The sequence below is a fragment of the Thunnus albacares genome, chromosome 20, assembly GCF_914725855.1.
Source record: "Thunnus albacares chromosome 20, fThuAlb1.1, whole genome shotgun sequence".
NCBI lineage: Eukaryota > Metazoa > Chordata > Actinopteri > Scombriformes > Scombridae > Thunnus > Thunnus albacares.
Genome location: NC_058125.1, coordinates 18513324 through 18635219, shown reverse-complemented (window position 1 = coordinate 18635219; position 121896 = coordinate 18513324). Strand labels below are relative to the sequence as shown.

The following is a 121896-nucleotide window of genomic DNA, read 5'->3' as shown; positions in this document are numbered from 1 at the left end:
CAGTTCAGTTTTTGTTGGATCCTTTCTTCTGTTCAGATTGCTCAGTTTATTCTGCTCTGCATTTTGCTTTTTACCTGCCAGCTTTATTTTACCTGCACAAGCCTAAATAAATACATTAATCTTCAGCTTTGCTGTGCCTGTAGTCGCCTGCATTTGGGTCCACCTGCTCCATTACACCTTATAGAGATATCACGTTCATGAGAATGGGATGGACAACCTGAAAACACAATGCTTCTGGCCACAGCTGTAGCCAAAGGCATAAAAATGTTAATTAGTAAAATGTACAGTTGCTTCAAAGATTTTCTTAAGAAAACACAATAAAACCGAATGCCTTCATGTTTTACTTTAATATTTAATTAATTTACCCATTAGGTAAGGTTTTTAAGGGGATAATTAATGAATTAATAAATGGATTAAAATAAAGTTATTGGCACAGTTAAAGGGTTTTTAATTGGTCAAAAACCTAACCTAACCCAAAAGTGGACCAAAACCTTTTTTTTTTAAAAAAAACTTAATTTATGCCTTAATTTTCTAATTAAAGGGAAAGTTCATGGGAGGTTTTCATGGGTTTTGATCCATTTAAAAAGTTTTTTTCAGGGGTAAATTAAGGAGTAAATAAGAGATTCTTGTTTCATAGTGTCGCTAGCTGTTCCCCCAACTCCCAGTCAGACTGAGAGTGCTATCGTCTTATCCACTGTAACTCTGGGCAAGAAAACTATGGTAATAAGTGTGTTTCCCCAAAACCACATCTACTGGAATATGTTTGGAGTAAAGGTATTCGATATCGAATCTCTAACTGAGTGCATCATCAATATAGACCTTTAGCCCTTGGTATTGATGAGTGCTGTCTCGAGTGATAGATTTGCAATCGATGTTAATTTACTGGGATCAAACGCCACACTATCTTGTGTCTTTTTCACATTTAAATTAAGGGGTTTAGTATCACATTTAGTACACAAACTTGTCAGTTTTAAGGTGAGTTTGTGACTCATACTGTAACTGATTCACAAAAATATCAGGACGTGATTTAAAAAAACGCAACAAGTCTGTCACTACCAATTAAACAATGTCTGAATCTGCTGTTTGTGTTCGTTTAACCTTAACAGCTGTGGTTGGCTGCTAATTGAATTGCTCCATATTGTACACATGTGCACAAACACTCACATATAATACTGGCAGCTCAATCAGCCTGGTTGAGTGTTTCTAGGGAATCAGGACTGGGTAATTTGTTGTTTCCTTCACGAGCACAATGAAAGACTGCGAGACAGAAAAGCAAATGACATCACTGACCAGAGGCTGATTACAGATAATAGGGTGCTAGCAGTATGCACTGATAGCATTAAGAGAGAGATAGAGGGGGGGAGAGAGAGAGAGAGAATGTGTTGCAGTAAGAGGGGTCTATATTGGCGATGTGAATCGGCAGTGAAGCATTCTGGGGCTTCGTGTTACAGGCCTTATAAGGGCCAGGGCCCCTGTGTCTCTACTCGTCTCTGCTATTCTTAGGCTGCCTGTCCATCACCCTCAGCAACCCTGCAGGCAAGCAACTCTTCTCAATCTTAATAGTAAGTTTAATGTTGATTTTAGAGACTTTTCACATTCTCAAATTTAAGGTTTATTGAGAGGATTGGGGGGGGGGGGGGTTGATTTCACGGTGAGAGCTTGAGGATGTTTTTTGGTGGCTCTTGTCAGGAGAGACAGTGTGCAGAGACTCTACACATATCTGTGTGTATTTGTGTTCATGAATGCATACCTATGTGTGTGTGTGTGTGTGTGTGTGTGTCACAGAGGTTCCACAGCATCTGACCCACCCACCAGCACCACCACCAGCACCACCACCCCTGGGTGTTTGTCCTGAGAACTGGGAGCAGACGGGGAGAGACGGTAGTGAAGCCAGGGCCATTGAGGTACCGGCTGGGACAAAAGGATAGCAGAGGAGGACGGAGAACAAGGGCACGCCGAGCAAGAGGCGAAACCACACAGCCAGCCAGCAGGAGTTGTTAACAGGAGGAGTGTTGACGTTTAACCGAAGATGAGTACGTACACAGTGACACTGAATGGCCCTGCTCCATGGGGCTTCAGACTACAGGGAGGAAAGGACTTCAACATGCCACTCACCATCTCCAGGGTAAGGACAAAGTCGCCCTCACAAGCTGAGATTTGTTGTGACAAAGCAACTTACAAATAAAGAGAAAGTAACAAGCAGTGTGACAAGGTATCTCACAGACAATGACAAACCGATAATCCACTGTGACAGAACAATGCACTGGCACATTATGAGGAAATGCACTGCAACTGAAGGTCTTCAACACAGTCTAATATCCAGTGAGACTAAATGATACACAGACCAACTGACTTTGACAAACTGATACACTCAAAGATAAACCAACATACACAATGTGCAATAATGTAAACACATGCCATGCTTAACCTTCTAACTCCAAAAAGCTTCACTTTTATCACGTTTTCCTGCTTGAATATAAGAATATGTATCATTTCGGTGACTCATTGTGTCTTGGTAAAAACCAAATTAGTTTGAAAAGTGTGCTTTCTCAGATTGCTAATGTTCCCACTTCAGGTACATTTAAATGACTATAAATGCAGCAGGTTTATTATAGGACCTCCTACACTATAAAAATACAGTCCTCGAAATAACTAAATGTAACCTGGAGAAGTGAAACCTTTCATTTTTAAAGCCTAATTAAGCCCAGCTTTAACCCTTTCACCTGAAAATCACCTTTTCACCTGGTTTGACAACTTGTTGCATGTTCAAACTTCATTATGGTGTCTGTGCGTGTGCATATGTGTCTGATATGTGTGTGTGCAGGTGGGATTTTGTGTGTGTGTGCGCGGTGGCTGAGCAGCAGTTATGTAATATCGTTGTACGTGATGATGACAGGGAGGCTCAGATGTAATCTCCGGGGAGATTTCTAGAATAGAGCAGCAGTGGAAAGACTGGAATAGTTCGACTGGAGCATTTGTTACCTTTAACTGCTGTTAGTTTACTTGAAAATTAATAAATGCTTTGATTCCTTTACGTGCAAACTCAAATGTCTCATCAGCACCCAGATCTTAGCATGAGAGGTCATTGATTAATCATGATTGAAGTGGAACTGCTCAGCACAGCACTTCAAATAATCAATTTAGGGAAAGCAATACTGAGATACTGAGATTGACTAATTTTAACTACCAAATACCTTAAAATTTGATCAAAGCCTTTAAAAAATGACATTTGCTGACAAAGATATAATCATCTACTACTATACAACACAGAAAAGTTCAACATTGGAAAATGACAGCAAGCAAACGAGATGAAAACATAATTACTTTATTTTCTTATATGTATAATAAACTTCATTCTGTGGAGGTAACTCTAAAAGCTTTCAGGTGGCAAATTATAACTTCTTAATTTCTGCAGCAGAGAGGCTGGGGGTTGCTCTCTCTCTCTCTCTGGCAGGACTGCTGGTGTATTTACAGCATTTCCTTTAAATAGCAATAGAGGAGAGGTGGATGAAGTGGGGTGGGTACGGGACAGAAAAGAAGAGAGGAGAGCGAGGAAGCCTACGGCAGCTTGTGTTACCTTTAGTAAGCTTTATTCCTCACGTAGGGTCAGTTTCAGTTTCAACCTGTGGAGCTGCTCCTGAGAGGACAGCGTCATTGTAGAGGAATGGATGTGTCGGATGGTTGATAGATGCAGGAGATGAGAGAGAGGGAGGGAAGGAAAGTGTAGAGGTGATGCTTATCTGACACTTTCAGCTCCTGATTGATGCTCAGCTGGTGATCAGGCTGGGTTTCATTGATTCACAGCTCCAGACTTCTGTTAGTTTATTGTTCTCTGATCCTAGTCTTACAGGCAACCAGGGGAGCTTTGATCCACGTCTGGTATGACATTGTGTCACTGAATTTGTGTTCACCCTGTGGTTGTGATGGGCTCTGACAGGTTAACATAAAACACTGGTGCTTGACGTGACAAGTCAGGGTGCGATTACAGTTTGACATAACACCCCCACGGTTTGGATTTCGACATACTTTTACCAAGAACTAAGAAAGGAAAGAGGAATGAAGACATTGGATTCCTCACATCTTGTTAGCCAAGCTGAATATGTGACACATGTCATTTTGTGTGATCATTAGTGAGGTTCAAACTTAGAAAAACTGCTGAAATAATTATCTTAATATGTGTCATCAATGTCACTTTACTCTATTTACATGCTCTCATGAGGCTGAGATATTTTTAAATGAATGAAAACAGCACTCTGGTCTCTGATTGGCTTCTGTCATAAGCTGGTGCACATGGGAGAAGTATGCCTTAGGGGGAAAATATCCACAATATTTTTATAGACTGATCTAATAGATTTAAAACATGCAAGAAACATTTTTTAAAAGAAAACTCTCTGGCTACTCTTTTATTAATATCCAATTTTCGAGGAATCTGTCTTCATCTCCAGTGAATGGTATCTTTGTCATCTCTTATATATGAAGTCTTTGATGTGTATGAAAACATGTATGATGGATTGGATGTGTCTGCATGTGTGTTTGATTGCACTGAAGCAGCCATGCAGAAATAATTTTTCTCCGCCTGATAACACCTTGTTCTTCCATCCGCGGCTGAGTACTGAGCCCAGTTCTTCAGTGTGGACACACACACGCACACATATTGTTACACACCCGCATACAGACATAATTACTGGAATTCAACTATTCAAGGATGAGAGAGACATGCAAAAAGCAGACAAAAAAGGAAACAGGAGGTACAAGGACACAAATGACAATCTAAAGGCTGACAGTCGACACTTTTGTTAAGTGTCGCTCAACCGAAATTAAAGAGTCATGTGACTTCGGCGAAAGGTTTCAGTCGTGTCCATCATAACCAGATGCTATCCTCCAACTGGCTTGTTTAGTTACATTACATCATCCCAACTGGGACTAATTAAACAAGGATGTTACAAATTATCTAAAGTTGCAGACCAAAATATCAATAAGGAAGTTCAGTGAAAACCGCAATCTCCATGGTGACAATAGCAACACTACCCAATCACATTGCGCAACAAAATACGATGTTGTCCACGACATAACAAAATTCTCCAGGTGCGCGACATGAAAGGAACATGTTCAGCGAGACTTTTGTCTTTCGAAAATACGTCATTTTTATCAAGTGACATTTATCAAAAATATTGCGCACCTAGAAAATTTTGTTATGTCGTGGACACCGTTGTATTTTGTCACGCAATGTGATTGAGTGGTGTTGCTATTGTCGCCATGCAGATTGTCGTTTTCGCTGAACTTCCTTATTGATATTTTGATCTGTAACTTTAGATAACTTGTAACGTCCTTGTTTAATTAGTTTAGCTAGCTCACCGAAGCATAAATTGAAATGTTGCGCGTCTCTTTAATTTCTGGCAAGAGCGACTGACCATAAATCAGCCTTAAGAAGAAGCAGAAGGAAATATTATGTAAAAATGATGTAAAAAAAAAAGTGACATAATGCATGTAAGCTACGTTATGGTTGTAGGAATGTAGCGAGGACTGCTAACCTTTATGTAAATAGAGAGGCTAGAATCAAGGAAGTCTTGTGTGAATGTCAGTAGCAGGTGTGTGGGAGGGGTATGTGTGTGTGTGTTTGGGGGATGGAGGGGGGCTCAGGAGGGTCAATCACAGTGAAGCCGCAGGCATCACTAGCATTGCTTATTTTTAACTCTTTAACGGGTTGACTGTAAGCCTAGACCCAGTGCTGTATGGCCCAGGTCTCTCTGAGCTCACTTAAACCTTGTCACTGTGTAGTTTAACCACTAAAGTCTGGCTTTGTAGCAGAGCCAGGAGAGTGAGTATTCAGCTGAAGGTCAAAGAATGCCTGACAATTTGAAAAGTTTAAAAATAAAGACCTACAGGGTAACCTTTCACTATATCTCCACAATAAAAACTTCTTTTTGTAGCTTTTTTTGATTTAACCATTCAGCCACTATACAGACTGTATACTGTATTATAGTTTGAGCCACATTCACTTCACCTTTAGCCAATCTTAATCTCTACTGCTGCATTCATTTCATATTCACTTGCTCAGTGCATTCCAGTAGCAAACGCAGAGATGCAAAACATTATTCTTAACATCAGAAATAAGATTATTCTGTCCTGAACACTGTATGGCTTCATTTACCAGACGTCCTGCTGCTTTTTCACTCATTTATTTGGGTGTCAGACAGCCTTATTTGCTGCTGTGAAGACTGATTAGAGTCTTAGGTAAAATGCGGTTCCACTCTGTCGATCAGCCTAACACAGAAATTTTGATCCAGCCCTTCATCTGCAGAACGGATGGATTAGTTTATTTTGCCTCATCAGCTTTTCTCTACCTTTAAGGCTCGATACAGCAGGCTTATTTACTGAGCTTCTACTCATACAGCATACATAACTGTGTGGAGTGAAGCGCATAGGAAGTCACATGTTGGCTGAGCTGTAGCGCTGCTTTGTGCCTTTGAGGTTTAAGGCAAAAACAGTCGGATGAACAAAGTTTTTAATTTCAGTTTACATTTTATTTATTTATTCACAGCCAGTCTGGGGCAATAAACCCCAGTCCCCAGTCTATTCCCCCAGTCTGTAATATTTGTTTGTGTGACTGCACATGTTTTTCAGTTGCTTCTGCATTTCCTGAGGAATTCGTGTCAGTGTGACCTGCTCTCTTAACCTCTCCATAGATAACTCCAGGCAGCAAGGCTGCAGGCGGCAGCCTGGCCCAGGGAGACATTATCTCAGCCATCGATGGGGTCAGCACCGATGGGATGACGCACCTGGAGGCCCAGAACAAGATCAAGTGTGCCACCTCCCAGCTGGCACTCACCATGCATAAGTAAACAACCAGCACACTTACACGTCACACCTGTCCCAGCAAACTTAAGTAGATGATGAAGAAGGTACTGGAGCTGGATAATATTACCATCAGAAAGAACAGAACATAAGAGAAAATAAGTTTGGACATTTAGGGGAGGAAATCAAAATGGGTACTCATGGTGCTTCGAATGATATTCAGAAATTAAATGTACTTTTACATTTAAAAGGTATATTTTGTTGTTTAATCTTTAGATCTAGACGCCCTGCACCAGTTCCCACAGCAACTCCCAGAATGGACTCACCCATGCCAGTCATCCCCCACCAGAAGGTAAAAAAACACCCACACAGTGTCAATAAGTTCACAAATCAACACACACAAAAATGAAATCTATCCTTGCAAACATAAGCTGTATGTCTGCATACTTGTACATGCTTGTATATGTGTCTGTCATGAGTATTTTGTCTTGTTGTCCCCTTCTTTAATGGAGCCATAGAGCCACAGACAGTGTTCTGCTGCCCTCTAGTGTAAAATATTCACAGTGCAGCTGCAGCAAGCTCTATACAGAGGTCAGAGGTCAGCAAACCACAAACACCAGCCAACTGACGAGAAAATGGAGCCAAAACAAGCTGACAACTTTAGTCTCATTTCACTTTAAGCTTTCTTTTCTGTCTATCTTGACCTTCATCCATTTTTAAGGAGTTAAAAGAGGAGGTTCACATGGGGGAGACAGGGGATAAAATACCCTCCAAAAGGAATCTCTTCCAAGTCCCTAAAAAAGATCCAGAGATACCGCCGGCCTCTCCGACCCAACTTTCAACCCCGGTCAAACGTCCTGCCTCCTTGACACCAGCTCCCGGCTCTCCAGGAGGCCAGTTGGGGCAGTACAATTCCCCAATTGGCCTTTACTCTCAGGAAACGCTCAGAGAGATGATGCTGATGCAGGGCAAGTTAAGAGAGGGGTCGGCAGCTACACAGGGACTTTCAGTGATGGGGTAGGTTACCACAGCGATTAATACCCTCCAGTTATGTAATACTGAGTGAAGAAGGTTTAACTACCCACAAACAACAACCCAAGTTCATCTTTAATAAGTCACAACATTCCCCCGAACTTTCTGTTTTTCACCCTGGGGGCATGAAGCGTTTGAAATGCACATCACACCTACCTCGTTTAACCTCACATTAACAGCACCGTGATGAGAAAAAAAAATACTCAGAACTTTCCATAGCTATCCCAGCATTGATCATTCCTCTCACGCATGGTGCTATTTCTGGAGCATACACACAAACATACCTGGCTGACCTCCAGGTAACAGAATAGCAGGAGATCAGACTACAGGGGTCATTTGGGGATCTTTATTACAGGCAGACCTGAGACACTTGACTAAAGGTCGAGTGGCCTCAGCGCCCCATTCGGATGTGCCAGACGTCCAAAACATGATTCAGAATAAAGTGAGATTCACGTGCATTGTGGGAGAAGGAAGATATCAATGAGCTTTTGGTTTATTCAGTCCTCGTGAACGGTAAAGACTCATTTACTGTTAAATAAAAATGAAACCAGGGAGATGATGTTGCAAAAAGGAAATAATTTTAAAGAACTCTCTTTGCTGTTTCAGCTCCCTGATTTCCTTCTTTGAGGCTTCTTATCTTCTGGCAAGAGTAATAAAAGAATAAGCAGATCTTATTCCGGTTTTGCCTGGAAAACCAGAAACTTGCTTGTAAAGCATTTTTTGGTGGTTGTTACAGGAGGGTGACGATTTGTTACCATAGCAGAGTCGGGCTGGTGCAAGGGCAAACTGACAATTTGACATTTAATACCATGATAAGACCAATAGTTCCTACTGAAGACATAAATATTTAAAATCAGGTCACAAATTTCTACTTAATCTTTAAAAAAAGGCTGAGTAATGTCCTGAAACTGCTGGGCACCGTAGTTTTTAGCAAATATTACTCAAATACAAATAAAATGGTGCATTTGTTGGGGACTAGTTTCAGCCACGGATTTGATGTGCTAGTCGGTATTTATAGTTTATGTGGGATTGATTCAAAATTGATTGTAATGAAGGAACATGTGCAAAACAATACTGGTTTTGGTCTTTTCTATGTTTTCCAGTTTGCACATTTTATACTTCCCATTAGAATGACATTGTAAGAAACGTGTGTTATTTAAGTTTCACCAGGTAGCATTTTTCTGTATAGAACTGCACATTTGGAGCTCTCAAAAAGGCTTGCGTCAGCCTTGTCTTATTGCATCCTTGTCTCACAATATCTTTATTCTGACTGAACTATATGTTGCAATATAGCAGGAGTTCAGAGAGTTGTTGTGGCCAGCATTGAGGGAACTCTCCTCAGTGGGATAACATAAGAAAAAACAGTACGCGGCTTCACACACGAGTGAGTTGAAGAGTCTGTTGCGTTAGCGCCACAAACCCTCTTTGGCGGACCAACCACTGCTGGGTGATGAAAAACTAACTGTGCGCTGCTTGTGATTTTTCCCGGGAATGTCGCCACCGACACTCAGTTCCTGATACTGCAAATGCAAGGGCTTTCAGCAGTGGGCCATAGGCTCAATCACCATTGTGTTACCTCATTTGGTGCGAGATAGTGACTTAACAGACATTTATTGAAATTAAAATCTTCGAGACTTTTACTCTAATTATGGACGTAATGTGCTTGGCCTCTGACATATCACTTCCAGGCATCAGTCTTCACTAATGTGTTCCCCCGCTGGAGCTGAGCTGGTTTACAGTAACTGCCAGTGGTAAGTCAGGTGTCAGGAAACGTGCTGCAGGCAGACTGCAGGACGATGACGCCTGTATCATGCCAGCGGCCCCACCTCATCGAGTACATGGAGACTCTGATTCCACCGGATCGCACACACACACACACACACACAGGAGAGAGCAGCTGTTGCACATGGTCATGGAATGTTCTGCTCCTGTTACACACCATCCTCCTGAATCCCCTCGATGCCTCCTTGCCAAACCTGAGATAGGATGCCCCGTCTGTAGGGAGACGTCCCACGTGTGCCGAGCATGCTCCTTTTCACCTACTGTACCCTGAACACATCCATGTACCGTGTATGTATGTGTGTGTGTCACGGCTGCAATTCTGACATAAGTGGATCAGGTGGTATGTGTTGTGTTTTTGTGGGTGTATGTATTTGTGGCTGTTCTGTGCTAAATGCGTCGCTCCTGTGTCATGTGATAGAGACACTTCTGCTCTTGTCAGTCACCCCTGATGATGCAGGGGAAGCTGGGAAATATCCCAGTGATGACAAACGGCTGCTATTCTGACCTGTAGATGGGATTACTGCATGGCACTGTAGTTGGATAGTTTCCTACAAACACACAGTGCCATTGTTATAACCAAAATACCCCTGGTGATTCATTACATTCTCTCTTTCTCTTTCTGTCTGTCCGTCCCTCTCTGGTGTGTTTCAGGTTATCGCAAACACAGCTGCAAAGTCAGTACCAGAACATTTTTTAGGATTTCATGTGCATGAAGTGTACCTCACTAGAGACTATTTAGTGATGGTGTGGAGTGAAGGTGTGGCCAACATGGATTCATGTGCGTGTAGCTAAAGCTAAAGCTTTATGCCTCATTGTGACTGTAACAGCATATTGAGTGTAATGATCATTTGTCTCTTCAGGTACCTGCAACAATAATTCACAGGCTGAGAATTTAAGATGTGTTATTAACATCTGGTCCCCAGAAGTGGAAAGTAAAAAACTACACCCACTCAACTCAAGCACTCTAGTTAACTACAGTTTCGTGGTTTTGCTCCTTTACTTGAGTAAATTTTGTGAGATTTTCTACTTTTCCTCCACAACATTTCATCGCTTTATATTAATTTGACAGCTATAGTACAAGTTAATTTACAGAAAGAGATTAAATATCCTGCAAAACCTATTTTAGGAAGAGTTCATAATATGATGTAATGCTAAACTACACAAGATTTAGTAGATAGAGTAAACACAAACACAGTATGAAAGGACCAAAATGAGTACTTTTGACACTTGAGTATATTTTAGAGCTGATACTTATTTACTTTTACTTAACTAAACTTTTTAATGCAGAACTTATACCTCTAATGGAGAATTTTCTGATATTTACCTATGTTTTCCACCTCTGCTGGTCCTCTTAAATCGCCCATATTCATCATGTGAAAATGATGAATGGACTATTTATAAGTGCATGAACAAGTCATATGTGTGTGCTATACATTCATGTTTGGCAGTCGTGTATCAGTAAAAGAAATATCTGTGGTGGTGCGTGTGTGTTTTACTGTGTCATGCAGATAATATTCTGGCAGTTTCGCCTGGCAATTGTTTTAAACATTAGCATGTTTGGTTTTCTTTGGACTGGTATGTCAACTTAACTGTTGGTAAAAGCTTGTATTTTGTTCAGCTGCAAGTCATGATGAAGCCTCTGTCCCAGTTCCACACTACATAGTAATGCTATAAAGTATACACTGTTTCCAGAGTTAGTGCACAAGCAGTGTATGTCATTTACACTTTTACATGAAAATGATAAGTAAATCAAACTGAAACACTGGAATGACTCTCCTAATTAAACTTAAAGCCACTATGCGTGAATTGTAATGTTATTTTATCATTGTTTCACTTATTCTGATTCCATAAAGTTTTATTTGTAGAAATATGAGACAATAAAGGGGGAAATTACTGCAGTTTATGTGCTGGTTTCAGTTTCAGCACATCCATTAGGGGGCTCCAATGTCAAAAATTGTCCACTTTTACACACAGCAGCTTTAATGAGGCGAGAGAAAAATGCTTTTGCCTCCAATGTCCCCAGTTCATTATTACATTTCCCTCCCTTGTGTGTAACTCATTGATTCTCTTTGAGCATTGCATTGTGGGACACATGTGTCCATAAACAGCTCAAAAATCAAGCAAATCGATTTGGTTTTGTAATTATTGCTTATTAATATAAATATTCACTACAATCATTAGCCAACGTTATTGAAGTTTCTTTTTTTAATCTTCTTTTTTCAATTTTGTTTGCTTTTATTATTATTCTCATTGCTGTCTGGGGAATTAATCTGCATCCTCAAGAAAAAAAACACTGAATTAGTTAGTATGTAGTGGTATGTAGTATGGAAGTGGGACACAGATATTGTAAAGTGTGATGTGTAAATGCGCTGCGTAGAACATGAGGTCTTTCCAAAAGCTAATATTCAGTGGTATAACAGCTCCACCTATCTGTCAGGTGCATTATTACATGTTGACCTGGATTCCTCCCTTCACTTTGGTGCTCTCTGTGTTATTTCTCTCCTTCGCTCCTCCTCTTTTCCCTCTTTAACCTCTCACCTTCAAACCCCTCACCCCTGCACCTGAAACCCCTCTTCGACCCACTGACCTCTGACCCCTTCCCTACGTCACTGACAGTGTGGAGTACACTCCCAGCTTCAACCCCATAGCTCTGAAAGACTCGGCCCTGTCCACCCACAAGCCCATTGAGGTTAGGGGTCCAGGGGGAAAGGCCACCATCGTTCACGCCCAGTACAACACACCCATTAGCATGTACTCACAGGACGCCATCATGGACGCCATCGCAGGGCAGTCGCAGGCCAAGGGACATGACAGGTGAGGTCACACAACTAAACTAATCCCTTCCCCACACTTTGTGCTTTCTCCAACCACATACTGTTCACACACCAATCAAACCTTTCCCAAAGCCCACAGGGTCGGTTCACCCAAATCATAAAAACATCCATACTTTCTCACTTACTGCCAGTAGCATCGATGTCGATTGTTTTGGTTTTATTTGTCCAAAATTTAAAAGCATGTCCAGGTATATGAATAATCCACAGAAAAATGCCAAAGAAATAGTTCCTATAAGAATGTTGACTCCTCCATAGAGCTTCAAAGTAGTAAAGTTTTTTTTTTCAGGTGTCCGGGTTTTTGGAAGTAAAAGTCCTGTTGGAGCAAGATGGCCATGAAACTCTCCTGATTGATTCATAAGAGATCCACTACTGCATTAGAAAATAATAATAAAAAGTGAAAGGATACAAGTTTTTGTACATAAAAACTTAAGAAGAGAAGTTAACCCACGACTCCTAAGGAACATTTCAACAAGAAACATTGAATCACCAAGCTCAACTAATGGCAAAATGAAGCCAACGATTATTTATATAGTTTTTATAGCCCCTCACCACACAAAAAACTGATGACTAATTATATAAATCCTGTATCCTGTAGACTTTTGTATATCTTTGCCGAATAAAAAATGAGTAAAACAGTGGCGGCAGAAATCTCAAAGAATAGGAATCTCAAAACCTGAGCATGAAACACAATCAGCATGGCTATATAGCACCAGCAGTAAGTGAGAAAATATGTATTTTTGGTCATTTGAGTGAACGAACCCTTTAAAAATACTTTGCCTAAAAAGCCCAAGCACATAAAGAGGCTTTTGAACGTACCTGCTACAAATCGGATGCCCGGGCTTTTCCTTGTTGTCCGTGTCCGTGCCATGTACTCCTCTGTGCCTTTCACCCACTTTCCTTTGCTCATTCCATCCACAACCAACCACACCTGTGCTGTCCTCCACCCATACCTCCCCATCCTTCCCTCCTGGTTGTGACCTCAGTGAGGAGGCGGGCTCCCCCCTGGCGTAAGTACAGCAGCTTTCCTATTCTATCCCGCCTCTCCTCATACAGTCTCCTATCATGTGTCTCCTTTGTCTCATGATTTCATAACAGCTTGTGCGTCGCTCCATATGTCTCATAAACTAACACTCATCTGTGTTTCTGACGTGTTTATATGTCAAACCAAAGTATTTGATGGACAAACTCACTAACCACAAGCCCTTGATGGACTTGGTTATGTGTCTGGAAGTACTTACATGTATAGGTACTTTGGTGAAAGTATGAGAGTGTGAGTTGTGTTAGTGGGTTTTTGGGGTTTTTGTCCTCTCCTGAAAAAGCAGCCGTCGCAAGCTCGGGAACCTGATGGGATTTCGTGGCATGGGAATGTTCTGAGTATCCGATCACAGGTTTTCAAACAACTACCCATTCAGTATTGACTCACTTTTCTAACACTTATTAAAGAATGCTAAATGAAAACGATCAAGTCATGTTGCTGTGTAAACTCACTCCGATATGTTCTGTACACAGAAGAACCTTCAAACTATGGGTCAGCGTAAAGACATTGAACAATGAACACACATACTGTATGTAAAGGAACAATAATGTAACAATTGGCCATAATGTAAAAACTGCCCATCACTGCCCTTTTTTCTCTGTAAATTAATAGTTAGTCATGTGTTCTCCTTTGTTCCATTTTATATTTTAAATTCTTTGATTTCATGATTGTGCCCCCTAGTTTTACATTATTTTGACGAAATACCTTTCCACCATCTGGTTATGTAAGCTGGATACCTTACTTTGATATAGCAAATCAAATCTTGCATAAAGCAGGAACATAGTGTTTGATCATAGCAGACGTCACACTGAGTCTGATAGCATCCGGCTACACAACACAAGAGCCACAGACTCGACCCACATTAGCTTTCCTGTTAAAGTCTCTTTCTTATCTAACCGACAAACATGAACACCGGTCTTGTCCTGCACCTTAGCTTGTTGAACGAGCCACCAAACAAAAAAGTGCACCGGGGTAAAATGCACTGGCACTGTTAGTAAGCAGGCTAGATAGCTAATTAGCGGCTCAGCTGTCAACATAACTGGAAATGTTGACAGGCTGTTTTAAGTGCTGCTATAGATGATAGTAAATCATGGGCATTAATTGCATAATTATCAGTTTTTACATTTTGGGCCTTTACATACAGTACATACTACAAACTCAGAGCTCTAACAGTCTTCTCTGACCTGCAGCGGAGCTCTGCCTATCAAGGACCCTGTGGTAGACTGTGCGTCTCCAGTGTACCAGGCAGTGATCAGGCCAGGCGAGTCCTCCCAGGAAATGTCTGAATGGGCTCGCCGTGCTGCCAACCTGCAGTCCAAGAGCTTCAGGATCCTGGCCCACATCACTGGCACCGAATACCGTCAGTACCCTGGTTCATTTATTTTGTCCTTCACTCCTTCCTGTGGCCTTTCACTGTTAATCTTCCTGATTCTCATCTCTACTAATCCTCACTTCTTGTTCAGACTCTGTTATCATCTCATTAGTGACCAAAATCTCTTGTCCATTTGTCTCTATGCAGTGCAAGACCCAGATGAGGAAGCCCTGCAGAGGTCGAGGTAAGAGTGGACTTTTAAGGAGGAGTTATCAGTCTCCTCACTTTTACAGACAGCAGCATTTCAGCTCAGTGTGCATTTTGTTATTGAATACATACAAAAAACTATATTGATCTTATTATCTAAATCTTGGCAATAAAAATCTACATATCACTTGATGTAAGAATCTTTTCCCTTCCTCACCATCAGAGAGAAGTTTGAGTCGGAGGTGAAAGGGCCCCGCTTTGCCAAGCTGAAGAACTGGCACCAAGGACTGTCTTCACAGATCCTCAACATCCAGGAATAAAGAGGAGCAGGAGAGAGAAAAAAGAGAGAGAGAGACAGAGAGGAGGAGGACATATAAAAGAGGACATGGACAAAAGCACAGGAGATAAACAGGAAGAGGGGAAAAATTATGGAGAAAAAAGAGAAGAGAAGGAGGAGGAGTAAACTCCTCAAGAATGTGAGGTAGTGTTGTAGCCTAGATAAGTAGAATGTGAGACTAATTGTTAGTGTGAGAATGCTATGTGTTCATAAGCCCGATATTACCTGTCAAAACGTATCTGTCCGCTGCTAAGACCTGATCTCGCATTTGGGTTTTTCTTTATTTGTTTCCTGTTTGTTTGGGTTCTGTCTCTCTCAAATGAAAGGGAAATTGTACAAAACATAATAAGTATTCAAGTTTAATGCAGAATAATGTTTCTTTTATGCCCCAGTACATAAACGGCATTCACAAATGTAGGAATTTTAACACTATGAGCATGCTTGTGAGAAGGCACACAAGGACAAATACACACATAGAGATTTATCTACATGCACAAATACAGTATGTATAAAATGCACTCAAAAATGTACTGATATCAATGTGAATAAATGTTTTCTTAAAACTATATGGCTGAGTGAACTGTTGCAAAATCAAAAATGAAATGTATGGAAAGTGTGTCACTGTCTTTTTAGGGAATCAAAACTGGAGGCATGGTGTTGTGTCATGGTTGACAGGGATATTCTTCAATCAATGAGTCACATTTCCTGTCATTTTTAGTGCCGTCGGAAAGGCGTAGGGGGTGTTTTGACTTTGCAGAGACGAACATCATTCAGATGGAGCATCTAATAGCTTTTGACAGATTAATATGACTGTTTATTAGCTGGTGGCAACATGAACAATGACACAACTATGGTGGAAGGGTTAAAAGTCTCAAATACCCTGCACGAGGAGCTGAATATTAGTCATGTTTCTTTTTGTTGATCAAATATATGACATAAATAAAAGACAGTTGATGATGAAGTGGAAGATTTCTCCTATTGGACCTTCTACCTTCAAGTGAGAGTTGTTGCTAATCATAAATAACTGATTAATATTTTCAATGTCTTATATTAAAATACATTTTTGTGAGTAAAATTAAGAGTAAAACACAGCATTAGCGGATTGTAACTGAATAAAGTTGGTATGGTGAACAATGTAGTAAGCAGTTGTCTGTTTAAACATCCAGCAAACATAGCATTAGGACTGGGTTATGCTAGAAAGTAACTAGTTTGTACATCTTGAAATTGTTGAACGCAGCCCTCCCCCCAATTCCAGCATTCAAAAAGGTGTGTGTGTTGGGGGGGGGGGGGCACTTCAACCTATCTTCTGATGAGGTATACTGGCACCTTAAGCATTCATTTGGAGTTGTCAATCAAACTAAATCCACTTTTCACTCTGCTTTGAGCTCTATTTTGAGAAAAATGAGAAAAGCTAGATGCTTCATTGTGTTCAACATAGTCATTAACATTTGTCTGCTGTTTTGTGCTTAAAGGGGATGTATCATACACATTCTCAGGTCTATATTTAAATTCTGGGGCTCTACTGGAATATCTTTGCATGATTTACAGTTTTAAAAAAACTCCTTATTTAACTTAAACTGGTCCTTTATGCAGCCCCTCAGTTCAGCCTCTGTCTGAAACAGGCCATTTTGGCTCCTGTCTCTTTAAGGCCGTCCTCCTAATGAGCCCACTTTGTTCTGATTGGTTAGAGCCAAGAAGCTTCTGTTGGCTCCAGAGGCTAGAGGTGAGGGGAACTGCAGAGTCAGGTGATAAGTATTTGTGGTTTCATCAGTATGAGTGATCCCTTTCACATTGCACCTCATCATTGGACCCACTTTAATTTAGAAATATTGATTAGTGCAGCTTTAAATCAAATTAGGATTTAAGATTTGACTAGAAGTTGACCGTTTACTTTACATACTTGATACTTGACTTGAGACTTGAAAGAAAATACATATAAGCACTGAAAGGACTTGTTCTCAGGTATTTTAACACTAACACAGGTGTTCAAATTTGGTGTCAGTTTAATGGTCACCATTTAGAAACCTGACAGACTTTCATCTTTATTTTCCTTCACAAGCCCAGAAAAACTGAAAAAAAGTCCATGTGAGTGATGATTTTACAGCTTACAAGTTGTCCATTTAATGCTTGAATAGTCCTTTTACATAGAGACAGCCTTCATTTCAACCACCATGCTGACATCATGCTGCGTCATGATGTCATATTTCTTGTGGCCACAGGGGGCAGTGTGATCCTGAAATGTCAAAGACCCATAAAACGAGACAAGCTCCTCTCTGCAACAATAAACCAGCCTTTCATATATCAGTGTGTCCAAAATATATCCTCCCTCACCTTTGCTCAGGTGCATGGACCAAGGGCAAAAAAATATAATGATGCACCAGCTGTTGTATATATGTCCCCATTTTGTGGAGTTAACACAATAGGAAAGAAAAATGGAGCTGTTGCCATATCAAAATCATCCACCGAATTGCTGTGCTGCTGAGTCGGCATGTCTGGGAGGAATGGGATGAAGGAAGAGGAGGAGGAGGAGGAGGAGGAGGTGGTGGTGGGGGGTGGTGGTGGGGGGGTGCAGTTGTGACTCATTCAGGTTGAGATGACAAAGCAGTTTCTCTCCTCACACAGTAATGAAAATGGCTGCAGGGACTGTCGTTGTCTCTCCCAAATAATTCAGTTGAATGAGGCATGATATTACAATGAATAAATAAAAATGTGATATTAAGTAGCCTACAGTGAGAAATACTCAGAATCAGAAAAGGGAATTATATCTTTGCAAGCTGTGTGGTGTGATTACAGACGACGTGACAAAAATCTCTCAAGGCATATGATGTAAAAAAAAAAACTGCTTCCTTTCCACCATAGTGTTGAAGCCCTGCTGGTTATGTAACAGCGCTCACAAGCTCAGCTTCCAAAAAGGTGTGTCCAGAGCAGCGTGCCAATCACAATATGCAAACGGAGCAGAGGCTGCACCGAGCATGAGTGAGAGCCATCAGGAGAAAGATGGATGATGGGATGGAGTGGTGTTTGAGGGGCGGGGCTGCAGCACGACTTAAAAATGCTGCAGCATCCGGCTGTCTCTCCTCCTCCTCCTCCTCTCTCCATCTCGTGCATACCGGCTGCTTCCTCCCCCCTCTTTCTCTCAGTCTGCCTGCTGTAGCCCTGCTGTGCGGTCCTCTCAGCTCTCTGTTGTAGCACCGAAGGGAGGAGGAGCCACCAGCACACTCACACAGCCGCACACTTGGGCATCTCACATCATCTCCTTTGCACGCTCACTGTAAGCACCAGCCAGCCAGCCAGCCAGCCAGCCAGGCCCGTTTGGAGCAGGGGAGCCCAGCCGTCTCGTCGCCCAAGATGGATGTACTGATGAAGGGGTTCTCTATGGCCAAGGAGGGAGTGGTGGCCGCCGCAGAAAAGACCAAAGCTGGAATGGAGGAGGCAGCAGCCAAGACCAAGGAAGGGGTGATGTATGTAGGTATGTAACCTCCTGTCTGTGGAGCTGCACTGACTTATGGGGAAAAAAGGAAGAAAGTTGGTTAGTTTAGGTGAGATGCATTCTTTTTCTTTCTTTTTTTTTTTTTTTTTGGTGTGTGTGTGTGTGTGAGTGTGTGGTTACATCATGTCTTTTTTCCAGGGCTGTGAGGTGGGGTCCCATGGGTGTCCATGTCTGGGACACTTGTGAGAAGTGAGGAACAGAGGGAGGAGGAGGAGGAGGAAGAGGAGGAAGAAAGGAAGGAGGGGATGGAGTGAGCGTTGGCAGGATACTGCTGCAGGACTGGTGCAGGGCAGAGGGTGGGGGTCTATCAGAGTGAGAGATAGACAGACTGGGGGGTGATAGATGGAGAGGGAGATAAAAAAAGAAGTTGTAATTGGCTGTAACTGGTGGAGGACTGGTCTGTCTCATGGTGGAAAAAAAAGATAATTAAAGAGAAAGAAAAAAGGAAAGGAGTGAAGAGGGGCACTGCAGGATGGTGCTTTTTTTCATCTTTCCTATTTTATTCACGTTCAGTTTTTTGTGGAGCAGTTTGCAAAGGGATGTCTGGTTATAGACTCAATGCAGCAGTGTAGTAGAGGGGGAAAAAAACTCATTTTACCTGCCATTTTTAAATTTACAGAACAGAGATGACCTACATTTAACAGGCTGCCATAAATATTTTGTGAGATGAATTCATAAATTAATAAATATATATAGACTGGGAATTTTAAATAAAAAATACACATGTATATCTTTTTAAGTGTAATTGGTTGGTGGTTGTTCAGATTTGTTCCTTCAGATACTTACTATACTCATGCTATATTACATTAGCTTAAACAGTGACTGCGTCACATCTCAAGGTTACCCCAAGTACCAGGCTTTTGGGCCTTCTGCAAGAGGAGGGGAGGGGGTGCAAAATTTTGGAGGGTGGGAGAGGAGTGGAAATCTTCGTCATCATCTGCGGTCCATCCATTCAGCAGCTCTGACTGACAGCTCTGAAACTGCTCCTGGCAGTTTCAAATCTTAATCATGATGATGAAAATGAAAATGAAAAGATGTAACTGTCTGCGTGCCAGACTCAATGTCACAACGTGAAGGAGGGGGGAGGGAGGTGAGGTGTACGGGGCAAGGATCACTTGAGCACTGCAGCAATTTGCTCTCCATCAACCCTCCCTCCACCCTCCACACCATCCTTGTGTAGATGCAAGAGTGTGAGTGCGTTTTTGGCGTTGCAGCAGCAGGATTTGCCTGCCAGTGCGTGCTGCTTTGATGACTAACCACCTTCATCCCCCCACAGCTCTTAAACCCCCCTCCTCCTGCCCACCCGCACCCCCCACCTTCCCCACCCCAGGGAAGGATGGAAGGATAGAGGGATGCAAGTGGAAAGACAGAGAGGAAAAAGAGGGAGGGAGAAGGGAGGGGTGTTATGTCAGAAAAAGCCTCTAGTCTCGTGGCTCCTGTATGAACAGATGGACGGTTGAAAAGAGAGAGAGAGATAGGTGACATGTAGTGATGGAGGGATGATGGAGGTGGAGAGAAGAGGGAGAGGATGGAAAATGAAACCTTGATGTTCCACAGAGTACAGCCTAGTGACAGGTTAAGGGTAGGGGGATGAGGTGGGTGGAGGACGTAAAAGTGAACTGAGAGACAGAGAGAAAGGGAAGAGGGAAAGAAAATGCAAATGCAGATCAGTAAGGGAGGAAAGGAAGATGTAGAGAGAGAACCAGAGAGGAGAGAGGAGATGTGATCACTGAAGTGAAGAGGGTCGATGGCTCAGATAAACCATTGTATCTGCCTGCAGCAGAGTGCAAACGGCAGCATGTGAATGTGGGTACACAGTATCAAGGTCTGCATGGCCGCTTTCATGCAGGCCAAACCTGTGCAGACAGACAGACAGACAGACAGACAGTCAGACAGACAGATAGACAGATAGATAGATAGACAGATAGACAGATAGACAGATAGACAGATAGACAGATAGACAGATAGATAGCGGGACACTGAACACAAGCAGCCACAAAGAACTCCTAAAAGTCTGATATTTCTTTGAGGAACTCATCAATAATATGCAAGAAAAAGATTCTAGATGCTGATTTTCAACAATATGAAAATATGGCTTTAATCATTTTGCCAGAGAAAGATTTGTATGAAAAGCTTAGTTGTCTCTCTTCTTTAATAATGATCAAAATCTAGCAGCTATACATTTTTTTTTGTCCTGTAATCATCTTTCCACCCCTTATTAATTATATCGAATAATTCGCTTATCTTGCCTCGCGCAGAGGTTTTCATACAAGGCCTGAACTTGTTGAACTTGCTCTCCTGCACAGGTTTCTTTTGCATAGGTAGTAAGTGTGTCTGTGTATATGGAATGTGAATGTCTCGATGTATATCTTATATATATTTTTATTGCTACAAACGAATGAAAAATATCGCTATTGATAGAAGTTTTCGTTAAATATATGGGTGATATCCGAGCCTCCATCTCATCAGGACTGCTACAGCACAAATCCTTGTCTGGAAAAATTGACTTAAGCCACTTCTTTGTGCATCTAATACATTATTTCATAATAGGAAAAAGCCTTCACACACTCTAATCTGTGCAATATTCATTTATTGCAGCAAGCTTTTGAACAGGATTATTTATTATCAGGATTATTTCAAAAATTCCTCTTTTGTTCTTGTTCTTATGCTCAGCTGCTTCTGTCCAAAAAAATCATTTGATCATTAAAAAGGAAGTTCTATCAGAAGTTAATCACTCTTTCTTAAATACAGCGTGTTCTATGTGATGATGACAGACAGATATAGATATTCACACAGTGCATTGACACTCGGGGGAGGGGGGGGGGGGCTCCCTCTGTTGACTGAGAGAAAGAAGCTGTGTCATTGCAGCGTGAGTGTGTGTTGGGCTGTACTGCAGCACTGCTCAGTAGTCAGGCACGTGGCTCATGTAGCACAGGGAGCGTGCAGAGAGATGGAGGTAAGCAGGAGATGGAGAGAGGACGGATGTATGCAGGATACTGTAAAAGGCATCATCTGCGTTTGTGTGAAAGTACAAAGAGAGGACAGTCTCTGTGCTCTAATTCTATTCTATTAATCTGCACATTTATTCTCATCTTTCTCCTTCCTTTCATTTCTACCTTCTTTTAGTTTTACCTTTCGTCTTTTACAGCAGATATTTCTCTCGTTCTATCCCTGGCAGATTATATAACTACAATTTAATCTGCTTAGGATCATACTGTAATGAGCACAGGGCTGGTAGAGCAGAGAGGGATACACAGAGAGGAGCTGCTGATCATTAGATGTTTTCCGATAAAAATATCTATAAAACACAGACTCTAAGCCAGCCGAGCTTCATAGAACGCTTAAACACCAAAGACTGAGTTCTCAAGGTTAAAAGGGAAAGATAATAGAACATTTAACCACTCACACAGGCAAAAAAAAGGACCAGGAAGCAGCCAGGGAAGGACATCAGTCACACTGAAAGGACATTAGTAAAAGTAGCTCTTTAAATGTATTTTTAGAAAGAGGAATGGATACTGCTGACCTAACGCTCTCAGGAAGGTTGTCTCACAGTCTAGTGGGAGCAACAACAAACACAAAATACTGAACGTTATCACTCAATTTTAACATTAGAGATGTTTCTCTGACTGGAAATTTAACATAATATAAAAATATGGGAATGTAAACATGTGTTTATACAAAACGTGTTAAAGCCATGACCAACATTACATTGATATTACATTGATGCAATCATTGTCAAAAAGGAAACCGTGAAACCGTTTAATTATAAGGATATAACTGTGATGTGATTACACGTTTACTACTTTGTCTTCTCATTATTATAACATGAATAAATAGATGCATAATCTCATCAGGATCATGGTTCGATTCATGGATCAATAAAATCATGGACATTTCAGGCTCGCATCCTTATTCGCCCTCACTGATACTGATTAAAAGACAAAAATAAATACTGTCAGAATAAAAAATAAATGCACAAAAAATATAACATAAAAGTAATAAAAATATGCATGATACAATTATCATCTGCTATAAAGTAGTAAAGCAGTAAAAACATTGACAGCTTCATTTTAACCGTGTACTGTACTTGAATGTGATTGTGATATCCTTCTTTGATTCTCAGGCAGTAAGACAAAGGAGGGAGTTGTGTCATCAGTAAACACAGGTAAGAAAAGCTGTGTGTGTGTGTGTGTGTGTGTGTGTGTGTGCGCATGTGTATTCCTCAGATTATGGGGACGTAAATCTGTTTATGTAGTTGTAGGGACTCGCCTCCCTTATGGGGACAAAAAGCATGTCCCCTTAACATAAATCATTCATTTTAGGGTGAAGACTTGGTTTAACGTTAAGGTAAGTTTAGCTTATGTTAAGGTTAGGGTAAAGGTTGTAGAAAAATATTGTTGGACTGGAAGTCAACAACAAGCCCCAAAGCATCTCTATAGCTCAAAGACCTCATGATGTTCTTAAACCTGGAGAAAATTAAGTACATCTGGAAAATTTGAGTCTGTTTGGGGCTCTATGATTAATTACATAGTTAAATTAAAGACTCTACAGGACCAATGAAGCACTCACCATAGATACACACTCTGTCAATACATGACTTAACCACTATGTTAAGAAGGAGGAGGACAAACATGTAAGAAATGAGTCCTTAATGTATTTCATTGTTCAGTTAAATGAATAAATAGATAATACAAAGGTTAGGGTAAGGGTTAAGGATAGGCATATGGTGGTTATGGTTTAGGTTTGGATAAGACTCCAAGAAATTAATGTAAGTCAATGTAATGTCCTCTGAAGTGATGGAAACACGATTGTGTGTGAGTGTGCGTGTGTGTGTGTGTGTGTCAATTTCACTATTAACCCTCCTCCACTCTGTGCCCCAGTGGCCAACAGGACTGTGGATCAGGCCAACATCGTTGGAGACGCAGCAGCTGCTGGGGCTACTGAAGCATCACAGGCAGCCGTGGAGGGTGTTGAGAACGTCGCCGCGTCATCCGGGCTCATCAACCAGGTCGGTTACTGTGCAAATTCTGGGTCACATCAACAGTTTCCAGAAGGTTTGAGCTTTTTCAAACCTGCTTTAGCACCTTTGGACTATAGACAACACCTCAGAACAAGGAAAGAAACACTCCTGCAGGTGTAGGAGTGCTTATATACCAAAGCTGCACTCCAAACGCCAAAAAAACCACACAATTTTTAGGGAGGAGAAGAGTTTTGTGAGAGAGAGCGAACCAAATATTTGAACTATATCTGATGTCATACTGCTACAAGCTCAGACAATCCTGAGGACACTCACAGGTCCAGAAGTAAGATTCAGCCTGAAACTGATACTGACTAATCTTTTGTAGACAGCTGGTTTGAGGCCAGCCACTAGATAGAGCTCTTTCTCCATATCCAACACATCAGAGCGCTGCAGTGATACTAAACATGCAATGTTGTATGAAATTACTATCCTTTTTACTCTTATTTTATTTAAATGTTTTTCATACATTTATCTATTATAGATAAATGGATTAGGGTTGCATGTATATTGTATGAATTTTGTTCCAGGGTTCAAACTATCTATTAGAGTTCTTGAAATTTTTACCTAAAGATATTTGTTTAATTTAATATGTGACTTAAAGTTTACAAAACTTAACACTGACCTGATAATCAGACTGAATTACCATTATTACCATAGTTATTACCATTCTCCTTGAATCACTGTGTGATTCAGGGGTCTGGAACCAGGCTAGTTTTGTGTCTTTCATGCATGTCTCTCTAATAGTTTTTCTGTGTCTGTGTTGCTTCTTTTGTTGTAATATCGTGGCAATGCTTCTGTCCTGTGTATTGTTGCTGTGTTGTGTTGCTGTTGTTCTTACCTTTTCTTGTTTATGTTGTTTGTGTCTCATCTGTGTTCCCCTGATAGGAGGAGCCTGTATACGAGGTGCCTGTTGGACATGGCTGTGGGGGAGGGGGGGGGGGGTCATAGGTCATCCTAGGGTGGGATGGGGTGAAGTAGGAGACAGTGAGGGGATGTTCTGCATGCTATATGCACCAAGTTACCCATGTATTAAGTAGTAGAGACACCTCTAAATCCAATCTGATAAAACCTGCAATAAATCTGACTTTTTGAGCAGAATCTTTATGTTCAAAGGATATCCTCACTATTTTTTCATGTCGGTCTTAAAACAATATCAGGTGCCCAAATGAACACTGGAATAAGTTCTTGTTTGTCCTCCTGTTCATGCTGACCATTATAATATCCCTTTTAAATGTGCTCACTATGTAAGTGATGGGGGACAAAATCAACAGTCCTCCTTCAGCTCCACTGCTGAAGCCTCATATAAGCTTTAAATTAACTTTTAAATACATTTTTTAACAAAAAGAAACTTGTGGATTTTGTCCCCCATCACTTACATTATAAGCATATTTGAAAGGGATGTTTTAATGGTCAGTATGAACAGGAGGAATGATTACAGCAGGCAAAACTAGTTTCAGTGTTCGTACGAGTGCTTGACTATTGTTTTAAGACAGACTAAAAAAAATTGTGAACCTACCCTTTAAAGGTGGGATTTATTGCAGGACTGCTGTATTGATTGTACAGGTGTAACTAATAACTCAGTGTATAGTATCTAATGGCCTGCAACAGACTGAGTGAGCATCAACAGGAGAACAGAGAAACAGAAGCCAATGTGATGCTTCCCAAATTCAAATGCAGTATTTCTAGTTTTGGATAGAAGCTTCTATCAAATAAGTATCTTTGTAAATATTTATTATTTACAAAGGTACTTTGTATTTATTCAAATAAAATAAGTTCTGACTATTGCCAACACTTCCTCCTGACATCTCAGATGCTTACTCATTCATGTGATTGAGGCTACAATGATACTAAACTTCTCCATTTCTAACCATGTAGCTCCCCTGTATAGCATTAAGTGACATACAAGCTCTCAGCCACATCTCTAGCACGTCAGATAAGTCAGTGAATATATTCATGGCATGTACCAAAATAGCTTAATGCACATCTCAGGCTGAGCGAGGCCTGTGCACCTACATGAGAGCCTTTACTTCACTCTTACACACTGTGAAGCTCTAATCAACTAACTGACCCCTTCCCCTGGAGAGTTTTATGCATGATACTTCGAGTAGAGTTTATACAGCATGGTCTTTATAGTCTTAACTGCTTTACCGAATCAGAGCTGGAGGAAAACGAAAGCTAGATAGCCATTGGTGCTTGTGGCCCTCCACCCTGCCATCACCTCATCCTGTCATCCTCTCAGAAAAGTCTACTTCACCTCTTTTTTTGTGTAATTTATTCTCACTTTTCCTCTCTCCTCATACAGGGAGAATATGGAGGAGCGGAGCAAGGTGGAGAAGGAGGAGAGGTAAGGAAACACCTTGAGGGCGGTATTGGTGCAAAGAAGATCAGTCAGATCAAATTATGTGTTACACTTTTGGCTAAGAGCAGCATGAGTAGGAATTATAGCTGCAACTAACAATTATTTTCATTATCGCTTCAGGTATTCACTTTTGTGAGACCTATACTTTCCTCCACTACATTTCTGAGGGAAATATTATATTCTTCAGTTTATCTAATGGCTGCAGTATGTGGCTGCTTGATAAATGCAATAAATTGCTTTAGATGAAAATGATTAAACAGTAGATGCAGTAGTTTAGTAGCACCACTTGGGTCAGATACAACATTGAAATAGCATTGAATCATCAATAATTTATCAATTTAAAGTATGAATCTGTGATCCAAGATCAAACCAAATCATAGCCCGCCAAACTTTAAAACACAGGAGTGGATACTACAACACCCAAAATTTAATTGACAGGTTTTTTAATACAGGAAAGCGTAAGAGACTACAACTAAATGTAAGCAGGGACATAGGCCTATATATATATATATATGTATATATATATATATATATATATATATGGTTATTATAAGCTGACAAAAACACAAAATGATTTTTTTCTATCAATTTCAAGTCAAAAGTCTCAGTTATATAAGTGAATAAGTGAAATGAAACCTATGAACATAAAGTACAGACTGTGCTTCTGAAAGGAGTGGTTTCACTTTTGATATTGAATGCAGGACTTTAAAGTGGTACTTACGATAAAACACTGGTCAAAATTGATGTAGCAAAGGACAAAATGTTTACCATATATATGTTTTTTAATATTTAGCATTCCCCAAGTTTGTACAGGAGGCTTTTTGTATTAAATTTGTGTCTCTAAGTGAAGTTGAAATAATCCTGATGCAGTGGTGGATATATATACCTTATATATAGGGTAATATTGTTCTTTTTACTCCACTACATTTATTTCTTTACTTCTGAGGCTTTAGTTACTTTACTATTTGACATATATGTTCACCTTTTATATTGTGATGCATTTGTTCCCAACAAACAATCTCATTCTCATCAAATCATTTTAATCAATAAGTGAGTTCTCAGAACAAGTGAAATAATCAACAAGTGCAGTATCCTGCTTGTTTTCAAAGCAAATCAATTGGTTTCAGGTATTTTCTAAAATCAAGACAAACAACAGGTGATTTAACAGGGATAAATGTGACATGACTGAATATACAACAACAATATACAACATTCCAGAAACTCGGACAGACAGTGGGAAGGGCCTCAGTGTGCATTACAGTTGATTTGGTGCCAACATTGTGCAGAGGTGTGATGCGTGTCTGTTAGTAGAGGTGATAAGCATCAACAATATCATGAGTAACACTCATGACTGGTGCAGCATTTCTTCAGGGTTCATCAAGTTCAATTTAAGACGTTTGAAGACCTTTTAAATGTAATTTAAACCTTGTTTCATGACCATACTGATCACAGTATGAAAGTATGATTGAAAGCCAGTAGAGAACAATATGATTTTTTCAGTACTTCCCAGCAGTGTATAACAATAATTTCTAATTATGTAATTAATTCAATTAATGCAATCTGGACCTGAATAAGCAGCAGAAAATGAATGGATGGATTAACCAATTAAAAATGGATTAATTCATTTAACATTTTGCTCATATTGATATTTGCCCATTATGAGGCGATGACTCTTCTAGCTACTGAAGTTAGCAGTAGTGGCAGAGCCTCCTATATGTGTTTGTCTTCAGCAGCACATTGCTGCCACCCTGATGAAAATGTATTTGCTCAGGTTTGAGAAGGTTGGTAACAAGACACTTTTCTCATTTTGACACGATCCTTTCTGTGTTACAAGATCCTTTTTACTTTACAAGATAGATTTGTGTTATAATGACATACTTCTCTCGTTATTACTAGATACTGAATTATTCAGTTTCTTGTAATAACAACACAACACTTTATCTTGTTATATCGCAAAACTTTCTCACTATTTCACATAATGAACATATCTCAAAACTAAATTTTCTCATTCTAACATGATAAGTTGGTAAGTTGTTATAACAAGAAACTCCCATTTGTTATTAAAACAGGAACATCCAATCAGAACCTAAAGAGAGGATATTGTAAAAAGTGAAAATGACTATTTAAGACAATTTAATACCTTTTAAGGCCTTTTTTGAGGAAACTGAATTCAATGACTTTTTAAAACCTGCAGTAAAACTTTAGTAAACTGATTTTGATGTGTAAAATCAGTGGAGTGCTCCTTTAACCTGTAATGCTGGTATTGCTACTTCTACTCAAGTAAAGGATCTAAATACTTTTTTTCATGACTGATGTATCTTTCTATCTTTATTTCCTTCCTCCTCCAGGGGTATTAGTTGTCTTAAGGACCTCCCCTCCCGTCCTCTCCAGTGGCCCCTCGCTCCCCTCGCCTCGCTGTACCAGACTCCAGATGTTCAACATATTTTTTTGTGACTTTACGGAAACCAAATCAACTAAAACAGACTCTTCCGGATGCCGCACCTCAGCCCCTATCCCCATCTCTCTGCCTCGTCACTCCCTGATGCCTCCCCTCTGTTACACCCTCTGTCACCCGTCCTCACCTCTTTTCCTCCCCTCTGATTTTTCCGCAGCCTGTAGCTTTTTCTTCCACTGCCCGTCTTTCCCTCGCCTCACCTGTGTGTTAGTGTCGTCCTGATATGAATCCTGGTGTTGTTACCGCCCCCCCACGCCTACCAACCTATAGGGAAACCTCACGCGCAAACACACACACACACACAAAAAGAGACACACCTTCATTAGGCACATGCATGCAACACACACACACAGTACATACCGCGAATGCCAGCACAGATGCACACACTGGGCAAAACATTGACAAGTACAGTTAAGCCTCTGCAGTCCACTAACAGTTACTCATTGTGTGACTGAGGCATGGTACGAGAGGGTGTGTGAGCTACTGTTTGTGTGCGTGTGTGTCCATGGGAGCTTATATATGTGTGTGCATGTATAGCTGCTGGCGTACCAAAAAAATAAAAAAAGCTCCAGAGGCTTGTGCGGGGAAGACAGATATCATTCTGTTAAGTGTGCAGTAGTTAGTTAGCTACAGTAGACTGCATGCACAGATGTGTAGAATGACTTGTGATGTGTTGTAACTATAGAGTAGCAGCTGTTCTGTGTAGCTTTGTATGGCTTAGTGTGTGTTTCGCCTCGACGTTTAGAAACAGGGTTATTAACCGGGAAGCAGTACACAGTGCTCATTTTTCTCAGCTGTTAAAGTGGCAACTTGAATTGTGTTCATGTGATGCATGAAAACGAAAAAGAGCAGTTTCTCACTTTTTTTCATAGGATTAAATATTTGTGGCAAAATAAGCAAAGATCAAAGGTAAAAATAGAAGAAAGAAAATCATCAGTTATAAATTAATATATAATATAAATAAGAGTTTAAAGTGAAGAATTGTTGTTTTGATTAGGTAAGATTGACATGGGAATCTCCCAGGAATCATAAGCAAACAACCAGATTGTGATTCTTAAATTGTTAAATTCTAGTTCATGGACATCCCTGTTCCCAACCCAGCCCAGTTTAAAGCTGTGTCAAGACCACAAACAAATGTTGCTCTAACTTTGGGAGAAAATATTGTGTTCATGTATGGAGGACCTCATCACTTATAGTATTTAAGAAGCCGATTATTGTCTTCAACTCCACAGGAGCACTGTTCAAACCTTATTCTAACTTCTAGTGGAGATCCCAAACTTTCCAAATATGTCAGGGGAAAAAGTTTCAACTTGTTCAGAGTTGGGAAAAGCTGTGGAGTAAGATTTTTTTTTCAATCTTAAAGCAACTTGAGACAAAATTAAAGGAGAAAACTGGGTTTTATGGGGTAAAGAAAAAAGGTTTTCGGGGATTTAAAATGTTAAAATCAGAAGTAATGTGGCATTTATTGCACAACTAAACTCAATTCAAGGAGGAATTATGAGTAGCTGATGATGATCACCTCTTGTTATCGTGTAGTTGCTTTTTAGTGAAACTGGTTTGCATGTCATCGAGAGAAACCAGCAGTCTGGACATAAGTCAGTTAGTTTATTCAGATTTCTGTGATAAAAAAAACATTAATTCAGTGAGGGAATCAGTCCGCTAAGACATCAGAGTGAAGGTTTATCATAGATCAGCTTTATGTGTCGCTCTGTGTACAGCTTGAATTCTGGGATATGTACTGTAGTTGTTTTAGGGTAGTTTTTATTTCACACAAACTAGTCTGGCTATTCTCCCGCCCACCAACTGTCTCAGCCAATCAGACGATTCCCTTTTCCTGTCACTCACTGTGACGCCTCTCTCCATGGCTAATCTGCCCAGCATCAGTGTGTGTGTCTGTATGCACTGTATGTGTGTGTGAGTATATGTGTGTGTTAACATAGAACAGGTCCAGCCAGCAAAGTGTGTGTGTGTGTTTGTGTCTGGAGCAGGTTTGTGTGTTTTTACTTTGAGGCCAATGGAAACTGATGACTGCATGTTGCCTTATCAAGCAATCTGACATTCACACACACACATAGACCAACACATCACACTTGTACTAACACATACACACATACACACACACAGCACACTCTAAACAACACACAATCACAAATCCCACCTCAAACACACAAACACAAATCATGCACCATGTTTAAGTTGGCATCAAAGCAGACTTGCTGATTTTATAAACAGTACCAGTGGAATTAAAAAGGTTTTGTTGAAATCCAGCTACTGTGTCCAGAATTTTTTATGTGTGCATTTAATTTACAGTTTTTAATGATTGGTTATGTGCCTGGTTCAATGCTGAGTGTGAAACTCTTCACACAGTCAACACAACAGCAACAATTATGGACAAAACTATGCATTGCTTTCACACAAAAAGCATCCAGTAACTTCAGCCCATTTTGCAAATACTTACATAATCACAAATCATACAAAATTCTTCAATTTATGTTCAAAAACTAACATGTATTCATATCGACAGCAATCTGTCAAATCATAACCACACTAAAATACCTCTACAGTATATTCAATTCAATTCAATTGTCAAAAATAAAGCCCATTGAAACCTTTTCCTGCTGCATTTCTAGGACTCATCCTGTAGAATACACGGTAGTACTTTCTATTGAGAGATAAACATCTTACTGTATTTTGGAAGGAAAAGTTTCTTTACACAATATACACATTTCTTACACTATCAATAATTAAAAAACAACATATACACAATCACAATGTAAGTTGACTTCAAAGGCTGCGATAAAAAGATGCATCATGTGTTACCTGACGATGGTGTTTTTTATCTCAGTATTTTTCGGATCGACGCATGAGTTGTTGTAATCAAGTGTTAGTTTCTGCTGGAAGGATTTGCTCCATCACTTACATTGTAAGTGCATTATGAAGAGGAAGAATGATTATAGCAAGAAAAAAACTATTTAAGCAAACTTCAACTTGACATCAGTCACACTAGGCTTCATGAACAAAACATCTTATATTTTAGCTGTTGTTTAGCTGTGAGCTGACTCAATAAAGGAGATGACAGGAGGACAAACTCATGAAAGCAAAGAACAGATGATTTGTTTATCATGTAAAGGTTTTAAAGACTGGATCATAGTGAAAACTAACCTGCTTACACGCAGTTGATTACAATGCCTTTACCCATTAATCACAACTGTATTCGCATACGATCTGATCACCGCCCCTCAGTCCAGTATATAACTGTCCCTCTGCCCTCTGCTCTGGGTCCTGTGTACTGTCTCAGACTCACTCTGTGTCAGTAAGCTCACTGTATTTCAAAATACTAAAAAAACACCACTACATTAAACTTGAATGAGGACTTGAGTGATTTTCTTCAACAAATGGTGCCTTGACCCGGATGGCAACAAAGCAGACTCCTTTTCCAGACCAAAGACATACCAGTGACCTGAGAATACAAAATTACACTAGAGGTAAGAAACCTTTTGAAAACCCAATTATAAGTACTGTGTATTGTGGGAGGTCTGTGAAGCTGGAGTCCCAAAGAAGTTGATGCGATTCTCATTTTTAAGTAAGTTTGCTGTGTGGTTGTGAAAGGGAGTTAATGAAAAAGCCAAGAGGTTTGCTCTGTAACAATGTTTATGAATGACTGCATTTTCATAACCTAGGAATTTAACTTGGTAAAAATTGACAATCTGACTCTCTCTTCTCAAGGTTTCAACATTTTGGGTAACAGAGATAGGAAATGGAAAATGACCAGGTAGGACAAGTCCTGTGTTTCTTTTTAAGGAAAGACCAGTTCACAATGTTTGGAACACTGAGAAAAATAGTCTAATGGAGGATTAGTGAGAAATACACCTATGCATGATTGGTAGGAAGAAGTAGGGATATGATTTGGTCTCCTAATACTTAGGAATATGTCACATCCTGAATGGACTTTTGGTTGTTTTTTGGACTCTTTGTGTTTTTGTGTTCGTTGGGGTTTCCTGTGTTACACTTCTGTTAAGTCCTTTTGGTAATATGGGTTTGCTTGTTGATATGAGTTGGGTGGTGGGTTTAGAGGACTGCCTTTGTTGGTTAGCTTAGGGTGTTGTGTACTTGGGTTTGTTGGGTTATTCTTGGATGGGTTAGTGTAGGTTGTATTGAGAGTTTGTGTTTTCTGAGTTTTGGTTTTAAGTTTGCTCTGTGTTCCTGCACTCATCCCTGGCCTGTTTTCTCTCCACACCTGCATTTAGCCTCGTCAGCCCTGCCCCGCTACCTGTGTTTCCCCAGCCAATCGGCTCCCTGTCTGTTCATTCCCCTCTCCTGAGTTCTCCGCCCATCTCCCCACCTGCACCTCATCAGTTCAGTTTTTGTTGAGTTGTCTGCGTTTATCGTCAGTGTTTCATGTTTATCATTAAATATTCTGCATCTGATCCTGCCTGCTGTCTCCTGCATTTGGGTGCACCTGCTCCACTCACCTACATGACAGGAATATATGTCATTTTTTGTAGGGATCTGATTTAGTCTCTTTACACAAACAGGAATGACTTGTATCTTCTGAGTAGAAGGTTGATTGGAAGGATTAGAAAGTGAATTGTGGACAAAAGTAAGTGTAAATCAAAGTTATTTTTTTAAGGGATTTTATGAAAGATAATGAGAAGTGATTTGTAGATGGTCAGAGAATGAGTTAACCAATCCTGTAAAATACATATATGATAACTGGTACCAAGAGCATTGAATTTGTTGCAACAAAAATATAGGAAAATGGGAAACTTGTACAGGGAAATAAATATTGAAGCATTTACAACAAATAAGGAAAAAATGTGGTTCAGAAACTAGAAATTAGCTACAAATGTAAAATCCTGCACAACTTAAAGCTTAGTTAATTTCACAGATATGAAAGAGAAAAAAAACACAACTTAGAGTTAAACTAGTGCAACAACTAGAACAAAACAACACAATGCAGAGCATAAAAAACCTTATTGGATAAGTCTTCTGGAAGTATCAAAACAAACATGAATGATTAAATTGACAGATTTAATGTTATACTTTTGGGTTTTTGTTGTTTGTCACTTCATGTGTATCTTTATCTATTACTGTTAGAATGTGTTTTATGTTTTCTTTTCAGTTTACAAATCTTAGAGACTGACTGTAAGAATGATATGGTGATCTCATACTACAGAAAAAAACACAAAAATGTTTATGGATCAAATTATAATGATTTTCTAAGTATCTCACTACACAGGCAGAGCAAAAAGGGGAAGAAATGGCAGAAGAGCCCTGTGGCACTTCACACCTTGGACAAAGCCACCCTCCTGGAACAGAGGCATTGGAAATTCTTTCCTTCAGGGTGAAAAATTGCTCATTTGCAGCAACCCAATCCAAATCAACCCTGTCTACAGCACCTCCAGCAGAAAAGACCTGTATCTGAGCCTACTTTTACTGAAAGCATGTCAAAGCATGAAGCTTCACTCCTTTTTCTGTCAGACACCACACCCATGAATCTATTAGGGTGAGATTTGTTATGTAAATTAAACTGTACCATATATTGCACACCAGAATGTGGTCCAGTATTTGAGACACACATTATCTGGTTCTACAAGGGTCCCTACTCCCTCCAGAGTAAAAGCCACATTAGAAGTGCCCAAACCCACAAATGTCACCGATGAAGATATTTTTAGGAATGACGGCTTATTGTAGACAATGGATAATGGATTATGCATCACTTGCAGCACCACTCCAAGACATATCCAAAACCTTAAGCCTGTACTCAGCCCGTTACGTGGTCAAAACAAGCCGATGAGTCATTTAACAGGTTGAAGAAGGCATTCATATCCAGCAAAAGGAAAAATATCCATTCACAAATACTTCAGATATGCTTTTGAATGTTCACATGACTTTGGTATACTGTGAGCAAACCAAGGATTCATTACATCCTCGGGCACACCCACTCAACATTGCAAATTGTTTGGTCTATTGTTAAATGCATGCCCAGAACCCATCCATTGCTGATGATCCTGTCTCATGATGCAATGCTTTGGCTGACCATGCAGCCAAAAACAGCTGCCAAAATTAGTATTCCTGTCCATGTAAAACACTGTTCTCCCACTTGCCCTAACCCTAACCATGCCCCTAAAATAGCACCTTAACTATAACCCTAAAAACTCAACAGTGATAACTTGCATAGACTTGGAACTTTTAAAGGTTGGAACCCAATTTTTTTAAACAAACTTCCTTAATAATATTTACTAATAAGGTTTTAAACTTATTTCTATTTATGGCATTTATATATTTGCTGGACATCAGAAAGTTTATCACTTTTCTCAGGGAGAACATCCCGCAGGTATGGGAGCTACTTTCTGTGTGCAAAATTATCTTTTTCAAGATCAAGCTCTGTCTAGAACAGGTGTTAAAATACCCTTTTGGATGTGTCTATTTCTTCCTCAAGTTTGTCTCACTCAAAGTTATACTCCCTGGAGAGGGTGATCAAGCGGGAGCTCTCTTCTCTGTCAAAAGAAATAGTAACCCACCACCAGGAGGTACATTCAAAAAGAGTGCAGTAAGTAGAAAGTTTTATATAATAGTTTCGTTCTTTTCATAGTTTATGTGTCACTTGGCTTTTTAATGGTAATTATCTGACTGGGTAAAACTTATGACTCTCTGTGATTGATAGAATTCCTTTATAGAAAAGCTTCTGTCACTGAAGCAACTCTTTCAAGGTGTGGGCAATGCAAGAGATACCAAAAAGTCTGAGTAAGTAACTAAAAGTCTTTTTCCACATTTAGGCTACATTAGGATTATGCATATGTTTACAGACAATTACCTTTTTTCTAATTTATCTTTCAGAAACACAAAAGAAGCACCCCTCAAAGGAGTGTGCGACAAAAAGATGCATGGGTCTAATTGAAGCTTACATTTACACACTAACTGGCCAAAGAAAAGGGGTCCTCGTCTCTCTGCCGACGGACGAGGTCCTCTTCTGTGACAGAATTAATGAAGAGTATGTGATAAATGTAAGCAAATGTCAACTTACCAAAGCATCAGATGCATTTTTAAATATTTTTGTACCTTCATGAATCTTTATTTTATCTTAGCTGTAATATATTACATCTTTTTATGTACAACTCTAAAGGCTAAATTCCATAAGACGGCATCAACATACGGCAAGGTCAAGCTGCCCCTAAACAATATGGAATATGGCTGGCTCAGGGAATTTTCCAACCTCCGCCCAAACTACCTGGCTACAAGGACATTTTGTCCTTTTTTTTTAACAGCGCCAGGGGAGAGTTAAATAAGATTTGGGAACTGGATGCAAATGTCTGGAAAGAGTGTGTGGTAACAAATATAACCACCACAATCATCTGTTCCTCAATTGCAACACTTATACAGTTGGTGTTGGTGTTGGGTTCTGCTTCAAGGTTGCCCCTCAAAACACACATGCCACCCGCCATCTCTTGGAAAACTTGGTAGATGCTGCTCCTTCCCCACATAAATCCCAGAGGCGGAAACGCCGACAGCCAGTGACTGAATCCAGCAAGGATGAGCCTGGACCAAGCTCACGATTGAAATCATGCAAGGCATGCCACACCAGTTTTGCCTATATTGTTATTTATTCTCATTCAAAAATGTGTATTTTACACCAATAAATAAAATTGTTCCAGAAATCCAGATTTAGGTGGGACCCAGTCACCTTTCCTTGTAATAACAAATTCAAATAGTCGCTTTACAATGTTAATGTAATTTGCTTCCTTACAATCACTGCTTGCAAATCCAACTTTTTAAGGGGAAGGTTTCTGTCCAAATCTACATGTGTATTATTTTTGCTTAATGGTTCTCATTACAGGTCCTGAAAGGTGACAGTGACTCGAATGACAGTGAGCCCTTGGCAGAACCCCTTCCCTCCACAGATGAGGATGAAAAGGAAGTACAAGATGTGGTAAGCACTACAACACAGCATCAGTTAGTATCAAACACTATGATTTGAGTCCTCTCCCAAATTCGTAAGGTAAGCCACACCAGTTTCGTCTATACTACTATTATTTGTCACGATGAGTAGCAGGAATGGACCCAAATGCAGAGGCAAAAGGCAAAGCAGGTCTGAAGAAAACTTTATTTGGAGTGAGCAGCAAAAACAAAAGACAGAACAGCAAACAGGAGTGTAGGCAGGCATCTAAACAGAACAAATGATACAACAAAGACTGAATAGAAAAACAGGACTTAAAAACTAACTGAACTAATGGGGAGATGAGGTGCAGGTGGGGAGAGGGGAGTGAGGTGGTGAAACAGGGGAAACACAGGGAGCAGGGCAGGGCTGACGAGGCTAACACAGGGCAGGTGTGGGCAAAACACAGAGCAGGGCAGAGCTAATGAGGCCAGGACCAGGGAAGAGTGCAGGAACACAGCAGGGAAACGCAGAGCAAACTGAAAACCCATAAACCAGAAAACACAACACAACCATGATCACAAACCCAAGTACACAACACCCTAAGCTAACCAACAAAGGCAGTCCTCTAAACCCACCACCCAAATCATATCAACAAGCAAAACCATATGACCAAAAGGAATCGACAACAGAAGTGTAACACAGGAAACCCCAAAGAACACAAAAACACTAAAAGTCCAAAAAACAAACAGAAAGTCCAGACAGGATGTGACATTATTATTATTGTTGTTGTTGTTGTTGTTATTCCATTTCATATTTCTCATTACAGAGAAGTGGGACTGCTCCTCTGAGGGAGAAGATGCGAGAACTGGGCACTCATAAGGTCACTGCCTCTAATCATTGGATCAAGGATACCCTCTGATGATCCAGCCTGGCAAATTCTTATGACACTTAAGGACATTGTAGAGCTCTCTGTGGCCCCTTTCCACTCCCTCGAAAGTGTTGCTTATCTTGACCTGAAAATATCTGAGCATCGTCATAGTTTTCCCTCTGCTGAAACTGACACCCAAACACCATTTTTTGGAGCATTATTATGCACTCATAGAAGCCTTTGGTCCTCTAGTTGGATTGTGGTTTGAGGCCAAACATAGGTTCTTTAAACATGCTGTGATGTTCTCAAGCAATTTCAAGAATGTCCTGCTGTCACTTTCAACAAAACATCAGCTGATGATGGCTTACAATTGGCAGTAAAGTTTCATTTCTGCCTTTGGAAGTACTGCATGTTGACATCCAGGAGTCTATTAAGAAACCATTCCCTCAGCTAACAAGTGTACAGTTGTCAAACACTGTGATATACCATGGAACAAGGTATTCAGCTGGGATGATCTTGCCATATGGTTCTACAGGAGGCCTCCGAGACTTTGTAGAGATCATCCAGATGTTGATCTTGGAAAGCAGTCTTTACTTCATTGTTAAGAAACTCAATGCTTGGTACCAGGATCACTCTAATCTTACCTTAAAATGTAGGTCATGATATAAACACATTAAGATGTTAAGAAATGCAATGGTTATTCTTAAGAAAGAAAATATTTAGATTTAATTGAATGCCTTGAGTAAATTAAAATCAATGCACTGATTAATGTAGATAATTATTACTCAATTATATATCATTGATATGTAGAATTTAATTATTTTTTATTCGTACTATTTACACATTTAAAAGTTTCTGTGTTTTATATCAACTCAATATTTATGTTTAGGTTTTAATTAATTCATTTCTGTTTTCTATTTGAATCTACTCATATTAAATGGATAACTATAAAGGGTCTCATTTAATTTCAATGTATTCAATACCAAACAAAGTTATATTTAATTAATAATATTGCATGTAACCTGTTGCCTCAATTTTATTGAGTGGATATGGTGTATCTTTTCTTGGTGTATGAACACCGTGCAATAAAGACTTTATTCATAAGTGAAAATGCTATCATTGTTTATGTATCATTTATTTTTTAGATGTTTGTGATTTTAGTGATGATAAAGGTATTTGTTGTGTTGGTTTGTTGATAGCGTGATGTGGCATCACTACCTGGACAACTGTATCTGACCAATCTTGACATCAAAGACTACAATAGAAATAAGTTGTGCAACACATACTGTCAGATCAGGAGACATAATAACCTTATTATGTGGATCGGGTTATTGGCCAGATGTGACCGACCCACATTAAATACCGTTTCAAATGTCAGTGTTCCCACTATCAGTTACATTAAAACAGGCTGCTGAATAAGTTTTTAGTGCAGAGCAATAAAGATTTTATATATGGTGAAAAGAAATGAGAGCATAGGTATCAAATTATTAATTGGTAATTATTCTGAGTTGAGGTATCAGAGTCAATCAACTTGTGATGTCCTACTTTACTTTATGTCAAATAAACTGACCTGAAAACAGTTTAAAAATTGTTTATCATTCTATAAAAGTCTTTTATTTGACCAGAGAAAATACAGCCATAAAGAGGGAAGAAAAGAAAACGCACAAATACTACACTAACATTTCTGAATTTCCAAAGTTCAAGTTGTATGTTTCATCTCAGTTTACCACACAATATAATATGGTACTTTTTCACAAAAGAGATTACACTGTATTATAGCCTATGATTTTACAATTGACTATTTGGTGCTTTTTGTTACTTCACATTAATCCAAAATGATATTTTTTTTACTTTTTTAGACATAACTTGGTTCTGGGAACCTGTGACAGACATTTCTCCTTTTTTTGATGGTGCATTGGCTGACCAAGTAATCAAGAAAGTGATGAATTAATCTGTAATGGAATTATTAGTTGGTTACAGCCCTGGTACAACTGTTCGCTCAGAGGATGTATGAACAAATATGTGAGAGACCTTTGTTGCATGTCATTCCTATAATTCCTGTTTGTTGTTCCAGATGGACAGAGTCCACTGCACTGAAGGACTGGAAGACAAAGAATCAAGAATTCAAAAATCAATACCTTAGAGACAATCCTGATACTCTTTATCATGATACTAGAAAAGATGGTGTAATATGCAACTTAATTTTCTTTACGACTTTTAAAGAAGAGTGGATAGCTGCCATAATGCAGCGCTACCCTGGGACCATTAAAACTGAACTGGAACAGCAAATCAAACTTGACCTCAGCAGTGGCACTGTATGTGTTTATCCTAGTGGAAAGTTTGTGATACTAGCCTCAAAAAACAACCGTAGAATGTTTGTTGGAAATTTTGAACAACTACACAGTAATGTGGAAGATGAAACAAATGAGCATAGGCAGCGCAGGAGGACATCAAGATCCCTCTTCCTGAATAAATACAAGAAAAATAGAAATAAGAGGGAACGAAAGAGCCTACAGTAGGCTGTCTGTTGAAGAAGTAGAAACAGGAAAAAAAGAAACAATATGGATTTTTTAATATGGATTATATTATAAATAACTGACTAGCAATGCTAGTTCCTGTAAAATTAAATGCATATTTTTATTATTTGTTGCTATACAATTGTCATGTACCGTATATCTTTGCAAATTATGGTTCTGGTTTTAATCAACGGTTTATGTTCTGATTGTGTATTCTGACCCTGGCAGACTCCTGTCTTTCTGCAGGTTAAGGTGGTATTTAAGAGCAGTCTTGTACTCACTGAGCAGGTTGTTAGTTTGAGTCTCTTTCATATTTGAAGGTCAGTCTTCCATAGCTGACATGGTTGAGATTCTTCAGCCACTCAAAATAGGACATCGTCACACCACCAGCGTTCAGGTACATTATTGTTTGGGTTTCATCTTCATGGTTGAGATATTATATTTACAAAATTGTTATTTCATTGTGTTTTTTATATTAAATATTCATGACCAAATAACAATCAGGTTTAGGGAAAAAAAAAACGTCCTTATGTATTATTTATTATGAGTTTAACACTCCAAAACTCAGCTAATCTGCTTCATCAGGACTGTTTGGGTTTGGTTTGATCAGATATGACTGACAGTGCTGGAAACATATGCAAACAGCCCCATGAACCCTGCACGCTTCAAACCAGTGAAAAGAGCCCAGACTAAAACACGAATGCAGAAATCAGTCGTGTGAAACAAACCAAACTGTGTTCATGTAGGACACCATCACTCTTAGTAAGGAGTTGATTCAGAGCCTTTAAGGCTTTACTGATACAGTTTATGTTCAAAAACTAACATGTATTCATATGAACAGCATCATCATAACCACACTGAAATATAGAAAAATAGATATATCTGTGTTGGTTTGTTGGTGGCATGATGTGGCCTCACTGACTGGACGACTGTATCTGACCAATCTTGACCACAATCAAAGACCACAATACTGTCAGATTAGGGGCCAAAATAACCTTATCATGTGGATCGGGTTATCAGCCAGATTTGACCTTCTCACATTAAATATGGTTTCAAATGTCAGTGTTCCCACTATCAGTTACATTAAAACAGGCTGCTGAACCAGTTTTTAGTGCAGAGAAATAAAGATTTTATATATGGCGAAAAAAAATGAGAGCATAGGTATCAAATTATTAATCGGTAATTATTCTATTCTTATAAACAGAAGTGTATGCACAATAGTCCTGAAATGATTGATCACTCAGTCAATCAACAGAAAATAAAAAAAATATTAACAAGCATTAGCTTTGTTGAGTGATTTTACAATTGTCGATTTGGTGTTTTTTGTTACTTCACATTAATCCAAACTGAATACTTTTTTACTTTTGTAGACATAACTTGACTCTGGGAACTTGTGATGGACATTTTTCTTTGCTTTTGATGGTGCATTGGCTGGACAAGTAATCAGGAAAGTGATAAATTAATCTGTAATGGAAATATTAGTTGGTCACGGCACTGATGCAATTGTTTGCTTGTTTGTTTGTCATTCCTATAATTCCTGTTTGTTATTCCAGATGGACAGTTTTCACTGTATCAAGACAACTTGTGACATGTCAATCAAGGTTGATAAAAGGCTCCTTGATAACCCTCCAGCACGAAGAATTGTTTTAAAAAACACAAACATCTAGTGCCTGTGTATGCATGTGTGTGCTTCAGGAGATGATACTCACAGCAACTCTGGCCTGGAAGTCAGCGGTAGGGACGATGGAGATGGGTCCTCCCTGCTTGCCGAATTTCCTCTCTAAACTTTCCTGCACAGACACTAGAAGGGAAAACATGGAAAGACAAAAGAAGAGATAAAAGAGGCATCAGAGGTGTTCTTTGTTTCTGCATCAATGTCATATCAGTAATGTTACACTCTGATAATTAATCTAGTTTATCTAGTTTGAATACCTGGCACATGCAAATATGTAACAATACCAATGATTCTGCTCTTTTATGATTGGCTGTTCAGCTGTTCACGTTGGCACATAATGATTGGCTGTGATCAAATGTAATGTTTGTAAACGAGAGGGAGTAGAAATAAAAAAGGAACCAACTCGTACCCCAGACAGATCATCTCAACATCTTCAGAGATTTAACATCAACTGACACCAGTTTCCTCCAGAACATCACCGACGCTGCCTGAACTGCTGCAGACTCTGTAAGAATACTTTCATTTATCTGTCCTTCAAATTCTTGTTGACAGGTTTGATTTTTCTACTTCTTGCTGTTAAATTAAAAACTAATTAATCTGGCATTTACAGATACATTAGCAACTTTGTCAGTGATGTAAATTAGTCAGGTACTGCAAGGCAAGGATTGAAAGATAAAGGCTGTTACTTATTGCTGTAGACGTCAGAATTTAGGTTTATAAAATCTTATCAACTACAGCAGCTAGTGAAATAATTTCAAACACTTGTTGCAGTAACATTTCACACAGGACAGGGTGAACCTGGGGAGGTAGACTTGATATATTATGGGTAGGTTAAACTGTATAACGCCCCGATCTCATGCAAATCCTGATCTGATGTTTGTCGTGTGCCTTAAGGAAGCAGCTGTAGGACCAGAGTATCAGCCTCCACACCAAGTAAACCAGAGAATCACAACGCCAAGAGAAATACAAGGTAACACCACAGCAAGTCTAATTACTGGATATTTTGTACCATTTATCAGTAGCGTATTAATTTACCAAAAATATTTTTGTTTGTTTTTATATAGATGTCTGCTCCTATTCCATACCCTGCAGGAATGGGATTAGAGGAAAGGAAAATATACAAAGACAACTACATTAGAAACCATCTTGATACTCTTTATCATGACACTAAAAGACATGGTGTAATATGCAACCTAATTTTCTTTACTAATTTACAACAAGAGTGGATAGCTGCCATAAGGCAGTGCTACCCTGGGACTGTTGAAACTGAACTGACAAATCAAATCAAACTTGACCTCCACAGTGGCACTGTATGTGTTTATCCTAGTGGAAAGGTTGTGATACTAGCCTCAGAAAACAACCGTAGAATGTTTGCTGAAAATTTTGAACAACTACGCAGGGATGTGGAAGATTTAAGAAGAACCAGACAGATGTAACAAATGAACATAGGCAATGCAGGAGGACATTAACATCCCTCTTCCTGAAAAAATACAATAAAAATAGAAATAAGAGGGAAGGAAAGAGCCTACAGTAGGCTGTCTGTTGAAGAAGTAGAAACAGGAAAAAAAGAAACACAGTTAAGATTTTTTAATATGGATTATATTATAAATAACTGACTAGCAATGCTAGTTCCTGTAAAATTAAATGCATGTTTTTATTATTTGTTGCTATACAATTGTCATATACCGTATATCTTTGTAAATTATGGTTCTGGTTTCAATCAACTGTTTATGTTCTGATTGTGTCTTATGACCCTGGCAGACTCCTGTCTTTCTGCAGGTTAAGGTGGTATTAAAGAGCAGTCTTGTGCTCACTGAGCAGGTTGTTAGTTTGAGTCTCTCTCATATTTGAAGGTCAGTCTTCCATAGCTGACATGGTTGAGATTCTTCAGCCACTCGAAATATGACACCGTCACACCACCAGCGTTCAGGTACATGTCCTGCAGGATGAAACATCACATCCTCAGATATGTTGTTCAACAGTCCTCGTTCTTCTGTGTGTAGAATTATTCTGACTAAATTTCTTTTTTACTGCAAAAACTGCTGTTTCTGTGAAATAAGAGACACTGAAAAAGTTGTTGTAGAAACACTGTTGTTTCTTGTTTTGTTTTTTATAACAAATTATTCTTCCTATTGTTTTAGTTTCATGTTCATGTTTTAGATATTATATTTACAGTATTTTTATTTCATTGTGTTCATGTTTTTTTCTGTAACATTAAATATTCATGACCAAATAAGCAACAATCAAATTTAAAGTTAGGGGGAAAAAACATTGTTGGGTATTATTTATTATGGGTTTAATCCTCCAAAAATCAGCTAATCTGCTTCATCAGGACTGTTTGGGTGTGGTTTGATCAGATTTGATTGAAACTTGATTGTTCAAAAACTAACATGTATTCATATGAACAGCATCATCACAACCACACTGAAATATATCTATATTCAACCAAAAAAACTTTTTGAAAAATTGTCAAAAATAAAGCCCATTGAAACGTTTCCTGCTGCATTTCAAGGACTCGTTCCTGTAGAGTACACTATACTACTTTCTATTGGGAGATAAACATCTTACTGTATTTTGGGAGGAAAAGTTTCTTTACACAATATACACATTTCTTACACTGTCAATGATTAAAAAAATATATATATACACAATTAAAGGCTGCCATAAAAAGATGCATCATGTGTTGCCTGTTAGTGTTTTTTTTATTTCAGTGTGTCAATTGAAATCAAGTGTCAGTGTTTGCTGGAAGGATTTGCTTCTGTGTGTAAAATGAACTGCTGTGCCCAGCAGTGTGTTGGTAAAGTGGATTGTGTGAAGAGTTTTGAAGATGTGGACTGAACCATGCACGTAACCAATTGTAATAATGAAGAATGTAAACTATGAAGGCGGACTGTTGAGTGAACAAAGACAAACATAACCGAAAGTAATTAACTTTCACCAACTGTAATTGTATGGTATGTGCCTGAACAGGTTTAAGAGAGAAACCAACTTCAACAACCAACCAATCAAATACATCCACATCCAGATCAGCCAATGGAGCATTCACACCATACCTGCAAAACTGATGACAATGCCACCATCCTTTCAAAAGAAGCATTGTGTTCATCTCTCCATTTGCTTCAATTTGTTGGTTTGATGATGATGTTGGAGAGCACTGTCTAACATATCAGAGCATAACATACATGAAGCATCATGCTCATCGTATCCTGAATGGAAGTATATGCATTTATTATGTTTCTCCACTCATTTGTTCATTTTTTTCCCTTATTGTCTAAAACATCTGTATCAACAGAGTGACACAACACACCACAGAGATTTTGATTTCTTCAAAAGGTAGACAAGATAATATTCCAGTAACCAGCAGATACTTAAAGGAAAGGTTCACAATTTTTAAAGTCTCCCATGAGACTAGAGGAACTAACAGAAAATGACGATGTTGAACATTTTCTCATTACATTTGAGAGAATTGCAGTAGCATGCCAGTGGCCAAAATCTGACTGGGTTAGGGTTAGGGTTAGGGATGGAGCCTGATGGTAGGAGGGAGGAGTACTTCCTGCAAAATGGTGTTCTTTACCATCAGCACAGCCAGGTTAAGCAGCTAGTGGTCCCACAAGCAGCCCGAGACAGAGTACTTTCCCTGGGCTGGCCACCTAGGGAAACACAAGACCACTGCTCGCAATAAGCGCCATTTCCACTGGCCAGGCTTGCGCTCAGAGGTGGCCCAGTTCTGCAGGAGTTGCCCTCAGTGCCAAAAGACATCAATTAAAGGCCCCACCAGAGCCCCTCTCCAACCTCTCCCAATCATCAGTACTCCCTTTGAACGCCTCGGGATGGACATTGTTGGCCCTGTGGAAAAAAGTAAAACAGGAAACTGCTTCATGTTGGTCATCACAGACTATGGCACCAAATATCCAGAAGTTTTCCCACTGAAGTCCATTAAAGCAAAAACTGTGGCTTTTTCCTTGGTTCAGTTCTTCTCCAGAGTGGGTTTCCCTCGTGAAATTTTAAATGGCCAGGGCACTAACTTTATGTCTACTCTCTTGAAACAGGTCTACCAGCTGCTGGGCATAAAGAGGGTGCGCACCACCCCTTATCATCCATAGACAGATGGGCTGACGGAGCGTACCCCAGGCCTCCACTGGTTTCTCCTCCTTTAAACTCCTCTATGGTCGTGAGGTGAGGGGACCTTTGACCTTGTTAAGGGAGACCTGGGAGGTGGATCAGGGGAGGGAGGAGCCTGTTAATGTCATTTCTTATGTCATTCAGATGAGAGAGAAACTGCAGCGAATGAGTGAATTGGCCCAGACACACATGGTGGAGGCCCAGCAGCACCAGAAGACCTGGTATGACCAGTCAGCCAGACAGCGAAGCTTTGACCCTGGTCAAAAGGTCTTAGTCATGCTTCCAACCAGCGACAACAAGCTGCTGGCAAAGTGGCAGGGGCTTTTTGAAGTCCAGAGGAAGCTGGGACCCACCACTTATCAGGTCTCCACCCCAGGCCATCAGCAGTCCAGTCATGTGCTGCATGTGAACCTTCTCAAGGAGTGGGTGCCAAGGGCTGAGAAAGGAGCAGAGGTGTTGCTGATCTGGGCTGTGAAGGAGGAAGAGGAGGTGGACAACCAATACCTGCCCTCACCAATATCCACTGACCTGGACATATTTCAAGAATACCCAGGATGCACAAATCTGGTAGAACATGACATTGTGTTGAATCGTGATGCAACTGTGAGGCGTATGAGTTACAGGATACCAGAGCGCCTCCTTATGTCATTGAAGAAGGAGGTGGACCTCATGCTGCCCCTGGGAATAATTCAAGCATCAAAAAGTGAGTGGTGTAACCCAGTGGTGTTGGTCCCTAAAAAAAAGACGGAACAATACGATTTTTGTATTGATTTCAGATATCTGAATTCTATCTCAAAGTTTGGCTCATATCCCACTGCACGGATTGATGATCTCCTGGAGCGCCTGGGAAAAGCAAAATACCTGACCACCATTGACCTTTGTAAGGGCTACTGGCAAGTGCCCCTGACCCAGCAGTCTCGGGAGCTGACTGCATTCCGGACTCCCTGGGGGCTCTTTGAGTTTACAGTCTTGCCATTTGGGCTGCACAGGGCCCCTGCAACGTTTCAGAGGTTGATGGACCAGGTACTCTATGGGATTTCTGATTTTGCATGTGCATATCTTGATGATATTGTCATCTACAGCGCCACCTGGGAGGAGCACTTGGAACACCTGAAGGAAGTCCTGGGAAGTCTGCATTCTGCAGGCTTGACAGTCAACCCAGCCAAGTGTGTCCTTGCCAGAGGGGAAACTGAGTACCTGGGTTTCACCATCGGAGGTGGGTTAATAAAACCACAAGTTCATAAAGTCCATGCCACTGAATCATGTCCTCTCCCACAAACCAGGAAGCAGCTCAGATCATTCCTTGGGATGGCTGGCTTCTACCATCAGTTCATACCCAACTTCTCAGCCAGGGCGGCTCCACTGACTGACAGAACTGGATCACGATGCCCCAATTAGGTTCAGTGAGAGGGCAGAGGCAGCTGCAGCTTTCAAAGACATTCAGCAATCTCTGAGTAAGAACCCAGGTCTTCACAGCCCAGATTTTGATCAACCTTTTGTCTTACAAACTGATGCATCTGAGAGGGGCATTGGAGCTGTGCTTTTGCAGGGACCAGCAGGGGACCAACACCCCGTGGCCTACATCAGTCGGAAGCTTCTCCCCAGGGAGGTCCGCATGGTTCATAGTACATACAAATAAATAACAACACATTGGATTTTGTTTCATACATCATACTCATTTTATTTTACAGTTTGTCAGTACATTAGTTTCTATTTGTAGCGCGCACATTTGGTTAACTTTTGTACAGTCATTTGTTTAAGTTGTTCTAATTTTCATTTTTTTGAGTTACCAGTGTTGGGGTGCTGCTCCTGGAGGACATCTGGCCAGGCCTGGGCAAAGGATGTGCACCAGGACATGGAATGGTTAAATACAGGAAGTGGCCAATTGGGTCATACCAAGTCCTGCCACCTCATAGGGAGGAACTGTTTATTTCAAGTTTAGTCATATTGTTTGTTTCTCTTTATTGAATGTTTAGTTGAGTATTTTTGGTTTAGTTGATTTAGTTGAGTTAACCTGTTTTGGGGGGGAATTCTGTTGTTTATTGCTTAGTTGGTAGTGTGTGTCATTTGTCAGTTACCCCTGTTGTGTTATGGTCTGATCAGCCAGTATATATGTTCCCCTTTGTGTTCATTTTGGAAGGTCTGTTAGTAGGGTTAAGTTCACTTTAGTTGAGTTCTGTTTATTTGACCTCTTTTATGGGCCCTGAACTTTATTTACATATTTTGTCATTTGTACCTTTTTTTTTTGCATTTTTGGGTAAAATAAAAACCCTCTTTTTTGAAACCACCTGAGTCTCCTTTGCCTGCCAGCTCGGTCCCTTACACTGTCTAAAACAACAGTCAGGTGTCCATATAAACACTGAAAGAGGTTTTCCTCGCTGTAATCATTCCTCCTGTTCATACTGGTTGCTAAAAGATCCCCTTCAAATATGCTTTCAAGTAAGTGATGGTGACCAAAATCCAGTGTGTCTACACAGTCATTTAGCGCAAAAATGCATTTAAAAAGTTGATCTGAAGCTTATATGAGGCTTCAGCAGTCTGAGTTAGTCATATCAAGTGGATATCTGACACATTTACAGTCTTTTTAGCATCAAATTCCCTCTTTGTGTTTCCCTGTTGAGCTGCGGTGGAAGTATAGTAACCAAAAGAGGGACTCTGGTGCTAAAAATACTATAACGTTGAAAGATATCTACCTGATTTGATGAATACATTTTTCTTCTTATTTTTTAGGTTTCACATTCATGGTTTAGATATTATATTTACAGTATTGTTATTTCATTGTGTTCATGTTTTTTTATGTAACACTAAATGTTCATGACCAAATAAGCCACAATCAAATTTTAAAAAACATCCTTAAGTAGTCTGTTATTTATTATGAGTTTAACACTCCGAAAATCAGCTAATCTGCTTCATCAGGACTGTTTGGGTGTGGCTTGATCAGATTTGATTGACAGTGCTGCCCATTTTGCAAATACTTGCACATTAACTTCAAAACTCATCAGTTTATGTTCAAAAACTAAAATTTATTCATATGAACAGCATCATCAGAACCACACTGAAATATATCTATATTCAACCAAAAAAACAAGAAAATTGTCAAAAATAAAGCCCATTGAAACGTTTCCTGCTGCATTTCTAGGACTCGTTCCTTACACTGTCAATTATTAAAAATATATATATATATATACACAATTAAAGGCTGCCATAAAAAGATGCATCGTGTTGCCTGTTAGTGTTTTTTTTATTTCAGTGTGTCAATTGAAATCAAGTGTCAGTGTTTGCTGGAAGGATTTGCTTCTGTGTGTAAAATGAACAGCTGTGCCCAGCAGTGTGTTGGTAAAGTGGACTGTGTGAAGAGTTTTGAAGATGTGGACTGAACCATGCATGTAACCAATTGTAATAATGAAGAATGTAAACTATGAAGGCGGAGTGTTGAGTGAACAAAGACAAACATAACTGAAAGTAATTAACTTTCACCAACAGTAGTTGTACGGTATGTGCCTCAACAGGTTTATTCACAGAGAATGTAGCATTGTGATTCATCGTATCCTGAATGGAAGCATCTGTATTCATTATGTTTCTCCACTCATTTGTTCATTTTTTTCCCCCTTAACGTCTAAAACATATATATTTAACAGAATGATGCAACACACCACTGAGATAAACTGATTTCTTCAAAAGGTAGATGAGATAAAATCCCAGTAACCAGTAGTGACAGTAACAGTCAGGTGTCCATATGGACACTGATAGAGGTTTCCCTCGCTGTAATCATTCCTCCTGTTCATACTGGTGGTTAAAAGATCCTCTTTAAATGCACTTTTATTGTGAGTGATGTAACATTGAAAGATATCTACATAATTTGAGTAATTTGGACAGCTGAAGCTTCATATTACCTTCAGATAAACTTTTAAATACATTTTTGCACTGAAGGAGGACTGTGGATTTTGACCCCCATCACTTACATTGTAAGTGCATTATGAAGAGATCTTCTAATGGTCAGTATGAACTGGAGGAATGATTATGACAAGAAAAACCTGTTTCAATGTTCATTTGGTTACCTGGCAGTTGTTTTAAGACAGACTTGAAAAATTGTGAACCCGTCCTTTTGGTCTTTTTTCACAGATCTTGAGGGGGCTGAATTGAAGCTGTAGAGTTTGTCAGAATCAGATAATCAATCAACTGATCAACCCAGGATGGAAGACACTCTGATGTCACTGCAAAGCCTCTTCTGGGTACTGGTTATGAACAGGAAAGCTGCTTATTAACATGTGACAGCAAACTTCAACTGGACTTCATGAACAAAACTTTTTATTCTTTTAGCAGTTGTTGTTTAGCTGTGAGCTGAATCAATAAAGGAGACAAGAGGACAAACTCAAGAAAGCAAGGAAGAGAAGTTTTATAGATTTATAGACTGTGTCGTAGTGAATACTAACCTGCTTATGCTCAGTTGCTTTTTCTATTTGTGATGGGCAGATTACCTACTGTACCTTCTAGATGAGCATGTTGGTTAAATTCATTCATTCAAGCATACATTATAATAAGTTATAAAGCTTTGTCATAGAAAAAAAAACAAAAATGATGTGATTTTAACCTCCATTTTGGTTGGTTTTGATCTTCTGCTGTTCACCTTCACTTCTTTTTCCATCATTTTTCTGATTACGTCTTTCAGCCGTTATTATTAAGATCCTTGGTAAAATGTCAGAGGACATAAAGTGTTGATCCTCTGCTACATACACCCAACAAATCCTAAACCAGTGTACAGTATGAAAATAAACCAAAACCTCACACAGTTATATCTTAACATTTTATTGGTTTCCAAAAAAAAAAGAATAAAACAAAAATAAAAAGTAATTTCCTCCAAAATTATTTCGATATGAGGAACTGGACGGTTAAAACAGGAAAATTCAACCAGGGGACAGGCAGCCACAGTGACGCCTCGCCCCCTCCCTGTTCCCCTTTCTTGGCCAGCGGAGGAGTCGGGGAGAAGCTGCTTTAAGATGAGATGAAGCGACGGGAAAGGAGGAAAAAAAAAAGAGCAGGGACAAGGAGGGGGAGAGCATCTATCGAATCTTGAACAATAAAAACACCAACTATGAAAAAAAAAAAAAAAAAACTCCTTGTTGGGAATCCTAAACCTTGGCAACGTCACTACTAACATTTACACCTTAAGAGTGCAGAGAAAAACTCAAAGAGTCATAAAACTGCTATTCTCTTTTATTCACATGAATTTAAAATCTAAATCCCTTTTCATTAAAGTTAAACGGAAGTGTCTATCTCCCTTTTTAGAGCAGATCTCTTTCTGAAATAAGGCATCTGTAGTACATCTTAAATTACCATACAACATAATACCTTTTCATAAAGAGGTTTGACTATATTATCTCCTGTGGCATCACTTACCCGGGCAGATCTCTCCATGGTGTAGGCCAACCCAGAGTGAACAATATCCTTCTCAGAGGCACCCTGCAAGGGAAAATGAATTGTTGTTTGTTTGTCATTCCTATAATTCCTGTTTGTTATTCCAGATGGACAGTTTTCACTGCATCAAGACAACTTGTGACATGTCAATCAAGGTTCATAAAAGGCTCCTAATCCTCCTGCACAGACACTAGAAGGGAAAACATGGAAATACAAAAGGAGAAATAAAAGAGGCATCAGAGGTGTTCTTTGTTTCTGCATCAATGTCATACCAGTAATTATTCACTCTGATAACTAATCTGGTTTATCCAGTTTGAAAACCTGGCACATGCAAATATGTAACAATACCAATGACTCTGCTCTTTTATGATTGGCTGTTCAGCTGTTCGCGTTGGCACATAATGATTGGTTGTGATCAAATGTAATGCCTGTAAACGAGAGGGAGTAGAAATAAAAAAGGAACCAATTCGTTCCCCAGACAGATCATCTCAACATCTTCAGAGATTTCACATCAGCTGACACCAGTTTCCTCCAGAACATCACCGACGCTGCCTGAACTGCTGCAGACTCTGTAAGAATACTTTCATTCATCTGTCCTTCAAATTCTTGTTGACAAGTTTGATTTTTCCACTTCTTGCTGTTAAATGAAAAACCAATCAATCTTGCATTTACAGATACATTAGCAACTTTGTCAGTGATGTAAATTAGTCAGGTACTGCAAGGCAAGGATTGAAAGATAAAGGCTGTTACTTATTGCTGTAGACGTCAGAATTTAGTTTTATAAGATCTTATCAACTACAGCAGGTAGTGAAACAATTTCAAACACTTGTTGCAGTAACATTTCACACAGGACAGGGTGAACCTGGGGAGGTAGACTTGATATATTATGGGTATGTTAAACTGTATAATGCCCCGATCTGATGCAAATCCTGATCTGATGTTTGTCGTGTGCCTTAAGGAAGCAGCTGTAGGACCAGAGTATCAGCCTTCTCACCAAGTAAACCAGAGAACCACAACGCCAAGAGAAATACAAGGTATAACACCACAGCAAGTCTAATTACTGGATGTTTTGTACCATTTATCAGTAGCATGTTAATTAACCAAGAATATCCTTTTTTGTTTTTATATAGATGTCTGCTCCTATTCCATACCCTTCGACTAACATGACAAAAGCAGCAAAGGAAACGTTCAAAAACAGACACCTGCAGAAAAATGAAAATACTCTCTTTCATGACACTAATAAATATGGTATACGAACTAACCTCATTTTCTACAGTATCAATAGAGAAGGCTGGATAGCAGAATTAAGGAATGACTTCCCTTCGACCCTGGACCATCACAATAATGGTGAAATAACACAGCTCAAGGTCCGGAGGGCCACAGTTCGTGTATATCCTAGTGGAAAGTTTTTGATATATGCCTCACAAGATAACATGACAAGGTTTGGGGAAAGATTTGCACAATTAGCTCAGAGGGTGCACGATGCTGGATTAGCAGGACAAATGGGACGGTTGAACATAGATGCAGGAATGAATCCCAGAGAGCCTGGGAACGAGATCCCTCCCCCTGAATAAAATACAATAAAAATAGAAATAGGAGGGAAAGACAGAGAATAGGTTGTCTATTGAAGAAGTACAAAATGTAAAATTGGTTACATGTTTTTATTCTTAGTTGCAATACATTTGTCATGTACTGTATATCTTTAACAATTTCTGGTTCTGGTATTAATAGATTGTTTTAGAAATGTCAAAAGAGCTTATGTAACATCAAATGTAAAGTAAATGTTCTGATTGTGTCTTATGACCCTGGCAGACTCCTGTCTTTCTGCAGGTTAAGGTGGTATTAAAGAGCTTCTTATTGTTTTAGTTTCATGTTTAGATATTATATTTACAGAATTATTATTTCATTGTGTTTTTTTCTGTAACATTAAATAAGCAACAATCAAATTTAAAGTTAGGAAAAAATACATCCTTAGGTATTGTTTATTATGAGCTTAAAACTCCAAAAATCAGCTAATCTGCTTCATCAGGACTGTTTGGGTGTGGTTTGATCAGATTTGATTGACAGTGCTAGAAACATACACAAACAGCCCCATGAACTTAAATCCTGTGTGTGAACCCTGCACACTTCAAACTAGTGAAAAGAGACCAGATAAAAACACAAATGCAGAAATCAGTCGTGTGAAATTAACCAAACTGTGTTCATGTAGGACACCAACACTCTTAGTAAGAGAGAGAGAATGAAGCATTGTGATTCATCGTGATTCATCATATCCTGAACGGAAGCATCTGTATCCATTATGTCTCTCCGCACATTTCTTACACTGTCAATAATTAAAAAACAACATATACACAATAAAAAACTACAGATCACAAAGATATTTGACTTCAAAGGCTGCCATAAAAAGATGCACCGTGTTGCCTGTTAGTGTTTTTTTTTATTTCAGTGTGTCAATTGAAATCAAGTGTCAGTGTTTGCTGGAAGGATTTGCTTCTGTGTGTAAAATGAACAGCTGTGCCCAGCAGTGTGTTGGTAAAGTGGACTGTGTGAAGAGTTTTGAAGATGTGGACTGAACCATGCATGTAACCAATTGTAATAATGAAGAATGTAAACTATGAAGTCGGACTGTTGAGTGAACAAAGACAAACATAACTGAAAGTAATTAACTTTCACCAACAGTAATTGTACGGTATGTGCCTGAACAGGTTTATTCAGAGATGTATCATTGTGATTGATCGTATCCTGGATGGAAGCATCTGTATTCATTATATTTCTCCACTCATTTGTTTGCACAGCTAAAGCTTCATATTAGCATTATATAAAGGTTTAAATACATTTTTGCAGGAGGACTGTGGATTTTGACCCCCATCACTTACATTGTAAGTGCATTATGAAGGGATCTTCTGATGGTCAGTATGAACAGGAGGAATGATTACGACAAGAAAAACCTGTTTCAATGTTCATTTGGTTACCTGACTGTTGTTTCAAGACATACTTGAAAAACTGTGAACACATCCTTTAAGCCTTTTTTCACTAATTAATTTCACTAATTGTCATTAATTAAAAAAATATCGACTTCATATATTTCCAAAGACAAGCACAGATCTTAGGGGGGCTGAATTGAAGCTGTACAGTTTGTCAGAATCAGATAATCAATCAATTGATCAACCCAGGATGGAAGACACTCTGATGTCACTGCCAAGCCTCTTCTGGGTACTGGTTATGAACAGGAAAGCTGCTTATTAACATGTGACAGCAAACTTCAACTGGACTTCATGAACAATACTTTTTATTCTTTTAGCAGTTGTTGTTTAGCTGTGAGCTGAATCAATAAAGGAGACAAGAGGACAAACTCAAGAAAGCAAGGAGGAGAAGTTTTATAGATTTATAGACTGTGTCATGGTGAATACTAACCTGCTTATGCTCAGTTGCTTTTTCTATTTGTGATGGGCGGATTACCTACTGTACCTTCTAGATGAGCATGTTGGTTAAATTCATTCATTCAAGCATACATTATAATAAGTTATAAAGCTTTGTCATAGAAAAAAAAACAAAAATGATGTGATTTTAACCTCCATTTTGGTTGGTTTTTATCTTCTGCTGTTCACCGTCACTTCTTTTTCCATAATTTTTCTGATTACGTCTTTCAGCCGTTATTATTAAGATCCTTGGTAAAATGTCAGAGGACATAAAGTGTTGATCCTCTGCTACATACACCCAACAAATCCTAAACCAGTGTACAGTATGAAAATAAACCAAAACCTCACACAGTTATATCTTAACATTTTATTGGTTTCCAAAAAAAAAAAAGAATAAAACAAAAAAAAAAAAGAGTAATTTCCTCCAAAATTATTTCGATATGAGGAACTGGATGGTTAAAACAGGAAAATTCAACCAGGGGACAGGCAGCCACAGTGACGCCTCGCCCCCTCCCTGTTCCCCTTTCTTGGCCAGCGGAGGAGTCGGGGAGAAGCTGCTTTAAGATGAGATGAAGCAACGGGAAAGGAGGAAAAAAAAAAAGAGCAGGGACAAGGAGGGGGAGAGCATCTATCGAATCTTGAACAATAAAAACACCAACTATGAAAAAAAAAACTCCTTGTTGGGAATCCTAAACCTTGGCAACGTCACTACTAACATTTACGCCTTAAGAGTGCAGAGAAAAACTCAAAGAGTCATAAAACTGCTATTCTCTTTTATTCACATGAATTTAAAATCTAAATCCCTTTTCATTAAAGTTAAACTGAAGTGTCTATCTCCCTTTTTAGAGCAGACCTCTTTCTGAAATAAGGCATCTGTAGTACATCTGTAGTACTGTAGTACATCTTAAATTACCATACAACATAATATGGTACCTTTTCATAAAGAGGTTTGACTGTATTATCTCCTGTGGGATCACTTACTCGGGCAGATCTCTCCATGGTGTAGGCCAACCCAGAGTGAACAATATCCTTCTCAGAGGCACCCTGCAAAGGAAAATGAATTGTTGTTTGTTTGTCATTCCTATAATTCCTGTTTGTTATTCCAGATGGACAGTTTTCACTGTATCAAGACAACTTGTGACATGTCAATCAAGGTTGATAAAGGGCTCCTAATCCTCCTGCACAGACACTAGAGGGGAAAACATGGAAACACAAAAGGAGAAATAAAAGAGGCATCAGAGGTGTTCTTTGTTTCTGCATCAATGTCATACCAGTAATAATACACTCTGATAACTAATCTGGTTTATCCAGTTTGAAAACCTGGCACATGCAAATATGTAACAATACCAATGATACTGCTCTTTTATGATTGGCTGTTCAGCTGTTCGCGTTGGCAAATAATGATTGGTTGTGATCAAATGTAATGCGTGTAAACGAGAGGGAGTAGAAATAAAAAAGGAACCGATTCGTTCCCCAGACAGATCATCTCAACATCTTCAGAGATTTCACATCAGCTGACACCAGTTTCCTCCAGAACATCACCGACGCTGCCTGAACTGCTGCAGACTCTGTAAGAATACTTTCATTCATCTGTCCTTCAAATTCTTGTTGACAAGTTTGATTTTTCTACTTCTTGCTGTCAAATTAAAAACTAATTAATCTGGCATTTACAGATACATTAGCAACTTTGTCAGTGATGTAAATTAGTCAGGTACTGCAAGGCAAGGATTGAAAGATAAAGGCTGTTACTTATTGCTGTAGACGTCAGAATTTAGTTTTATAAAATCTTATCAACTACAGCAGGTAGTGAAACAATTTCAAACACTTGTTGCAGTAACATTTCACACAGGACAGGGTGAACCTGGGGAGGTAGACTTGATATATTATGGGTATGTTAAATTGTATAACGCCCCGATCTGATGCAAATCCTGATCTGATGTTTGTCTTGTGTGTTAAGGAAGCAGCTGTAGGACCAGAGTATCAGCCTCCACACCAAGTAAACCAGAGAATCACAACGCCAAGAGAAATACAAGGTATAACACCACATCAAGTCTAATTACTGGATATTTTGTACCATTTATCAGTAGCATGTTAATTTACCAAAAGTATTCTTTTTTTTTGTTTTTATATAGATGTCTGCTCCTATTCCATACCCTGAAGGAATGGGATTAGAGGAAAAGAGAATATTCAAAGATGAACACCTTAGAGACCATCCTGATACTCTTTTTTATGACACTACAAATGATGGTGTAATATGCAACCTAATTTTCTTTACTACTTTTAAAGAAGACTGGATAGCTGCCATAATGCAGCACTACCCTGGGACTGATAGAATTCAACTGGAAGATAAAATCAAACTTGACCTCCACCGTGGCACTGTATGTGTTTATCCTAGTGGAAAGATTGTGATACAAGCCTCACCAGAGGACCGTACAGAGTTTGATAAAAAATTTGACCAACTACGTAAGGAAATGGAAGCTATAAGATAAACCAGACAGATGGAACAAATGAGCTTAGGCAATGCAGGAGGACATCAAGATCCTGCTCCCTGAATAAAATACAATAAAAATAAAAATAAGAGGAAAAGAAAGACCTTACAGTAGGCTGTCTGTTGAAGAAGTAGAAACAGACAGGGGAAAAAAAGAAACACAGTATGGATTTTTTAATATGGATTATACTGTAAATAACTGACTAGCAATGCTAGTTCCTGTAAAATTAAATGCATATTTTTATTATTTGTTGCTATACAATTGTCATGTACCGTATATCTTTGTAAATTATGGTTCTGGTTTTTATCAACTGTTTTTGAAATGTGTCAGAAGAGTTGAAAATGTAATATCAAATGTAAAGGAAATGTTTAGGTTCTGATTGTGTCTTATGACCCTGGCAGACTCCTGTCTTTCTGCAGGTTAAGGTGGTATTAAAGAGCAGTCTTGTGCTCACTGAGCAGGTTGTTAGTTTGAGTCTCTCTCATATTTGAAGGTCAGTCTTCCATAGCTGACATGGTTGAGATTCTTCAGCCACTCAAAATATGACACCGTCACACCACCAGCGTTCAGGTACATGTCCTGCAGGATGAAACATCACATCCTCAGATATGTTGTTCAACAGTCATCGCTCTTCTGTGTGTAGAATTATTCTGACTAAATTTCTTCTGTACTGCAAAAACTGCTGTTTCTGCAAAATAAAAGACACTGAAAAAAGTGTTGTAGAAACACTGTTGTTTCTTGTTTGTTTGTTTTTTTTAGAACAAATTCTTCTTCTTATTGTTTTAGTTTCATGTTCATGTTTTAGATATTATATTTACAGAATTATTATTTCATTGTGTTTTTTTCTGTAACATTAAATAAGCAACAATCAAATTTAAAGTTAGGAAAAATACATCCTTAGGTATTGTTTATTATGAGCTTAAAACTCCAAAACTCAGCTAATCTGCTTCATCAGGACTGTTTGGGTGTGGTTTGATCAGATTTGATTGACAGTGCTGGAAACATACACAAACAGCCCCATGAACTTAAATCCTGTGTGTGAACCCTTCAACACCTCAAACTAGTGAAAAGAGACCAGATAAAAACACAAATGCAGAAATCAGTCATGTGAAATAAACCAAACTGTGTTCATGTAGGACACCAACACTCTTAGAAAGAGGTTGATTCAGAGCCTTTAACGCTTTACTGATCTCAGACTGATCTCTGTAGCTCTGCTGCCCATTTTGCAAATACTTGCATATTAACTTCAAAACTCATCAGTTTATGTTCAAAAACTAACATGTATTCATCAGAACCACACTGAAATATATCTATATTCAACCAAAAAAACAAGAAAAATTGAAAAAACGTTTCCTGCTGCATTTCTAGGACTTGTTCCTGTAGAATACACTGTAGTACTTTCTATTGAGAGATAAACATCTTACTGTATTTTGGAAGGACAAGTTTCTTTACACAATACACACATTTCTTACACTGTCAATAATTAAAAAACCACATATACACAATAAAAAACTAGAGATCACAAAGATATTTGACTTCAAAGACTGCCATAAAAAGATGCACCGTGTGTTGCCTGTTAGTGTTTTTTTTTTATTTCAGTGTGTCAATTGAAATCAAGTGTCAGTGTTTGCTGGAAGGATTTGCTTCTGTGTGTAAAATGAACAGCTGTGCCCAGCAGTGTGTTGGTAAACTGGACTGTGTGAAGAGTTTTGAAGATGTGGACTGAACCATGCATGTAACCAATCGTAATAATGAAGAATGTAAACTATGAAGGCGGACTGTTGAGTGAACAAAGACAAACATAACTGAAAGTAATTAACTTTCACCAACTGTAATTGTACGGTATGTGCCTGAACAGGTTTAAGAGAGAAACCAACTTCAACAACCAACCAATCAAATACATCCACATCCAGATCAGCCGATGGAGCATTCACACCATACCTGCAAAACTAATGACAATGCCACCATTCTTTCAAAAGAAGCATTGTGCTCATCTTTCCATTTGCTTCAATTTGTTGGTTTGATGATGATGTTGGAGAGCACTGTCTAACATATCAGAGCATAACATACATGAAGCATCGTGCTCATCGTATCCTGAATGGAAGTATCTGCATTTATTATGTTTCTCCACTCATTTGTTCATTTTTTTCCCTTATTGTCTAAAACATCTGTATCAACAGAGTGACACAACACACCACAGAGATAAACTGATTTCTTCAAAAGGTAGACAAGATAATATCCCAGTAACCAGTAGATACTTAAAGGAAAGGTTCACAATTTTTAAAGTCTGTCTAAAACAACAGTCAGGTGTCCATATAAACACTGAAAGAGGTTTTCCTCGCCGTAATCATTCCTCCTGTTCATACTGGTTGCTAAAAGATCCCCTTCAAATATGCTTTCAAGTAAGTGATGGTGACCAAAATTCACAGTGTGTCCACACAGTTAGTCATATCAAGTGGATATCTGACACATTTACAGTCTTTTTAGCATCAAATTCCCTCTTTGTGTTTCCCTGTTGAGCTGCAGTGGAAGTATAGTAACAAAAAGAGGGACTCTGGCGCTAAAAATACTATAAAACGTTGAAAGATATCTACCTGATTTGATGAGTACATTTTTCTTCTTATTTTTTGGGTTTCACATTCATGGTTTAGATATTATATTTACAATATTGTTATTTCATTGTGGTCATGTTTTTTTTCTGTAACACTAAATGTTCATGACCAAATAAGCAACAATCAAATTTTAAAAAACATCCTTAAGTAGTCTGTTATTTATTATGAGTTTAACACTCCGAAACTCAGCTAAGCTGCTTCATCAGGACTGTTTGGGTGTGGCTTGATCAGATTTGATTGACAGTGCTGGAAACATACACAAACAGCCCCATGAACTTAAATCCTGTGTGTGAACTCCACTCACTTCAAACCAGTGAAAAGAGACCAGATAAAAACACAAATGCAGAAATCAGTCATGTGAAATAAACCAAACTGAGGTTGATTCAGAGCCTTTAAGGCTTTACTGATCTCAGACTGATCTCTGTAGCTCTGCTGCCCATTTTGCAAATACTTGCATATTAACTTCAAAACTCATCAGTTTATGTTCAAAAACTAACATGTATTCATATGAACAGCATCATCAGAACCACACTGAAATATATCTATATTCAACCAAAAAAACAGGAAAAATTGAAAAAACGTTTCCTGCTGCATTTCTAGGACTTGTTCTTGTAGAATACACTGTAGTACTTTCTATTGAGAGATAAACATCTTACTGTATTTTGGAAGGACAAGTTTCTTTACACAATACACACATTTCTTACACTGTCAAAAATTAAAAAACAACATATACACAATAAAAAACTAGAGATCACAAAGATATTTGACTTCAAAGACTGCCATAAAAAGATGCATCGTGTTGCCTGTTAGTGTTTTTTTTTTATTTCAGTGTGTCAATTGAAATCAAGTGTCAGTGTTTGCTGGAAGGATTTGCTTCTGTGTGTAAAATGAACAGCTGTGCCCAGCAGTGTGTTGGTAAAGTGGACTGTGTGAAGAGTTTTGAAGATGTGGACTGAACCATGCATGTAACCAATCGTAATAATGAAGAATGTAAACTATGAAGTCGGACTGTTGAGTGAACAAAGACAAACATAACCGAAAGTAATTAACTTTCACCAACAGTAGTTGTACGGTATGTGCCTGAACAGGTTTATTCACAGAGAATGTAGCATTGTGATTCATCGTATCCTGAATGGAAGTATCTGTATTCATTATGTTTCTCCACTCATTTGTTCATTTTTTTTCCCCTTAACGTCTAAAACATATATATTTAACAGAATGATGCAACACACCACTGAGATAAACTGATTTCTTCAAAAGGTAGATGAGATAAAATCCCAGTAAGCAGTAGTGACAGTAACAGTCAGGTGTCCATATGGACACTGAAAGAGGTTTTCCTCGCTGTAATCATTCCTCCTGTTCATACTGGTGGTTAAAAGATACCCTTTAAATGCACTTTTATTATGAGTGATGTAACAGTGAAAGATATCTATATAATTTGAGTAATTTGGACAGCTGAAGCTTCATATTACCTTCAGATAAACTTTTAAATACATTTTTGCACTGAAGGAGGACTGTGGGTTTTGACCCCCATCACTTACATTTTAAGTGCATTATGAAGAGATCTTCTAATGGTCAGTATGAACAGGAGGAATGATTATGACAAGAAAAACCTGTTTCAATGTTCATTTGGTTACCTGGCAGTTGTTTTAAGACAGACTTGAAAAATTGTGAACCCGTCCTTTTGGACAGATCTTGAGGGGGCTGAATTGAAGCTGTAGAGTTTGTCAGAATCAGATAATCAATCAATTGATCAACCCAGGATGGAAGACACTCTGATGTCACTGCCAAGCCTCTTCTGGGTACTGGTTATGAACAGGAAAGCTGCTTATTAACATGTGACAGCAAACTTCAATTGGACTTCATGAACAAAACTTTTTATTCTTTTAGCAGTTGTTGTTTAGCTGTCAGCTGAATCAATAAAGGAGACAAGAGGACAAACTCAAGAAAGCAAAGAAGAGAAGTTTTATAGATTTATAGACTGTGTCGTGGTGAATACTAACCTGCTTATGCTCAGTTGCTTTTTCTATTTGTGATGGGCAGATTACCTACTGTACCTTCTAGATGAGCATGTTGGTTAAATTCATTCATTCAAGCATACATTATAATAAGTTATAAAGCTTTGTCATAGAAAATAAAAACAAATGATGTGATTTTAACCTCCATTTTGGTTGGTTTTTATCTTCTGCTGTTCACCGTCACTTCTTTTTCCATAATTTTTCTGATTACGTCTTTCAGCCGTTATTATTAAGATCCTTGGTAAAATGTCAGAGGACATAAAGTGTTGATCCTCTGCTACATACACCCAACAAATCCTAAACCAGTGTACAGTATGAAAATAAACCAAAACCTCACACAGTTATATCTTAACATTTTATTGATTTCCAAAAAAAAAAAAAGAATAAAACAAAAATAAAAAGTAATTTCCTCCAAAATTATTTCGATATGAGGAACTGGACGGTTAAAACAGGAAAATTCAACCAGGGGACAGGCAGCCACAGTGACGCCTCGCCCCCTCCCTGTTCCCCTTTCTTGGCCAGCGGAGGAGTCGGGGAGAAGCTGCTTTAAGATGAGATGAAGCAACGGGAAAGGAGGAAAAAAAAAGAGCAGGGACAAGGAGGGGGAGAGCATCTATCGAATCTTGAACAATAAAAACACCAACTATGAAAAAAAAAACTCCTTGTTGGGAATCCTAAACCTTGGCAACGTCACTACTAACATTTACGCCTTAAGAGTGCAGAGAAAAACTCAAAGAGTCATAAAACTGCTATTCTCTTTTATTCACATGAATTTAAAATCTAAATCCCTTTTCATTAAAGTTAAACTGAAGTGTCTATCTCCCTTTTTAGAAGCAGACCTCTTTCTGAAATAAGGCATTTGTAGTACATCTGTAGTACTGTTTACTATTCTATGGAAGTCTTTTATTTGACCAGAAATGCGCAAATACTACACTAACATTTCTGAATTTCTGAAGTGCAAGTCATGTGTTTCATCTTAAATTACCATACAACATAATATGGTACCTTTTCATAAAGAGGTTTGACTGTATTATCTCCTGTGGGATCACTTACTCGGGCAGATCTCTCCATGGTGTAGGCCAACCCAGAGTGAACAATATCCTTCTCAGAGGCACCCTGCAAAGGAAAATGAATTGTTGTTTGTTTGTCATCCCTATAATTCCTGTTTGTTATTCCAGATGGACAGTTTTCACTGCATCAAGACAACTTGTGACATGTCAATCAAGGTTCATAAAAGGCTCCTAATCCTCCTGCACAGACACTAGAGGGGAAAACATGGAAACACAAAAGGAGAAATAAAAGAGGCATCAGAGGTGTTCTTTGTTTCTGCATCAATGTCATACCAGTAATAATACACTCTGATAACTAATCTGGTTTATCCAGTTTGAAAACCTGGCACATGCAAATATGTAACAATACCAGTTATTCTGCTCTTTTATGATTGGCTGTTCAGCTGTTCGCATTGGCACATAATGATTGGTTGTGATCAAATGTAATGCGTGTAAACGAGAGGGAGTAGAAATAAAAAAGGAACCAATTCGTTCCCCAGACAGATCATCTCAACATCTTCAGAGATTTCATATCAGCTGACACCAGTTTCCTCCAGAACATCACCGACGCTGCCTGAACTGCTGCAGACTCTGTAAGAATACTTTCATTTATCTGTCCTTCAAATTCTTGTTGACAAGTTTGATTTTTCTACTTCTTGCTGTCAAATCAAAAACTAATTAATCTTGCATTTACAGATACATTAGCAACTTTGTCAGTGATGTAAATTAGTCAGGTACTACAAGGCAAGGATTGAAAGATAAAGGCTGTTACTTATTGCTGTAGACGTCAGAATTTAGGTTTATAAAATCTTATCAACTACAGCAGCTAGTGAAATAATTTCAAACACTTGTTGCAGTAACATTTCACACAGGACAGGGTGAACCTGGGGAGGTAGACTTGATATATTATGGGTATGTTAAACTGTATAATGCCCCGATCTCATGCAAATCCTGATCTGATGTTTGTCGTGTGCCTTAAGGAAGCAGCTGTAGGACCAGAGTATCAGCCTTCACACCAAGTAAACCAGAGAACCACAACGCCAAGAGAAATACAAGGTATAACACCAAAGCAAGTCTAATTACTGGATGTTTTGTACCATTTATCAGTAGCATGTTAATTTACCAAAAGTATTCTTTTTTTTTGTTTTTATATAGATGTCTGCTCCTATTCCATACCCTGAAGGAATGACATTAAAGGAAAAGAGAATATTCAAAGATGAACACCTTAGAGACCATCCTGATACTCTTTTTTATGACACTACAAATGATGGTGTAATATGCAACCTAATTTTCTTTACTACTTTTAAAGAAGACTGGATAGCTGCCATAAGGCAGCGCTACCCTAGGACTTATAGAATTCAACTGGAAGATAAAATCAAACTGGACCTCCACCGTGGCACTGTATGTGTTTATCCTAGTGGAAAGGTTGTGATACAAGCCTCACCAAGGGACCGTACAAGGTTTGATAGAAAATTTGAACGACTATGTGAGAAAATGGAAGATATAAAATTAACCAGACAGATGGAACAAATGAACATAGGCAATGCAGGAGGACATCAAGATCCTGCTCCCTGAATAAAATACAATAAAAATAAAAATAAGAGGAAAAGAAAGACCTTACAGTAGGTTGTCTGTTTAAGAAGTACAAACAGACAGGGGAAAAAAAAGAAACACAGTATGGATTTTTTAATATGGATTATACTGTAAATAACTGACTAGCAATGCTAGTTCTTGTAAAATTAAATGCATATTTTTATTATTTGTTGCTCTACAATTGTCATGTACCGTATATCTTTGTAAATTATAGTTCTGGTTTTTATCAACTGTTTTAGAAATGTGTCAAAAGAGTTGAAATTGTAATATCAAATGTAAAGGAAATGTTTATGTTCTGATTGTGTCTTATGACCCTGGCAGACTCCTGTCTTTCTGCAGGTTAAGGTGGTATTAAAGAGCAGTCTTGTGCTCACTGAGCAGGTTGTTAGTTTGAGTCTCTCTCATATTTGAAGGTCAGTCTTCCATAGCTGACATGGTTGAGATTCTTCAGCCACTCGAAATATGACACTGTCACACCACCAGCGTTCAGGTACATGTCCTGCAGGATGAAACATCACGTCCTCAGATATGTTGTTCAACAGTCATCGCTCTTCTGTGTGTAGAATTATTCCGACTAAACTTCTTCTGTACTGCGAAAACTGCTTTTTCTGCAAAATAAAAGACACTGAAAAAAGTGTTGTAGAAACACTGTTGTTTCTTGTTTGTTTGTTTTTTTTAGAACAAATTCTTCTTCTTATTGTTTTAGTTTCATGTTCATGTTTTAGATATTATATTTACAGAATTATTATTTCATTGTGTTTTTTTCTGTAACATTAAATAAGCAACAATCAAATTTAAAGTTAGGAAAAATACATCCTTAGGTATTGTTTATTATGAGCTTAAAACTCCAAAAAATCAGCTAATCTGCTTCATCAGGACTGTTTGGGTGTGGTTTGGTCAGATTTGATTGACAGTGCTGGAAACATACACAAACAGCCCCATGAACCTGAATCCTGTGTGTGAACCCTGCACACTTCAAACTAGTGAAAAGAGACCAGATAAAAACACAAATGCAGAAATCAGTCATGTGAAATAAACCAAACTGTGTTCATGTAGGACACCATCACTCTTAGTAAGAGGTTGATTCAGAGCCTTTAAGGCTTTACTGATACAGTTTATGTTCAAAAACGAACATGTATTCATATGAACAGCATCATTATAACCACACTGATATATATCTATATTCAACCAAAAAAACAAGAAAATTTGTCAAAAATAAAGCCCATTGAAACGTTTTCTGCTGCATTTCTAGGACTGGTTCCTGTAGAATACACTGTACTACTTTCTATTGAGAGATAAACATCTTACTGTATTTTGGAAGGAAAAGTTTCTTTACACAATATACACATTTCTTACACTGTCAATAATTAAAAAACAACATATACACAATAAAAAACTAGAGATTACAAAGATATTTGACCTCAAAGGCTGCCATAAAAAGAGGCATCGTGTTGCCTGTTAGTGTTTTTTTATTTTAGTGTGTCAATTGAAATCAAGTGTCAGTGTTTGCTGGAAGGATTTGCTTCTGTGTGTAAAATGAACAGCTGTGCCCAGCAGTGTGTTGGTAAAGTGGACTGTGTGAAGAGTTTTGAAGATGTGGACTGAACCATGCACGTAACCAATCGTAATAATGAAGAATGTAAACTATGAAGTCGGACTGTTGAGTGAACAAAGACAAACATAACCGAAAGTAATTAACTTTGACCAACTGTAATTTTTCTGTATGTGCCTGAACAGGTTTAAGAGAGAAACCAACTTCAACAACCAACCAATCAAATACATCCACATCCAGATGTGATGAAGAATGTTTGTTGACAATTTTGAACAACTACACAGCGATGTGGAAGATATAAGATTAAACCAACAGATGAAACAAATGAGCATAGGCAATGCAGGAGGACATCAAGATCCCTCTTCCTGAATAAAATACAAGAAAAATAGAAGAGGGAACGAAAGAGCCTACAGTAGGTTGTCTGTTGAAGAAGTAGAAACAGACAGGAGAAAAAGAAACAATATGGATTTTTTAAATATGGATTATACTGTAAATAACTGACTAGCAATGCTAGTTCCTGTAAAATTAAATGCATATTTTTATTATTTGTTGCTATACAATTGTCATGTACCGTATATCTTTGTAAATTATGGTTCTGGTTTTTATCAACTGTTTTAGAAATGTGTCAAAAGAGTTGAAATTGTAATATCAAATGTAAAGGAAATGTTTAGGTTCTGATTGTGTCTTATGACCCTGGCAGACTCCTGTCTTTCTGCAGGTTAAGGTGGTATTAAAGAGCAGTCTTGTGCTCACTGAGCAGGTTGTTAGTTTCAGTCTCTCTCATATTTGAAGGTCAGTCTTCCATAGCTGACATGGTTGAGATTCTTCAGCCACTCGAAATATGACACCGTCACACCACAAGCGTTCAGGTACATGTCCTGCAGGATGAAACATCACATCCTCAGATATGTTGTTCAACAGTCCTCGTTCTTCTGTGTGTAGAATTATTCTGACTAAACTTCTTTTTTACTGCAAAAACTGCTATTTCTGCAAAATAAAAGACACTGAAAAAAGTGTTGTAGAAACACCGTTGTTTCTTGTTTGTTTGTTTTTTTTAGAACAAATTATTCTTCTTATTGTTTTAGTTTCATGTTCGTGTTTTAGATATTATATTTACAGAATTATTATTTCATTGTGTTTTTTTCTGTAACATTAAATAAGCAACAATCAAATTTAAAGTTAGGGAAAAATACATCCTTAGGTATTTATTATGAGCTTAAAACTCCAAAAATCAGCTAATCTGCTTCATCAGGACTGTTTGGGTGTGGTTTGATCAGAATTGATTGACAGTGCTGGAAACATACACAAACAGCCCCATGAACCTGAATCCTGTGTGTGAACCCTGCACACTTCAAACTAGTGAAAAGAGACCAGATAAAAACACAAATGCAGAAATCAGTCGTGTGAAATTAACTAAACTGTGTTCATGTAGGACACCATCACTCTTAGTAAGAGAGAGAGAATATAGCATTGTGATTCATCGTATCCCGAACGGAAGCATCTGTATCCTCTTTTATGATTGGCTGTTCAGCTGTTCGCGTTGGCACATAATGATTGGTTGTGATCAAATGTAATGCGTGTAGACGAGAGGGAGTAAAAATACGAAAGGAACCTATTCGTTTCCCAGACAGATCATCTCAACATCTTCAGAGATTTCACATCAGCTGACACCAGTTTCCTCCAGAACATCACCGACGCTGCCTGAACTGCTGCAGACTCTGTAAGAATACTTTCATTTATCTGTCCTTCAAATTCTTGTTGACAAGTTTGATTTTTTCTACTTCTTGCTGTTAAATACATTAGTAATACATACACAGATACTTTAGCAACTTTGTCAGTGATGTAAATAAGTCAGGTACTGCAAGGCAAGGATTGAAAGATAAAGGATGTTACTTATTGCTGTAGACGTCAGAATTTAGGTTTATAAAAAGTTATTTCAGCAACTAATGAAGTTTATAGATTTATAAACAAGGTTCGGGAACAGAGACCACGCCGAGTACACATCCCACTTCCGTACAACAAAGTATTTAGGCACACCCCATCCGTTTTTCTCCCCTCGTCTCAGTTGCAAGAGACCCGTGACAGGATCGCATCGCAAACGCTTACCCCTCGCCCGCGCTCCATGGACCACGTTCCCCAGCAATACCAACACGATACCTCCTTCACTACCACATCCACGCAGAGGCCGTTTACACCGCTGCTCCTCGGAGGAAAAGCTACTCCCTCAGACGCCACACTGCTGATCAGCTGGGACCGATACACACCCACGCTATAGCCGATTCCGACGTGGCTCGTTTTCCTTCAATCAACATCTTCAACCGGACGCTCACTCGCCTACAGAGTGCTCTCAGACAGACGGACACACTGTTCCAGCGAAACAAAAGCGTTGCCAAACTTTTCCAACTCTACGGAAACTTTTTCTTCACCTCTCCGGCCAGCAGTTCAAATCGTCCCGCTCTTCCGGGTTCACCGCCTAACGCTAACCTGACGCACGCCGCACACCGATGACGTCACCACGCTGCCCGCTACAACGGAGCCCTGACTCTCCAGCCCCGGCCAGAGCACACTCCACTTTCTCTTCTTCCCCCTTTTTTTTAAAATTTTATTTTCCGAATTAACCCTTCATCCCATTTTCCTGCTTATTTATTAAGTATTCGTGTAACTTCATGGTTCATACTAACTCACTTTTCTGTTATTATGTTTCTTCATTAACGCTTCTATTCCTCTTCAGGAACTCTCATCCTCTTCCCTTCCCTACCCAAACAACGGACCATCGATCATCCCCAGCGTATCATACATGCATTCTACCCGACTCAGACGCCACCTCCTCGTCTCAAAAGCCATGCTTTTCCCGCTCCACACAGCCTCCAGCTCATCACGGATGTATCCAGCTGCTCACCTCCGGGTTCCCTGCCCACAGCCATACATGCATCCCCTCATCCTTCATCCCTCAACCCTTCATCCTTCAACCCCCATCACTATCATCTCTCTCTCCTTTCCCTTCCTTTCCTCCCTTTCTCTCCTTTTCCTCCCTTTCTCTCTCAACCAGTATGCTAAATATTTCCTTCTTCCCCCATCTCTTCATCCCTCGACCCTCATCCCTTCATCCCGCATCCCACATCCCACGAACTCGACCCTTACCCCCCCATCCTCACACCCCGACCCTCTCCCTTCCCCCTCCCCTCATCCCTCTAACTCTATCCTTCCTCCTTTTCCACCCTACTTTTACCCTCACTCTTTCATTTTTCATCCTTACCTCCTTCACCCCCCCCCCCTTTTTTTTTTCTGTGTTTTTTTTTTTTAACCCAACCGGTCAAAGCAGATGGCCGCCCACCTAGAGCCGGGTTCTGCTTGAGGTCTCTTCCCGTTAAAGGGGAGTTTTTCCTCACCGCCGTCGCCAAGTGCTTGCTCACGGGGGAATTGTTGGGTCTCCGTTAATTAAAGAGAATGGTCTAGACCTGCTTTACGTTAAAGTGCCACTTGACGACCTCGTCGTCATTCGGTGCCATATTATAGAATTGAATTCCCCACCCTTCATCCCTCCAACCCTCACCCCTTCATCCCCCGTGCCTCCCTCCAGACTTTCTATCTTTTCCTCCTATATCACCTCGGCTTTCATCCTCCCATATTATCCATAAAGCAGTATCTTTTCGTTCTTCGCTTTCTAGCCACAGCTGATATGGCTCACTCAAATCCGTCTGTTTTCTTTTCATCCATTCTACCTTCATCTGAATCTCAAGGCATCATGAAGGATGTGCCCTCACTCTTTCATTGCCGTCAACCGACTATATAAAATGCTTCAACACAACGAATCATCTTCAATACAACCATTCATCATCAATTCAGTGCTCCAGTCAGCTTCCATTCCCTCACCACTAGTTCATGACATCAGCGGGCCACGGAGCTTCCTTCTTCCGACCCACTCCATTCAGTCAACGCCAAAGAGCCATCCAGACCATCAGTTTTCCTGTAAATGGTCATCCCACAGTTCGCACTCAACCCCCACACTCAACTATCTCCCCATTAGTTCCCCCTGTCTTCGACTCCCTTCATGCAGCAGGCTTTGCAGGTCCTGACAGTCTCAAGCCCCATCTCAGGCTACTAAAGTCTTGACAGCTAAAGCTCATCGCAGGCCATGCACTTCTCTTCTCCCTTCCGACGGCCATCGTACCCATCCAGGTGCATCACACCTGTCGATACCCACGTACAGTATCCCTCCTTCAGTGGTGCCTATGTTAGGTGCAGCGGCCCTCAGAACCCCACCAAGCACGGTCCATGACACCACTATATCCTAAAGCGCTAATTGCCATTAACTCCAAAGAACCATCTCAACCGCCAGACCATCCATTTTTCATACGTGATGGTCCAACAGTTTCTACCAAGTCCTGACACTCGACCCTTCCGGAGACAACCACATCGCCTGTTCTCGCAACATACAGCTGCACTGACTCAGTGTCTCTTTCTGTTTCCGGGGTTACAGCAGTTTTAGGTGGTTTACCTCCAATCGGCTACTTCAACTGCCCCCACGCCCCCCCCACCCTGCTCGATGAACCATGTCAAGTCATCATCGAAGCCCTTCTTTGGGGGCAAGAGAGGTCTTAGTCATCCTTGTTCCCACGCTATATCGTTGCTGACCATTATAAACAAGAAATCCTCAAGGACATCATATCTAGCCTCGCACCACACTTCGGCATGTTATCCAAAGGTCAGTAAGGCCGAACCCAGCCTTAAGCCGAAGCGCTTGCCCCCGACATCATCATCATCATCATCATCATCCTGGCATGCTACGCCAGAATTCCCCGTACAGGCCACCTGCCTCCCTACCCTGACAAAGTTGTAGAATCCATGTCTCTACAGACGTTCTACAGCATGCAACGACGTCTGATACTCCCATTCATTCTTCGGAGACAAGGACGCCACTCCCAGACACCCTCATATTTAACCTTAAGCAAGCAAACCAACCAGCTTGGCTTCTCTTGCCCCCACATTTCACCATGCATATCCACAAGACCCGCTCTCCACCACCAAACCAGGCGAGTTGCTACATGTTCCTGGTTGCAAACCTGCAAGTTTCACACAAGTCGGCGATTTCTCCAGAACCATACTCCAGCCACGTTCTTGAACACATCTCCGCATGAAGTTCTTTTTGGGGGCTCTATCCAGGCGATGGACTGGAGAGACAGTTCCCCCACTCAGGGTCTCAACCTCTCCCCCCGTTCCCTCCTACCTCCCCACTGTCGGCAGTCGTCGTCCAGTCGACATACCATACATCCATCATCGTCCCTCAACCCTCTATTCTATGTTCCTCAACTCTCACACCTCACCCCTTTCCTCCCCCCGTCACTTCATCCCTCCATCCCTAATCCTTCATCAGGTTCTCCAACCCATCCATCAACATATCAGCTCTCTTTCATTATCTCAATTAAACTATTGAAATCTAATGTTCTCGGTGTGGTCTCAGTTAGTGAACAGCAGGTAGTGAAACAATTTCAAACACTTGTTGCAGTAACATTTCACACAGGACAGGTTGAACCTGGGGAGGTAGACTTGATATATTATGGGTATGTTAAACTGTATAACGCCCCGATCTGATGCTAATCCTGATCTGATGTTTGTCTTGTGTGTTAAGGAAGCAGCTGTAGGACCAGAGTATCAGCCTTCACACCAAGTAAACCAGAGAACCACAACGCCAAGAGAAATACAAGGTATAACACCACAGCAAGTCTAATTACTGGATGTTTTGTACCATTTATCAGTAGCATGTTAATTTACCAAAAATATTTTTGTTTGTTTTTATATAGATGTCTGCTCGTCGTATTCCATACCCTGAAGGAATGGGATTAAGGAGAAAGAAAATATTCAAAGATGAACACCTTAGAGCCCATCCTGATACTCTTTTTTATGACACTACAAATGATAATGTAATATGTGACCTAATTTTCTTTACTACTTTTAAAGAAGACTGGATAGCTGCCATAAAGCAGCGCTACCCTAGGACTGATAGAATTCAACTGGAAGATAAAATCAAACTTGACCTCCACAGTGGCACTGTATGTGTTTATCCTAGTGGAAAGATTGTGATACAAGCCTCACCAGAGGACCGTACAGAGTTTGATAAAAAATTTGACCAACTACGTAAGGACATGGAAGATATAAAATTAAACAGACAGATGGAACAAATGAGCTTAGGCAATACAGGAGGACATCAAGATCCTGCTCCCTGAATAAAATACAATAAAAATAGAAATACGAGGAAAAGAAAGACCTTACAGTAGGTTGTCTGTTTAAGAAGTACAAACAGACAGGAGAAAAAGAAACAATATGGATTTTTAATATGGATTATTCTGTAAATAACTGACTAGCAATGCTAGTTCCTGTAAATTTAAATGCATATTTTTATTATTTGTTGCTATACATTTGTCATGTACCATATATCTTTGTAAATTATGGTTCTGGTTTTTATCAACTGTTTTAGAAATGTGTCAAAAGAGTTGAAAATGTAAATATCAAATGTAAAGGAAATGTTTATGTTCTGATTGTGTCTTATGACCCTGGCAGACTCCAGTTTTTCTGCAGGTTAAGGTGGTATTAAAGAACAGTCTTGTGCTCACTGAGCAGGTTGTTAGTTTGAGTCTCTCTCATATTTGAGGGTCAGTCTTCCATAGCTGACATGGTTGAGATTCTTCAGCCAACATTACATCCTCAGATATGTTGTTCAACAGTCCTCGTTCTTCTGTGTGTACAATATTCTAAACTAAAATTTCTTTTTTTACTGCAAAAACTGCTGTTTCTGCAAAATAAAAGACACTGAAAAAAGTGTTGTAGAAACACTGTTGTTTCTTGTTTGTTTTTTTTAGAGCAAATTATTCTTCTTATTGTTTTAGTTTCATGTTCATGTTTTAGATATTATATTTACAGAATTATTATTTCATTGTGTTTTTTTCTGTAACATTAAATAAGCAACAATCAAATTTAAAGTTAGGGAAAAATACATCCTTAGGTATTGTTTATTATGAGCTTAAAACTCCAAAAATCAGCTAATCTGCTTCATCAGGACTGTTTGGGTGTGGTTTGATCAGATTTGGTCGACAGTGCTGGAAACATTCACAAACAGCCCCATGAACTTAAATCCTGTGTGTGAACCCTGCACACTTCAAACGAGTGAAAAGAGACCAGATAAAAACACAAATGCAGAAATCAGTCGTGTGAAATTAACCAAACTGTGTTCATGTAGGACACCAACACTCTTAGTAAGAGAGAGAGAATGTAGCATTGTGATTCATAGTGATTCATCGTATCCCGAACAGAAGCATCTGTATCCATTATGTTTCTCTACTCATTTGTTCATTTTTTTCCCCTTAACATCTAAAACACATATATAAACAGAATAATGCAACACACCACTGAGATAAACTGATTTCTTCAAAAGGTAGATGAGATAAAATCCCAGTAACCAGTAGTGACAGTAACAGTCAGGTGTCCATATGGACACGGAAAGAGGTTTTCCTCACTGTAATCATTCCTCCTGTTCATACTGGCTGTTAAAAGATCCCCTTTAAATGCACTTTTATTGTGAGTTGTGTAACATTGAAAGGTATCTACATAATTTGAGTAATTTGGACAGCTAAAGCTTCATATTACCTTCAGATAAACGTTTAAATAAATTTTTGCACTGAAGGAAGACTGTGGATTTTGACCCCCATCACTTACATTGTAAGTGCATTATGAAGAGATCTCCTAATGGTCAGTATGAACAGGAGGAATGATTATGACAAGAAAATCCTGTTTTAATGTTCATTTGGTTACCTGACTGTTGTTTCAAGACATACTTGAAAAACTGTGGACACATCCTTTAAGTCTTTTTTCACAGATCTTGAGGGGGCTGAATTGAAGCTGTAGAGTTTGTCAGAATCAGATAATCAATCAATTGATCAACCTAGGATGGAAGACACTCTGATGTCACTGCGAAGCCTCTTCTGGGTACTGGTTATGAACAGGAAAGCTGCTTATTAACATGTGACAGCAAACTTCAATTGGACTTCATGAACAAAACTTTTTATTCTTTTAGCAGTTGTTGTTTAGCTGTGAGCTGAATCAATAAAGGAGACAAGAAAACAAGGAGGAGAAGTTTTATAGATTTATAGACTGTGTCGTGGTGAATACTAACCTGCTTATGCTCAGGTGCCTTTTCTATTTGTGATGGATGGATTACCTACTGTACCTTCTAGATGAGCATGTTGGTTAAATTCATTAATCCAAGCATACATTATAATATGTTATAGAGCTTGAGGTCTTTTGTCATAGAAAATTTGATTTTAACTTCCATTTTGGTTGGTTTTGATCTTCTGCTGTTCACCATTACTTCTTTTTCCATCATCGTGGGTGTGGTTTGTCAGATTTGATTTACAGTGGTGTAAACATACACAAACAGCCCCATGAATGAATGTGAATCATGTGAAATTAACCAAACTGTTGTCATGTAGGACACCAACACTCTTAGTAAGAGAGAGAGAATGTAGCATCGTGATTCATCGTATCCTGAATGGAAGCATCTGTATCTGTATCCTCTTTTATGATTGGCTGTTCAGCTGTTCGCGTTGGCACATAATGATTGGTTGTGATCAAATGTAATACGTATAGACGAGAGGGAGTAGAAATAAGAAAGGAACCAATTCGTTTCCCAGACAGATCATCTCAACATCTTCAGAGATTTCACATCAGCTGACACCAGTTTCCTCCAGAACATCACCGACGCTGCCTGAACTGCTGCAGACTCTGTAAGAATACTTCCATTTATCTGTCCTTCAAATTCTTGTTGACAGGTTTGATTTTTCTACTTCTTGCTGTTAAATTAAAAACTAATTAATCTGGCATTTACAGATACATTAGCAACTTTGTCAGTGATGTAAATAAGTCAGGTACTGCAAGGCAAGGATTGAAAGATAAAGGCTGTTACTTATTGCTGTAGACGTCAGAATTTAGGTTTATAAAATCTTATCAACTACAGCAGCTAGTGAAACAATTTCAAACACTTGTTGCAGTAACATTTCACACAGGACAGGGTGAACCTGGGGAGGTAGACTTGATATATTATGGGTATGTTAAACTGTATAACGCCCCGATCTGATGCAAATCCTGATCTGATGTTTGTCTTGTGTGTTAAGGAAGCAGCTGTAGGACCAGAGTATCAGCCTTCACACCGAGTAAACCAGAGAACCACAACGCCAAGAGAAATACAAGGTATAACACCACAGTAAGTCTAATTACTGGATGTTTTGTACCATTTATCAATAGCATGTTAATTAATCAAGAATATCCTTTTTGTTTTTATATAGATGTCTGTTCCTATTCCATACCCTTCGGCTAACATGTCAAGAATGGAAAAGGACAACTTCAAAAACAGACACCTGAGGGAAAATGAAAATACTCTCTTTCATGACACTGATAGAAATGGTATACGAACTAACCTCATTTTCTACAGTACCAATAGAGAAAGCTGGATAGCAGAATTAATGAATGACTTCCCTTCGACCCTGGAACATCACAATAATGGTGAAATAACAAAGCTCAAGGTCCAGAGGGCCACAGTTCGTGTATATCCTACTGGAAAGTTTGTGATATGTGCCTCACAAGATAACTTGGCAAGGTTTGAGGAAAGATTTGCACAATTAGCTCAGAGGGTGCACGATGCTGGATTAGCAGGACAAATGGAACAGTTGAACATAGATGCAGGAACGAATCCCAGAGAGCCTGGGAACGAGATCCCTCCCCCTGAATAAAATACAATAAAAATAGAAATAGGAGGGAAAGACAGAGAATAGGTTGTCTATTGAAGAAGTACAAAATGTAAAATTGGTTACATGTTTTTATTCTTAGTTGCAATACATTTGTCATGTACTGTATATCTTTAACAATTTCTGGTTCTGGTGTTAATAGATTGTTTTAGAAATGTCAAAAGAGCTTATGTAACATCAAATGTAAAGTAAATGTTCTGATTGTGTCTTATGACCCTGGCAGACTCCTGTCTTTCTGCAGGTTAAGGTGGTATTAAAGAGCAGTCTTGTACTCACTGAGCAGGTGGTAGTTTGAGTCTCTCTCATATTTGAAGGTCAGTCTTCCATAGCTGACATGGTTGAGATTCTTCAGCCACTCGAAATATGACACCGTCACACCACCAGCGTTCAGGTACATGTCCTGCAGGATGAAACATCACATCCTCAGATATGTTGTTCAACAGTCATCGCTCTTCTGTGTGTAGAATTATTCTGATTTAATTTCTTCTGTACTGCAAAAACTGCTGTTTCTGCGAAATAAAAGACACTGAAAAAAGTGTTGTAGAAACACTGCTGTTTCTTGTTTGTTTGGTTTTTTTAGAACAAATTATTCTTCTTATTGTTTTAGTTTCATGTTCATGTTTTAGATATTATATTTACAGAATTGTTTTTTCATTGTGTTTTTTTCTAACATTAAATAAGCAAGAATCAAATTTAAAGTTAGGGAAAAATACATCCTTAGGTATTGTTTATTATGAGCTTAAAACTCCAAAAATCAGCTAATCTGCTTCATCAGGACTGTTTGGGTGTGGTTTGATCAGATTTGATTGACAGTGCTGGAAACATACACAAACAGCCCCATGAATGAATGTGAATCATGTGAAATTAACCAAACTGTGTTCATGTAGGACACCAACACTCTTAGTAAGAGAGAGAGAATGTAGCATCGTGATTCATCGTATCCCGAACAGAAGCATCTGTATCCATTATGTTTCTCCACTCATTTGTTCATTTTTTCCCCCTTAACGTCTAAAACATATATATAAACAGAATGATGCAACACACCACTGAGATAAACTGATTTCTTCAAAAGGTAGATGAGATAAAATCCCAGTAACCAGTAGAGACAGTAACAGTCAGGTGTCCATATGGACACTGAAAGAGGTTTTCCTCACTGTAATCATTCCTCCTGTTCATACTGGTGGTTAAAAGATCCTCTTTAAATGCACTTTTATTGTGTGTGATGTAACATTGAAAGGTATCTACATAATTTGAGTAATTTGGACGGCTAAAGCTTCATATTACCTTCAGATAAACTTTTGAATACATTTTTGCACTGAAGGAAGACTGTGGATTTTGACCTCCATCACTTACATTGTAAGTGCATTATGAAGAGATCTTCTAATGGTCAGTATGAACAGGAGGAATGATTATGACAAGAAAATCCTGTTTCAATGTTCATTTGGTTACCTGGCAGTTGTTTTAAGACAGACTTGAAAAACTGTGGACACATCCTTTAAGTCTTTTTTCACTAATTAATTTCACTAATTGTCATTAATTTTAAAAATATGGACTTTATATATTTCCAAAGACAAGCACAGATCTTGAGGGGGCTGAATTGAAGCTGTAGAGTTTGTCAGAATCAGATAATCAATCAATTGATCAACCCAGGATGGAAGACACTCTGATGTCACTGCGAAGCCTCTTCTGGGTACTGGTTATGAACAGGAAAGCTGCTTATTAACATGTGACAGCAAACTTCAACTGGACTTCATGAACAAAACTTTTTATTCTTTTAGCAGTTGTTGTTTAGCTGTGAGAATGTGAGAATCAATAAAGGAGACAAGAAAACAAGGAGGAGAAGTTTTATAGATTTATAGACTGTGTCATGGTGAATACTAACCTGCTTATGCTCAGTTGCCTTTTCTATTTGTGATGGATGGATTACCTACTGTACCTTCTAGATGAGCATGTTGGTTAAATTCATTCATTCAAGCATACATTATAATAAGTTATAAAGCTTTGTCATAGAAAAAAAACAAAAATGATGTGATTTTAACCTCCATTTTGGTTGGTTTTTATCTTCTGCTGTTCACCGTCACTTCTTTTTCCATCATTTTTCTGATTACGTCTTTCAGCCGTTATTATTAAGATCCTTGGTAAGATGTCAGAGGACATAAAGTGTTGATCCTCTGCTACATACACCCAACAAATCCTAAACCAGTGTACAGTATGAAAATAAACCAAAACCTCACACAGTTATATCTTAACATTTTATTGGTTTCCAAAAAAAAAAGAATAAAACAAAAATAAAAAGTAATTTCCTCCAAAATTATTTCGATATGAGGAACTGGACGGTTAAAACAGGAAAATTCAACCAGGGGACAGGCAGCCACAGTGACGCCTCGCCCCCTCCCTGTTCCCCTTTCTTGGCCAGCGGAGGAGTCGGGGAGAAGCTGCTTTAAGATGAGATGAAGCGACGGGAAAGGAGGAAAAAAAAAAGAGCAGGGACAAGGAGGGGGAGAGCATCTATCGAATCTTGAACAATAAAAACACCAACTATGAAAAAAAAAAAAAAAAAAACTCCTTGTTGGGAATCCTAAACCTTGGCAACGTCACTACTAACATTTACGCCTTAAGAGTGCAGAGAAAAACTCAAAGAGTCATAAAACTGCTATTCTCTTTTATTCACATGAATTTAAAATCTAAATCCCTTTTCATTAAAGTTAAACTGAAGTGTCTATCTCCCTTTTTAGAAGCAGACCTCTTTCTGAAATAAGGCATCTGTAGTGCTGTCAACTGAAACCATCGCAACAGGAGGGTCACACGTGCATTCATGGATCACAAACAGGGCGCCTGAACATGGCTGCCAAACAACAATATTGAGAACATTTAAATGAGGACTGAGGAAGGCGCAGTCTTTCATTCTCTCTCAGGATGTAGCTCTCTGTTTGCTTTTTCTTAATATAATCTCAGCAAAAACAAGAACAGGGCAACATTTAAACAGAGATGCAAATACAGTCTAATGGCAGCACAAAGATTACAGGATAAATACCAGTTAGCCGATGTCTCACTGTATGTACAGTATACATATGTGTGTGTGAAAGAGCCAAACTGATATGTTCTGAAGGCTATTTAGAAGGTTTAAGAAGGCAGGAGAGGGTGATTAATAGCAGGAGGGTTGGGGGGGAGGGGGGGGGGGGGGGGGGGGGGGGGAGGAAGTGTGGGTCATGATTGGCCATTTATGTGAAGGTGAGCCCAGCCTCGTTGTAGACTTTGAAGACCTTCTCGATGGCGTTGACGTAGGCGGCCGTCCTCAGGTCCAGACCCAGGTTGTACTTGCTTGCTGTGCGCATGATTTGCTAAAAGACAGAAGAGAACACGTGTTTAAAAACTGTTTGTTTTTTCTCCATTTCTGTTTTTTTCCCGTTGCGGTTTATTTTCTTATTATGTTGGATTCTTTGTTTCCTTTTCCCCTCCCCTTAAACTGACAAAAAAAGGTGTTTTGTATCTTATTAATGTTTAATTGATTGTTAACATGTTCAGCTATCAGTAAAAGGAAAATGTGCAAAACCTAATACATACACAACACTTATAAAGTAGATCAGATCATTGTTGGTTTGGCTCTGCACATGAGATTTATTGACAATAAGAAAATGATAGAAAATCAACAGCCTTATCCTATAATCATTATCGCTTTACTTTTATTGTATGCCAGAGATTCATTGGTTGCTTTTCTGATCCCTGTTTAATCTGCCCAGATGGGCGAATGCCTCATCGTGTGACATCATGTATTATGTCAAAACAAATTAAAATTGATCAAACACACGAAAAAAAGATAAAGGTGCACAACTACGACTCAGTGTGGTAAGAAATATTAGTAACAGCCCCTGAAAATCTCAAAGAAATTTCATAAAATTTTCATCCCATGTTTTCTGTGATTATGTTCAATACAATATAATAAGTCTACAGCACAAATTTAAAAAAGGAGGTCAAATTGTGATTTATGGGAAACTTGGAAATGTAAGAGGATAGTCTAGTTAATATTTGTATGTCATTTTTAATCATTTATTTGTTGGATGATTATGATTTTAGTGATGATAAAGGTATTTGTTGTGTTGGTTTGTTGGTGGCATGATGTGGCATCACTACTTTGACTACTGTATCTGAGCAATCTTGATATCAAAGACTACAATGGAAATAAGTTTTGCACCACATACTACCAGATCAGGAGACATAAAAACCATATCATGTGGATTCACATTAAACACAGTTTCAAATGTCAATTTTCCCACTATCAGTTACAGTTTAATACTAAAAACTGTTTAACATTCTATAAAAGTCTTTTACTCGACCAGAAATGCGCAAATACTACACTAACATTTCTGAATTTCCGAAGTGCAAGTCGTGTGTATCATCTTAAATTACCGTACAACATAATATGGTACCTTTTTACAAAAGAGGTTTGACTGTATTATCTCCTGTGGGATCACTTACCCGGGCAGATCTCTCCATGGTGTAGGCCAACCCAGAGTGAACAATATCCTTCTCAGAGGCACCCTGCAAAGGAAAATGAATTCAGCCACACAATCCATATAAAGAAGGCCACTTTATAAACAGAAGTGTATGCACAGTAGTCCTGAAATGATTGATCACTCAGTCAATCAACAGAAAATAAAAAAAATATTAACAAGCATTAGCTTTGTTGGTTCTTTGGTTCTTTTTGTTACTTCACATTAATCCAAACTGAATACTTTTTTACTTTTGTAGACATAACTTGACTCTGGGAACTTGTGATGAACATATTTCATTGTTTTTGATGGTGCATTGGCTGAACTGAGGAATTGTTTTAAAAACACACAAACATCCAGTGCCTGTGTATACATGTGTGTGCGTCAGCAGATGATACTCACAGCAACTCTGGCCTGGAAGTCAGCGGTAGGGACGATGGGGATGGGTCCTCCCTGCTTGCCAAATTTCCTCTCTAAACTTTCCTGCACAGACACTAGAAGGGAAAACATGGAAAGACAAAAGTAGGAATAAGAGGCATCAGAGGTGTTCTTTGTTTCTGCATCAATGTCATACCATGTACCGTATATCTTTGCAAATTATGGTTCTGGTTTTTATCAACTGTTTATGTTCTGATTGTGTCTTCTGACCCTGGCAGACTCCTGTCTTTCTGCAGGTTAAGGTGGTATTAAAGAGCAGTCTTGTACTCACTGAGCAGGTGGTAGTTTGAGTCTCTCTCATATTTGAAGGTCAGTCTTCCATAGCTGACATGGTTGAGATTCTTCAGCCACTCGAAATAGGACACCGTCACACCACCAGCGTTCAGGTACATGTCCTGCAGGATGAAACATCACATCCTCAGATATGTTGTTCAACAGTCCTCGTTCTTCTGTGTGTAGAATTATTCTGACTAAATTTCTTCTTTGCTTTAGTTTCACGTTCATGGTTTAGATATTACATTTTTTTCTGAAGCATTATTATTAGTTTAACCCTCCAAAACTCAGCTATTCTGCTTCATCAGGACTGTGTGGGTGTGTTTTGATCAGATTTGATTGACAGTGCTGGAAACATACACAAACAGCCCCACAAACCTAAATCCTGTGCGTGAACTCCGCTCACTTCAAACCAGTGAAAAGAGCCCAGACAAAAACACGAATGCAGAAATCAATCATGTGAAATAAACCCGACTGTGTTCATGTAGGACACCATCACACTTAGCAAGTTGATTCAGAGGCTTTAAGGCTTTACTGATCTTAACTTTCCACCACAGTGCAGCCATGTAAAAATGTCCCAGCAAATTTTGGTTGCATCATTCCTGTGGTTTGTTTTTGTCAACTGTATATTTCACAACCTACTATGCACAGATCCATTTTAAGAGCCGTTGCTGCAAATGATGTTTGGAAATCTTAAATTAGTCATATGAATGTCATATTTCAGGTCATATTTTGGCATTCATGAAACCAAGTTATTCATTTGAACTCACTTGTACTTGGTTTTGCAATGTTACGAGAGCTTGCTTAAAATCAGTTTTCTTTTTAAATGTAAACATTGTTTCTAGTGTTTGCATCCAAATATAGCGAAGCTTTGTAGTTTTCATTTCAGTGTGTGTGTGTGTGTGTGTGCTTACAGGGATAACCATGACGTTGTTCTCCAGGAAGATCTTGTCAGCATCTGGGGTGGTGGGACCATTGGCACCCTCAGCAATGATCTGGAAAACAAACACAAACTCACATGACTGCGACTGCCGTGTCCTTATTCAGGTGAATCCAAATAAAGACTTTAAGCACATCATCTTGAGTAAATCAGAGTTAGAGCATTTACCTTGGCCTTGATCCTGGGGGCATTGTGACGAGTGAGCTGCTTTTCTCCGGCAGCAGGGATCAGGATGTGGCAGTCGGCCTCCAGAATGTTTCCTTCATAAGGTTTGGCCCCTGGGAAGCCCACAATGGTGCCATGTTGCTGCAGAAAGTGAAAAGACACACACAAACACAAAAATGAAGGTGAAAATTTCATATGAGAATGATACTTCTGCATAAGATTAAAAAAAAAGAAGAGCTCATGTATTTTAGGAAGGGAAACTGGTGGAAAAAAAAGGGAACAACTTTGAGTAAAAACAGATGAAAGAAAGGAAACAGAAGTGAGGGGAAGGCAGCGGTGCTGGTACCAGTTTGTAGTCCTCCAGCTGTTTGGGGTCGATGCCCTCTGGGTTGAAGATGGCTCCATCAATCTCACCGATACCCACACACTTGGCCCCGAACCTGTGCAGGTACCTCATGGAGTGGAGACCCACATTACCAAAGCCCTGAGAAAAGACACAGCAGGATTCATTTGATAAGAAAAAAGATACACAGTCCAACATCACTTTAATAATAATAATCAATTTTGAGTTATACAATAATATCAATAGTAAACAATCTTTTTCAATTGTTATACCCCATTTTACTCAACCATAAACTATACTTCAGCTTCATGCAACTACATACTCTGGCGCCACCCAGTGGCCGGTTTAGGTTCTCACATCATCTACTGTATCATGACCTGAGACGAGACCTCACACAGCTGCCATGTGCTTGATTAAACTATTCTGAGTAAATGTGGGTGAGAAAGGGAGACAGGACAAAAGAAATAAAACCGACACAGATGGGCAGAATTGATGCTGTCAGGGGAAAATCATTCTGTTGCCTGATTTAAATATAAAATGTGTTACTGTTAAAGTATTTCACTGGTTTAGGCTTGTTGATTAATTCAGCTGGGATTATGTTATCTGTCACAGTATATGTAATTCAATATTGCTTTATTGATATATATCTAAATACAGTAAATAGTGAAGAAAACATAAAGAATCTAGAGTAATAAATGTTTATAAAGTAAATCCTCTATTTGTAGCCATGTTTTTTTTTTAAATTTCTATTGTCTCTCTGTCGTCATTTTGCACGTCCACAGCTCGGACCTAACACAACTGCAGGGATACGAAGAGCTTCACAGCTGACTTTTTATAAACTAAGTGTGATAGGACAGTAAAGCCATGCCTGTTTTGATCTTGATAACAAACTGGAAATCTGCTCTCACTAAATCTCCAAGAAAATCTAATCTCGGCACAACATAATCCTCAAACATACACACGGACACACACAGAGGGATTAGCTTTTTGTACAGCACATCACAATTCAGCTGCTGTCACTGCTTCTTCACCTCCTTCAATGACGCCCTTACCCCATCATCCCTCACTCGAATATCTCCTACATGAATGTTATTTATCTCCTTCCAACATCTCTGATTGTTTTTTTTTTTATTGTTGCTGATGAAAATGTGCCTCTTCGGGAATCTTTATAAAACAAAGAAAGGCTGTTTGTGGTTTGTGATATGCATCCTGTAAGGGCATAAATAAGAGGAAATCCTGTTATTTCTTTTGTTTTTGTTGAGTGGAACGCACTTAGACATACCAGATTACACTGTTGTCATGAAAAAGTTGTAATAATATAAAGTGTTTCAGGAAAGCTGCAATAGCCAGACAGTGTGTGTGTGTGCGTATGTGTGTGTCTCCATGACACGTGAGAAGCTGTCATGTGACAAATGGAAGTGAAACTGATAAGGAAAATACTGCTCTTTGACTTTTTGTTCCCACAGATTCTTCTTCTCTTCTTACAGACTTACAGTTGAAACAGTTGTATCCTTACAAAAAGGCTTTTCTACTGACTATTGTCCTCTTTGTTCAGTTTCTTTGCCTCTTTGTTTAAGACTTTTCCATGTCGGTGTGCCACAAATATGTGAAGTTTATTATTATCTTCACGAATAGGACATTCCTCTGATTAAATCTGATCTTTACGCTAAAAGAAGAATAGCAATGAGCCGAATCCAAACAGCAAATTCTTACTTCTCTAAAGATATGAGACTCAAACTGGGTCTCACAAAGCTAGACACATGGGACTTAGAGATGTAGAGCAGGCTAATTTGTCCCAAAGGATTAATTGGTTCCAGTCTCTTAGTGAATCATCATATGAACATGCACAAAGAAGGGAAACTCCTTCAGTTCAGTGCGGTCTGCTTGGTATGAGGAGATCAGGGCTGGGCTAAAACAGATGGCATGACTCTGATTGAGGCACAGCTCTAAAACCTCCCGTCGTTTCAGATGAAAACTTAAATCCTGCGAGTATCTGTGAGCAAATATCTGCAGCACATTTGCGTCTAGGGTCTCATCTTTCCTCTCAAGTAAAATGTTTCTACGTTGATCAAACCATGCCTGCGGGTATGTACCTGGATGACAAAGGTCTTGTCCTGGAAGCCAGGGGTCAGGCCCAGCATGCTCATGTAGGACGCCTCGTTAATGAAGTTCTCGATGCCATGGAAAACTCCACGACCGGTGGCTGAGATACGTCCGTGGATTCCACCCTGGCTGATGGGCTTTCCTGTCACGCAGGCGTGGGCGTTGATATCCTGCACACAAACACACACACGCAGAGAAAATCAGACCACACAGATCGCTGACTGTATACAATGCTACAGGTTACTGAAGGACATTTTTGAAGCCTCATTTTGGGTTTACCACTCGGACAAACCGTTAAATACCAAAGCTAAGTTTGATTGGCAGAGACACTAATAAATTAACTGTCCACAGCACAAAATATACTACTCTTCAAGCTTTAATGTCGCCAATGAGTAGGGATAGGTTCCCAGTTGGCAAAATGCCTGGATTTATTTGGCTCCAGTGCTCGCAAATCTCTTATAAAACTTGTATTTTTTCCATTAGTAGTACTACATCTTAAGGCTTCCTGCATCAGCTTTAGCTTTCAGCCATGGTGTTGACTGCTTGATATATACACATAACACATTATGTGTTCAGCTGACTGCACATCACTACAAACTACCCACAATCCTCTGCCCTCAGATACCCGGAGCAGGAATGTGTCACCCACTCCAAGTCCCTGCTAAGGGTATCTGGAACAGAGGACACGAGGCTGAGTAAGGTGAGAGGAGGTTAGAGAGAAGAACAGAAAAGGAAAGTGAGTATTATGGGGAAAGGAGGGTTTGAAATGTTTCACAACATGTGAGATTCACAACTATTAAACACCAAATGCAGGTTAAATTTCTCCACAACAATGGAACATTATTTTTCAAAGTCATTAACACTCAAAGTCATACCAAACATGATTGAGCAGAAGCTGTCAAGATCTTTTGTTTTTTTACTGAATGTGTAAATATAATATCTACTTTTACAAAAGGAAATTCAATAAAAATTTATATGGGTGCATAAAAAAAAAACTAAAAAAAACACGTATTTTTCTGCCAAATGCTAACATATCAAAGTGGCAGCCATAAATATCGCTGGTCGATTTCTGCCAAGATTGCTCTACTTAAGTTGGAAAAGAGCCATACTATAACGTCACACGTTTCAGTGAAGTTGAGACTATATTGGACTGTTTCCATGTTGCATAAAAGTATACACATGGCCAAATGAATATGCATTATGATAATGTCTTTTTGTATCTCCAACAATGCAAACATACAAGTATTATAAATACTACAGACATTATTCACTAGTGCTGCAAATCATTACATTATCAATTAATCTATCCATTATTTTTTCTATTAATAATTAAGTCTCAATATTCCAGAGCCCGAGGTGATGTCTTCAAGTCACTTGTTTTGTACAAAATCTAAAGACATTCAATTTCTGACCCGCAGTAAATCTTCATATTGGAGATGCTTGAAACAGTGAATGTTTGGCATTTTTACGGGATAATTGACTTAATCAACGTCCAAATTTTTCCCAATTAATTTGTGTCCTTCAACTAGGATTGGAAAATATATCAATACTATATCGATATCGTGATATGAGAATAGATATCGTTTTAAATATTGGATATTGTAATATCGTGTTGTCTTTTCCTGGTTTTAAAAGCTGCATTACAGTAAATTGATGTAACTGATGTAGATGATGAAGCCCTACCGTCAACTAATCAATTAATAAACTAGTTGCAGCTATAATAATCACCCAGCTCTAGTCTAGTGTATAATGAGTCAGAGTCTCTTAACACTGAAGCTTGCGTTTCCTTCCTCCTTTTGAATTCACTTTTATACTTCCTTTAAAAAGGTCATAAGTTAAGCTTATGCCCCTTTCCCATTTTAATATTTTCATTTTCATGGTCTCTTTACAAACGTTTGCATGTTTTTATGGCCAAAAAGCATCTAGTTACAGCTGTACAAGCCATGGACGCAGCCCCTCTTTCTCACTCAGCCTGAAAGGGGCTTGTTTTGTGTCTTCCCAATGCCGCTCTTTTCTGACTGGCTGACTGTTTCCTGACTGATGCACGCCCAGGCCAACCACAGGTAACGGACTGTAGCATGCAGAGAGCAGAGGTGAGGAGAGAAACTGGTGCAACCATAAATAACAGCAAAACACAGTTCCTCCAGGAAGGAGTGGGGGGGGTCCCGTTGGTGGGGGAAACACTGAGCATATAGCTGTGACATCACAACCTTACGGACGTCCAAACGGCTCACTTAAAGGCACAGTTTCTGAATATGGGCTGTGTGCATTTCTCTGTGGAGTGAGAGTTTTGATACTTTCACAGTATTTATATGGCAATTAGACCTTATTTATAATCAAAAAAAGAAATGGAAATCTCTACAATATGTCCCCTTTAACTCATGACAGTGATAACTACAAGTTTATAGTGATTGAACATATATTGTAACAGCTGCAATACACACACACACACACACACACACACAAACGGGTAAATATTTTCCATCTTTAGTCAAATAAGCTGTGTTTGACAGGTTTTGATAAAAGAATGATTAACTGATAACACACACACGCACGCGCTCACTCGCACACACACACCCACACAAACAAACACACACACACACACACACACATACACACAGGCCTCAGTCTGTAAAGCTGCTGTTCAAAGAGGAGGAATGTGTCTGTGGTCTGCTGGGAAGGGAGAGGCAGGAAATGACTGTTCAAGTTTACATGTGACTCATTCATTCCCTGTTCCTAATTTGGCCTATTTCAAAATCTGCACCAAAAAAAAAAAAAAAAAAATCAGCCAAGTTCTACAAATTGGTTGTGCGTGTCTGAGAACTCACAGTGTGTGCAATAGTGTTGGCGTATGTGTCGGCAATCCAAGACATTTCCCTCTCTCCTGTGCTCATGTCTGGGGCCGGGACGTCGATGCCAGGTCCTGGTAAAGAAAGACAGGTGAGAGAGGAAGGTAAGGAGAAGTACAAGAGTTTGCTAAAGCACGTCAGCTACCGCACAGGGATGCACGCAAGTACATACTTCAAACACAGGACGGTGCAAATTCACACAATTCAATTTTTCTCATACTACACATTATCAGAAACCAGGCTGCAGGTTTAACAACAAGCTACCTCTGCTGATCTTAAACAAGACTGGGTCAAAAGTGTCAATAATGTGAATTCCTGGAGATTAAATCATGCAAATCATGCATCATGGATATTTGTTGGTAAAGTGTGGTGAAGTAGCATATCACATGACGTGGTTAAGCTACATTTGAGTCAAAAAAAAAAGTTGCAAATGCAGTTGCGAGAACAATACTTTCCATTCATATCTTGGAATGTTTGATTTGAAAGAGAACTTATTTTAATTCTAATTTGATGATGTCTCTCGTTTTTCACTCTGCACTGAGTGTTTTGTCAGAGTGATTGTTATTTAAGGTGCTTTAACTGTGCGTTAAGTCCGTCATGCCTGTATGCACCTTTTTTCTGCCACTTTCCCGGTCAATGATCACGGAGGCTGTGGCAGAAATTGTAAATGAAAGTTTTGACAGTATTTTGGATGCAAATTCAGGAGGCTTATCTCCACCCAGTTACCACAGTCAAATCAAGCGCACCCACACTAAACTGATATAACAGCTATATGAGTTGCATGTTTTGACTGCAAAACTTGTGTTTTAATGCTGTTGTGCATTGTTTGTGATGTGAAAACATCAGAAAAATAAAAAAATAAAAAGCTCGCTTCCTGGTATTAGTTCAGATATAAAATCCAAACACACCATGGAGCGTCTCTCCTTCTGGCTGCTGACAAGCGATGTCAGCCGGAGAGTCGATCACACCGGACAGTAGAGGAGGAGACGGTAGAGATGCTGGTATGCGTCTGTTTAAACAGGAGTTTAGCCGACTTCAGCGCATTTAACATCGGAGCTGAGAGCGTCAGAGCGCGGCAGCAGGAAACAGAGTCACTCTGTGTTGCGCTGCTGTCCTCCGCTTCCATCATCTCGCACTGATTCATTTTCAAACAGGAACAGCCAATGAGAAAACTTCAACACTTGGCTGCCAACCGATGGTGTAACTTCATCACTCACTCACTCACAGACAACTGTGATTATAGGGCTGGTCGGTGGCCTGTCCAGCCAACAACACAAATGATGACAGGGGAAATCTGAGTGCCAGGCTTTGTGTCCTTGTGTCATATATACAGTACATGTGCCCTGTAGGGCCTCATATCCTGGAACAAGGTCCAAAAACAGAAGCTGGCACGCAGAGAAGTGGGGGATGGGACAAGACGAGAGAGAAAACAGGGTGACTGAATTTCTCGTTAGGGGAGGTTTGACCATGTTCATGTTACACTCACACTGACAGAACAGGGCAGTGATTTGTGCAGTGGGTGCTGCTTTGCCTCCAGGGTGTATCAAAATGCAGGCATGAAGGCCCTTGAATAAAACCTCCCCAAATGGCACAACTACTGCTGTCTACAAGCACATGGCAGACAGTAACAGGCAGTATCATATCACTCTTTGCTGTGTTTGAACTAAACAGATTATAAACATTGACATTCAATCAGGCAGGGGTGAACGAACTGGATGTACGAGGGCTGTTAACCTGCTGAATTAGTGTACATATGTTACATGTGGCCTTGTTGCTTTAACACAGTCAATAATCAACAAATTACAACTTCAATTTCTGTAATAATAATATCACATTTACCAGTCTAACAAGCTAATGCCTTATCAAATAGCTCATTGTCAAATAGGGTCAAATATGTTTGCATGTTGCCTTGTTTTAGCCCTTTAAATATCAGGTTCAAGTTCTGCTTTTATCCCAACCCCCCCCCCGTTTCTTTTTCACCATCATTAATTGTCTCCCTTTTCAGTTGACACAGGCACACCCTGACATACCCAAACCTGAATAAACAGAGCTAGATGAAAGGAAACGTTACACCTCTCACCACCACAGCCATTTCAACAAGAGTCGAATGACAAAAAGAACTCTGGACATCCATTTTGCGGAGTTACATTCGGTGTAAAATAACTCACCAAAAACCAAGCAGTGCAATGAGTGATACATTATAAAATTACTTTTGGGACTGTTGAGTATTGAGACAAACAGTTATCAGTTTAAACAACTGTACACAAACTCACCGATGAAACCCTTCTTGGCCAGCTCAATTGTGAATCTCCTAGTAATCTTCTCCAGCTCATTATCCTGCGACACACAGAGAGCACACAGTTCAAGAAAAACATGTCGTCACCTTGGTTACAGTGTAATAAGACATTCAAGGATGGGATGATGTTTAAAAAAAAAAGCTTCACTACAGAGAAAAACAAAGTGCTTTACTACCAACAAACCAAACAGTGACTCATCCATATAAAGCAATACTCTCCCTCAGATATTTAGACAGATGCTTCAGGCATTTAGACCAAACTGTGAGGTTTTTGTTTAGTGGTTTATTTCAGAGGTTTTCCTTCCAGTAAACTCTGGGTTTAGAGGCAAAAGCCAATGATCTTTAAATCTGTTTATTTCACAGTATACATCAATAGACAGACTCTCAATACCTATCTATAACCCCATAAAAAGGCAGAGCAAGCACCATTAGTTAATTCAAAGAATAAGAAAATATAACTTAACCACAAAACATTTGTATATATCTGATTATTAAAGATAAGAACGGCAGCAGCCTTGCCTTTTGCATTCTAGTGCAACTGAAATCATCCTCTGGGTTCGTTTGTATGTGAGAAACAGACAGAAACACAGAGCAACTCATCCAGCTCGGGATATTAAGTTAAGAATACAGTGTATGAATATGGGCACTACTTCTCCCGTGACTGCCGGCTTTGTGAGTTGTATGTGCTCATCTAAGGCTTTGTTGCTTTCCTTTAAGTATTACAACACACAGTTCCACATGTCTGTGTATCTCTACGTGTGCGTGTGAGTGTGGGGGAGGAGGATTGACATTAGAAGGCTTACAGAGTAATTCCTGGGGTTGATCTTGACTCCTGCTTTGGCTCCCCCAAATGGCACATCTGGAAGAGAAGAATACAGCTTAAAAACTGCACGAACACACACACACACACACACAATTGTACTAAACACACATGACATTGAGATATACACTTAGATTTGCATTTCATTATGTGTAATCAGTTGAAAAAGAAGGGAAACAAGTTGCTTTTGAACACTGAATATAAAGGCAGTAATGACAACAATTTGGTAATACACACAGTATGAATATGTATGTGCAGATATGGGGATAACAGGCATGAGGCTGTGTGGAAGGCAAAGACTTGAATACTCACCAACAACGGCACATTTGTAAGTCATCAGAGAGGCCAGGGCTTTCACCTCATCCACAGACACATCTGTGCTGTAACGGATACCTGAGGGAAACACACGCATACATGGAGAAGTTTACAACCAGCCACTAAACGGAAAAATATGTCAGCTGGCAAAATGCTTTTTGTGTTTTTTTTGTTCAAAATTAATTTTTTGTAGGGTTGCAACATGTTTTCATTATCGATTAACCTGCAGATTATTTTCTTGATTAATCATTTTGTCTCTAAAATGTCAGTGTAGTGAAAATGCCTGTTATAATTTCTTAGTGTCTTAATTCCAAACACAGAAGATATTCAGTTTTTTCTATAATGCATGACACATAAAAGTTTAAAGTCTTCAAATTTGAGCAGCTGCAACCAGCAAATATTTGGCATTTCTGTGTAAAAAAAAACGACTAAAATAATTATTTGATTGTCAAAATAGTTGCTGATTAACTTTTGTTGTTGCAGCTCAAATTTTTCTGACAATAAAAATACATTTCTACATGCTTTTTTTGCCTAAATTGACATGTACTGTATTTTAACATTTTTATATACTAATAAATGAGTTCAAGGGCCTTATATATTGGCAGTTCATTAATTGTTTCAACTGCAACATGAGGAAATCATTAAACTACACTGTCAACAACAGAAAAAGGTAATGAATAGCTGAGATAGAGCACCGTCTTAAACTGTAACTACAGCCACAAACACCCGACCGACAATCACAGTATGTTCTCAGCAACTACACGAGACTTCATTCACAGGTCAGAGATCACTGATTGCGTCCAGCAGTAGCGTCGGGAGGGTGGAGATCGAACGAGCCAATCCCAGCCCTCGAATCTAACCCCATCCCTCGAAGCTGCAGTCATTCATTCCTGTTGTCTGGCGTTTACTACAGTCGCCACAGTAACATGTGTGGGCCAGCCTGTGTGCGATGTAACATGATATGCGTTATACAGCCAGCTGCATGTCCAGCCAGGTTTCCCCGGTCGCACCACTTCATCTTATGGGCACAGTATGAGTGTGTGTGTGATTGTCCAGTGGTGCTTAATATAGCTCATCCAGAGTTAGCTTACACAGAGAAACCCAAGGACAAACAAGCACAAAGTGGAGATTGCAGATCACTTTATGGGGACAAAAGCTCTATGTGTCTATATCTATGTGTTCGAAACACAGGAAGCACAAGTAAAAGCCCACTCACTATGATGTCATCTTAAAGTGGCATTTAATGGCGTCATTTTGTGCCCACCTACTGTCATTTGCATGATTGCAGTGGGTGCCTCCAAACTCCAGTCTGTGATAACTGCAATATTGAATTAAGTGACAGTAGAAAGCTCCATCTTTCAGCAAGCTGATGTGGTTATCCCTTTATCTTTACTTCCATTCATCTAAAGATCGGCTGAGTTACTGCGGGCTGGCAGAGGACAATCTTCAGCTCAGTGATCAAATTAAAAAGGGAAAAAAGCCTGTCAGGCTACCCATCCCCCCATCTTTCTATTCATCTATCCACCCAACAAATAGGCCATCACAGCAAAGCATACCTGTTAATACATTCCTCTGAAATGGAGAGCAGATTTTGTGAAAATATACAGCACTGTGCCCAAGCTGAAACTTGAGATCCTGCAGCAGTTTACAGTCAGGCCCGGAGGCCCGACATGGTAGAGCTTTCTGCTTCGGAGCAGACTTCTCGGGTCTGAGGCAACCTGCCAACTATCTAGACTCTTTTCTAGACACATTTGTGAGCTTCTACTAGCTTGTGTGTTTGGTTTTAAGTATTTGTGCATTTGCCCTCACAAGCTATTTTTCTTTTTTGTTAGTAATGAAACAAAGTACTGTAACATATCATTTACTTACATCATGTGGAATTTAAACTACATTTTACATCATTGCAACTGAATGGCTTTCAGTTGTTACAATGCAGTGTCCCTCCATATCTATGCCAACTGTAACTGATATGCTGCTACAATTATGATGTGTGATGAGATTTAATAATACAAGGCTGCTTTTCTGTCCAGTTGCAAATTGGAAGTAAAAGGTTTCCGCGTGCAGCAAAATGTAATATACCACAGATTTATTCCACTTCTGCACAGAAAGATGGATGTTGACGATTTAGACGACTAAACAAAACTTGAGTGGCTTGTACTGTTTAACCATGGGACAACTTTCCATAAACTGTTTTCTAGCAGTGTGCGAGCAACCATGCATACACATCATATGATGTTCCTGCGCTAAGACGCTCACTCAGCGGTCAGCAGAGAGCAGTGTGAGCAACACATGCACACACACAAAAAACAGCCTTTGCACTTTGTAGTTTACTCTGATGTGAACAAAGCAAGGGGTCTATGCACTGTATCAATGATTAAACCCACTGTCAATTTAACAGCTCTTACCCCCATTGCACCCGTGTTTTCCAGGAGTTTTGCATAAGGGAGGGACCTGTCAGACTTGTTTGTCAATTAAATAAAAATATGTTTATATATTCTATTATTATACAATGAATATGAACTGCAATTGGCAGGCTGAGCAATAAATCGAATATAAGTTATTATATTCACATCGTTCCACCTGTTCAGTGCCACTGCATCGACATAAATCAAAAGTTAACACTTGCTGTAATGTGTGTAGCAAGCAACTGTAACTGCTGCTTAGTTGTATCTTGGGTCTGGATTAGGCTCTACCACTCTAGAGGACTGTTAATGCCAAGCTGGGTTTTGATTTAGATTCTCATCAGAATAACCCTGGGCTCTGCTCAGGCTTTTATGACATGGATAGGCAGTGACACTCTTAATTATTTTACCTATATTTCATCTCTGAGAAATCTCTTACTGATTACTGACTGGACATTCAGCATGGCTGGACATAGCACTGTTAAGTTGATTGGGGAAAAACCTGTAATGGATATTTCATCTGGGTGCCATAAAAAAAGTGTACGTGTAAGTGTGCATGTCTTGTGGAGAAATATGCCTCCCCAGAATAGGTCTACATTCACTACATCAAGCAGGTGCAGTGGAGGGGTTTCATAGTGTTAATACCAGGCCAATGTCCACTCCACACCATTCAAACATGCCCTTTGACTGGCTGCCTTAATGGCATGTTTCTTTCTACTGAGAATACCTCCTCTCCAAAGCGCCCTCCCCTCCCCCACCTGTCACACTGCTGACAAATAGGAGTGCCTGGAAAGACAACCACCCCCTCCCCAACTCTCACGCGTCCTGACTTCCTACACATCATATCCCTCTATTTGCAAATTACCCAGACTGCACTGCAGCACTAGCCCATAATGCATTTGGTTTGAACCTTGAACTTTGAACCAAAGAGCATAAGTCACTATCTATATATATATACGTATGTATGTATGTTTGTATGTATGTGTATATATATGTATATAATATTATATCATATATACACATACATATATAAGGCTGGTACACTGCATATAAAGCTCTTTAAACTGTTTCTTTCTGTGCTTGGATTCTCACATTATACACATACATTACACATGCATTAGAGCTGCAACAATTACTTGACAGAGAATTACTCTGCAACTATTTTAATAATCTAATAATTGTTTTAGCCATTTTTTAAAGGAAAACTGCCAAACATTCAGTTGTTGCAGCCTCTCAAATGTGAGAATATGAAGCTTTTCGGTGTCATACATGACAGTAAACTGAATATCTTTGGATTTAGGACGGTTGATCAGACAAAAACAAGAGATTTGACTTCACCTTGAGATTTCACAAATTATAGCAGGCAGTTTTCTCTATTTTCTGACATTTTATAGACAAAATGTTTAATTGATTGGTCAAGATGTGAATTGGCAGATAAATCAATAATGACCTGCTTTTGACACCTGCCTAACTTTGCCTGCATGTATGAATCACCTGACAGAACAGAGCATGAGGAAAAAGTCTTCAGTGGTCAACTGTGTTTTCTGCAGCACATGTAGAGATGCCAAGGAGGCCTGAAATGCTCAATAACATAACACCTGATGTCATCACACACACCTGACACACAAATTAAAATAAAAGTAGGCCATATGAGTTATTAGAGCTGCAACACTCAGTCAATTATTCGATTAGTTGCCAACTATTAAATTAATCTCCAACTATTTTAATAATCAATTACTCATTTTAATTAATCTTTTAAGAAAAAAAGTGCAAATTCTCTGGTTCCAGCTTCTCAAATGTGAATATTTTCTGGTTTCTCTAGTCTTCTATGACAGTAATCTGAATATCTTTGAGTTGTGAACTGTTGGTCGGGACAAAACAAGACATTTAAGACATCAGCTTAGGTTTTTGGAAACAGTGATCGACATTTTTCACCATTTTCTGAGATTTAATGGACCATACAACTAATCAATTAATCGTGAAAATACGACATTTTAATAGAAAACAAATAGCAAATAGCAAACCACTGGAAATCTTAGTATTTCACTAGATTATGATATGCTGGGCTGGCAAAATGACTGCACATATAAAACAAAATTAAAGACTGACAGCTTGTTTGGGGGCTGCTGCAGTTTGGCGACAACAAACTACAGTAGCGTTTCAGCCACAGGTGAGGAGGAAGGTCACTGTAAAATGCACAAGAGTCTCATGAGAGCAGTGCTCAGCTGTAACAATACAGGAAAACAAACAGGATAAGCAACTATTACAGCAATAAGGCTGTAGTTACCGGTATGGTTAGGCAGCTACGGGTGGGACCGTTACAAGCTGTGTGTAACGGTCAACTGGCGCAGCAGCTGCCTTGTGTTTTCGGCTTTTAACTGGCTAACGTTACTGCTAACTGATGCTAAGTAGCTGGCTAAAGCTAGCTAGCTGCCAGAGAGGCCAGTCAGGGAGGTTTGGCTCAAATCTTACCCCCTTTGCAGGGTGTCCTGTGCTGGCTGTGCTGGGCGCGGTACCCCTCCACCACCTCCCACTCTCCGTTATCCCTCTTGATGGGGAAAGACACGCTCAGGACGTGGTTACAGGGCTTGATGATGCGCAGGATTCCCCGCACACGGTTCCTCTTCTGCTCGGGGCTCTCCCTGGTCCGAAGATCCTCCACCAGCTTGTCCTCCACGATGGTGGCACCGCGGTCGAAGAAGCCCTCGACCATCCTGAAGAAGTTGGGGTCGTCAGGCTTGTCCACTGCATCGGCATAGTGACGGACCCGCATCAGAGAGGAGGAAACCGGGAGAGCGGAGTCAACGCAACCCGAGGCCAGGGCAGTGCCCGCAGAGCGGCTCAGCAGCTCCCCGAAATACCGGTACATGACTGAAACTAGCTAACCGTGTTACGAACTAATAAAAAGTCAACTAAACAACAAGGACGATGGGGGTGACGACAGGAGAGGGGGGTAAAATGAGCGACACAGCAGCTCCTCACCGTGTCCCGTCCTCTGGCCGAGTGGGGAATGGCATCCTGTGTCAGTTTGCTTTAAAAGGCAGCACGAGCCGAGGAGAGGGAAGCAGTGGGGGGGGAGAGAGGGGAGGGGGGGAGGGGGGATCCTCTGGACGCACGCGGAAGAGGAGGACCAAAGGAGGCGCGCGCCCGTGGGAAGCAATTGACAGCGCGCGCTCCCGAGTTTGCACCATAGATTTTAAAGATACCCTCCAGACATGTTTTTAGGTGAATATAAATATATATATAAGTATAAATATATACTTTGACTAATAATTTGTGATAATTTGTTTCTGATATAGTTTTTCCATCAAAAAAAGTTATTTATTTTGTTAAAATCCTTAAAATGACATCTACTCCTTCTCCATCATTAAAAATTAAATCTATAAATATGCAAATATTATTGATTTAAGCTATATCTCACGACTGATCGTGATATATTGTGGTTATATTACAGCTAAAGGGCGTTGTTCAGCTGATAACCGTCTTTGCTGTGATATAATCACAATATACCACGGCCAGGAGTGAGATAACGCTTTTATGAAACGGTTACTACAGTTATTACAATATAGAAATTATAGACACAATCCAATAAAACAGCTTTATTAAATAACAAGTACATTACAAGAGTCACAAAATACAAGAGGCTGCCTGTGGTTGCTATGCAGCGTAGTAAACTGCTAAACTAATATTCAAGCTACTCAGCAATCTAACCTGAGTTACGTATTCACATTAATTTGAATGCTCCCATGAATTGTAAACCCATGGAATAACTGTTAAGGGTCACTGGGGTCATGCTGCAAAGTGTTTGTTTAGGCTGACTCATTTTGTTAGGAGATGTATTGCATGGTGTGGTGAGGATGCTGCTCCACCTTCTTCGGACACAGAGTTTCAGTCACATATTGTTCCTGAGAGAGTTCTCACATTTGTGCTTACAGTTATTATCTCTCTCGCTTCAAGGCCCGCACTCAAAAGCTTTTGCACCATGGTGCTGCGGAGACAGTGGTGGGTGTAGCTATGCGTCGTCCCTGCTCACTTACAGATTGTGGGCAACATTTTAATGGTAGCCACGGAGTGATGATTAAAAACAGAACTGTAAAAGGACATTAAACATCATAGCTGTAGTATACGCTCATTATACGACGGCTATCAACCAATCAAATTGCGAGATTTTAACCACCCATTTTATAAGTCTAAAGTTTTCCTGTTGGACACAAGATGTCTCTTACTTCACTGTAAAGTCCATTCTCAGAGTTGGTGCGCTGAAAGTTTCCATAGTGGACTAGGATTGACTCCTATTTGTGACTATTACTATTTGTGATGTCACAAATCCTGCTCGTAGGCCTGCCCCTTTAACTTAGATTAGCACAGATAAACTTTCCACTTTCAGTAGCTGAATGTGAAAACAGCCTTCTAACGTCAAACTCTTCACATACATCATTCTGCACGGTGAAGCTCAAACATCCAACTGCAGGAATAAGAAGTAAAACATATTTCTGAGTGGAAAAAATCCAAACTACATCAAATTACCATTACAGGTGATGTTGCAGTTAAACCTGCTAAAAGTTGCTAAACTCTGTAACCATTGACTCTACATTTTATCTATTGTTCTTCTCAGATTTACAAATAATCTTGCTTTTGTCAAACAGACATTTGTCATTTCTAGGTGACACTGTGCGTGTATGTAATGTATTAATGTGTGTAACTTTGCATTATGTGTCCTGTCTGTTTTTTGCTTTGTACTGTTCTGTTATTGTGCATATGTCTTAATTATGATCTGCGATGGACTGCAGATGACTCTGGTAAGGTACATCAAATGGTAACATTTATGTTTAACACTGTACATGGTTACCCTGCAAATAAATAAATAAACACATGTAATACTGTTTTAAAGGATAATTCCAGATAACTTCAGGTGATGATTTGTTTGTATATTAATATGCAATATAAATAAAACAAAAATGGTGATATGCATTGTAGCGAAAACATCAAATTTTGGCCAAGTGATCATCATTATAACACAAAAATACATTGCCTTTGATTTAAGGTAATTTGATGAAAATCTAAGGAAAATAGCCTTCTAGCCCTCTAGTCATTTTGGAAATCTGATTTACAAGACAAGCGCACTGTGTCACACTTAGAAAGCACATTAGGAAATATGCTTATTTACTTTCCTGCCTAACAAAAATTGCTTTTGGGCTCCTACTGACCACCCACCTTTTTATTAGGTCTACACACAACTTTATTTAGGCATGTTTGTGTGTCCTATGAGTTTAATACAAACTGAAATGATACATTTGTAAAAACCCAGAGTTTGACACCTGGTGCCTCTACAAGACAGGGCCACAACTTTAGGAAAAATGCAGGATATTACACTTTAGACAACAAATGTGTAATTGACGACATGACCCAAAACCAAATGTTACACAGTGAACCTGGTTCTTGGGGCATTTTCGAGATGAGACTCTTGTGTCTGTATGCTAAATATGAAGCTACAACCTGCAGACAATTAGCTTAGCTTAGCATAAAGACTTGAAGTAGTGGGAAACAGCTAGCCTGGCTCTGCCCAAAGGCAGAAATAGATCTAACACAACTGGTTTGTTTTACACTTTGGTTTGTACAAATTCTTCAAACAAGATATAATGTGCTAAGCTACACTAATAGTCTGTAGCTTCATATCCAATGGACACACATTAGAGTTTTATTGATTTTCTCATCTAACTCTCTGAAATACATATTTTTAAGTAGCCTCATGTCCCTACAGAACTTATTTTCTTTGACCACTTGAAGAAAAAAGACATTTTAGTTACAGCTGTATAACTTTAAACCAGGACAATATGAAGGTACAATCAGAGGTCAGATGACCAGCTGAAGGGTCACAAAAAACTAAACATTTAAATGTATTGTATTAAGAATATGTTGAGGTGAATGAGAACCACTTAAAACAAAAGATTGGTAGATGAAATAAATGTAATAATTTACTGAGTTAGTAGAAACATGAAGTGCAGCAGCCTGGTCATTCATTAGCTTTTGTACAGCAACAACAGTGTTAAAGTTCTGTACTTTGTGGTTTGTTCAAAGGATCTCTGCGAGGCCTGCTGTCATCAGCAGTTCCCTGATCTGCTGTTGAGTGGCAGAAACAGAGAGAAAGAGAGTCAGGTGGGAGATGTAGAAAAGACCCATTGTGTTTGCAATTAACGACCCTCATGGGCAGCGAAAATCAATGAGGGAGTGGTCGTATACAATTTGTGTCTGAAAAATCCAACTTGAAAGCCATTATTTGGCACAATATTTCTTTATTTTCTCAGACGATATAAGTGAAAAACCATGTCATGTACAACAGAACATGACATTAGTGGGGCATGATGTCAACACACACAGTACACATAACACAATTATGGTGTATGGGGTATAATGTCTGTATTTTTCTTCCTAAATCAAATCATATTCTATATATCCATGACTACAGCTCTTTCTATTTACTGATTACATATGTCTTTATATGTGTCCACTATTCATTTTGTCCAGTACGATTTTGTTGGCAGGCTTAAGCTGCTCACTCTATTGCTAATTAGTCTAAATATTCTTTAATTTTTCTGTTCTCCTGTTTCTTCTGTTTTCCAGTTCATTAAAGTATATATTCATGATTTTCCAAGTCTATCTTAAGACAACAGTCAGGTGTCCAAATGAACATTTTTGCTCACATTTTGCTCACTGTTATAATTCCTCCTGTTCGTACTGGCCATTAAAAGATCCTCTTGAAATGCTTTTACAATGTGAGTGATGAGTGACTAAATCCACAGTCCTAGTTTTGTGCAAAAATGCATTTAAAAGTTTATTTGAAGGTGATATGAGGCTCCAGCAGTCTGAGGTAGTCAAATAAAGTGGATATCTGCCACATTAACAGTCTTTTTGTCTTTACTGGCCACGGACAAGCCCTATAACTGCGGTTGTCTGTGAGTGAGTGAGTGTTTTAACTGTGCACTCTCCCTCATGCCTCTATGCGCCTTTTTTCTGCCTCTTTCCTGTTGATGATCACGGAGGCTGTGGTGGAAATTGTAAATTAATGTTTTGACAGTATTTTGGTTGCAAATTCAGGAGGCTTACCTTCGCCTGGTTACCACAGTTACAGTCAAATCAAGAGCACCTGCAGAGCAGCCGCCCCACATTCACTCAGTCACTCCCTAACAACTGCGGTTATAGGGCTGGTCCGTTGCCGATCCAGCCAAAAACAAGAGACATCCACAGAATGAAACAGATGAAAGTGCAGGGGGAGTTCACAGATAATAGTTATAATTAAAATTAACATTGCAAGATATGAGTGGAAAGTATTGTTCTTGCAACTGCATTTATAACCTTTTTTTTGACTCAAACGACTTAACCTTGTCATTTGATATACTACTTCAGTAAACTTTACCAGCATATATTACTGGGAGCACTACAGAAAATTGCAGATGAACATTTAATACCCAGGGATTCACATTATAGATACTACCACTGACTATCCCTTTATATACAAATTAGCCACAATTTCACACATTGACCATACACGGTCCAGCCATAAACTAGGTTTTGACCTAGTCTTGTCCATATAAAATTCCCTCTTTGTGTTTCCCAAGACAGTGTTTTCATATTGAGCTGCTGTGGTGAGATCGTAACATAAAGAGGGAATTTTGTGCTAAAAAGAATAGAGATAGATAGAGATATCCACTTTATTTAACTAATTTGAACGGCTGAAGCTCCATATTTGCCTCAGATAAACTTAGGATGGGTAAAATTAGGATGGATAGTATGAAATGTGTAACACGAGAATAATAGAGTCTGTGTATGACCTCATACTAAATTAACTGATCTCTTGAGTTAATTGAGCAAGAGTGTATGCTGGGAAGACATTTAGCCCATGTGTCCTCTGAAATTTCTGCTACTATTTTAATCTCCTAAGATGCCTTCAGGTGCTGTGTAGGTGGAGCAATTTGACCCATGTATACATTTACATATGTTACAAACCTAGAGACCAGCTTTTTTTGGTATCAGCTTCAGTTGTCAATAGGGACTGAATAGGGACTACGGATTTGTAGATACCTGAAAAAATGAGATGACTGCAGTGTAAATTTTGCTTTAAGCAGAGCAAATGACAAGAAAACATCATCAGTGTACAGGTCATTAATAGTAACAAGACTTTTCCTTTTCCATGTTAAAAAGCAGCATCTAATTGTGAAAGGGGGAATGCATGATTATAACAAATGGGGGCTAAAATGGAAGTTTTTGGTGACTTGAGCATTTTTTTTATTTGATGAGTTTTTGACTATAAAACCAATCCCTTTAAATGATCCAGGAGGGTTTTTTTGCTGTATGGAGTAGCGCTGGAAGAGAAGTCTTACTTATGTTCTGCTCTATAGCCACCCGTGATGGGGTTGTGCCTTTAAGCTCTTCAGTGTGTGCGTCAGAAATACAGATGTAACAAGACACTATATTTGTTTTCCCATCTGTTCATACAGTACATTATAACATCAAAGACAGATAATCAATTACATCCTTCCAGAACCTCTTTGCATCAGGACAGAAGCCTTTTATTTAATGATGTTAGACAAGCTCTATGTAGAATTTGTAAAATATTGCACCAAATATGTTGAATTTGGTTTAGTAATATAATACAAACACAACAAATGTCACTGAACAAGCACATCCTACCTTACTGTATATGCATGTTCTGTCAGGATATGTGTGTGCCATGATGCGTGAATGAACACGCGTTTTATATTTGTGCAATTATCCGAGTGAGTGTGCATTATTGAGGGCAGCAGGTCACACATGGTGCGCGTGTGTTTGTGAATGAGGGGGTGCTAGAACGCGTAGGTATTTCAGAGACAGCTGGAACAAAGCGGAGGGGTGTGTGTGGAGCCGAGGGAGGGTTTTGGTGCTTTCCACTGAGCTGCAACGACACTACCAGGTTGCTCAAGATAACCTCATTGGAGGCCTCTTGACTCAGAATATAATTTCATCATCCTGTTTTTCTGTACTGAAATTTGCTATCTTAGTCTATTCTGTACACAACATCTATTTCATATTTGCCTGTCCTGGAAAGGATCTCTCCTCTGTTGCTTTTCCTGAGGTTTCTACCATTTTTTCCCAGTTAAAGGGGAGTTTTTCCTTATTTGAATCGAGGGTCTAAGGATAGAGGATGTCGTACGCTGTATAGATTGTAAAGCCCCCTGAGGCAAATGTGTAATTTGTGATATTGGGCATTTAAATTAAAATTTGAGCTGACTTCAGCATAGGCCCAGATAGCATGCGGAAGTGGGCAACTTCAGGCAATGATGTGGCACTGCTGGCCTTCTTCTGACCCGGACAAAATGGATGTTAGCCAGAAATGGCCCACATGTAAAATAGCAAATATGGCCCAAATATAACAAATCAAATATGAGCCTTTTTTGTTAAAGATGCAGTGCTCTCAGGTATGTGTATTCTGGATGTGGGGCAGTTTCTGTTTATCTGGTTTGTTCTTGGTTGACTTACAGCTTGCTTGTGGCCCAGATCTGAGAAACAGACAGATCTGGGATCAGACCGCCGTAGTGCCATCATTCCACGCTATATGTGGGCCGGATGACAGTGCCGAAAGTGTCGGGTGTGAGCTGGATCTGGGCCACAGTAATTTTGTTATCTGGGGTTGGCAAGGTATCATGGGTACAACCTACCGATCAGCCAGTCAGCAGAGCGTTATTATAGTTTATGCACATTGCAGTGTGATGTTTTCCTTGATGATGATTCTGTGTGTGCTGTAGCTTTATTAAATATCTGCTGTAGTCAACATGTGGGAGTATTTTTTCAAATTTGAATATGGCTTGGAGTGTGCACAGCAATCTTATCGAATGGTCGCCCTTTTTGGACTTGTTATATGTTTATCTTACTGCATCTGCTCCCAATATCTGAGCGCAGCTAAGATACACTAAGTGTATGTAACACCGCATTCCCTGCATGGTCATGGTATTTCACACATACATGTGAACACTGTCACTCTACAAGGCACAGGGAGACAGAAACTCGTGCTGAGCTTGTCTGAATGGAGTCCCTGACCTGGACTTACACCTTTGGACTCTGCACAGCAGATAAGATTAAATCAATCCCCCATGGTCTGGTACAAATACACATTCATGTGCTTCAACCGTAGTACAAACACATGATTACACAATATGAAAAGCAAATTATATTATGGCTCCATTGAGTGTAATATGTAAAATATATATGTGAGGACACACAGGTTTGGCTGGTCAGGCTTTAAATCTAAATGTTCTGAACAACCTGCATCATCACGCTGATGTCAGCTGGACAAAGTAATCAATAGTAACCATGTTAGCCATTGTAACTGGCACAAAGTCAAGGCAATGGTACACTATTACTAATGCAACAATGGTAGTGCTTATCTCATCATTGTTTTATCTCTGTAGTACCGGGCCATATAGGTTTATTGTCTCTTAGAAGCTGATATCCTGACAGCACGCTGAAATGAAGCCCACTGTTTTCCTTCCTTAGTGTAGACAGAGAGAGAGAGAAAGGGACATAACATCTGAATATTGATGTGTCTGTTTGTTCGGTCTGTTCTCTTTTGAAGATAAGCAAGCAACAGTGAAGATAACCTGAGGCTATATATCCAAGTGAGGCCAGTGTCTCCCTTCAGAAATCAGTGCTTAATATTTTATGAGGTGCTTTATTTGAAAAATTATCAGCATTGCTTCATTTGTGCATCCATCCAGAGTAAACAAGGTGGATAGAGGACACATCCATCCGCAGTTGGATACAAGTGCGTGACACAAACAGCATACAAAGGAAGAGGAGAAGTTTTCTCAACACTGAAGGTTAAAAAAAAATATATATATTGACGCAACGTTTTGACCTAAAAGTTTGACCTCAAACATCCATGTTTACCTGACCAACAGCTTGTAGGTCAATAATGGTGCGTCATTACTCTTTTTGTGAGCATGCAAATGTTAGTATGTGGACAACCTCTCCTTTACCATCCAGATACATTGTGGCAAAGTACATAAATACTGAAATATTAAGTTCCAGTGTGTATTGGGTGCTACACAGTATATGAAATAAAGAAAAAAAGAGACAAAACCAATGACATTTATACCCTTTTCATGTAAAGACAAGGTTTTCAACAATAACTATGTTAATAATAAGTGTTAATATGACTGGAAATTGGTCCCAAGTGAATATCTCTTATTAATGACTATCAATCTAAATTAAATACTCTTGTATTTTCCTGCACCTTTGATTGATTTATTTCTCTACTGTCACTTTATTTCCTTCCACTGCAACTACACCTATATTTCATTTTATTCTATTTTAATTTCTGATATTTTTTTTTCCCTCTTCATTACGTTTTTAAAACGTTGATCCAATGCATTTCTTTGCCTTATGAAAAACATTTTAAATTCCTTCAGTGCTGCCCAAATAAACTTGCCTTTCCTACAGTCATACTAAACCTACAGCAGTGCTTCAGCTGGAGCGTAAACATGTGCCTGTTTGTTCACCTAGCAACAAACCTTTTCTTTACTTGTCATGTAAAACATATATCAGTTGAAGAACTTTGAACTGTGAACTCTGCACCAGAGGTCAGTTTCACTCACTTCTGTCTTTTTTGCTCTTTCTTTATCTAGTAGAAACAATTAATAATTGTCTTTGAATAAAACTTGTGCACAATCTCTCCGTCATCACTTCACCAGCAGTTCCTAGCCTCCAGTTTATCTTTAATCATATCATTCCCTTTATCTCCGCCCCTCTATGTTTTCCTCTCTGCACTCCACACACTGATTTATGACGGCTGTGTTTCAAAGGGTGAACGCTGTCATGTCATTGGCTAATAGCCTGACTACACCCACCCGACCATAGGGGAGTGACGGGGGGGAGGAGAGGAGGGTAAGTGGAGGGGTATGGGGAAGGGGGTTGTTGACGTAAACAAGTGCGTCTTCAGAAGGGTCACATGATGCTTTCACTTGAAATGCACGATAGTTTAGAGGACCCTTGCTTCCTTTCTGTGTGAGAATGTTGTAAAAGTTTTCAATCCTTTCATGGTCACAGCTCCTTTTAAATGGTAGCTCATGGTGGCATGAAATTAAACCCTCAACCCACTACCATGACCTCCTCCACCTCTTATCTCCTCCCCCCCCCTTCCCCCCCCCCCCCCCCCCGTGCTTCAGCAGCAGTGCAGCAGTGCAGACTTGGTCATACTGGAGCGATCAGGCTTCTGAAACAACAGTCAAGGCCGCAAATTCCTTCAACGACTGCCAGGGTCACCTTGAAAACCAGCATGGTGTCAACCAACCAGAAAATAGACAACCATGGATGAAAACAACGCTGAAAAAGATTTCCTAAAGCCATGTTAATAAAGACACATTTTGAACTATTTCAGTGTGGAGTTTTTTTTGTTTTTTTTGGCAAACTTTGTGTCACTTTTATGGCCCAGGACAGCCTCAAATTCAGCTGTGACTTCATAAATGAATCAAAGTCACGCAGTCGGATAAAAAGATTATTGATAACAAACATCTTCTGTTCTCTTTAAGCGAAAGAGAGAAAGAGCAGGGAGTTTTGGACATGGACTATTTTTACAATATATGATCGGTAGTGACTGAAGATCAGAGAATGAACTTGGGGTTATTCAAAGTAAAAAAAAATTTGGATACAAGAGAGATTTTTAGCGCAATATACAGACATGAAACTTAACTTAAAACTAAAATAAAATAAATATCATATGAAGTCTTACCAAAACAATTCATACTATATATTACATATACTACATTTCATTTTTTGTCACCCATTTTCATTCACAAACATGTTTTGTGTGTGAATGCTGAGCTTCTGCATGATTAACATCATCTTTACCAAACAGTTTGACTATTTAAATGATCAAATTTGAATCTTCACAACAACCAATCATGAGACGACATCACAAAAGTCTCTGAAATCTGGTCAAACTACTGCAAAAATGTTTCCATTGGACGAGAGCCCACATTATGCTGATTTTACCAAGAAGCAGTTGGATTTTATTGAGTCTCTTTCTGTGGCTTATCTTTGCTGCAGTGAAGTGAAATTCTCACATTTTTCTACAATTTAAAAAGGCAGATTATGTTTTGCAAAGTCTTTCCTTTCAGGTTTTCTAAGTTAGTGTGGCTCAGGAAAACCTAAATCCATGTTAAAATGATGTGTTTTATAATGTGTGTTGCTAGCAGGTTTTGACTTTTTAATGCTTTTGCAGAGAACATTTTGTGTATTTGTATTTGTTTTGAGGTTAGATAGTACTATACTCTCTGACTTATCTGTTAATAAAAAATATTAAAAGATTGAAACAGTAGGGTCTTTGGCAAAATCTTCTAGCCCACATGTCAAATGCTTGTAGGACATACAGTATACAGTATGACAATGTACTGAGCAAAACCCAGGGAATGTGGCCACCTTGTGGAGTATTCTGACTGTATGTTGTGTTTCACTGACTGCAGTTAAACACTAGATGGAGCAAGTATCTTTACCTACATGCTGTCTTGTCCTACAGTCTGACTGCATCAGTGTGAGGATGATAATACAAATCCACTGCAGACCTCAGCTTTCATACTACACATGGAGCTTCCTGAGTCAAGCAAAAATACATATTTGACGCAAAATGACATAACTGTAAATTACACTTCCACGTTTGAGACACAAAAGTGAGAACAAATTCTTCCATAGTGGATGGTTGATGAGAAGTGAAACTAAAGTTATGCTAAATAATTCATATTTACATTATTATATCTACATTATTTTATTATTATATATCTATTTATTGTAATTTTACTTATTGGTTTATTTAAATGAGGCCGTGCACACTAAAAGGTTAGTTCACCCAAACTTTAAAAAGTAGCAGTATGGCGCCATGCAGATAGATTTGGTTTTAGTCACCTAGTTTTGTCAGAACCGAAGACATAGTTTGTACAAAAACTGTTGACAGTGAGTCTGTGGATTATCCAGACATTACATTCGTTGCATTGGGGTGTGAAAAATCTCAGACGGATATTTATAAATGTAGGCAAATAAAACTAAACTGTGGCCAGATACCAGGGTAGGTAAAGTGTGTAGAAAACATATTTTTGTGATTTGTGTGAACCAAACCTTTTATAAAATAGCTGTAAATGTGCCAGAATTAGCCATACATATTCACTGGACAAATTTGCAGTGAAATAAGAATAAAACAGAAAAAAAGACTATGACGTGCAGCTTTATCAATATCAGATAAATAAACTGGATAAATGGAACTTCTGCAAAAATTCTCTCTAAGGATCGAGTGTGTCGGATGTTGTAAAGCCCTTTGAAACAAATTTGTGATTTGGGGCTATATAGATGAATTTATTTGCTTTTAAATCCCCACACAGTCTGGCTTTGCTTCACATTTCAGAGCTCCTCTGCACTGAAACCCCTCAGATCAGAGAACCAAATAGTGCGAAAAGTTCCACAGTCCAAGCTCAAAACAAAAGAGGAATCATATTTTTTTACCATTTTAGCTCCAACGCTGTGGAACAAACTCCCCCTCAGTGTCAGAACATGTGAGTCAGTGCCTCTTTTTGAAAAGCTTTAAAAAAGAAAAAAATCCCCTGGTCAAACCTTTTTCTTATGTCTACTCAAATGGTTTTATGTTGTAAATGTTGTTCTATTTGTCTATGTTGAAATACGTATGCTGAAATTGCACCTATATTTTATGGTGTTGTACTTTGTGGAGTTCCTTGTAACTCTGGTTTTGAAAGGCCGCCATAAAAGGTTTATTTACTTACTTACTATAGGTCTGTAACCACCACATCAGTACTTACTGAGCCACTGTGACAACAAAGTGTGTGTGTTCTCTCAGCAGGTGGTGAGCGGATTGATTGTTGCAACACACAGAGTATAATCAGGCTTTAGGTAACTTTATATTGTCTGCTACTATCTCCTAATTGTCCTCTTATTCATAGCTATTGTCATGAATTTTATTCAGATTGTTTTCGATTTAGTTTCGTACTAGTAAGAACAGTTGAACTGAAACTTGTAATCGTCTGTTCCTGCATGTGTGTGTGTGTGTGTGTATCACACTGAGAGGTAAAAAGTTGAAGAAGTTCCCACGAGAACTTTCCTATCAAGTGTGTGTATTCAGGAAGCTGTGGCTTTTGACTTGCATCTGCTCACATCTCCTCATCAGCACAATGCATATCTCTCTATATATATATTCAGTGTGTGTGTATGTGTGTGTCTGTGTGTGTGTGTGTGTATGTGTGTGTGTGTGTGTGTATTTGTACTGTATGTCTATGCTTGACAGCCAGATGTCACACCACGTGTCAGGTGACCCAAAAGGAAACCCCAGAGGAAGAAAGGTCAGGCCCCAGGAGGTCAAGAAAAAGTCAAACTGGTTGCTTTCGTCAACAAATTTGAACTCTCACTACACCCCATCAACTGTCTAAACCACAGTCTTCATCTACGGGTTTCAGTTTTCTTTTAGGAATACAGAAGTTGTGCGAAAAAACAGTGTGACAAAAAGCTGTGAGGTAGCTTTGTGGCAAGTTAACTGTCTGTTTGACATATCTGAACCGCTTAAAATGAACACTTTTCTCCGAGGTATAGTTCAATGTGTGTTGAAATATTTGCATCTATATCCAAAAACTGCACATCAAATTGTGTAAGCAGATATCCAAAACAAAACCATCAACAAACACACAGTGAGTCATTTTGAATTACGAAATGTTATATTTAATAAAAGTTAGTTTAATTAATTATAAGAATTCACAGAAGGAGGTAGAGCAGATTGTTGTTGTTTTTTGATATTTTTGGTGTTTTGTTGTTTTTTGTAGAGGACGGAGCGTTTAGCAGACTGTTCCTTTCTGTTCTTTAGACTCCGGGTTCAGCTCTTCTACCTGTGGACGGCCTGGTTCAAAGACAGCCGCAGGGACGGTTGCTCCACTCCACTGTGACACACACACACACACACACACACACACACACACACACACACATACGCATACAGAATTAAACCATTTGTAAATTACAATCCTGTAAATTATTCTCACTATAAAGCCTGAAAACAGCTTTAGCACAGTTGGTTTATGGAGTTTTACTTAAAGAACCCAACTGGTGGTTTCTTTCCTTTAACTATAACACACATAATTTAACAAAGCGGACTAATGATGAAACAACTAGTTAATAAATAGATGTATTAACTGATAGAAAATAAAATCATTTTGATAAGTGATTGTTTAATCATCTATCAGGGAAAAGCACCCAAAAATTCTTGGTTCCAAATGAGAGAATTTGCTGCTTTTCTCAGTTTCATATCTTTATAAATTCAATATCTTTGGGTTTAGGACTGTTGGTCAGACAAAACAAGGAATTCATGATGGACATTTTCACAATTTTATGACATTTTATAGACTAAATGATTAGTGTTTTAACATAAAAAATAAACAGATTAATCTGGCTTATTAATGTACAAAAACATAGCTGTAGCCACAAAACACACCGTAAATTATTTGCTTCATATGCAGCTATTCTCATTATGTCATAAAAATCAACTTGCAGAGATTTTAAAACCAGCTTTGATTTACATCATCATTAGCAGCAGGGACAAGTTATAAAAATCTTCTTGTTCCTGTGGTTTAGGATGTGTCTGAGGTTTAAGAGCTGCCAGACATGACTGCATTTTTAGACAGTGAACTAAAATGAAATCAAAGCCCAAAACAGCAAAAAAGGAAAAAAGAAGCACGTTGCAAAGGAGAGGCATAAATGTGGCACTTTTCTTACGTTAGGAAGGTTGTTGTTTTGTAAAGTGCAGCTTTAAACACACAAACTGTGATTGATTATCTGTTGTAAGGTAATTTCAAGTCTCTGCAGGTTTATTTTTATAGCATGCTGAAATAAAAATGAACATACTGTACACACACACACACACACACACATACACACACACACCTGAGGACATAGGTAACAGAGAGGATGCAGAGCGGCTGTTGGGCACCGGGCCTGGACTTGGAGGGTCGGACACTGGGGATGACAGCACTGTGACTCTCCACCCAGACAAAACCGCCACTTCTCACCAGCATCCTGTACTGACCGCTGACTGACTGACTCTTAAAACACACTGCACAGAGAGAGAGAGAGAGAGAGAGAGAGAGAGAGAGAGATGTGAGATCAGATATTTATAAGAGTGTAATGTGTGTGTATTGTTGTGTGTGCATGCACATCACTACTCACGGTTCCAGTGATTTTTGGCTAAACATCTCCAGTCCACTGGGTAACAGATATCATAGAACGAGCGGCCCTGGAGCTCCTCAGGATTGTAACCTAAAAGCTCCGTCACTCTGCAGACACACACACAGACACACGCACACACACACACACACACACATAAAGCAGGAACAATTTGAATTTTTGAATTTATCTTACAAAATACTGCGTCATAAGCCCTTCAGCATAAACTCATGTTAAACAGATGAATGAATGTGTTAGTTACTGTGTCCTTCAATCATGGTCATCAAATTTTAATATTTGTCTATCATAATAGTGTAGTTAACACCATCAATCAAACTACAGAAAGCCAATTATTAGTTTGTGTTTTCTGTCTTGTTTTTGGCCATTCGTTGCTCTGCTCAGTAAAAACCAGCACAACACATATCGGCACAGCACTTCCTGAATAAAGTGGCTAAGCATTGAGTTTAATAATCTTCCTTATTTTTTCTTATTAATTGTTACCCAACATGGAAAAAAGTCAGCACGCAGCTGCATATTTCCAACATTGAGTGTTGAGTAGCGTAACAGCAATTCCACTTGGGTTTTTGCATCCTTTTTAAGCTGTTGTTAAATATATTTATACCAGCTGAAACACAGATATTATTCAAGTAACTCTCGTGTATAGGCGTGTGTGTGTTTGTGTGTATGTGTTTATGAGTGTGTACATTTGTGTGAATCACCTCTGGTCGCAGTGTGTGAACTTCATGTCCATGCTGTGCTGGCTGGTGAAGGTGTGTGCGCTCAGGAGTGTGTGTGAAAGAGGCAGAGGCTTGCAGGTTAGCAGCAGGCAAGATACTGAAGACTGGGCGACACACACCTTCCCTCGGCCTTGACAGTGGAGAACCTGAAACCACAGAGAATGGGGTTAATATTTAGCAAAAAATATTATCAAGAACTTTATGGTGTTTTATTATTTTCTTAATTTTCAGGAATGGAGACAAAAAAAAGTGTGAATTTTTGTTTCAGGCAGTGTTGTTTCTCACCAACCTTCCACGTAGCTGACTTGAGGTTGGCGCTTCTTCCTCTGTGTGTCAAAGCACTTTTAATCCTCATGACGAAGTCCCTCTTCGCACCGTACCAAACTTCCTCTAAAAAAAACCAAAAAAAAACAGGGGCTTTAAACAGCTAACACCTAATACACCTGTTCAAATCTGTTTGATCTCTCAAAGACACAAAATCTTAACCACAGACTATACAACCCAGACTGAACACAGAGTCTTGACGCCAACAGTCCTCCACGCTCACACACACGCACACACCTACAAATACACACCTGCTCTTAGACGTAGGTTACCTCTGATTTCGTCATGGTCACAGGGGTGAGTAAACTCAAAAATGTTGTGTCCCATCAACTCAGTCTGTCACATACAAACATAAAGTACATATTTATCTTCAAATCCTACATCCTAAATGAATACATCAATGGTATAGAAATGTGTGTGTACCTGTGTCAAGCCCATATACTTGCTAACATTGCTGGACAGGTACATCATGTCTCCCTCAGTGGATATGACCATCAGAAATCCCTCCAGGATCCTCAGGTACATGTTCGTCTCCTCCTCCACCTCTTTCTCCTCCTCATGCTGTCCTCCGTCTTGGTCTCTCTTCACCAAATCTGTCTTCTCCTCTTCTGGACCTTCGATCGCTTGTCCACGTTTTACTGTGTGACTGGGTTCTGCTTTTGTCCCAAAATTACCTGAGACAGAGAGAGAGAGGGATTTTTTACCAATTGTGTTATTATCTGATTTTTCAAAAATGACAGAGAGAAGAAAATCTTCTAGTGGAAACTGTTGCATTTGCAACTGCGTTTGTGATCACTGATGTGTGAATATGTGGGTGTGTATGTGTAAAAGTGTGTCCCAGGTGTTGTCAACAACTTCTTCATCTACTCGTACCCACCAGTCTTTTAACTACAACTTAACCTCAGTAAATTCAGCACATTCACTTTTTTTCTGAAGTAGAACATACATGCAAAAAAGTACATTTAAATTATACTTCAGATACGTACAATTAGTCCAATATGTAATATATTTATTTGTGCGTGTAAGTAAGAATCGCTGAACCGCGAACACTTTTGTTACAAAGACCTGGGAAAAATTATGAGCCAGTCATATTATAATATCTGTGGCAGTTTCAATACCGTATTTGAGTCAGCAAACCAATTCTGTTTCTTTTCTAGCTAACCTAATTCAGCTTTATAGGGTAATGATTACGTATCGTTATTATGGATTAATCAGGCTAAGACGTATTAAATAATCAGGGTTACTTGAGTAAAATTAAATTGCTGAATCCCTCTCGAGTGAGGACATTATTTTATTTCCGGTACGGTAACTTACTTAAGTTTAGTTTGCATTAATTGAAGTATTATGAGGAATTTATTGTCATTTTTTACAAATCAATATTCTTAGTGGAAATATTTTTGTTTGAAATTTACAATAAATGAGGTCTTTAGGTAAAGTAGGTATATTTTCAAATATAGTGTGGCTAGAAATTTGTACTGAAACTGAAACAGGATTACATATGTACTCTCTTAACTTTTGGATTCATACAAAATCTTCCTCTATGCATGACTTTCTCTATGCATGACCATCTAAAAACATAACACGCACAAAAATATTTTAAATAAGTGTCTTGTGCACGCCTAAATACAGTTTTTGCAATTTGAAATGCATGTTAAAATGTGAAATTCACTTTCTTGAGTCCGCGGAGAGTTAACTGATTAAGTTTGTATGAGGTGTGCAGTGAAAAAGGGTTTCTCCATAGATGCAAACCCTCATTAATGAGTGTGATGACGGCACCTTTGAGCACTGCGTGCATGCGTATGTAGCTGAGGGTGAGGCGAATGACCGTGGGCTTGTCCAGGTGAGATCGGATGGAGGGTTGGAGGGGCAGGAGATGAGATAAATCTTTAAAGACATCAGACTCCACTCGCCGCCTCCTTCTCGCCGCCTCACGGCTGATTGCCCTGCAGAGGACAGATGTCAGGATCAGAGACACATGATGAGGAACAAACAACTCAAGTCATCTTAACAGCATTTGCATGGATTTTATGAAATAAAAATGACTTGCAATGCATAATCACACATACAGTATTGTACGTGCATTGTATTATTGTTGCTATATAAATATATGAGGCCTTATAGTGAATGACAAACAGTACACCTTAAAGTACTGTAGACGATTATAGATTTACTATGAAGTGCTGCACAATGTAACTCAGTATTGGCTGATTAGAGATATATTGTGATATCATATTTGAAATAGTAACATAAATTGAAATCTAGCATAGACTAATTACAGAGTACAACAGAAATTACTAAACATAAACTTACAGACTATTGTACTTGTATCAATTGTGATTCTTTTGTTTGATTATGTTGCTTTTAATGACATCCGCTTAGTAACTGAACTAAAGACACAGTTTGAGGTACTTTGAGTATTGACTTCTCCAAAATTTCAGACAGAAATGTTGTACTTTCTACTTGTTCTTTGCTGTACATTTCACTTACTGCAGCCGTGACTTTGTAGACTCATATTGTACCTTCAACATGACCAGAATCGATAAAACGTCACTGCTGTCTTGGTTACAGAGAATTTCTCAACATGCAGAGTAATGCGTAACACCATTAAGATAACGGCGTCAGATAAAAAAAAAAAGAAACAAATCTCCAATTTCAGGTACTTTCATGCTTTCCAAAGCATACCTACTTTCACTTTTGAGTTGATAATCGCCTTCAAGTAAGAATTTGATTACAGGACTTTGTATTTTCCCATTTTTTCATTTCTACTTTTAGTTTTAAAGATTTGAGTAATTCCTAAACTACCGATGAACTGGGAAGGAGAGCAGTGCATTGTGGTCTGGATGCCCACTGTATAGTCACAACACTATCTTTAAGCTTATCACATCCCTTTAAATACTAACCAAACTGGTACACAAAACATGCAGATTTTACCTTCTCTTCTCCTTGTCGGCTGTCATCGTGTCCAACAGGTGTCTTTATCCTGTGTCATGACGCAGAAAAAAGAAAAAAATGGTGGCAGCAGGAGTTCACAGCACAGCATAGAATCCCAGCGCTACAATTTGCACCGTCACAGGTAGCCAAATTAAGCAGAGAACTAATTAGTTGCACCAAATGTCACAAGGCAAGTGGTCCCCCACAGCACATATGACTTGAACAGATTCATCTGCATGTGCATCGTCTACAGGCCTTCAAAACTGTGCATGATGATAGGTCAGCTGGCCAGGAAAAGCATCATCCTCCCCTCCCCTTCTTCCCCTCCCCTCTCTCTCTCCACTCCACCCTCTCCATACCTCTTCTGCTTCTCTCGCACAAACTGTCAAACATCCCACAGGTCTGCCTCTGAACAGCAGGTGAGAATCGATAAAAAACCTCCAAAAAAAGAAAGGAAAGAAGACACAGCGGAGTCTTGGAGTGATGTAGACAGCTCAGTGTTTTATTGGAATCAGACCAGACAGGACTAGCCCGGCTGTTGCACTACATTTTGGCACAGAGTAAGATAGTGTGACCAGGAACAGCCCTACCCCTGGGTGCACAAAGCTTCACTACACACCGACTCTACTGCACACAGAGCAACCAGCTCGCCTTCACTGTACAGTACATGCGACAACAGTCCTTCTGTGTGTGCATGTGTGAAATACAGAGAGAGAGAGAGAGAGAGAGAGAGAGAGAGAGAAGTGGGAGGAGGCAAAGAGGAGAGTCTGTATATGCTGTTTTGTGTGTGTGTGTGTGTGTGTGTGTGCGTGTGTGTGTGTGTGTGTGTGCGTGTGTGTTTGAAATGAGAGGTAATTCAGCTGCTGGTTCTCCACATTTCTTTTCACCCGGCTGTAACAGACCTATAATAGTATAGTTATAGTATTATACACAAAGGTTTCCTCCAGATACACTTTACAATAATAATAATTATAATAAAAAAGAGAGAGAGAAAGAGAGCAATAAGAAAGAAAAGCCATTCTTGAAAAAAGCAAGTCAGAAAAAGCAAGTGGTTTTGGCTGTGAGTGAGACGGCTGGTGGAGGAGGGAAAGGGGACTCGGTGTTTTGAGAAGGGAAGGAAAAAGAGGGGCTGAAAACACTGATGGTAACTATAGAAACAGAAATGCTGAAGACAAAAAGTCACAAAAAAACATGCATTCACACACACACACACACACACACACACACACACCCACACACTGAAATGTACATTCACGACCCGAAAAAAAACAAACAAAAAAAAAACGCCCATGGGCCAGCACATTCACACCGGCAGGACAGACGCGGATGCGACGGCTGAAACTAGCAGATGGATGAAATAGCTGGAGACCGGGCTTTTTCACTGCTACACAGGCCGCCCTGTAACACTCTGCTCCACATAATTAGTTCAATAGCCTGTAACTTGTAAGCTCGACATTCACTTTATACGCACGAATACAGAAAAAGGTGACAGAAAGTGAGTGAGTGAGTGAGTGTGCTTGTGTCGGACGATGAGAGCAAAACAGAGAACAGATTTCAATCATACAACAATCCAACAACAACAAAAAAAAAAACACATTTTGAGGAGAAAAAAAAAAAAAAAGACAAAAATAACACATGAACAAACAAAACCGTAAAATATATAGATAGTCAGGGTATTGCACAAAGGGTATTTGGCCCTAACTGGTCCACAATAAGGACAGTATAACACAGGTAGGGTGCTTGTCCATGCGCCACGACTCTCCTTTACTAGCAGACAATACCAACACAATACAGCCACTCAACACAGGCTATATACAGGTCTCTGCACCCGGCACCCACAGTCCACATGTGTACAGGTGCCGGGTAGAGAAGCAGTGTAAGTGTGTGTATGTGTGTGTGTGTGTGTATTTGGTTGTCAGAGCATGTGCAGTGAGCTGCATGTGCGAGTAAAACTTGGGATTGTCGTGTGTGTGTGTTTTTTTGTGTGTTAATCAGCATTAAAAGTGTGCACGTGGGAATGTGTGTGAGAGCGATGTGCAGGTGTGTATATTCATATTCATATTTATATTTATATTCATATTCATAGTCATAGTCATAATAAACTCAGGCAACAAGAACAACACAATGCAAGTAAAGAATATTCCAAAAGTAACAACAACCAATAGCTTCAAAGTAAAGGAGTGTGTGTGTGCGTGTGTGTGTGTGCGTGTGTGCGTGTGTGTGTTTTGTAAAGGGACTTATGGTTCTACACGTGTATGAGTGTCAGCATGTGTGCGTACGTGCGTGGCAGATTTAGTGTTGTTGGATCAGTGTGTGTGTGTGTGCGTGTGTGTGTGTGTGTGTGTGTGTGTTAGGTCTGCGTCTCCTCGGGGGCGCAGTAGGAGAAGTCCTTGAACTCCTCCTGGTTGATCTGTCGGATGATGGCCTCATCCGTGGGCGTCAACACGGGGTCCTCCTTGGTGAAGTCCTGGTCAAAGTTATTCACATCTCGCTTGGTCTTCTGCAGAGGCGCGTGCACACACACACACACACACACACACACACACAAACAGAGAGAGTGAGGTAAGGATGTCAGACGTAGAAACGCTGATACAATCAAGTAAAAGTGACATTAGAGCGACACCTTCTGACCGTTGACACTAACTGCCATTTTTTTTGTACATGCATGTCTTGCTATGAGGATAACATCCTGTGCACACTTTTAACTGCATGTGTGGGGTTTACAAGACAAATCTCTGTGTTATGAGATGATTAACAGGATAGGAAAGCAGAAAAATATACTTCTGCTACACAAAATTATTCATTATTATTGCTCTTCCTTCTTTTTGGTGATGTACTGAATCATTTTAATTTCTCAGACCTAGAGCTGGGTATCTTTTGAACATATTTTTTTTCAAAAAACATTTTTTATGCCTAAAAGAATAAGCGAAACTTCCCAAACGCATCAGTGGCTTTGTTTTAACACACAGCAGCCATACAAGAACTAGAAAGAACAAGAAAATCTGTATTTAAATGAGACCAAAGAATACGTAAACAAGACCTATCTGACCAAGTGTTCAACACCAACTTTCTATACCTGTGGACACATTTCAGTCAGATTCAACACTCAGGTCTACTCAGGCCACAGAAAACGTTCAAACAAGTCAATCTAAACGAGGAAAATGACTCTTATGTGACTTGCAATAATGAGCAAGTAGACATTGCTTTGTTTTAAGGGATCACAAGCCAACAAAGTATGCAATCAAGGCTCATTATTTGGGGTTTTTACTTTACTTTTGAAGCCATGGAGGTGGCACACACATTCATGTCCCTCTCAGTATGAATTGTAGTAACTTTGACCCCCACACCTTTCATCTAGCACCATCATCAGGTCAAGAATTTCAGTTCAGGAGTAAACTACGATCATCAGCATGTTAGTATGTTAGCAATCTCACAGAGCCACTAGCATGGCTGGAAACTCTTGTTTATTCAAATCTGTGTAAAAATCGGGGTCCAAAACTTCATAACACAAAATCTGGATGAAAATCAGGTCATAAATATACCATCTGAAGTGCAAAGACTATAAATATTACTGGGGTTTTTATTTGGATTTTCTCTTTTTTTGTAGCTGCTTTGTATTTTCTATCACTAGAAGCATTTTCTGAGCTGTCCTCACCACCAGAGGACGTCGTTTAACTGTGAATTGCAGTGAGAAGCGTCCTCTTAGTAGTGTTTTACAACTTTTGGGTGTGTGGAGAATATAATCTCAGGGAAAATCAGCTAGTTTTTCCAGTGAAAACCGGTTAATACACGGAGTAAATGAAAGCCAATTACAGTTTGTATATAGAATAGTCACACTAGATCCTTGCAGCAACAGTTTTTTTTCATGTTTGCAGTCCCTCTTGAGATGTAAAACATTAGTGTGCACTTGTGTGTGTGTGTGTGTGTGGGTTTTTCTTACAATTCGGGGTTTAAAGGGTGGTTTGACTTTTCTCTGCTCCAGCAGGACCCAGTCGATCTCTCTGAAGAAAGGATGGGTCTTGATGGCCTCCTCACAGCCCTGGCTCACCACGCAGCCCAGACGCTTGGCCGGGTTCTTGGTCATGAACTACACACAAACACAATCACACACACACACACACATTATACACACTCTTGATTTGAAATGATACCGTCTGGAGACCAGCCCCTTTAAGACGCTTAGCTGCGGTTTCATCCGTGAAATGACGAGGACATAAACAGAGCGAGGGGTTGAGCAAAAAGCATTTCAGTGCTAATAATAGAGCAGAGGCATTAATGGCTCTGTCGATGGCACAGACAAAGAGGCGTAGCGGCAGAGTGATGAAACAGGTCAGCAGAGTGCTGGTGTTATTTACTGCGACTGAAAGCTGTGTCGCTTTTGTTCTGTTGTCTGCTCAGTATTGTAGGAGCACTTTGTGATCTACTGCAGTTTTATGATCACATTGTTATTACTTTAACCTCTCTGAATGACTTTTTTTTTTTTTTTTTTTTTTTTATTCTTCTCAGTGTCACAGTAAAGTGCATCGTAACACACTCTGCGTTAAGTGCACTTTGAATGAGTTTGATTCGAGCGTGTGCGGCCCAGAGGATGGAAACATGAATGATAGTGTGACAACAATGACGAGGAGAGCACAAGAGAAAGATAAATACCTAAAACTCTAGAGTGAAACCTTTTTGCATAGAGTGAAATCTTTTCAATGTTCAGTTTTGGAGAGCACAGACAGATTTTATAAAGTAGCAAGATTAAATCTGGTCGAAAAGTGAGCTTTTTAGATAAGTTACATATAAAAGTAGTTTAAACAGCATTTTAATTACAATATTTCAACATTAAAATCTAGTTATATTAACTCTGTTGAAACAACAGTTATATATAATATATCCCCAGTTCGTGCCTCTCATGTATCACCATTACATTTTAGTCCCAGTGCAAAGCAAACGATAAATACTCAGCAATCTTTTGAAAAACCCAGACAGTTTTTCAGGAGGTATTTCCAGAATCCTCACAGACTTGTCAAACCATCTGGATGAAAAAAAATACTCTGTGCACGCCACATTAAAAAATATTTTAACCCATTTTTCCAGTTACAACTTTGTTTCCTTATTCAAACCAAGATCAAAGCAGGAAGTTACATCTGTTTGTTCAATTTGTACACGAACCAAACGTAAATACTTTTATTATCACTTATATTTGTCTATACTGATGTTAATTTAATTATCTCATATTTTAAAACACATTACATTACATTTTCTTGTGTTGTACAAAATAAGCAAGAAGATATGTGATTTCCACCTTCCTGGATAGGAAATAGAGTGTCAATGAAAAATATGAATAAAGAGATGAAATATTTTTAATCCACATGGTTGGAAAAGTCTTTGAGAATTTGGAAATATGCTCAGAAAAGCTTTAAGTTGTTGTTAAACAACTTTGTGGGTTTTTCAATAATAATAATAATAATAACAATAATTTATTTACAACACATTTCAAGCTTAAGTACAAAGTACTTTCCTGATTAAAATAATAAAAAGTAAGACACCTTCTGTATGACAGACAAGAAACAGGAACATTAGAGCACATTTATCAAGCAGCTCTGAGTCCTTACATCAAACAGATGATGACAATGAAAATAAAGCAGATAAAATGTAAGTAAAAGAAATAACCTCATATATAAACAAATAATGACAGCCAGGTATTTATTTTTCAGAATTACCCTTGACTGGGAATGTAATGGTAATAAATGAGAGGCACAAACTGGGGCTATATGTAACCAATATGTCCAAAAAACAAAAAAAATTTAGCCCAGTTTTATCACATCACACCTCGAAATCAACAAATAAATGACATTTTGAGGTTTTAACCTCACAGAAAGATTTTGATTTTGATGGATGTATGTTCTGGTGGAAACATCTCAATTGTATCTGCATAAGAAGCAAAAAGCAAAAAAAGTTTATTTGTTTATTTGTTATTTAGTTCATTTACTGTAAATTCTCAGAAATCAACAGAATTCAGTTATGGTCAAATTAAACTACTCTTAATTTTTCTGTGGCTTCAAGCAGCAGCAAGAATCACCGCTGAGGATTAGATGAACTCAAACTCAAATAATCAAATAAATAAAATAGATAAAAGAGGTGCATCATGGGGGATAAACAACACTCACTGCTCGAAGGATAGAAACAGCCTCTTTGCTGAGCCAGACTGGGTAGAGGACGTCGTCATGGAGAATTGACTCAAACAAGTCGTCTTCATTATCAGCTTCGAACGGAGGCTGTCCGGCCATCATTTCATACATCAGCACCCCCAGGGCCCACCAGTCCACAGAGGCTCCGTACTCCAGCTCCTGCAGGATCTGAATTCAACAACATGACACGGTTCAACACGGAGGACAGATAATATTTGAACAACAACCTCCAACACAGGTCCAATGGTACAAAGGATATCTACAGTTTCCCAGTCTACAGTCCACTGATGACCAACACACAGGAAATTAAACGCCTCTTTCTCCTGCCTGTCCGCCCAGATTAGTAAATATTGATTACAGCAGTGATGGAAGACCTGAAATTATGAATTAATAAAACTGGGATGGCAAAATCCAAAGAGTCCCAAACTTGCAGGGAAAAGAACTGCATTAATTTACTTTTACATACTGAAAGCGAAGAAATGCAGGCAGTGAAATTAGTAAAAGTACAGTTTAATTTTGCTGTTGGGTAAAAATTTTTCTCTCCGTCTATTATTGTGGGAATTGTCATATTTTCAGATTTATTAAAAAGAGAAAAGAAAAGAAAAAAGGATGGAAAATAGGAAGAAAAGTAGAAAAATAGGGGGAAAAAGCTTCCATAAGTTTCTCTATAATGGTTTAGATTCATGTATAAAAGTCACAGCGTCGTCGAGCCGACACCTCACCTCGGGGGCGATGTAGTCGGGCGTGCCGCAGAAGGTCGTGGTGGTCACTCCATTCATGATGCCTTCTTTGCACATGCCGAAGTCGGCCAGCTTACAGTGGCCTTCTGCATCCAACAGGATGTTATCCAGCTTCAGATCCCTGAGAGACAAAGACATAGACAGACAAGAATTAGCACCATCTGGTTTCCACAACAGTCGGGCTCACTGGGAGAAGTGAGCGTGCGATGTAGAAAAACATGAGAGCCACCACGTAATGCGATGAAGGTGTGAAACATGTTGTCATACACATTCTGAGAATCATTTGTGAAATTCCCTAATATTCCTTTCTATCCTTTCCAGCACACCTCTAGGACAGGATAAATCCAGCTGTTTTTATCAGTTTTCCAACAACAGTTTAAGTTGTTGGTGGCAAAAAAACAAAGCAAAATGAGTTGGTGTTGGGTGGGTTTACCTGTAAATGACTCCATTACGGTGCAGGAACATGAGGGCTGAGGTGACTTCGGCAGCGTAGAAACGAGAGCGAGGCTCATCAAACTTCCTGGATCTCTGAATCTGGAACATCAGGTCTCCTCCGTTCACATATTCCATTACAAAGAACAAACGGTCCTAGAGAGAGAGAGACGCAAGTTTGAGACAGAGAAGACAAAGATGCAGATAGACTATCAAATATCTGTGTG

At 39.2% G+C, this 121896-nt stretch overlaps 5 protein-coding genes and 6 long non-coding RNA genes across 18 annotated transcripts in view; 7 read left to right on the top strand and 4 right to left on the bottom strand.

Moving 5' to 3' along the window:
- The first annotated feature begins 1454 nt into the window (after window positions 1–1454).
- ldb3b (LIM domain binding 3b) lies at window positions 1455–15901 on the top strand. 4 transcript variants are annotated; one of them, XM_044337339.1, is made up of 10 exons: window positions 1456–1562; window positions 1786–2125; window positions 6687–6838; window positions 7072–7147; window positions 10261–10283; window positions 12226–12423; window positions 13427–13450; window positions 14670–14839; window positions 14999–15035; window positions 15222–15901. In XM_044337339.1, exons 2-10 carry the CDS (start codon window positions 2030–2032, stop codon window positions 15316–15318), a joined length of 873 nt encoding a protein of 290 aa, XP_044193274.1. In that variant the 5' UTR covers window positions 1456–1562; window positions 1786–2029; the 3' UTR covers window positions 15319–15901. The 4 variants fall into 4 exon arrangements, with proteins under 4 accessions (XP_044193273.1, XP_044193274.1, XP_044193275.1 ...); XM_044337340.1 differs by lacking the exon at window positions 13427–13450; XM_044337338.1 differs by lacking the exons at window positions 10261–10283; window positions 12226–12423; window positions 13427–13450 and adding an exon at window positions 7517–7812 and having other exon boundaries at window positions 1455–1562.
- Window positions 15902–16978: 1077 nt separating this feature from the next.
- Window positions 16979–29489, top strand: sncgb (synuclein, gamma b (breast cancer-specific protein 1)). Of its 2 annotated transcripts, XM_044338255.1 has the most exons (6): window positions 16979–18804; window positions 22949–22990; window positions 23706–23833; window positions 24731–24748; window positions 26148–26189; window positions 28553–29489. In XM_044338255.1, exons 1-6 carry the CDS (start codon window positions 18684–18686, stop codon window positions 28559–28561), a joined length of 360 nt encoding a protein of 119 aa, XP_044194190.1. In that variant the 5' UTR covers window positions 16979–18683; the 3' UTR covers window positions 28562–29489. The 2 variants fall into 2 exon arrangements, with proteins under 2 accessions (XP_044194190.1, XP_044194191.1); XM_044338256.1 differs by lacking the exon at window positions 24731–24748 and having other exon boundaries at window positions 17916–18804.
- On the bottom strand, window positions 24773–96175 carry glud1b (glutamate dehydrogenase 1b). Of its 4 annotated transcripts, XM_044338252.1 has the most exons (13): window positions 95567–96170; window positions 90690–90770; window positions 90361–90416; window positions 89535–89598; window positions 87241–87335; window positions 84403–84582; window positions 82313–82450; window positions 81970–82107; window positions 81776–81856; window positions 80860–80983; window positions 80553–80644; window positions 80137–80199; window positions 77899–79001 (listed from the first exon to the last, which is right to left on the bottom strand). In XM_044338252.1, the coding sequence occupies exons 1-13, from the start codon at window positions 95961–95963 to the stop codon at window positions 78882–78884; spliced, it is 1629 nt and encodes a 542-aa protein (XP_044194187.1). In that variant the 5' UTR covers window positions 95964–96170; the 3' UTR covers window positions 77899–78881. The 4 variants fall into 4 exon arrangements, 3 of the variants coding, with proteins under 3 accessions (XP_044194188.1, XP_044194189.1, XP_044194187.1); XM_044338253.1 differs by lacking the exons at window positions 77899–79001; window positions 80137–80199; window positions 80553–80644; window positions 80860–80983 and adding exons at window positions 24773–24799; window positions 41632–41723; window positions 75937–76060 and having other exon boundaries at window positions 95567–96175; XR_006399503.1 differs by lacking the exon at window positions 80553–80644 and having other exon boundaries at window positions 78915–79001; window positions 95567–96171.
- Window positions 36238–38217, top strand: LOC122971551. Its single transcript, XR_006399510.1, has 3 exons — window positions 36238–36328; window positions 36497–36589; window positions 37365–38217. It is a non-coding gene; the product is annotated as an uncharacterized LOC122971551 (long non-coding RNA).
- On the top strand, window positions 42009–42680 carry LOC122971548. The gene is made up of 3 exons (XR_006399508.1): window positions 42009–42104; window positions 42492–42567; window positions 42662–42680. It is a non-coding gene; the product is annotated as an uncharacterized LOC122971548 (long non-coding RNA).
- On the bottom strand, window positions 55310–57615 carry LOC122971549. Its single transcript, XR_006399509.1, has 2 exons — window positions 57497–57615; window positions 55310–55597 (listed from the first exon to the last, which is right to left on the bottom strand). It is a non-coding gene; the product is annotated as an uncharacterized LOC122971549 (long non-coding RNA).
- LOC122971546 lies at window positions 56022–57187 on the top strand. The gene is made up of 3 exons (XR_006399506.1): window positions 56022–56123; window positions 56511–56586; window positions 56686–57187. It is a non-coding gene; the product is annotated as an uncharacterized LOC122971546 (long non-coding RNA).
- LOC122971547 lies at window positions 63243–64062 on the top strand. The gene is made up of 3 exons (XR_006399507.1): window positions 63243–63314; window positions 63702–63777; window positions 63877–64062. It is a non-coding gene; the product is annotated as an uncharacterized LOC122971547 (long non-coding RNA).
- On the top strand, window positions 67430–72480 carry LOC122971545. Its single transcript, XR_006399505.1, has 3 exons — window positions 67430–67586; window positions 71496–71571; window positions 71668–72480. It is a non-coding gene; the product is annotated as an uncharacterized LOC122971545 (long non-coding RNA).
- Window positions 96176–108850: 12675 nt separating the features above from the next.
- LOC122971030 (endothelial PAS domain-containing protein 1-like) lies at window positions 108851–114558 on the bottom strand. The gene is made up of 9 exons (XM_044337459.1): window positions 114322–114558; window positions 113167–113333; window positions 111814–112064; window positions 111642–111726; window positions 111356–111456; window positions 111049–111212; window positions 110333–110439; window positions 110051–110219; window positions 108851–109050 (listed from the first exon to the last, which is right to left on the bottom strand). The coding sequence occupies exons 1-9, from the start codon at window positions 114345–114347 to the stop codon at window positions 108996–108998; spliced, it is 1125 nt and encodes a 374-aa protein (XP_044193394.1). The 5' UTR covers window positions 114348–114558; the 3' UTR covers window positions 108851–108995.
- Window positions 114559–114802: 244 nt separating this feature from the next.
- Window positions 114803–121896, bottom strand: part of prkcea (protein kinase C, epsilon a) — a 41416-nt gene continuing 34322 nt past the window's right edge. The window contains exons 11-15 of the mRNA XM_044337457.1: window positions 121671–121825; window positions 121220–121358; window positions 120477–120665; window positions 118262–118408; window positions 114803–116821 (exon numbers count right to left, since the gene is read on the bottom strand). Of these exons, the coding sequence (XP_044193392.1) occupies window positions 116672–116821; window positions 118262–118408; window positions 120477–120665; window positions 121220–121358; window positions 121671–121825 (780 nt within the window). The 3' untranslated portion in view covers window positions 114803–116671. The remainder of the gene's footprint in view (window positions 116822–118261; window positions 118409–120476; window positions 120666–121219; window positions 121359–121670; window positions 121826–121896) is intronic.

Excerpts from the sequence above, each read along its gene's own strand:
- ldb3b (XM_044337338.1), top strand. The coding sequence starts at position 2,030 with ATGAGTACGTACACAGTGACACTGAATGGCCCTGCTCCATGGGGCTTC. Across the intron at positions 6,839-7,071 it reads CTGGCACTCACCATGCATAA|ATCTAGACGCCCTGCACCAG; the intron begins GTAAACAACCAG and ends TTTAATCTTTAG. Across the intron at positions 7,813-14,669 it reads CAGGGACTTTCAGTGATGGG|CGGAGCTCTGCCTATCAAGG; the intron begins GTAGGTTACCAC and ends TCTGACCTGCAG.
- glud1b (XM_044338252.1), bottom strand. The coding sequence starts at position 95,963 with ATGTACCGGTATTTCGGGGAGCTGCTGAGCCGCTCTGCGGGCACTGCC. Across the intron at positions 87,336-89,534 it reads GGCCAAGAAGGGTTTCATCG|GACCTGGCATCGACGTCCCG; the intron begins GTGAGTTTGTGT and ends TTTCTTTACCAG. Across the intron at positions 80,200-80,552 it reads ACTTCCAGGCCAGAGTTGCT|GGTGCCTCTGAGAAGGATAT; the intron begins GTGAGTATCATC and ends TTTCCTTTGCAG.
- LOC122971030 (XM_044337459.1), bottom strand. The coding sequence starts at position 114,347 with ATGACAGCCGACAAGGAGAAGAGAAG. Across the intron at positions 113,334-114,321 it reads GCCGACAAGGAGAAGAGAAG|GGCAATCAGCCGTGAGGCGG; the intron begins GTAAAATCTGCA and ends TGTCCTCTGCAG. Across the intron at positions 111,457-111,641 it reads TAACCTACGTCTAAGAGCAG|AGGAAGTTTGGTACGGTGCG; the intron begins GTGTGTATTTGT and ends GGTTTTTTTTAG.
- sncgb (XM_044338255.1), top strand. The coding sequence starts at position 18,684 with ATGGATGTACTGATGAAGGGGTTCTCTATGGCCAAGGAGGGAGTGGTG. Across the intron at positions 18,805-22,948 it reads GGAAGGGGTGATGTATGTAG|GCAGTAAGACAAAGGAGGGA; the intron begins GTATGTAACCTC and ends TTTGATTCTCAG. Across the intron at positions 22,991-23,705 it reads TGTGTCATCAGTAAACACAG|TGGCCAACAGGACTGTGGAT; the intron begins GTAAGAAAAGCT and ends TCTGTGCCCCAG.